Source organism: Plectrocnemia conspersa, unplaced genomic scaffold, assembly GCF_051122295.1.
Source record: "Plectrocnemia conspersa isolate PC_06_02 unplaced genomic scaffold, ASM5112229v1 ptg000013l, whole genome shotgun sequence".
NCBI lineage: Eukaryota > Metazoa > Arthropoda > Insecta > Trichoptera > Polycentropodidae > Plectrocnemia > Plectrocnemia conspersa.
In genome coordinates, this window is record NW_028277177.1 from 24,760,628 (window position 1) to 24,904,806 (window position 144,179).

The window sequence follows — 144,179 nt, forward strand, 5'->3', positions numbered from 1 at the left end:
ATTTTAGTTTTCCATAATTGCGTTATTTATCGGTCGAGTGTACCTTTTATTTTCACCCCGTCGTATATCGTGTGTATAGGCAATCCAATAAAACCGCGAGATCCCACTTATGATGTCTCTGAATGAAATCATTTTGTCGGGGATTACGGCCGCAATATGTAGAGGGGTCCGCCCCATGGTATGATGATGGAATTTCAAATCCCCAACGTGTGATGTGTTTTTATTTAGTTCGTCAGCCCTCTTCAGGCCAACCCTGTTGGGAGGAACACACGCAATTATAAGATGCGATTTATCCGAGCCCGGCTCACGGACCGGGGGATTCGCCGGGATTCGATTATTGACCTCGTACATGTCCCCACACCACCAAAAACAGACCTCAATATTTGTTTTCATTTTTTATATTTTTGCTCATTCGCTTCAAGTAATTTGGGTAGTTTGCAAAATAATTGGTATAAAGATTTTTATTTTTAATTTTATAGATAGCTATATGTACTATTAACATTTAAAGGTAAAAATACGTTACGGAAAATTTGATTTTCTAATGTAACGATTATACATTATAACTCTCTTTCAAGAATGACAAACTTTCACGACTCAATTAGTATTTTTTTTAATTTTACTGTTCAAACATAACTATTTTTATGCGGTTAAATTAATATTAGAAATATACATATATCCTTAAAATGCGTATGAAATTAAAAACAAGATCCATTCTATTTATTTTTTTATAATCCATAATCGTAATTTTTATGCTTTGGTCACTTTAACAACTTAACACATATGCGAACAATCGACATTATCAGTTGCATCGGACCATTTTAGTGTCTAGTTAAAATACAAATGTATGTAACCTAATAGCTCCTTAACGGAGCACAGTGATTAAACTAAAAGTTAACAACTTGAAACGATATGCATATAGCCAGCTTTAAGATTCATGAATACAAATGTCGCTTAGGCGGCTGCCTTGGCAGTAGGCCGATGGGCGACCGGGGGTGAGACCCACCCCTTGGGCTAATGACGTTTCAGCGCCGACTTGAGTACTCGCCTACTTGTGCGCTGTGTGGATGCTCGTTTTGAAAATAGGGGGGCCTATTTAAATATTAAAATAAGCCCAGCCAGCCAGAGGAGTCGCGCACTGGAGTAGTTGATTGTGAATTTTTGGGGTGAAATAGGATTTAAGGGAGAATTCCAGAGTGTGCGCGAGGGATGCGTTCTTGAAGACAAACATACATTATTACAGGTATATTATCATAAATAAGATTCGATACGCAGACATTACGTGTCATTCTGTGATTACGATTATTTGATATGCGATGATAAGAGTGCAGACCGAAAATGATGACACTCTTTAAAATTATATTTTATGTTTATTTATTAAAAAATATTTTTTTTTACTGATTTTTGCGTAAAGAGATAAAAAATAAATTCAAATGGCTTTTATTTTAATCCGAAATTTTCAGTAAACGCCTTCTAAAAATTAGCCACCTAGTGATAAAAATAGTCCTTAAAAGTTTAAAATTAAGGAGACAGCGGGAACTTAAGTAACATTGAATCTAAATTATTTATAAATCAACAATTTTTGCCACAAACATAAACCGATTCGTTTTGTATGGAAAATTACACATGACTGCAAATATGCAATTCTCAATTTCATATTGCTTTTGATAATAAATTTAATTTTATAAAAATAATAGTGAATTGGGATTTTGTCACCAAAATGAGATAAATTGTTGCTTATATAAACTTACGCGCTGATTACAAATCTATAATTTTTTTTTTCGATTTTTATTATATGCTTTGTTTAGCAAAATTATTTAATTCACTTAATAATATAATATAAATGAAAATAATAAAATCTAATACATTGTATATGTTAACGCTGACGATGAAACCGATGAAAGTTATACAGTAGACCCTCCAAATAACGGTAAATTGGGAACGTGCTATTTGGGTGCGTGTAGTTGGGGACTATAAAATACTTTTGTTAAATTGTTAAAAATATTTTGTGTATTTTTTTATAATTGATATTTTATAGTATGGTATATTGCAGCGCTCTCCAACTTATTTTATTCCGTGGGCCATTTTTTCTTTTGCATACATTTCGGGGAAAAAAATATTTTGCTAGTGGAAGCTAAAAATAGGTCACCTTAGATATTTTTATGTGTATACCTCATGTCTGGGTAAAGGAACAAAAATTTCACTTCATTTTTAAATTTAATTATAAAAACATTAATTCGCTGGCCGCTAGTTGGATAGCGCTGATATATTTCATTGATTAAAAGTTTAGTTTTAAACTACAGCTTATATAATATTTTTATTAATAAATAAAAAGCAACGATTATTCGATATCAAAATCGCTGCAAAGAAATGCTTAAATATATTTTAGTATATAGCATATAGATTTAATAATACTTATTAATTTTAACTTATATAAAATCAAAATATATGATATGTATCATAGCATATCATAAACTATAGCAAAATGCAGCAAAAAATATTTTTTAAAATCTTGGAAAATCAATGATAAAAACAGTTTCTAAAAAAATGAACTAATAATTAAAATCAGCATAAAATTTAATACACACATATATTTATAATATTTTTGTGTTCAATAAATAAGTTTACTACTGCAAAAATTAAAAGATGAACACCACTGAAGTTCAAAAATTTCAGGCGCATTTTCTCTGGCAAATTTGTATAATAATATCGTTAAGCAAAATATACGCAAAGTTAACAATCTTCGTCATCGTAGCAAAATATTATAATGCTTCAACATAATAAGCTTTCCGTTTATATAACACGATCTCAAAATTATGATAATGCTTAGAAGTTTTAATTTTTTTATTAAAACTTTTCACGTCACATACATATTTACGTTTATATACATTTAATATGATATGTGATACATATTATACATATGTATAACATACAAACGTGTATAGTTATAATGCGATTTTAATATGTGGGTGTTAATACGGTTTGTATTAAATACGGAAGTGTAAGCATATCGTTTGAAGATCGCGACAGGTCCCTAATGATGGTACTGCCGGATGAAACGGTCCTTGTGGTGACTGGGGGGTGGTAATGAGGGGTTCAAGGTGGCATTCGGAAGTTGAGGGATGAAAAGGAGAGAAAAGAGGGGGTAGTTCGAGGGTCGCGCCAAGTGGGGGTGTGTAAAGGAATTACTTGGCAACTTCAAAATGGGTTAAAATTAATGCTCCAGGACAAACCGACAAAGTTTACGCCGAAAGAGGGGATTCTTATTTTCCTATTATCGCACGCCGGGGGTGTACGCCGAAAAGGACGGGTTATAATTTTAATTTTAAATATTTGATTAATGAAAAAAAACAGGTTTGTTTATCGTTATTTTTTAATGATACGAAGACTAACTGAGCTGATTTTTGCTAAGCTAAATGGTTTAAATACAATTTTATTGTTTTAAATTTGCGCCCAAAAGCTTGAACGATATTCAGGAATGTAAGTAAACATATATTTTTTTGTTAAAATATTTTAGCAATAGCTCTATTGATGAGTGCTCTTCATGAAAGATGGAATTAGCTGCTTGTTTTAAGCGCTCAAGAAGCAGATTATAAAACATGTTGTATGAAGTGAAATTTTATATTGGTATTGCTAGTTCTAGTATCAGAATTACTCTAGTTTAAAATTTGGGTAAAATATATTAAAAAGCTTTACTTAAATTTTTCGGCTAATAAAAATATATCTAGAATTAAATTATCTAGTTAATTATTTACAGTGAAACACTTACATCGATACATCTTAGTCATACACAAAATTAAGTTTTTTAATATGTTAAAAATTATATAAATATATTTAAAACATATTTTATTATGATATTTAAATGCATTAAAATAATATATATGTTGTTAACATTTTTTTATTAAAAAAATATATTTTCTAAAATACGGCCCTGGTTTGGCGGCGCGGCGCGGTGATTGAGGGGTGTAGCGGAGGGGCTGGTAATTCACTAGGATTTAATTTAAATTAGTTTCAGGTTGGCTTAATGGCCGGCTCAGTGCCGTGGCTTTCTGCCAAGTTGGAAGTGACGTCACGCGTTGCCATGGCGACGCCGCGAGATGATTTCACACATAAATGCATCATAATTGGCCGCGGAGGGATAACGCCCCCTTTGCATTCGCAGAACTCGTTAAACGGATCAAACGACGATTTTTCAATATGGCTACGGGGATTTTCGTCAAGTTTTTTTATTATCGGAAAATCGACTAATGAAAGAATCTGGAGAAAGGTTGGAAATGGATAAGGGCGAAATTGTATTTGTTGAATTGCGTGAGATGTAATCTGTATATTAACATAAAGACCGACGATTCCCAAACTTATTAAATAGAAAGTGATCTTATGTATATTCAAAACATGTATTTTGATTAAATTTAAATATTAAATCATAATTGAAGATAAAAAATAAGAAAATACTGGTTTAACAAGTGCGTATTCCTCAGTATCAACAGATGCATTTTACTTAAAATTACAAATTACACGAGCCTGTTCACCTCCAGAGATGTATTTTAAGGAGTGGGGGGGGGGGGGCAGGAGGGGCATTTGCCCCCCTTGAATTTGGCAAGAAAAATAAATGTAATTTAAGGAAATACTATAAATTTTAATGAAATAAAAATATTTAAAAAACGAACACTGAATAGCCAACTTTGCCCCCCCTCGCAGGAAAAAGGTAAAATGACCTAATTCTCCCTAATTCTAAATTAAAAATTTCCGGGTTATCTCTAAAAAAATCTGTCCTAAAAATATTTTATAAAATATGTCATTTCAGAGAAATTATATGCTGCTCTAAAATGTTTATGAAACTCTAGTTGACTGTTGCGTAACGTCCATTTTCTGTTCAAACCCAAACCTATCCAAATTAAAGTTCTAAAACTAATTATAGTTTTAGAACTTTCATTAAGTCAAGCTCAAAATATTTCTCTCTTTTGTAAAATATTAAGAACCGGAATAAACGGGGTTTTGTGAAATAATGATATTCTAAAATCAGTTTTTGTATAAGCCCTACTCGTCATAAATGACTTCACCAGTCCATAATTAAAGCATCCTCTGGAGAGGGGTTTCCATTGCCGCTCTAAGAGAATTTATCATTTAAATCTGCATTCACGGAGTGAGGTCCTTTTAGAATTGCAACCAAGAGTAAGCGCTACTTCGTCTTTCAAAGAAAGTCTACACACGAGCGTACCTCGTCGACTGCAGCCGTAGATGGTGCGTCGCTGAGGGTCTTCGCCCCCGGATACTGTGCCTAGTATACCTGTGTTCCCATTAGCGATATAAGTGTTTTATTTTTGTGTTATTTTATGTATTGTATAACATAATAATTTATAAATTATTGTTTCTTTAATAAAAAGGCTTGACTTAGATCTCCACTTTTTATATTTTTTTTCTAAACACTTTCACTCTATTTAAAATGAATTGGTTAAGATCCATATCTGTAAGTAATAATATAAGAAAACTATCTTCTTACAAACTAGTCTCATTATAATATAGAGATTTTTAATTAAACCTTTAAAAGTGAAATTACAATTCCAACCAATTACTGTGAGTATTTTAAAACTTGGTGTATGTAAATATATGGATATGAATGTGATTTTCATCGGCGTCACGTTATTAATTTCATTTTCCAATTCTCCTGGCAGAACCTATTAAAAATGTCTGACGTTCTTCGCCACAAGGGCGGAAAAGCCTACGGTGGGGTCTTTGACGTCGGGGTGGCATGGCAGGGTAGGTATTAAGCATCGAAGTGGTTACAGCATGATACTTCCAGCATCGCCCGCCAAACTTGCCAAAGGGATGGGGGTGGCGAATGGGGAAAATGAAAATGCCACCCGGAAAAACGGCAAGAAATATCCGACGCGGTGTAGAATTGTATATAATTACCGTTAATTACTGTACTTTAACGCGAAAGCCGTTTTGCATATCCCTGCATATACATATGTATAAGAGCTTTTCACTATGCATTGTCATTTTTATCTGCAATTTGAATTTTTAAATACATTAATAAATAATTTAAATCAATAATATTTATTGCAAATATGTTTTTATATATTAAAAAAATAGAAATGCGTCGAATTCAATATGTTTCTATTTTTTTCATTTCACTATTTTGTATGATAAAGAAGAGATTTAAGATTGGCTATTTAAAATCTATTGGAAAGAAAAGAGACACAATGTTTTTATAATAAAATTTAAAGAAATATGGATGTGATATTTGGATAAGCATTGCATTAGAAAAGAGACAATATAAAAAAAGCATGCAGTTACTAGAAAAGCCAAAATGATAAAAAGCAATGAGAAAATTCTCCCGTAAAATGGACAGGACAATTAAAAAACTCTTCTCTTATGGTAGGCACTAGCTTAATGCTTTACAATAATGTAACATACATTACTTACAAGCAAATATTTTAATATCAACAGACTAAAACATAAGTGTCTAGAAATCGGTTATATTTTAATGATATAAGTTATAATCGTAATATATAGTTTTAACATTCTAACGAATAAATTATTTATAAAAATATTTAATATTAAATAAATATAAAATAATTAAGATATTGTTAGTCATTTAATTCCGGCCAGATTTGGAATTTAAGGTTTTTCACGAAATTTCTTCGCACTCTCCGGCAAATTAGTGACTTTTCCCCAGAGAGACGTTAAATGGGCGATGCCGGGTGCGGTCGGATTATTAGTGAGCTTAATTTTGAAATGTTTTACTATAGTTTTTGTCTGGTGAAGTCGTTTGTTTAGCGTTTGTGTTTATGCCCCGGCGTTGGTGTTTAACTTAACGACCCAACTAAGAACTAACTCTGGACCTGTGAGAGAGGAGAGAGCACAGACGCAGATTTGCATCTAACGCTTCCTGGCTCTATTATTTTATAGCTATGTTTCCATATACATACATATGCATAACATATCTATGTACATGTGTTCTTGGGCCATTGAGCGACTCGTATAAACGTATGTGTTTTATGAATGTGTACACAATTATACAAAAATGTTAGTGTAACAATTCCGCTACGTTCTCTATTTTAGATTAATGGTAGTGGGTGTCAATAGTTCAAGTTAAATTTAGCCAAATATTTCTCCAACACGATCTGCACTTTCATTATTAAAATATTAAATTCGGATTTATTTTTGTGTTCTTTCACTATTAAATTCAGTTATATGGTTAATATAATTCACAAAATATAATTTAAAAAATTAAAAATATAAATTGTGTTAGTTAAAAAAATATAATTACTATATCTCTTAAAATATCTAAAAATTAATAAATTATAAAAATGCAGATAACAATGATTTTTTACAACCAAAAATTGTAAACAATGAACTTTGCCAATATTTATAAATAAAATCTTTTTGAAAAAAATGCTTTATTGTAAAAAAAATAATTCTGTAATTTTAGCTATTTAAAATTTAAAAAAATTTAATCAACTATTATTATTTATAAACTTTCCTATTGAAATAAAATACATTGTTTTATTAACATGTAATGCAAAAATAAAAAAATCATAAGCCTGCATTAAATATGAGAAACATTTAAAAAGCGAAAATTATTATATAAATACAAACCTAATTTGGGATTAAAACAATAAATATTTTAAACTTCAATATTTTTTGTAAATTAAAAGAGTTCTAAATGTATGTAATATTATTTTTTTTAAATTAAAAATATATATATATATATATATATATATATATATATATATATATATATATATATATATATATATATATATATATATATATATATATATATAAAATCAAATAGTATGTTAATAATAATAAATTATAGTATATAAAAATAATAAAGCATTCCATAAATATATAGGATTAAAATAATAAATGTTAGGAACTTACTTTTGAGTATTTTCCGTTTATATTAAAATATATGTAGGATTTATAATGTAGCCATGAAAGATTCTCTATTTAATCTAGTTGTAAATATGACGGTTAAGGACAAGAAAATGTGGTTAATGGGTAACAAGCGCGAGGTCGGAATCGGCATTATCCTTTTTCGACCGCCTAAGATTTTCTTTAAAACAATGCTTTTTAATGTTGCCAGCAATTTTTAATTATGTGATCAAATAATAAGAGTTTGAATCAAGACTCAATTATATTATTATTAAACAGAAATCAAAAGTAAAAATAAATTAAATACAGCTATCAAATATTAAAAATTCGAATAAAGACTTTATATAAAAAAAAGTGTTTAAACAAATAATATTATAAATCAAATATACAAAGAAATCAAGCACAGCCATTAAATATTAAAAATGTTCAATAATCATAAATAATATAAAAATAAAAACTAATTACATAAGTAATTAAATACTGACACTATATACAAAAGTATAAATTTATATTATTTCAAATTCATTATAAATATCAATTACAATATTAGAAAATATTGGTTCAAGATTAAGTTGTTTTATTTTATTTAGTAACTCTATAGGTTAAATATAAGTAATTTTAATTTTTGCATCATACATTGACTTTAAATGTAATGTTGTTTCAGATAACAGCTCACCAAGATCATCGTTAAATTTATCAAGGCCTGCAAACATGTGCCTAGATTAAATCACCAAAGGTACCGATTTATACTATATTGTTACGTGGCAAATGTTCATATAAAATCTGATGGTTACGCCACCAAATCGTCAGAGGATCGAAGACCGAAAGGGACATTGACTTTAGTTAAATTTCAAGGATATAAAAGCTAGTATACTTTTTTACTGAATCAAATCTCAGGTTGAACTCTATCACAGAACTAGCGCTTTGCTTTTAACTTAGAATTAACGAGAGTTTAGAAGTTATTCGCACTAAGCGGAGCTACGCTAAATCGACCGAGACGACCCTTAGAATACCGAGGAAAACAGTTGCTATCATTCGAACGTCCGACCAAGGCCAGTTAAGTAATCACCTAAATTTGATGACATAAATACTACGTGCCTCAGTACTTCAGACACGTTTAGCAAAGTATACGTCCATATTTAAAAATATTTTCTTAATTTTTTTACGAATAATTTATTGTAACAAAAATCTAAAGTAGCACAACTTTACCTTTAATATGTACATAATTATAATATTGATGAACACACAAAATTTGCAATTCGAAATGGACTTAATCATTTACCTCCTCTGTTATTATTTAACCCTGCGGCGCACATCCGCGCCAGAAATTAGGCGCAAGCAGTTAATTTGGAAGCGATCCACTAAAAAATTAACAATAGCTACATACCTATGTACATACAGACACACAGTGGCAAGAATATCGTTTAACGGAGATGGCGGGCCGGAGCCAAGAGTAGTTATGCTAAACGTCGTTATCATAACGACAGGGCCGTTTCAGGGTGGAACGGCTCCCCAGCCGCGTTGTTTGTGCCTAATTTGATTATGTCCTTTTTAAAAGGCATGTTTGTTCGGCTGGCTCTTTACCGCCCCGCAAATGGAGGTCGCTTTAAACGACCGCCCTTCTGGGTACACTTGTTACGAGGGCAACGCTGTTTTTATACAAGTATGTATGCGTATGTATATTTACGCACGCAAACGGGCGCTTTTTTGAGCTCTTAACACTTAGGCCAGGGCCGCGCTTCATAGGTCGTTTCGGAGTCGCCCGTGGGCTGTGAGTTTCGCTAATGAAAACAATAAAAACTGATTAAAGGTGCCCGAGGCGGCTCTAAGGTCGATGAAATTAACTTGAATTTGATTAAAATTATTTTTGTTTTAGTTTTATTATATATTTAGAAACTCCTCTATTTTAGACAATTCAAGTAATAAAATTAGAAGTTGCCCCCATATTGTTTGAGGCAGGGAGAGAGAGAGGGGACAAATTCCCGGGGTACGTTCTCTTTGAGAGCCCGACTCTGGAAAAAACATAGCAAGAATATATTTATAAAAAAATATAAAAATCGAACCAAGTAAAGAATCTGACCTAAACTACAGATGTTTGAGATGTATGTACTGATGTTTCAGGTATAAGTTCCTTCAGCCCTTTTTATACATTCAAGAGCGGAACATTGCCTTCTAAAGCACCTACTTTCTATATTTTTACAATAAACATTATTATTCAAAGACACAGGTTGTAGTTTTTGACGCGGCTCTGTTAGTGCTAAAATTTGTTTGCAAATGATTGTTGACTTTATTGCTTTTTGAACGTTTAAGAAATATTAGACATAAGAGGAAATATTCAACGAATGTAAATTATTAGCAGTAAATTCGATCTGAAAATTCGGATGGAATACATAAGTAAGAAGCAAAGAAATAACAAAAAATAACAACAGCACAAGCTAAATTATATAAATTTAATATTTTTATAGATTGTATTATCGGTAATTTGACAACTGGATTTAATGCAGCAAAATAAATAAATAATACATTCAGTTTCATGTGGTTATTCACAAAAGAAAATCTAGAAAATACAGAAAATATTTTTTTAAATATGTCTATTCAGTAAAATCACATCAGAATACATTTTCACGAGTAGATATATATTTTTACCAGTGAAAATATAAATTATCTGGTAGGTGCTAGTAAATTATATGATTTCAACTTTTTTATATGTAGTTATATTTATTTACATACTAATCATCATTTATTTACATCCGATGTATTAATGTTATAGTGAATGTATATTTTTTGGTAAAGTTTTATTTTTACTACCTAAGCCGAAATACATTTTCACCAGTAGATATATATTTCTAGTAGCAAAAATATAATTTCTCTGATAAGCGCTAATATGCTACTCTAAAATGTATTTGAAATGAAATTTGACAGTTGCGATACGTCCATTTGCCATTCAAATCCAAACCTAACCTAATAAAAGTTCTAAAACTAATCAGTTTTAAAACTAAAAATGGACTCCAAAAACAATACACCAAAAATATATCAATTTGTGTTTAGCATTATATATTTGTTTTAAATATCTAAAAAATATATTCAACAGCTTAAAGTAATTGTGAAAGGTTGTAAAGGTTGTTTTTATGTACAGACGAGCTCGCAAAATATAAAAATACTTTTACTTAAACATACTCAAGCACTCTTTATTTTATTTAGATCTTGCTCTTTGCAATTTCAAAATTCTATATTTTTTTATAAAAATTAGCCACAGTGAAGCGTTGGCGTAATCTATTAGATTAAAAAAATATTTTCCTTCTTGTAAAGCAAGATGGCCGCTTTTTATATACATATGTTTTATTCTACGTATTCATTTTTAGCCATATAAATACTCCATATTAAATTTACATTATGGGGGCGTTGACATTATTTTTTCCAGCGACATTTTTTTATGAATACTCGTCGCGTTTATATGGAGAAAAAACTGATTAAAATTCAATGGCACGCGCCTCATATCAATCAAAATGGCACGGGGCCTGTCGGCGTCTTTAAAAATTCACACCCTGGCCTATTATTGTTTAAAACGCCTTCGACACGACCCCAAAATCGACTCTAGAAAACAATCAATCAATACGTAACGAGTTTCTCAAACGGTTGTCCCCGATTAAGTCGCATTAGCTATGGACAACGAGTTTGTTTTAGGGAGAACGTTGATAAAGAAAATATTTTTTTGAAGAAGGGTTATTCTATTAAAATAAAGTATTTAAAAATAATACTTGCAATAAACTATCATAAAATATGTTCCATACAACCAGTGATTCTTAAAACAAAAATTATAAGTGTAATATACTGTCACTAACGTAGTATTTTTAATCTTGAATATATATTTTTATATTATAGCTTATTTCTAAGTAAGAGCTAAATATTCAATGATAATTGTAGGTATTTCAATACTATTTATAATTAAAAAAATCAGATCTGGATAAAAATAATTAATAATATTTTTATCACATAAATGTAAATTAATTATTGTTTTACATAATTATTCTACGTTTGTATTAAATATATATTAATGACGCAAAATCATATTGTTTTTCCTCTATTTTGATAACGATAAAAAAATGCGCAAATATACAGAGTCAAATGTCAAAAAACATTTATGGGAGGGACATGTAAAAATGTATTAATTTATTTATTGTAAATCCTACATTATAATATGATAGGCGTTAACCTAAAGCATTACAGCTAGGGTTTACAATTCCGATAATACCGGTATCAGGACAAAAATCGACCTTTGATACTACCGGTATTACAAAATGAAATAGTACCAAAAAAATATTCTATTTTTATATTCTATTCTGGATTTTATTAATTGAAAACAAACTACGAAAACAACGATACTCATATTGCTTAAAAGAAGAAGCGAATATTAAAATTACGCTTATTGTAGGGGATTAACCTAATATCGGCGTAGTAGATTAATATTTGCAGTATTTACGTTATTTTTATTCTATAATATTCACATAAGCATTTATAACTTACATTGAATTACCGTTTAACATTCTTAAAAATAAATAAATATACGTGAGATAAATCTTTCGAAAATAAATATTAAATGTACAATAATTAGAATAAAAATATATTGATAAGTCACTGCTTAATCACATAAATATCACAATCATAAACCACATTAATCTGATTTAAAATTTTGTACACATTCCTTCTTCATTAGGTGTTTTTGGATAATTATAACTGACATTTTTTAAAGTAGTATAGGAATGTATTTTAATGGAATAAATTGGCTAGTGGTGCTCCGATTAATAATATAAAAAGCAGTCGATAAAAGAAGATATTTTGTCAAAGATTATGTTTTTCTGGACAGATTTGCCCCCCCCCCTACATGTTTAAATATATTTTTTTCGACAATGTAATGAATGAATGAACGTAAAACAATAAATAGGATACAAATGTTTTTATAGACAGTCGTCATATTGATTTGTATTGGTTCTCGTAGATATCACAATAAAGGATCAGAGTATAAAGTATTTTTAGAAGTCCCTAAATTTAAGGAAGATTGTTTAAATGCTTCCTAATGTTTAAAACAGGAAATATTTTTAATTAGGCAGATGGATAATTGGATATAAATGTCAGCTACTTAGGTAGAAATTTGACCAGTTCGTTTATTATATTTTCAAAACAAAAACATGAAGACAACAATAGTTACTACTTCTTCATTCAATATCTTCAAAGAAAATAAATTTAACAGCATAAACTTAGTAAGAAAGCATTTAGTTTAAATTTATATTAATGACAACTTTTAAATCTACTTAACATGATAATTAGGTATAGTTGTAATTTAATAAACAAAATCAAACAAAAAAAGTTATAATAACCCGTACTTGATGTAAACATTGTTAACATTGAAAGGGATAATATTTTAATTAAAATATTTAATATATCGAAATACCGGTGATACCGGTATTGACTGTTTTTCTCTAGGTAATATCGGTATTATTGCAATCTATAATTACAACATGATCAATTACTAAATAAGTAGTGTGACTCCAGAGTGAAACAAAATCTTTAAATCAGTGACATATATTTTATTAGGTATTAAATATTATTACAGCTCATAAAAAATATATGTTACTAGAAATGACCAAATTAAATTAAATTTTAATTATTTATCTCGATATTTATCAGTGAAATTAGAAAAACCTAGAAAAACTAAATTTATGAATATCGACCAAAAGTATAATTATATTCTTATTACTTATTGATAACAAAGATCCATATAGGATCCGAACACAGGTCTTTTGTAGTAGTCATCGACTTTAACCACTGGTCTATCGTGTTGGTATGTAACCAATTGGGTTTTGGTAAGATATTTCTCCTACTATTAAGACCATCGTGATTAGATTAATTGCTCATATAGGTTTAAGAATATTATTAAAAGACTTCTTACACAATATAAGAACAACGTTTCCGCAACAAAGAAACGTTAGTATCATCAATCGATTAAAAAAGTCATTTATTTTTGTAATTGCCTTATATCTGTACTTTACAAATATCTAATGTGTTTATAAAAGCATTTTGTGTTCACTAAGTAAATAATCAAGAAAATTTTATTTATCAATGTTTTTCCTTTTATATAAACACATTTTTCGTTTTAAAACCATCGCATTCATTTACCTGATATTAAACACATTATCTAAAACACAAACGCACGCATTCGTTCGTTTGCTACATAGAAATCTAATTACATTGTTTTTGTTCACGTTGAGCTTAAAAGCTTCCATTGTTGCGTTAGGCCATTAGGAGCTATTCTCATTAGATTGAGTTGTTTGAGCGAAACTCGCGCATTTCGGACACATTCGAATTGTTTTTCGTTTTTTTTCCAACATATATATTTTTTATTTAAGTAATTTATTACGTACGTGTGACGCAGGGGCGTAGCCGCCCGCTCTAATTTGATTGATTGCCCGGGCTGGTTTTTTTTAACCCCTTCGACCCCGCGCTACGCCGTCGCAATTACAACGATAACAATGTGTGTATATATTATATATATATATACTATACGTTGTAATATATAATAATAACAACGATAAAATTTATATTAAACGCGGTTTTATTGCTGCTCGCTCGCGACAATGATTTAACGTCTTTTTTATGAAGTGAAAATTACGTAATAATAATATTTTTTATGTAAATGATTATTTTGTAGGTAACTATTTTTAATGATGATTTTAACTATGAAATTACCATTTAATATTTTGCTTTGTAACTTATTGTTATATATTAGGAGGTTAACCCCGCCTTATAATTACCAGAGAAAAATATAATAATATGCGCATAATATTGGAGATAAAATTGAAATTAAAAGTTCCAAATAATATTGTTTCCTAAACATTTTTTAGTTCCGTGCATATATTATTTTTATGATTTTAAAACAAAGTGTAATATAATACATATAAGGGCGGTCAATAGCAATGTTACGATATTATTAATTTTATTTAAATTAAAGGTAGATAATTGCATTAAAATACAAAAAAAATCACACAAAAACAAAAAAAGGAATTTCTTATTAATATTAATTTAACAATTTACTAATTATCTCTAACTGAAATTGCAACAGCAAAATATTATGTATGTTTTTAATTTCTTTGCAAACGTAGCCCGCATATGTGTTTATCTAAATTTAATAAATCATACAAGTTCCTAATGTTCTTAGTAATTATGTTTTTTCGTTTTTAAAACAAAAATTATTAAACCAAGTGCTTAGAATACTCCAATTTTTTTTTTGAAATACCGCTAAATTTTTAGGGTTTGTCTGGATTTTACCAATTAATATATTAGGTATTATATAAATAAAAAATACTTAAAAAGTCGTTATTATGAACATGAAATAAGAATATGAGTTATAGCTCTTCACATCAAAGTTGTGTTTTTAATGTGCTTAAAATAGTAGTGACAGTTTAAATGGAAAAATGATAAATGCTATTTATTGTTACTGATAAATTAAAAACGATCAAATAAAAAGTGTCCATAACTGTTATTATTTAAAGGGCTACCAAATCATGCGCGCGTTGGGTGTCGAAAAAGATTCGCGGTTTTTTAAGCAAGTATCTTGAAACTGTTAATAGGTACCGTTTGATAGACGTTTCCATGATAAGCAAAAAAACTTAATTTTTTGAAAAACAAATTAGTTTTATAAGATCTTTTTAGCGAAATTCCGAAAATAATATGATCGCAACCTAATTAAAATATATATCATTTTTAAAAAACCTAAAATTTCTGAACATCAAAATTAAAAACTCTATTTATATTTTCACTAACAGTTCCAGTTGATATGAATTAAACAAAAAAAAATATTTAAAAATTCCTAGAATTGTAATATCACATCAATGATGTGATATTTGTTGGATGATGTGACATCATCCAACAAATACTACAATATTTAAAATAAATTAAACTAAACCCATATATAACCTTATTAAATTGCAAAAACCATAGTTAGTTTTGAACTTTTATTAGGTCATGTTGGGTTTGAATAAATTTTTTAGGTTAGGTTTGGGTTTTAACAGAAAATGAACGTTTCACAACTATCAAATTGAGTTTCATAGACATGTAATTTAACTAGCGCTTATCAGTTGAAGCAATAAACTCTGGCTTGTATATATTTTAATAATCTTGAATTTATGAATATATAATTTATTTTTTAAGACAAACATTTATTGTAACAAAATTTATAATTTTTAGAACACTCAACTTTAAGAATATCTATATAAATATATTGTAAAATAAATTTACATATTAAAAATATTAAAATTATTTTAATCATGTTTTTGATTGCTTTAAATATAGAGGCACATCTAAATGTAGCCTAAAAGCATATTCAGTAAGTAATGTACATATTTATTATATGAATCAACAGTTTAGTCATGTTTTTTATTTGCTATGAAATATTATAACGTTTATTATTTATCTTCTAACAGCGCGATAAAGTTTTTCTTTCGACAACTGAATTGCCCAATAAATTATAAAAATAATTGAATAAAATACATTTTTAATTATACCCTCATAATGCTTTATAAGGAAAATTTTAATTCGATAATTAAAAACGTCCGTTCCGTAATAATTTCGTATCGCCGCTAATTTACGTGTGCAAAACGCTAACTAGATTTTTTTACATAAGCCGAATAATCAATATTTTATACAGCGAGTACAATAATTAAGGCTTTGAGAAATACTTAAATTATCATTAGCGAGTGGTGTTTTTTGTTTCGTTATTTCTTTTAAGTGCCATAATTATACGACTTGCTCTCATCGGTGCCATTGTCTTATACATTTGTTTTGACTAATGTTCTTCGTTTATTATAAATCAGATAGAATGATTGAAAATTTAATTATCATTATACATATTTATAAATCATAGTTTTTCTATGTATTTGAAAAGCGCTGGCATTTGCCAATCTATCCGTCTGTCATTTGATATCACTAATTCATTTCCCCGGTTTTAGTATTCGCGGCGTGTTGTTCTCTCCACCTACCCAACATTGTTACAGCCACCGTCTGTGTCCCTCTGTCTTCCTCTTTCCTCCTCTTTTGTTCCTATTCCGAAAGGCAAAGTCGGGTCACGTCTCGGCAGTTACTCCTCATTACGCTTCCCAGCGTCGGAGCGTAAGCTCCTCTTCAACTTTGGCCAGCGGGAGGCTCCTTCCTCATCTTCTTTCTCTCCCTTTATTTTTTTTAATAAGCCCGACCAAATTAAGCGAGATGTACTCAATTTACAATTTTGTAACGCGGCTTGTAAAGAAAATTATGACCAATTATTTTTTAGACTTCCACTCAGTTACAGATAGATATTTGAGAAATAAATTTATATAATTGCATTACTACTACGAGATATAAGTTATCCTAAATTTAAATTTTCTATGCATTTAAGATAAAAAAAAATCATCAAAACTATTTTTAATAATTTTATAAAGTAAAGTACAGATTTATGTTGTGGCATTTACAATTAGTTTTTAAGTATTATAATTTAAAAACTAATAATTTCAGTAATTAATTATAACTCTAATATATTGATATATAATAAGAGCATAAAAAATGAGCTTAGTCAAAATCAGTTACCGATACTTTTATTTTTGTAGAAGTATTAGTTTCAAAAGATTCAATACAATTTGTTTAATAGAACCACGATTTATATTTGCCTTACACATTATTAATTGGGGTCTTGTGAAATTTGATAAGTATTTTTTTATACCTATGTTTAATTAATTGCTTAAAGACAAGTTGACATAAGGTTTTAATATAGCCTTAACCTCTAAAATAATATTTTGCCTTTTATACATCACATATTATTTCCAAAAATATTAAATTTCGAAAGCAAGAAAATACATTTTCAGTAGTCTGTGTTTGTAATTTACGATCCTATAGATCGTAAATTATAGGCGGAAACACAAATAAAGCCATTTTTAAATTCAGCATAAAAAATACACAAAAACACAGTTACGGAGCACATTATCCAGGGGCGCAGACCCTTGGAAAAAAACGTTTTGATGCAATCATTCTTAGCATTAAGAGGTGGTGCAGACTATTTACTCTCTAAGGAGATTCGCAATTTTTGAGGTAACTCGAAAGGCTGGCCTTTCGGTGGAGGGCGCTTTTGGAAGCCCTTAATATGGGCAATCCCAAGATTTATCATTATCTCTATATTTATCTCTATCATTTGCCTGACGACCCAAGGTCTTGGCTCAAGGCTTGGCTCAAAACTGTTACTAACCCTGGCGCTTTGCGTAAAGAGAAGGTTTCACGAAAGCACACGGAAACATGTGATATGCCAACAATATTTTTTTTGAAAGATGTTTTTCTGCTTACTTAAGTTTTTAAGTGGTTTTGAGACTCATTTTCTCTATAGAGATGAGCTTTCACCAAACCATCTGCCATCTATGAATATCTTTTTAAGAAAAAAATGTCATACTACGCTATTTATTAAAATATATGTAGAAATAATTAACGAGTATTAAAATATTACCTAATAAGACGAAGTTTTGAGTATGACGTCTAACAAGGGCGCGGTCAGAATCAGCACTAACCTTTTCCAACTCCCTTAAATCGACTTTGTCAAATAATTATAATTTTGTTATTATTTTATAATATATTATACATTAAACTTAAATCACCGTTTGGTGCAAAATGTATTACGTGGCTATTTTGTATTTATAAAAAAATAATATTTAATCATGATTATTATTATTATTATATCATTCAATCAAATATATGCTCTCAGCTTTCACCTACCATTTTAGTTTGAATTTCAAACTATTTAATCGCCACAAAAATTCGAGGCATAATTCGCTTCGAATTTTCCCGAACACCATAATAAACTTACGGTCCGATAAAGTATATTGAACGGGCCGAAAGTCGCGTGGCTTTTTGAGGCTTCGATTCTGCCCATAGTCGCTCGGTACTTTCGGTCGCGTTTTTAATATTTAGCAGCCGGCCCTGATTTAATAAAGGACCTTTATTAAAATGAAACGCGTCGGCGCACATTATGCGTTAAATAATGGAGGAGATGAAATATATGTATGTACCTATATAGAATGTGGCGAATATGGGAAATCGATACGGATGTGCGTAATTTAATTGGGGTTTAACGCGTTAATTTGTCGACGGGATTCGCCGTTGCGGTGACCATGGGGTTAAATGATATTTTGGGGGTAGATTCGACGGTTCTCAATGTATATACATGTGTATTCTAAGCTATAAGTTTTTGGGGGTTGAGATTATTTATTTTACAAATATCTTAGGCGAAGTATAAAAAGTGTGCAAATTTATGTAAAGGACAATATATAAATAGTACAAAGTATACAATTACAATAAAGAATATATTGATTTTTCTCGAAGAATTAGAGATACATTTAACATTTAACTTAAAAACATACAGAGAAATTTTAATTTTTAATTTTAGTATTAATATTTGTTTTATTTTAAGCGTTTCCTTACAGATCCCATAGAACCACATGTATCGATTAATTTAATTAACAGCAATTTTAAACGGTTACAATTATTTTAATTATTGATACAATTAATAATATCTAGAGTTATATAATCTACAGAGTATAAACATATTACAATATATCGAACCATATTTATTTAAAATATTTCTGATTATTATACTATGTTTATATACCAGTAAAATAGTTTTAAAAATAGATTATTACAAGATCATAGGCATGATTAATTACACTTATATGTATTATAAGATAAATAATCCCTAAACTATAATAGTTTTAGAGCAGGTCATTGCTTCATATTATATCATTGAATACATAATTATTTTGAAACATATTTATGAATTCATCTAAAGTTTTTTTTTAATATCATATTCGTTATTATTCGGCGTTCTTATTATACATGATTATAGTAAACAATTTTATTATATCAAACATTACGCAATGTCCTATTTTGATTACGCTATAAGCTATTGAATGAAAAATTATATTGTTTATCTTATGAGAACGATTTTTTACATTATCGTTTGCATTTGCGAAATTTTATACACTTTTTGCATTACAAACAATTACTAGCACAAGAAAAAACAATTTATATACATATAGAGCGATACGATACATTAATTTCGACCGTCTATAATGATGTATGATTAATTACGAGATCAAATCACTTACTTACGACATTATAAACAAGTTAATTGCAAACTGCTTTTTTCGTAATGAGGTCTCGTTATCATTTTTTATCTCAATCCCATTGCAGGCGATTCATTACGTAAGTATGATTTTATTCTTACTTTTTATATCTAGCATGAGTAAAATGCGAAACAAAAAGCAGAGGTTTACGGTCAGTTGGGATTATTTTTGTAATCGGCGAAAGATTTCAATCCCCTGGGCGTTAGTTGTGATTTGGGCAGAAAACCCCTTGCGAAAGTAAATGGATAAACGACCCTATCCCGCAGGAAGGCGGGATATAAAAGCCCAAAGTTTCTATTTGGGCAGAAATTACATTCATTTCTCTGCTCACCGTTGTGCTTTTGAAATCTCTTTCTCTCACCTGCCCAAACTATATCTGAGAAACAGGGATTTTGCATCAGATTTTGTAAAATTTAATTTTATTTGGAGAATAAATATTCTTACGGCGCAGTAAAACATGTTAAACTAATTTAGTGTAATTACCAATAACGGTTTAATGAGTGTATTAACCATTGGTAAATATTTACGATCGATAACGTAATTTGTTTTATTGTTGGTGTAAATATAAAATAACGATAGCATTTAAATAATTTTAAAATTATTAAACCATTAAATAGGTAAGCTATCAATGAAATATAATTATATTATGACAATAAAAATATAAATATGTTAATGCAATTATCTAATAAATGAAAAAAAATACAATAAGACTTTTTTATATACTCATGGAATGGTTTAAATTTTGTAATGATTTTATTCTAAATAATAGTATCTACTATTGACAAATATGTGTTTTAACAACCAAATTTGAGGACCAAAATATTGCTAGTTATAATACATATGTTGACTACAAGAAACGCCTTTATGATATGTTAAGTATATCTATATTAAAATATAACTGTCGTATCGAAATTTATATTAAATAGTAAAATTGTTTAAATGTAGTATAGCGTATGTAGGTATTAAAAATCAATAACAAATTCCTAAATATCATATCTATCAAAAAAAAAATTTGACTTAAGATCAATATAAAGAGAGATAATTTTATGTTTACATCGTAATTAAAAAAAATATTATAATTTATCTTTATTTGATCATATGGTGTTTCTAAAAACCAATAGTTGCATTGCACACTATGTAAACCTATGTATATTTTTAATTGCTTGCGTTTATATCATTATTACTTTTAAAATATTTCATTATTCACTATTATGATTAACTGATTTGTTACAAAAGATATCTTAAATAAATCGAACAAGCATATGTAAGTTTAAAAGTGCTAACTTGCTTATAAAACAATTTACTATTTATAATTTCATAATTTATCAAAAAACGTTTCTGGTTAATGCATTTTTCTTTTTTTTGTAAAATTATTTTACTCACATCATATGCAATGCAAAAAATACAGCAATACATATATTTTGTTCAAAAATTATCAATAAACATACCATTATTTATCAAAAGGGAAAATCATTTTTTATTTGATTTTTATATTAAGAGAAATTGCATTTTCAATTCACGTTTTAAGATTTTAGTACTAACTAAGATATATACAATATATAGACGATTAATTTTTTATGAACAAAACGTGACAGATTATAAAATAATATCCTAATAGTTATTGGATAAGAAAAATTAAATGTTCCAATCGGTTTTTTATAGTAATAAAATATAGAAAATAATAATAATCATTTCCTATGAGTATTTTATAATCATCTATAATATCAACATTACAATGTTATAATTACTATTTAATATTTTATAATTCATGAATAAAACCTTGCTAGTTTTTTTCATATCACATTTTAATACAATACAAAAATCTATATTTATCAGATAATATACTATAAAATAATTAGCTATTATATTGTCTAATAAACTAGCTATTTTACTAACCTAAAATAGATAAAACGAAAATAAACCACTTCTAATTTAAGAATAAGACATGACTATTTAATGAAAAAAAACAATAAATAATATTATTGGTGAAAAAAAATTGATAATTTTTTTTTTTATAAACCTAAAATATGAATTTTCCATAAACACATAGCTACTTATAATTGGTATAAACACAACTTTTACTATTTATTATTTTATTATTTATGAATAAACCTACTTAAAATAGTAACCGTAAATATGTTTTACTATATAATATTTTTTAATCTAACCTAACTGAACCACTAATCTCGTTTATCAGTAACCTTAAATTTATATACAAGCACAAAATGCCAAAAGACATTATGCTTTAGAGACTAAATACAACATATCAATAGTTTCAGAATACTCAAATTAACACTTAAGTTCGTTTTTTCGATATTTTTCTTTTTCTTTCGTATAATTTGTGAAAGGTGCTTTAGTTTTTCCCTTAATTATAAGCACAGATGTTTTATTTTATAATTTTATTTACTTATTAAATTGTAACTAATAACGAATTGGTAAGATCAGTGTATATATTTAATTAGTATGTTTATAAAATTATTTATTCCATTAAAATAAACGTTTTTTTAACAAAAATATATTTTCCTCAATTATTTTAATAAGCAAAAAATAACCGTTTTATCTAAACATTAACTATTTTATAACCAGCTTTTAATTTTATTATTTGTAAATGTAACGTTTCTGATTAATAAATTATATATTTCATAAAAAAATTTTGTGTTTTACCAAAAAATATCAATTTTTATTAGTGGATATATTATAGCCACATAAAATACTAACAACTCATATCTTTCTCTATTAAATATTTTAGAATCTATGAATAAAACGTTTCTTTTTGATAGCAATTAAAAATTATGAAACATTATTAATTATGTTTTAGAAAATGATTTATTTCATTGGATATTATAATACAAAAAAAAATATATTTATTTAGATATTTTTTTTAACCACCTTTAATAGATTGAACATATTTGCCATTCATTATTTAAAAATAAAACATGACTGATTGATAAATAGTATCATATTAAATTAAACTATATATCGATTTAAATTATAAAATAATAATAGTTGGGTTTTAGAAAATGATTTTATGCACATTATAATATAAAAAATATATTTAGTTAGATATTTGTTTTATCTACGTTTTTTGGTTTGTATATAATATATATATATATATATATATATATATATATATATATATATATATATATATATATATATATATATATATATATATATATATATATATATATATATATATATATATATATATATATATATATATATATATATATATATATATATATATATATATATATATATATATATATATATATATATATATATATATATATATATATATATATATATATATATATATATATATATATATATAAAAACACGAATTATTTTTTAACCACCTATAGTAGATTTAACACATATACCATTTATTATTCATGAATAAAACGTGACTGATTGATTCATAGTATTATACAAAATATAAATAGATATTGAAACCATAACAAGTTTTATAGATTTTTTATCTATAATATAGTTAACCATATTAAAGCTGTTTAAACTTTTTACAACATTTTAGAATAAACGAATAAAACGTTCTTTGATAGCAAGTTTTAATTATGAAATATTAATAGTTATATTTCAGAAAATTATTTATTTCATTGCACATTAGAATATGTTAAAAAATAGTATTTACATAGATATTTATCTCATCTATTATATTTATGTTTATATATAATTTTTTACTACATATAATAGCTATAACACATATTATTTATTATTTATAAGTAAAGCGTGACTGATTGATAAATAATATCAAGCAAAATATTTATGGTCATCGATAACAAAAATATTGGTTTATAAGCAAAAAAATATGATTTTCTTAAAATACCTAAAATATTTTATAGACATTTAAAGTAGTAACAACACATTTCTACTTTTACTGTTCATGAGTTTCTTATTGATACAATTTTTTATTAAAAAAATAATCTTTATTCACTTCACGTTTTAAGTCAACGAAAAAATATTATTTTGCTAATAAATATATACAATTTAATATTTTTTTATCAAATGCTTTTAGATACTGTCTAGAGACACATTTATCATACCTTATATACTATTTTAAAATAAAATAAGGTAATAAATATACGAATTGTATTTAAATAATTAATATTTTAACAACATATATACTATAGATTTTATTATTTAATAATATAAAATCAATGGTTAATTAAAAAAATAAATATATTCAATAAAACTATATTGATTGATTGAATATTGTAATCCTGTTATATTTTAATACTAAATTCATAAAACTATACTAATTAATGTTTTAGAATATGATAACAGTTGTCAAGATCAGATTTTTATATTTATGCTTAATAAACAATTTTATTATAAAATAATAAATAATAACCGAATAGAAAAATAGTTTTATATTCATTAGAGAAAACAAACATAGTTTCAGCATAAATATTAAATATTTCATTGCCATCTAAAATATGTATAATTTATGAATAAGACGTTTCTGATAGATTTTATTAATATTTAGTAATAATAATAAGATATGTTATTTATTATAAATAATAGTATATTCTCATCAGATTTATAGAGATTCAATACAATATTTAATATTTTAGATAAATTGAAAAATATCAGATTTTTGTAGTAACACAAATCTGATAACGATCCCACCGAATCTTAACGCCACACGAGCGCAATAAAATAGCCGCCGCTAAATGAATATCCACGTTAATTCTGGTAAGGTGTCGCTAATTAAATTCAGCGCTACCCCCACCAACCATCGCCACCTGTCCGCTAACGGACCAATTGAGAGCGAGCAGAGGGTCGGCCCGCCATCATGGAGGCGGAGCTAAGACAATCCACGCCTATAAATCCGTCTATCAGGAAAATTTTCAATTCTTTAAAAATAAATAAATATTAATCTCGGATACCTTATATTGGCGCTAGATAATGCTATAGTATATTTTATGCTTTGATAAAAAAATGTGTTTTGAATATATTTTGAGACGTTGCGCTTATTTAATTCAGTCGAATTAGTCATGCAGCATTTTTAATGAATAAATCAGGGGTGTTCAATTAATTATTTTAATATGAATTAGGGAATAGATAGTTTTTGTTTACACCCAACCATGTGCCGGCGATCGGCGGTGGGGATTCGAAACACGAGAGGGATAGAGAGTACGTATGCGGCCCACCGTTAGAGAGGGACGGTGCGCTTAGAGCGAGATAGAGAATGGGTCGGTACGTTTCGAGCCGGTCTTCAATCGCTAGTGTTCAAACGGTCGTGGGCCGGGAAAGCGCGTCCGTCGTTCGTTCACAAAATACTGACAGTTCCGGCTGTACAATATAAACAAAATAATGTGACATTAATTGATTAATTTAATTGAATGGTTCTGAATCAATTGTGTTTTGATCGGACGGGATTATAATTCAACAGTAGGGATCTGGAACATGAGAGAGGTGTCAGTGGTCAAGTGGTCAAGAGATAGAAGCGGAGGCCAAGGAGTCTGATCTGAGGGGGTGCAGTGGCGGGCGTGAGTGTGGATCGCAGCACGATTCTGGGCGGCGGAGGGTTAGGCGCGCTGGGGGTGGCGGGCTGGGGGGGCGCGGGGGCGGTGGGGCTGCGGGGGCTCTGGGCGGCGAGACCGCCCTGGCCGCCCTTGCTGCCCTTCCTGCCGGCGCCGCCCTTCGTCGCGAGACCGCCGCCCCCGAGACGGCCGCCCTCCGCCGACTCCAACGACGACAATCTACCCAAAGGTCAGTATTGCTGCTCTAAAAATGATAAAAGTACATGTGACATATTCCCAGAAATAACCTTGAAAAGCCAGATTTTCAGGATTCCTACTGATTTTATAAACTATAACATGACAACTAGCACAAAAAGCTGGTGCGCCCTTAAGTACAATCAAATTACCTATTAAATTAAAAACCATGCACTTTACCGATACGCTAATAAATTGACCGAATCATGTATCCTACATATAACCAGGAAACTATTTTAGATCATGTAAAATTATTGCTCATGATGATTAGCATACATCATATACCACTGACCTTGCTCACTCAGATCGCTCTAAAAAAACTAAATCGAAAATAATTGATTTAAAAAATTTCTTAATTTATTTTTTAATGGTTTTAATTTAATAATTAAAAGGTGTTTTTTAATTAAAATAAAAACTCATGAAAATTATGCTGTTGATTAAATTGCATAACAAATATTTCTTGTAAAAAATGTCAAAATATTTTGCATTAACCTTGTGATTGTATTTAAATTTTCTATATTTATCTAAAACTTATGACAAATTTAAATTTATTATGAGCGAAATTTAGCAATCATGTACTTTAATTTTTAAAATCGTTACAGAAATAATAAATTAATGCTTTTAAATATTTTTTTAATTTTTAATGCTGTTTGATTTTATTTACAACTCGTATTTTTTTTGTAGGACGTTCAATAAAATATGTTAAATAATTTTCAAAACATTATACATAATACACGTTATTGGTTTATAACATTTTCTTTCTACTATAGTATTTTTTTTCACATTGTAATGAAAAATAAAACAGTAGTGGAAAAGTACAATTTAAGTGAAAGAAAAAAAAGATAGACACAATATATTAAGAAAAGCTAGATTTATCTCATAATGAAACTTAAAAATCATTTATTATAATAATTAATATATTAACACATAAAATCTTTTCCTTTCTATTTATATAAATCACATAAAAACAAGTTAAGATATTTATTTTAATTAAATAACTATAAATAGAGTCTAATCTATTAGAATTAAAAACACAATCACAATTAAGTTGCAATTGAAAATTACATTAACAGAAATATGCATACAAAACTATTATTAGATATGTTTTTAATAAAAGCATGTAAAAAACATATATAATAATTGCAATTTTATAGTTTGTATTAAATTTCTGAATTTTTTAAATCTATAAACAACTATTTTAGCTATTGTCATTTATGTTGTTTCATTTAAAGTTGCTATTAAATCTTACATATGTATTTTAATTGATTATTTATTTAATGCAGACAAAAAAAGTTTTGATATTATTCTGTTATATATTATTGTGATTAAAATACACATAAAAACGCATTACATAATAACAATTTAATTAAAGCAAAAAATTTAAAATACAATACTAAATTTTAATTTTAATTAATAAATTAATTACTATTAATGACTTTTAAATTATCTATTTATTTAATTAGATTTCAGACTATCGCGACCCATAGTATTATTTTAACAAAAAAATATAATAAAAGTAAGAAGGTAACAATAAAAAAAATCATTTCAAATTAAAATTAAATGAAACGCAACGGACAATCTAAAGGAGCGGGATGACGACAGCCATAGGCGAGTCGGCTAGTGCAAACTTCCTGACCCTGACGGGCAATTATTGTCACTCTAATAGAAATTTTGCACCAATTAGCATTAGCGATTCTCTTAAAATATAATCAACATTATTTTAATGAGTACATACAATATATAGATATTGAAATATTATTGATTTATCACAAAATAAATATGAATGTTATCCAACAGTTTTCATAGAATTTATAAATTTTCTTGTTGTATTATTTGAAGTTGCTATTAAAACTTGTGTACGTAAAAATAAGTATTAAGCAATAATAAATGTAATGCAAACCACAAAAAAAATATATAACATAGGAAAGGTTTTGATATTTATTAAAAAGTAATTAGAATTAGTAAAAAATAACAATCGTGAGCTTAATCTAATTTTTGTAAATTAATAATTTATTGTCACTCCAGGATTTTATTTAAAAAAATTCTAATAAATATTTATATGTATATATAACGTATAAAAATATTGCTTCACCATAAACCTCCTCTAAATAAGTATATGACATATAAAACTAGTCTGATTATAATAACATAAGTAATAGTGTTGTAATTTAATACTTAATATATATATATTAACAAATAAGTTATTATTAAATGACTTATTTTATTTAACATACAATATTGAAAGTTTCGTATATATTAAAAGTATATTGATTCAGCACTAGCACATTTTTAGAATTGGTTAATCAAAAAATAAATCTTATAACTCATTAAATATTAAACAATGCATCCATATAATTCAAACACAATGTGATAATTAAAAAAATGGGTCTACTAATGATGATTATTATTTTTATTGCTTATTTTCAGTGTGATTATATTTTATTACTAATACTTTTTTCCATTTACGAATTATTTGTGTTCTAAATATAAAAAAAGAATCATATAATTATCTTAATTTTATGTTTCTATTAAAATGCTAATCATTTCACAATTTTATTATTCTATTATAATCGTTTTTCTTAAATTTAATTGCTACATACCATATGTATTATTTTGTTCATCTGTAAAGCGTATTAATTTATTCATGGAATAAAATAATGATATGAATTATTAATACCATTCCAAATTAATAACGGAGTATAGATTATAGCGAAACAAATTATAATAAATCACTTCAGTGCATTTACTAATAAAAAATCGAGTCATTCGTTCGCAACGAAAATTGAAACTTTTATTACAATATAATTGAATTTTTGTGCAATTGAACTCGTTTATATTTTATTATTATGATGTACACAAATCGTGCTTTGGTTCAACCACACCTTCTCATAGTTATTATAAATAATTTTATGCTAACCGATAACGTGTATATTATATTTATAGACGAAGAAAAAAAAACTCGTTTTAATCAATCTCTCTTGAGTTTCTTGTATCATATAATTGACGGAGGCGAAGCTTTTTTTAATATCACAGCTTTTGATAGTACCACTCCCATATGTTATATTATTAATATACACGAATGTTTGAAGGCGTAATGAAATAATTATCCGATATATTCAATATCGCTGTGATGAAATAATTAATATTTATTGCCTCTAATCATACGAATTTTGATGCATGGAATATTAAATTTTCCAGTAAGTGTGATATTGAAAAAATGTTTGATTTTCGGCTGAATTGATATTGAATTTTAATGCGAATGTAAATAATTGTGCATCGTTTTTTTTGTGTGATACAAAAAAATCTTAATTTGGTATAATAACACATCCGATGATATCTCGGGCAATAATTAACGAAATATCGAGCGTAGCACGCCTCGTCGTTGCGATAGAATAAAAAGTTGGTAGAAGAGCTCATCCGAAATACAAATTGTGTACGGATTATATAATTAATAACAATTTGGATTAATAGACAGTCGGTTTTGTGGCTCGTACGAATTTTCAATAATAATTTATCTCATTACTGTGTCGGCGGCTCTATTGCGTGCGGGTCCAATTATCGTTTGTTCCTGTTTTAATTAATTTCGTTCTAATCGACGCATGAACGATATCGAGTTAATTTTAACTAGATAGATATACTGCGGTTCAAAAAAAATATGCACAAATAAAATAATAACAGAACTTAATTTTTATCACTAAGCATTACATTTTTGGCATATATGTAATTTTTTTTCAAGCTATATTATAAATTAAAGATTTGGCAATAACACCATGTATATATAAACCTATAAATTAAGATAAGATAATATTTATAATTGCGGTAAAATGTCATTAGATGATACTAAAATTTACAATTATTTAATTTTGTATAAAAAATCAATACTATTTTTTATGCTACAAAAGTAAATAATAAATAGCTAAATATTTAATATACATATTTTAAGTATTTTTATTATACTATACCACAAAAATGATTCAGTTAAAAAAATATTGTTTTTAATTTTATAGCATAAGCTCTTGAATTTAACAAAAAAAATGATTTAGCTTGTATTTATACTTGATAGCGAGAAAAAAGTAAAATTATGTAAATTTTACGTAATAGAGAAATGTTTAAAATCTTCTAAATAATAGTGTAAAACATTTAAAAGTACATTAGAACAGTAAGTTCTAGCTCAATATGAATGAAACGTATCCAAAATTATTGCATTTATATTTTAAATTTGGTGTTAAGCTAGATTAAGAAATTTTGCTTTTTTGATGTTTTTAATTTTTAGAGAAATAAGAATTCTCATTCTCAAGAATTCCCGATAAAAGTTGATAAATAAATATATGTTACTTATAAAATGTGATATTTAGTGAGTATGGTAATTATTTAGAGTAAATAAAATATAGAATAACTTGAAGAATGATAAAATAATAATCATTTAATACATTATTCTTAAGATAGCTTTTTCAAAATCACATATCATTCACCACCTCAAGTAAAATTAACCATCCTGGTTGTTAAAATATTATCAATGAAAAAAAAACTATGTGGAAAGCCCGCATACATTTTTACAATTTGCCGATTCTCACGCGGAGCGGTTTTTTCATATTTAATTATTAATGTTGTTTTAAGATTATCAAAGCAAAGTAATAGTGATAATTTTTATTCTATTTAAATATTTCCGATTTATAAAAGCTTTTAAGAAAGCAAGCATATTTCATAACTTCTAGCACAGACCTATCTTTTTTATGCAATGGGTATAAGACATTTAAAAATATTTGTACAAATTTAATTTGTAACAAAAAATTGCTCAAGAAATCAGCAAATTTTTCGAGAAATGAGAAATCTCAATTCTGATTTTTTTTTTTGAGATATTCTTGGGAAGATAAACTAATATTTTGAAATTAACTAAACTAGCAACTTTAATAAAATTGTATGATATGTATCGGTACGTTTATATATTGTTTTGTTATTTATTTGGATATTTTTCTAATAGTTTAAAAGGTATGACTATTCAGAAAACTAAAAAAAATATATTTATATTTATATGTACGTGAAAATGAAAAAAAAAATGTCTAACTTAAAAAATCGCTTTTTATTTAAATTTATTAGTAAATTTTTTGTACATAACAGAGATTAAAATTAGTTTCGTTGAAAAACCTTGTTAACATCACGTTATTCAAATACCGTCACGATGCAATAAATCGGTAGCTAATACCCATTTATACGGTTAGTTAGTGGTACGATATAAAAGACCGCCGGATTTGGGTTGAAGCGTGATATAAAAAATCCCTTATAAACAAAATAAAAACATGACATAAAAAAATAAATCGATAATTTAATTATTAAGTACAATATTTTACATCCAATTATTTTACATTATGCATAGGCGTGAACCGTCTAATAATTTCTAGCGACCACACGAATATTTTACAGGTACACATATACAGTTGACTAGCTTTGCGTGTTTAGAACGAACGCATAATATATTTTCTTTAAACAATAATTTATTATAGTGCGATTAATTGACACGAGGATACCTGTTCAATTGGAAAGCGTCAAAATTAATTTGAACAACACGAACGAGTTATAAAAAAATAATTACAACCAATTTTCCGACGACTACTTTACGTCTTTTTTAACACAGGGTGTACCTAAAATTATTATTTTATTTATATCGGATTGAAAAATCATCACAATTCGATCCTGGCACGTTCGTCGTCGTACGAAATTCATTAGACACGGATTCGCGAGTATCCTTTTCGACGTCGGCGCCTTTATCCTTCGGATCAATAGTGACGATTTGTTACAATTATTGTCAGAATCGAACACGAACAAGAACTGGCGGCTAGTTAATGGACTGTTCGTTATATCGGAGCCGTATTGTTCGCCACAATGGACCTCGTTACGAACGTGATGGCTCGAGTGGAATGTTCAAGATGAAAAAAAATTGTATAACACCAATTCGAATCACAATTGATACATCATCGTCTAGCATATCTATCTCTATAGCTCAATGTTTAATTGTTATTTTTTTATAATGTGTAATAACAACAGTTGCCATGAGAAGATAAATAAGATTTTAATTCACTCCGATATCGATCATTGCTGATAACGGCTAATTATATTTTATATCATATAAGCAAAAACTTATTAATTAAGTACGTCATTATGATGGAAAAACGGTGTTTTGTGATTAACGAGCTTTTTCGTCACAATCGTGCGATAAGCCTAAAATAATTCGTAGAAGATTACTCATTGTGTGAATAACACGAAAATCAACTTAATGACTCGTAGATGAAAGCGTATTGCACTTGAACTTAACAATGACACATTTTATCTCTTTGTGATAATAGAATTGGTGTCAGTTTGTCTATTTTTTTATGATCGATTCTATTAAGCTTTTTAGATTAGATAATTTTATGTAATGTAAATAAATATATTGTAATCTAAACCATTAACCGATTTTGGTATAAACAAATATAATTTTAGGAAATACTACCATATTATTTATATTAATTTTTATTTTACTTAACATATTGAAAACATTTATTGTTTTCAATAAACAATATTGCAATGGATATAATTATCATTACTTATAAAGCTACGTTTATTTAAAATTATGTTTCTTTCCTGTTATATGATTTTTTATTATTTTATAATACTATAAAATAAACTATAATTAAACAAAATTATATAATTTTATATACAGTTTAAAAACAGATAATCAAATAAATTTGTATTTAAGTCTATTTAAATGACAACTATTTATTAGTTGTTTTAAATATAATAAATTATATTAAAATACTATCCAGCTACTTTTAATAGCATTCGATTAACTATTATATGAAATTTGCATAAACACAATAATTTTTTAATTAGCGTTGATAGATGATTAAATAACGATCAAATGTCCATAAAAATAATAATAATCAAGTACATTTAGTTACAAAAACCCTATTTCATATATGAGTGATTGTCTCAGTTTATAATAATAAAATGTATACATATATACAATAGATATTTAATTAATGATTTATATTTTAAAGAAAAAAATGTGTAAAGTCTAATTGAACTATAAATTAATATATATTTATCGGCTTATAAACTAACATAAATATAAAATAATATATAACAATACAAAATCTATAAATGTGGATTTATATGCTGTTTTGCAATAATTTAATATATTAAAATTTAAATATTTTATTATAGATGATTTATAATACATAATATGTATTTAAATAAATTATATAACTATTGGAACATTATTAAGAAATATCTTGAGATAATTTTATTGTTCATGAATATAAAATTTAGCATTTTTATAGCTACTATTTATTCAATATTAAATATTAAATATCAGTTTGAAAGCACATAATAGATAACCCTTATTAAAATGTACTAATTATTAAAATGTGTATAAAAATATTGATTTTCGCTTTCACCGACATTTCCGGCTAAATTATTTAATTAAAAATAAATATTAAATTATCTGTAAATATAGTAAACGGGTCAGTTGTGCTAACAAGACGCATCGCAGCGCTATGTAGATTTAATCGAAATATAATGAGCTTTTATAATAATTGTCTCAAAGTTATCGTTGAATTATTTTTATATAATTCTCGAGAGACACGCGAACGTGAAAGTGATTTTTCGTTTTAATTCATTTTTAATTGCCTCATCTAAAAAATAATATCACCGCGAATCTATTTCATTACGATTAAAGCGAATTGCACACACAGAGCTTTTAATTGCGCAAAGAGCTTTAAAAGCTCACCGTAGCACGCGCTTTACGTATAACGCGAATGTTTCGATTTTTTAATTGTTATATTGCTTTATTTTAATTTACGCCGTGGCCGGTAATGGGCCATTTGAATAATTTATAATCGAATCGTGGTTGTTGTATGTAGGCAATGGTTATACATTTATTTTGATACGAGGAATACACGTATTAAAATTTATTATATTGTGTTATTAAACTCGCGTTGCTCGTATTTATTGCTCCTTGTGCATAAAATAAATTTATTGTATTATACAATACTAAACCGCGTTGGTATATGTTGTCGATCTAGTTTATTTATTGTGTGATAAAGTTATAAAGACGCATAAAATGTAAGATACACATACATATATTAATATAAATTTTATAAATAACAACTTAACGTCAATTCTAATAATAAATAAACTGGCATCAATATGTTTTACCTAATATTTATGATACCGATGATTTCTATACATTTTTTCATCGAAATATATCAATATTAAACACTTACGCTATGATTTATTACATTTTTATGATTAATTATATTATACAACAAGCAAATGTAAATTTATATTTCATTAATTTTAAGCTGTAGTATTTAATTAGGGATTTTTAAAATAGAAAAATCGTTATATAGTCTACGTATGTGCCTAGTTTCATTATCACGCATAGTTTTATTAAAGTCGATTCTATAATTTTACGGTTACTAGTGATATATAGTTCATATCATATTTTACATTTAATAATATTTTATGCGTTGATTTACAATTAGGTATATTAAATAATTTAATAAAGCAAATACTATATTACAACGTATAATTCATATAAAAATATAACATTATAAAACAAATCACGATTTAAATATTTTATTATTATTAAACAATTTATTACTATCAATAAATACTCAATGATCAAATGACATGTTTTTTATTATTATTTAATACCGATTTGATCGATATTTTATAATTAAACTTAATGATTTATATACAGATTATAAATACTAAATTAGCAAATGTGCTTAAATAATGCTTTTAAAAATAGCTCGATATTTTTAAATATAATTTAGTAAAGTTTTTAGAATAAAAATAATTTAAAACACATAAAATATGTATTTACATCAATAAAACATATTTAGTATTAAGGCGATATCAATATTTAAGAGTAGCTTCAAGCGAATTTTTTATCAAAGATTTTCAGCAAAAAAAAAGTTTGTTGATTTTTTATATCAATTTTAAACCCACTTGATCGTTAATATATATTTTACCACACTGATTTTTATATAAATAAAATTAAAAACAATATAATAATTTTGCGGATTTTTTTTGTATATTATTTGATGTATTACTTTTAAAAGTAAGACGTTATTATTTTCATAATATTTAGTAAATATTTGAAGAAGTTTTAAATATAAACATATTGCAATGAATCTACATTAGTTACAAATATTTAGTAAATGGCGCATATAAAAGTAGCTTTAAGCGAATTTTTCATCAAAACTTTTCAGCAAAAACATAAATTTATCCAATAAATATTTATCTATCGTTCATTGACATAATTTACTATTTCTAATATCAAATATACTGTTTTTTTTATTATTATTATTTTTAAACCCACTTATTTTATATTTCACCTCATTAATTTTTATTGAAATAAAAGTAACAACAACTTAATAATTTTGTGTTTTTTATTATAATAATTGTTGTGTTACTTTTATTTATTAGGTGCTTTTAAAATTAAAATATTTTTAAAGCACCTAATAAGTAAATATGTATTTACATTAATAAAAAATGATGATAGTGTATGTTTAATAATGTGGTGTATTTAAAACAAACTTTTAGCAAACTACTTTTCAAGGCTTTTCAATAGAAAAAGATTTAATTACAACATATTTCTTACGTTCGTTGATATGCGTTTTATCTATTATTTTTAACCTACTTAATCGTTATTTTATATTTAAGCAAATTTTTTTATATAGAGAATAATGTATTAATAATATTTATTGTGATACTTAAATATAAATATTTTTATTAAAACATATTTTTAACGTTCGTAGGTATGAATTGCTGTCTTGTCATCGAATATAATTTTTCCCTCACTATATTTATTATATTTAATTTAATTACTTTTTTTATATACAGATCAATAGTAACACTAACTAAATAATTTAAATTGTTAAGAATATTCTAAATATAATTTAATATGAATTGATTTTGGAGTTTTGTGATAAAATTTACTCTATTTTCCCTAATATTTGTAAACCCATTTAATCGTTATTTTAAATCTAACCTTATTATTTTTTATATAAATATTAAAAGTAAAACTAATTAAATAATTCAATGCTTTTAAAAATAGCTCAATATAATTTAAATCTAATTTAATAAATATTTTTATAAATATTTTATAATAAATTTTTAGAATAAAATTATTTTTAAAGCTATAACAAATAAATTTGATCTACTTTATTCAAATAAAATTTTGTTTGATAATGTAGTGAATTTAAAAGTAGCCTTTAGTACACTTTTTATCAAAGTTTTTAACAAATAAAAAATAATTTTTATATATTTTATTTATATCGTTTCTTGAATTTTATGAATATTTAAAAATATTTTTTTTTAATATAAAACTTTTTTTTTTAATAATTAAATGTACATACTACAACTGTAGTATTTATATACAATATAATTATAATATAATAAGAAAAGAACACGTTAGTGTTGACTCGTTAAAGCAAATACTTATGTGGTTCATGTGTACAATATATTGATATAAAATTCTGCGGCTAGGTTTTAAAGTAAGCTAATTAATATTTAAGGTTATTGTTATTAAGTATTTTTGAATCACTTTATATAAGTAATATAATAAAGAAAGAGCAATGTATATATTTAAATATGGTACTATATATTTAATTTTAGCTTTCATAATATCAATAAAGTAAAATGCACTTTATATAAACCTATATATGTATATATATATTAAATAAGCAGTAAAAGAAATAGATGTCATTGAGAATAAATAAATTGAGTTTTTTTATAGATTTGTAGTTTTATATGCTATAAAAACTATTTTTTTTTTAATTTGTTAAATAACATTACGTATAATTTAATCAGAGCTTTTATTACACTAAAAAATATATTATTATATATGAATGATTTATATTTTTATATAATATACATATATAAGTTAAACACCCGTTGTTATAGAATTATATAATATATTTTGAATATCTGTTTAATTTAACTAAAAAAACAAGATTGTTTACTTTATGAGACATACATAATTTTTATTATACTTTTCCGTTATCGACGGAAGCGACTAAAGTATTTATTCATTAATTTAAATGAATTACATCACGAAATTACACATAAATAATTGGCATTATCATTCAATTAATTCCCGTTTATTTTTTTAATCACACATACAACTATCAGTAGTAACCTATTGAACTTTGCCGGCGCCCGAGAACAAAATTTCGTGTCGGTTTCTCGGAATATCCAAATAACGCTATCGTAAAACATTTTTTCTGGTGACACTCGACACATATTTTTATTAATTTATAACGTCAATAAAGCGTAGCACATATCGCAATATTGATAAACGCGCTATTTATTATTAAAAATATATCGCTTCATTGTTGCGAAATAATGAATATGCTTATTTTCTGTTGAAATTAACTTTCCCTTCGCCCATTTCCCATTATATGGAGTTAACTACAAAAATGACGCGACTCGTTTATTCCGTTAATAGACTTGCAACCCTCGCAACAAACCGGGGGGATGAAATATGACCACTTCTTGCGAAGTATGAAGTCTAAAAATTATTATGCATATGAGGTGATCATTAATAATAACACTATGGTGACTTTGTGCCATTCATCATTCATTTAACGTTCACACTGTATAATAATATATTTATTTAAACGGATAAGAAAAAATATTAATATAAGATAATTGCCAATTTAGAATTTTTATCTTTATAACAAATTATAAGCAATTAACAGTTAGTCTAACTTGTAATTAAATACTAAACTTCTCCATTATAAATTTTAAAACATAATATATATTATCTCTGGTGCTTAAAATATTGGAAAAATATATATCATTATATTTTAAATAAGTATTATGCTTGTTGTGTTGTACATATATGTTGCAATACTTATGCTTTATACAATTCTAGAAAGTGCATAGTTAAAATCATAAATAACTAGAAGTTAGTAAGTTATAATTTTAACAGTAGACCTTATATAAATATATCATATTTAACTCTATTGTAACTATAAGGGTGATATGTAAATATTGATCTCAAGCGCTCTATATAACAACCGTGAAGCATCTACTTCATGCGGTCGCATTATAAGGAACCGATGGGGTTTGCATCTGTTAAAACACACCACCATAATCAAAATCAACCCCAAAACAAGGCCATTTCAAGCTTCATTCCCCACCGGTGGGACAGGCAACTTATTACAGCTAACGCCCTTATTCTCAAAAAGTTAAAAAAAAAACCCACAGAAAACTTTTATATGTATATATTTTATTTAACAAATAATTCAATATTTATTTATTAATAAGATTAACATGTCAAACGTGTCAATCATTAAACAAGACAAGTTGTTTTTCAAAAGGGATCCGAAACGATTGCGGCAGATAAACAATTTAGGGGTCAAACGCTATAATGTTATTGATTTAAAAAAATAACATTAATAAATATTAATTTACGCATACACGCACAAAGCTTAAACCCAATTAGTTAACCCGTTGATGAAATAAATCAAGTGAAAAGTGTAACAAATTAAAAATTGCTCCGACGGGCGTTAAACCCCTGTGTGTATGTTTTGGGTTTATATGTATATATAATAAAAAAAGATTAATCCGCAAATATTATACATGAAATTTGTCAGGCTTATGCGGCTAACGAAAAAAGTGACCCTTTTTTATTTGCTCTTGTTTTTTCTATCTCTCTCTCTCTCTCTTTCAACCAACGCCCGTTCATTATATAAACATGATGCGTGCAATAAAGAAGGGTGACTCGTTGGTTTAACGCTGTGTATTTTTTAATTTAACGCAATTTTTTTCGAGCACCACAAATAATGTGATTTAGTATGATTTTTCTGTGGAAAAGCGGATGTGCGGATGACTTAAAAATATTTAAAATACTTAATTTTATTTAAAAATGCTTTACATATTACTATCGTAAAAAATATATAACATAATTTGCTTATAAATTTAATGAAATTTAAAACAATGTACAACTCCTGTGTGAAATTTAATAATATGATTATTTAATTTAATAGTGTAAGAGCTATTTTTTTATTTATAATTTATTCCAGGGCTACTTTTAACTGAGCCACTTTTTCATTCAAAATGATTATAAAATAATTAATTCAAAATATTTTTTTAGCTTTCGCACACATAATTGCTGCGTAACGATTGCTCAAAAAAATCACACAAAGAGCAAAGGTGGCACGTGGCGGGTCGGGATTGTTAATTTAAATATAAATAATGTTAATTAGGCGAATCGAAAAGGGCCTAAGCCAATCAATCCGACAAACGGCTGAGGCGTTTAGGGTGTATCCGTGGGACAGTGCGGGTAAACGGGTGTCGAAACAATCATGACTTGCATGTTCATTTTTTTTCACCTTGTTTCGTAACCAAAGATCCGAACTGTACGTTATTTGTATAATATATTTTTTATGAAAAAAATAAATGCGAAGTAATTATCTTAATTGCGAAAAAAGTCGCTATCTCCATCGCGCTTTGGGCTAAATTAATTGTCGGAAGAAAAGGAGCCGACATAATTGCGCATAAAGTGTAATAACCAAATTAGGTGGACCACGATGATGGTTCAATGGTTAAAGTCGAGTTTATCGTTTAGTGAATCGTCTGGCGCCAGAGTTTATTTAATTATTTATAGTAACGGAAAATTTTTAACATATTCTGTATTATTTTATTTTTTTAATAACCAATAGAATGACTCAAATGTAATTATTAATTAAATAATAATTTTAAAAAGCAACAGCTACGATCTGAAATTTGGGCAATTATATTTTTTTAATAATACAATTTAATTATCGGATCGTATTGAAAAAGTTAACGTTTTCATTTATTCGTTTAATTATTACAATTTATAAAATTAAATTCATAATGAAATGGAAATCATCTTAAAAAAAATATATTGTATACTATATATCTTTGAAATGCGTTTTAATATTACTCGAACTAAAAATAAGGACTAAAATACACAGTAGTGCATTAACTCAATTGGATCAATTCTAGGCTGATTATTGTTTAATATTTATGTATATGATTCAAGTAATTGTTTTAAAAAAAACATTAGTTACATAGTAATAATATCATGAAATAAATTGAAATAAGGTAATATTACAAATGCAAAAATACTTTAATTGAAGAAAGGATACAAAAAACCTTATGATAAAAAATTAAACAGTTAAAAAAACAGAGACTACATATAAATGTAAATAGTTAAAAAAAAACAGAAACAAGAAAATATTCAAGCCGAGTAATAAATGATGTAAGTTTACAGCCATATTTTATTTCTTAAAAAATATATCTCTATTTACTAGACTAAATTAAATGTAAGCAAAAAAATATTATATTTATTTGACATGAAAAATATAATTTATTCAATACATAAATAATTATTTTTAAAAACTATTAATCAACACTTGAATATGTAGATATATTTTATATTGTATTTTGACAAATATTTACTTCTTTGATTCTTTAATTTCAAGAGGAAATACATTTTAGAGATATTCAAGAAAAATATTTACATAAAGAACAAAAAGATCTGGTAATTAAAATGATTAAACAGATATGATTGAACCTATAAATGTATTTTATTTGCCTAAAATTTGTAAATATAATTTAGTAGTGAATATATATTACAGTGAATGTATATATAATATTAAAAGTGAAATTATATTTTTACTGGAGTTTCAGTAAAAATATAATTTCATAACTGTAAATAAATATTTTTTCTAGCGAAAATATAATTTAACTAATAGGTGCTATGTACATTTATTTACTGCTTTAAAATGTCAATGAAATCCAATTTGAAAGTTAGAAAAAGATTAAGTAATATTACAAAATATAGAATAGCTATATTTGTCTATACAAGTATATATTATGAGGGTACAGATAAATAGCTTTTACATAATAAATATTTTAATATAAGTTAGGTTAGATATTTATTGTTTTTTTCGGGAACGATGTTTAAATATTTTTATATTCGAGAATTGTTGAGAAATTTCTTATTTCCAAAAAATTTAAAATATCAATAAATGATAAAAACTAAAAGTACCGTATGCAAGAATAATAGCTTTTGTCTTAATTTGACAATTTAGAAACGGCAATTTGCTGTTCAAACCCAAACCAAATCTAAACGAATTAATTTGCTTTTAAAACTCAACTTGCCATAGTGAAAGTGCTAATATGCACTGTAGTTTTTTAACCTTTATTAGGTTAAGTTTGGGTTAAATTTTATTTATTTTACATATTTCAGTATCTTGTGAACTACGATGAAACAACACTGTTATTATTATTCAATTATAAAAAAACGTGCTTTTGCGAGTAAATGTACTAAAAAAAATTTTTTTTGAACATTTATTATTTACTTAAAAATGAGAGAAGAAAATAATATCCTTTTTATAAACAACTTTAGATGTAAAGTTATATAACTACTACATATTACATATAAAATGAATTTACATATTACGTTTTAGAGTAAGTCCGATCTAACATATATGATATAAAACAAAAATATGTGAACTTATCAAATAAGCAATTAAGCTGATTCATTGTAAAGTATATAGGTATATGCTTTACAATAAAATATTTGCTAAATAGTTTGAGTATAGTTTTAAACAATAAATAAAATAATAAAACAGGCAACTAAGACTAATATAATATATCCTAATAAACTGCCTTTTGATTCGTCGATAGTCATTTTTTTAATCAATCAATATGTCACACCTTTTATTAAATTATTTAATAAGAGGGGATATGAGAGTTAGATTATCTATATTTTTTATAACATTAAAAAAATATTATATTATTCTACATGTGATTCAATCAAATGATAAGAATAATATATTTTGATGATTTAAAATGAGTTAAACAATATTGATTTGTTTTATATTTTTTTATTTATATACGACTTTAATATCATAAACTATTAATAAAGGCGTAAATACTTCACTAATAAAAACCAAAGAAAATCCTATGCATTTTGGGTAATTAGCCTAATCGTCATCTGCACTGCTCTTTCGGCTAAATTAATTACGAAACAACCAAAAAAGGCATCCGACTTAATTGCTCACCATTTTCAGAGTGTAATAACTAAATTAGTGCGGGACGTTTACGTATTATTTTTTTGTGTAATTTTTTTCGTGTTTCACATTAATTACGGGCGTCTGGGGGGATTCGAACCGGCTAACCTGGCGTCAAATTGGGTTTGCTCAAGTCCCGGCCGTTCCGCGAGACCGATTTTGGGGTGAGGTCTTATTTATTGTGCGAGAGGGCGCCTAAAACACAAACCCTTAATGGCTCAATTTGATGGCGGATACCCTTTTCACGAAGTTTGGACGAGGCGCACGAAACGGAAAAAAATATCAATGCCGATTCGATTAATGCTACGCGTTGAGAGAGGTCGGAGAAAAAAATCACGTTTGATGTTATAAATCTGTAAAAATATTCAATCATAGATATTTATTAATGGTGATAAAAAAAATAGATTTTATTTAAGTAATAATGTATATTGCTAAGACTAGCCTCAAGCTATGTTTAAGGTAAAAAAATATACTAGTTATTTTTACGTATTAGATTCACAAATATTCAATGACAAATCATTTTTATCGGAAAATCAGCTAAAGAAGGATTTTAAAAAATGGGTCAAAATTCGGTTGAATTCCCGAAGGAATGTGTATGTAATTTCCTGAACATCTTATGAACACATCTATGAATCTATGTGCGGATGACCACACACATAAAATGAGAAAAATCTATTATAAAGTAAAAAACTTAATAATAATAATGTGCTTTTATGCACAGAAGTAGAAGCCGATTTCAGTGTCCTATTTTAATCAGACAACAGATTCCATCAACAAATAAATAGAAAACATAAGCAATAAAGCATCTGAAATGTTGGAATTTGTCTTGCGATAAACGCATCAATTAAAGAGCTCGAGGTCACTATGTCCCTTGTATAAATACCTATTACGCATAACAGACTAACTCTCTTTCGAAAAGGTATATAAAAATTTTTTTAGATACTTGTTCAAAAGCAAATATAAATAATATTTTTATTTTCTACAAAATTTATACAAAATATGCTGGGATGTGATTCTTTCGAGTCGCGTCGACAAGTGTGCTTGTAAAATTTTTTTAGCTTTAAGCTGCTAATAAGAAATTACACAATCTATAGTGCTTAATCTCGGAAAATTTTCAAGAAAAAATCAAAATATTGATTTCCTGTTTATTTAAAATATTTAAAATACATATTTAATTGTAAAAAATTTAATAAAATTTTTTCAAAACGGTTTACATCTGCTGCAATTTTAAAACTTATTTGCAGTTTTAATCTGTTAAATTCACAGCAGGTAGTAAGTAAAGAGATAGGGAGTTCTAATTTACATTCAAAAACATTATTTGACAATGTAAGTTTTATGACCGACTCTAGGAATTACAATTAGAAAACATTCTGTTCCGATTTTCTCAAATATTTGCCAGTAAAGCAAAATTTAATAATAATATATAATTTACATGCATTAAAATTGAGCTAAATTGTTTTAAATGACACCAGTAAAAAGATTTTCCACTTACAAAGATATTTTATGTACTGTAATAATATAAAAAAAATTGTATATTTAATTTTTTCTATATGTCTAAATTTCACATAAATTTGTAAAAATATTCGATTAATTTCCCATTTGTCAAAAAAATAAATACAATAAAAATAATATATGTATTATATTGTAAGATTATAGAATATCTAGATTTGCCTAGACGAATATATCGTATGTGGGTACAGATAAATAACTTTTACATAACACATAATTAATTATAGGTATTTGAATTTTTTAGAAATGATGTTAAAATTAGAATTTTTAAGTTTGAGCATTTTTGAGAATTCTCGAGAAATTTGGATCAATTCTTCTTTTATAAATACCGCATCCAAGAAGGACAACTTCCACAATAAGGTCTTTTCTATTTGGCTTTTGAACTATCTGTTGGATTGTAATGCTTCAGGAACTAATAAATGAAAGTTTTGTGGTCTAGCCAAGGATGTTAAATTTATTGGCATTAGCCCATCACATACGAATATGGAAATAAATAATAAATATAAATACTTTAGATCAATGGTCACAAAAATGAGCCATTAAGTTACGTAAACTACCTAACCGATTAATTGCATTTTTATAATTTTAAGTATTGCCAAGAAACGAAACCATGAATTCAAAGAAAAAAATATAAATCGCATTAAAAACTATTACATCGCTTATTTTGTGTGACTTAATTTAAATGATTAAATTTTAATAATACAAACTCAAACTAATTTAGTATAACTACGTGTAAATAAATCGAAAGCGCTAACAATCCTATTCATTATAAATTACACACGTCCTCGTTGACGCGTTGTGGGCTAAATAAAACATTCGTCTGCATAAAACGCAATTATTTATTCACACACATAAATAATCAAAATAGTTTATCGTTGTTTACACGATCGCATACAATACGAAATTTTAATAGGCGATCGATTCGTCCGTTTACATGTCTTTATTTACGATTGTAAACAATTTCTTCGCCTACGAGAGAGCTTTCGAGGCGATAAATCAATTCGAGCTTATTAACATCGAAGCTTTTACGGGCGGACAAATAAGCGGCCGATTTATAGATGTCTTCCTTTATTGTTACAACGTGGTGATTTCGAATACGTAATTTCTTCGTGTGATTTAATAGCATTTTTCACAATTCTAACGTTAATGGCGCGATTAACAACGCATAACTTTGGGAGAAACGAATCGTGACCTTATCACCTTTCCGTGTTCTACGCGTTATGGTTAATTATTGGGTTTTTTCTCTGTTTCTTTATGACGAATGGCCCGAAGGCCGATAATTGAGTCTTTATAAACGCGTTGATTTGTTGTGTTTGGCTTTTGATCTTTTAAATTTTTCGAATTGTGATGATGACACGAACACAAACTTGTTAGTCACTTGTGAATATATTTTTGTGTTTACGTCGCTTTTAATATTTATGAGTAACAATTTACATAATTAATTAAATATTTTTGTTGATCTTCAATGAGGTAACAATGACTAAAATAAATAAATTTATAGATATAACTTATACACGATAGCTTTATAATAAATTAGCCTAGATATTCTACGAATAGATAATAGTTGATATATTACCATTATACTTTTACAGCGTTTTTTTTTAGTCAAGGACTAATTGAGAATTAACTCATTTTAATTGCTCCAAGTAATCGCCCGCTTTTTTCCCTTTTTTAATATGGTATGATAAAAATAATATTTTAATTTTGACTATCGGATTTCAATTGAACCCCCATTCTAAATCTCCAAAAAACTACCACCACATTGATAGAACGATAACAACTTCATTACATCATATCCTCGGTTGCAAGTCCGATAAGGGCCATCGTGTGATAAAGCACACCGAATAAAAGCGTTTATCGACGAAAAGAGCGTCGTCTATTGCGTTTCAATGGGCAGCGCGCCACCCCTTTAAAAGTGTCAGATAAAGAATCGCCCCTTTAAAGTCTGGCGAATTTCAGTGCGGGTCTACTGCGAGCATGTGTAGCTGCCACCTAATACAGCCGAGGGGTAAATAATGCTACCCTGGGGGATGATAATTCACGGACTCGCCCGCCGAGACCTACGGGACCCGCAATCTTGCCCGAGGCCACCTTATATTCACTTATTAAGTAAGACGACTTTGTTTTAATTTTGCGAATGGTTTGAATACACTTTCAAAATAAAATTTCACCGCCAAGCGAGTGGTAGCGGTGTACTAAATTGGTCTTTAACCGGCCGAAGTCGCTTGTTGCGGTTAGGCGAAATTGGTTTAAGGGTATCCTACTGGGGTTTTGCGATAAAAAAATCGAAGTGCGGTTTCGGAATCATTACAAATTGAATGATAATGCCATTTGTAGTTTTGTTTGTGATGTAACGTATAATGTGAACCCCTACTCAAGTTATTACAGCCCTTTTCTTATATGATAACTAATAGTACAATTCATATTAATTAATTTGTTCTAACATTTAATATATAATGCACTTTATTTATTTTCTCACTTTTCTTAAAAGTTCCAAGCCTTCCAAATTTTTTTGAAATTGTTAATATACAGATACTAGCAAATTATTGCTGAAAAAACTTTCAAAATTATTTTTTTATTATATTATATTGTATTAGTTTTCAAGTTTAAATTTGAATAAAAACAGTAATAGTAAAAGTACTTACAACTATTATTAAAATATTTAAGTTATATTTATTAGGTCAATATACTAGTGGTATAGATGTTGACTAATAGACTAAAGACATGGGTTCGAATCACATATGAACCTATGTATTTTTTATTTCTGTCTTGTCTTGAAGTTTTATTATTATATATAATTAAACATCCTGTAGATCATCACACTTTTTTATAGATTTTCCTAGATTTTTTAAGCTTAAGAATAAATATCGTAATGATTAATCAAAATATAACTAGGTTGTACATATTAGATATTGAAAATTTTCCAATAAAGTATTAAAAAAATCAATTTTTCTAAAAATGTGCTTATAGAAAATGTCATATAGCTTTCAAAACAAACAATCGTGTTCCTAATACATATACATTGTAACTGAGTGATAAATACAATAAATTATAAAATTTGCTATGCAATTATAGCAGTGAAACATTTAGTTTCAAGAAACATTATTATTTTATAGGGCGAATGGTCCCAAAAAATAATTTGCTTTTTGTTATCCAAACTAATGTTTTTAAATTAAAAAGAAAGTGTATATTAAAACACTATATATTAAGGAAATATCAACTATGTTGTAGAATAAGAATTAATTTGCCCAGTGACTACTTGTAAAATTATGCTATGATTATTCTGTGTGATTTAGGATTTTGCTACAATAAATTGATTATTTAATTTTTATGAAAATATACCGTAGAAAACCGCATTTTAGAATATTTTAGAATATATTTATAATGGTTAAAAATAAAATTACCATTTTATAATATATTTATAACATATTTTCGGTGTAACATGTAGTTATTTAACACTTATTATTCTAATCTTTTTATTGATCATAATAAACTATGATATAAACTTTAAATCATAATTTAAATTGTTATAAAATGTCAGGCCATTATATATATGTTTTATTTTCTTGAACAAAAATATTCTAAAACAGGGTTTTCTACAGTATATCTTAATAGAAATGAAATAATAAAGTTATTGTAGCAAAACCCTAAATGACACAGTATAATCATAGCACAATTTCAAAATTAGTCACTAAGCAAATTAATTCTAACAGCATCGTTGATATTTTTCTAATATATAGTGTCATAATATACACTTTTCTTTAAATTTAAAAACATAGGTTTGGATGATAATGAGTTTTGGTCTGCAAGAATGCACAGTATATAAAATAATAAATTATATTTATACTAAGTGATAATTAGAAGAAAACGAGTGTTACAAAACGGTACTTTCTTGAAACGACCATAAAACAGTTCCCTATTAAAATATTTCATTACAAAATTACCATACAGCGTAAAATAAATTACACATCGAACGTCAATAACATATATTTATCCGTTTACATACAAACAAAACTTGTAAAGCCAACGTATATTTATACAATTCCACTCCAGTGCGAAAAACCACACTCATTGCCCCAACTTTTTGCACCTAGGCGTGTCCGTCATAATTGACCGGCGTCGCTTTACAGCATTAAACCTTGTGTTAAACATTATTAAAATTAAATTATTTCTCGTTAAGACCCATATATATGTATATATACTGTATATACAATATAATAAATTAACAACCGCGTAACGGAAATCTCGCGCGAAAGCTCTTACAGTCGCGAGCTTTCGAGCTTTTCACCTTCGGCGGCGCAATTAAAGCGAAAAAACGCTTTTTAATTAAATAAAAACGACTCGGAAACATTGTCGATTCTTGCCTTACCCCACTACCTGATCCCCATCGTCCGGTTATGGTTATAATTTGTTGCGTTTCGGACGCAATATGCTCTCCTTGCCCGCGGCCGGTCCGATTAACCCGTAATTACGCAGCTGGACCCGGTCTTTAGCTTTCGTCCTGTTTTTGTATATTTTTTTGTTGTATACTTCATTCTTGTTCGGTCTCGTGAAAAAACGCTTAAGAACTCTTCTTCTCCGTGGGTTTATTAATTTTTATAAAAATTAACGACGCGTCCGTAAATTTTGGAACGAGCGATGCTCGAAAGTTGAGCTTCCACTTTTGAGAGACGCCGCATACATATATGCATAATCAATCTTTCGCAAATGAAGATAATGATTTAATTATGATCGTAAAATATTTTTGATCAAAATGAATCTTTTTTACTTGGAATGTTTTAATTGTTCAATGCATTATTTGATTTCTTAATCATGAAAAAGAAGATTTTGTGTCTTTGCAACAAAAATAAATTATGATTTTGAGCAAAATAGTTTAAATATATGTTAATATCAAAACATAATTTTTTTTTCTTTGGTAATTATCATTGACATTTGATATTAATTTTATTTTTATTTAAACCGACTTTTAAGCTATGTATGTAAATATTCTATAACAAGAATGCCTTTAACAGGTCAACTATATTTCTAACCAACTAGATACAGTTTCACCCGAGGCAACTTTAAGACGTTAGATAAATTATGTGTGTATTAAATGACAACCAAGTTTAATCCTTATTATGAATCACGCAAAAAGCTGCGTTAAATCCCATTAAAAAAATGTAAATATCTCATACCCAATAAAAAAATACTTATCCGCAAATCGCATCAAATTATCCAACAACACATAACAACGTTATATTATAGTACACAGTTACAAAGTGATAATGTTACCCAGAACTGCTCCATGTTCAATTTAATGAGCCGAATCCTGAAAATTGGGTCGTTTAGAGAAAATCACTGGCATTCGCAATCGGATCCATTCGGTATGAACACATCTGAGTTACGTGTCCCGAATGGGTTATTTCGTTCGGCGAAAGGTGATTCGCAGGTGAAAATGGGACGTCGGCAACATAAATCAATCGAATATGAGCGTCTGACGATCGAGACGCCATTTTGTCGGAGGTGGTGCGCATGCGCCGAATTTAATGGCGTCGATCAGAAAACGATTCAATTGTGTGAATGTGCGTTCAATCAAATTGAGCGCGAGAGAAGAGCTTCGAGCTTTTTGGGTTGAAAGCTTTCGAGGCAAAGATAATTGAAAAACATTAAAACACACAATCGATTTGCACATCACAAAAGCTATAGTAATAAAATAACATAGTCGGGCTACTTTTAAATGCGTCATCTAAAGTGAAAATGATGAACCAAAAGCTTTTGTTGTATAAATTATTTTTACGGTTTATTGTATTTTATAATTTCAAAAAAAAATGTGAATAAAGTTAGGCTACTTTTGAATGCGCTTAGCCAAAAAATGTGTGTTATTTTATCATTTATTTTTATAGTAAAAAAAAATATTCACTACATACTTTACAATTTATTCAGAACGTAAATCTATGGTACTTTTAAGAGAATCGTATGTAAAAATTTACTATTAAATAATGTGCATAAAAAAATATTTAGTTCGAAGGCTTTTGATATTAAAATTAATTGAATTACTACGAAAAACACACACTGTTAATTTGCAAAAAAAATTAATATGAATAATTTTAATAACAATATAAAACCAGGGAACTTTTAAATGTGACATAAGCATAAAACTATTAAAGAACGGGCGTTCAACAAAAGCTATAAGGTCACATAAAAATATATATAGCTTACTATTTAATTTGACAAAAATTAAAATACATCTGAGTTACATTTAACGACTAAATTTTAAAAATATATATTTATAAATCTTTCGTTATTATAGTTAGTTGAACTATAAATTTGCACATTAAATAATATAAATTAAAATCTACTTCTGAGATACTTTTGAATGTGCCATTAACCTAATTATTTAAGAATGTGCACTTAATTAAAATCTATTAAGTTTAAAGGCATTTATTGTTAATGAAATTGCTGCTTTATTACACTAACTGTTAATTTGAACATAAAACAGTAATAGTTTTATTTATAATTTAATTATAAATAAAACATTAATAAATTTAGGCATATTTTAAAAACATCTTATAAAAAAAGTATTTAAGTATCTGCATCCAAAAAAGTTTGAAAACTTTTGTTAATAAAGGTTATTAAAATACTACAACAAGACATTCACTTTAAATTTTCACAGTAAAATATTAAGGAATATTTATAATTTAAATAAAAATATACTTCTAGGCTTCTTTTAAATGTGTCATTTTTTTAAGAAGCGCGCTTAATTAAAATCCTTTTGGATTGAAGGCATATATAATTAATTATTTTGATACTTTAAAAACTAACCGTTTATTTGATCTTCGAAACAAGAATAGATTAGTTTATAAATTAATGAGAACGTAAATAAACCTGTGCTACTTTTGAAGGCACGTAACTATTAAAAAATCTGCATTCAATAAAAAATACTCAGTTTGAAAGCTCTTGTTATTAAAGTTAATTGAATTACAACAAAAACACTAGCTGTGAATTTCCACGTAATAATATAAATAGTTTATTTTAAAATTTAAATAAAAATATTAAACTGGGCTATTTTAAAATGCGCCATCTTAAGAAATTTAAATTGAAGCAAAATATATTTGGTATGAAAGTTTTTTGAATCAATACAAAAAAACATTTAATGTTGGTTGTATTATAAATATAAATAGTTTATATTATATTTATAATTTAAATAAAAATATAAAATTAAGCTATTATTAAATACGCCATAAACATAACTTAGGAACTTTATAATTAAATCACAACGCAGATTAAACCGGACTACTTTTAAATGCACCATATTGAATAATACTATTAATTAAATCTGCGTTTAATCAAAAGTCACTTATACAAAGTTTTTATTATAGTTGATTGAAAATGGTGCTTTCAAACAATAAAACAGCTTACTTTACAATTTTATTAAAAACAGAGTTATTTATAAGTGGCATTATATTTAGAATGTTTTAAGACATTTGATATAAAAGTTAGGTAAAATTATTATTTTAAAACACTCATTCTTAATTCTAATAATTTGATTAAAAATATATAGCCTTTCTATTTTTTGAACCACATATAAAAAAAGGTTTTTTAGGCATTTAATAAAACTCCATTTTCTTTTTAGCTTTAGTAATTATATTTATCTATAATCATAAATTTAGGTTAATCTAAAAATATAAATCTGGATTACTTTCAAATGTGCTGTATAATACATTTAAACTGAAGCGAACTAATGAAATAAATTACTCAATATGATATAAAATAAACCTTATAAAAATAGTCTTACTATTAAATTCCTACTACCTTATCTATTCTACATTAAACGATTGGAAATCAGTAATAAATAATTAAAACCTTTTCTTAATGTAATTAAAATTTATTGTTTATATTACAAGCAATCTCGCATATAATTTAATAGCTGTTTTACTTTAATCAAAATAGAGTCATAAATGTCGTAGTGTCAGAGATTTATTTAACGACTTTTTTAACCTCCTGTACACACTAATAGACTAACCTGTTTATTCATTCATATAATCGATTAATTAACTCATAACAACTACGAACGAAAATTGAAAAATTTTATTCACACAGAAGTCGACAGTAAATCAAATAAGTATGTATATGTATGCATTATACAATTTTTTTATAATAAATATAATTTTATATTCTTTATGCGTACTAATAGACTCATTTACGTTTCCATTAATAATGTAGTAATTGGTGCATACAACTTCGAAATAAAATTAAAACATTGTATTTAATTATAAGTTTCAGCTGTCGATAGACGTTATCTGAAATTACCGCAAATTTAATTCCATTGAATTTTTTTCCATGCACAATCAACAGATTGTTGATTACAGGTTTGCCTACTTGATTTTTCCCGTGCTTTTAAATTGCAATTTTTCATAACTTAAACACTATCAACGATCTGAATCTCAGTAAAAAAATCATGAATTACATCCAAGTTATGAGATTTTTATAATCCTTATTTTTTTATTAAGTGAGCACTAAAGAAATGAATGGTATATATATAAATAGATGTGTATGAAATTAATGGTATTTTTTAAATAGAGGCAAATTTATTTATTAATCGTTGTGGTGATAAAAATAATTTAAAATAAGTAAGGTAAAAAATAGTTATTTTTATTTTATATACTAAGAAATCAGAATGTTTAAGAAACGCTTTGCTAATTAATATATTACATGAAGCTTAGAAATTTAAAATTGAAACAACGCAATTAAACGATTAATTATGGGTTTCACGCGTCAATCTTCTCCGTCTAAAATTACCATGAATTTGCCACCATTGAATTTTTTTTCCGTACGAAATCGACAGTTTAATAATCACTGGTTTGGGTGTGTTGAATTTTTATTGGTTACAAATTTTCCCGCGCTGTTAAAATGCAATTTTTCATTGGCTAAAGAGAAGGAGCTATTAGGTATATTATATAAAATACATATATTATTTTTCTACCATATAATGCGATACACGTTATAAAAATGTTATGTAAATTTATTAAATATTTATATACTTATCTACAATATATAAAAGTTTTGGGGTATTTTTTCTGAAAGAAGTCTTGCCCAATTTAATGGTTTTACATATAAAATACTAGTTTTTAAGATATGTTTTCTCAGTTAAAACTCAATTTAATTACATGACAATATTATTAATAAACTTAATATATTTTATATTTACATTTAAACCGTAATTTTATTAGATAATGGGGATTTATTATTCAAATATTTAAAAATAAGATTTTATACCTTAAATTAAAGTTTTAAAAACGTTTTGAATTTTTTACATTTTAAGTTTTATTTAAAATATTAAATCTAAATATTATATTTTAAAGAAACGACGAAAAATAATACGAACTATTTTGTACGTTTTGTTGAATATATCAATAATTTTTCGTACTTAAAAGATGCAATTGATCAATTAATAGCGAAATATGACAAAGGGTTTAGAAGTAATATACATAAATAGTTTTAGTATAGAATAGACTAATAATATGTAAAAAAAATACTATGCGTTTGTTATTTGCCGCTAGCAAATTTAAATATTTGATATTTGAGATAATTAGTTTGAAAAACATTTTTTTACATATGTAATAAAAAATTTTAGGGCTTAAAAATCTTGAAGTAAAAGAATAAATACAAAGTAAATAACATATTTTTATTTACGCGTATTAAAATTAACTAGTATTAGAGGTATTTAAAACGAGGAAGAGGAGAGTCGCTTCTACATATCAACCTTTTAATAAAAAATAAAATATCCATTATACACGTATATAAAAAAATATTAAATAATAAGAAATATCTTGATTTTATTGTATCAAGGAAAGTTCTTAATAATTTTAATATTAAGGTGAAGGACATATTTATTAATTAAAAATATGTAAAAAGTTTATATTTTTTAATTATATAAAAAATATTTATATAGATATATAAATTGAAACGCATATTTATCTCATTTCGATAATATTTTGAAATACACTGTTAAACACTATTATTTATATTGATAGTATAAATTATATAGCATATGCATTACTTTTAATAATTTAAATTTTGTAGCATTAAAAATAATCTGTATTTTGAGTCTTATCAGTTAGTATTTTTCATTAATTAAATAAACATTATAATGCATCAATTTTAATTTTGGAAATAAAGATGGTTTAAGATTTTTTTTTATATACAAAGAATAGTATGATATGTTTAAGGATATATTTTACATAGGCATAGAGATAGGTTAAAAATAAATGATTTTTCAGTAAGGTTTGAGAGCCTAAAAATCTATTTAACTAACAGCTAAAAAACAGAAGCATTTTTTCAACTTTTCTTTAATAATTTGAGGGTTAGCCTTGCTTTTCTACTCCGTTATTATTCTTCCAATCTTTAAATGGGTTAAATTTAAAGTAGTAATAATATATAGCTGATATATATTGTAATCTATAAAAATATCACAATGAAAGGAACCTGAAATAAATTAAAAATATTATAAATTTCTTGAGGTTTCGAGGTTTGATCGATGATAAGATCAAAAACTGGAATGGGATACAAAGTAACCCCATTTAAATTTATTATTATTATTAATTTATTTTGGATTCATTTCATTGGAATACAATAAATATAAACTATATATAACTAATAATTTTAAAATAGTTTAAATAACAATGATTTTGGGGCTCAAATGCAAATATAAAAGTTTAATAACGAAGCATAAAAACAAGGCAGAACCTTGTTTTTAACGTAAAAAGCTGCAAAAACTTAAAAGCGATACAAATGCGATTGATTGATAAATTTCCATTCCAGTTTCATCAACCTTAAAATAAAATATATTCAGTAATAAATCAAAGAAAATATACAAATATCTTGAACATCAAAAAAAGGTTATTTTAATGTTATATCAAAAATAAAAACAAATAAATTTCATTCAGAAACTCTTTAGTTTCTGAATGAAATTTATATAAATTTTATCTGCGTTTATTATTTAAATATTACTCAACTAAATTATTCAACTATTATCTTAATTCATGCTAATTTTGTATTTTAGTTTATATATTAATAATTAACATCTTAATTTACTTAAATTTTTTAATAAAATAGTGTTGTATAAGTAATATGGCAGATAGTTTTTAAGTTAACTTAGAGTAGTATTAACTATACATGCAAATTATAAAACTGCATACTATTTTTTGAATAATGCTGTACACCAATGATTTATATATATATTAATTACTAGAATTATCCGTAGAAGTTAAAATTTAAAGGGTTTTATGGAAGGAATAAGGAAACACGATTTAACTACAAGACATAAATTTTAATTATATGCCTATATTTTTATATACATACATGTGTATATATAGATATTTCACATATATACACTAAAACCTAAAATTCTAAAAAAATATTGCTAATAGTTTGAGAAGCACTGCATTTATTAATGCATTATATAAAACTTAGATCTATGATTAAAATATTAATTACACGTTTTATGCGTAGATCGCCTGAAATTGCCTTCATTGAAATTTTTACTCCACACAAAATCATCAGTTAGATAATCACTGGTTATTGTACGTTTAATTTTCATATGATTTGAATTTTCCCGCAGGTTTAAAGTGCGATTTTTCACCGCCAAAAGGTGTCGGCGCAGCCGTTCGGGACGCTGCGCCGCGCCAGATCGTTACGAGCTATCATTACCCGCGGCATAATGTCTGTATTTTGCCTCGGCTCAAAATTGATTGAGTTATAACAGAAAATTAACCTGAGCCAGATATGTGTTGTTTTTTTACCTCTCGTTGTGCGAGAGTGTGTGTTATCCACCGACAAGGTGTGCTCACACGCGCTTTATTATACATATCCATAATGTGTACGCTCCGAGCGGATCGGCTACAAAAAATGGCTCTATCCAAAGACTAAGGTTGTTATTAGTTGGTTTACGAAATAAATGCGCTCGATAATGTTTATATTGAATTTTTATGGTGTTTATTTTTGGTGAAAAAAAGTTTGGATTGGGAGGCGTGCGTTCGTCTATGGGACTATGGCTTGTGATGAAGATTAATGTGAGTCTACGATTTTTTCGTATCTGTGAATCTATGGGTTGATTTCTTTATTATTTAATGTATAGTATGATATTTCGATAATCTTAAGTATGAGACGTTTTTTAGAGAAACTATAATCGTATATTTTACATCAATTTATTATATGAAATAAATTTATATATTTAGGATATACCATAGGGTGGTTCTGAACCGAAAGGAAAAGGCATATATATTAAAAACATTATACAGAATAACTTTATATTACAAATAATTTGATTTTTACTTAAATTTCCACGAAAAGAAAAACAATTTCATTGAGCCATCGGTGATAATAATATATTCAATTATAGTACTAGTAAATTTTGTGTTATTCATTTTTGTATGAATATTTATTTAAGTTTCTATTATTTAGTATGAGAAAAATTGTTTTAATATAAGAGTGTTTTGAAATACAAGTATGTTTTTATGATTTTAAACTAAGGTTCCACTGTATATATAAAACGAGAAAGGTGTAAATTTTACATTAGAAAAAAAACACATTTTTGCGTATTTTTTAACTGTCATCATCTGAATCAAAAGCAAAATTATATATTTTTTAAATGTGATTTCGTTAGGGTTTCTTTATAGTTTAGAAATTATTAGAATAATAGTGGAATAAAATTGTAAAGTATTTTTTGACTTTAAGACTTTTTATATTTTAATCATGAATATTAGTTATTCCTCTGAAAGAAAACGCCGCTGTAAAATTTTTAGCTTTGTATTTTATGGATAACAAACCTAATATTTCAATTTTTAAGGCTCTATAATTTTACCTAAATATGTTTTCGTGATATTTCCTATGAGCTTAATTTAGATTAATATTGAATATTTTTTTATATTGAATATATATACACATCACTAAGCTCAATTTAAATTAAACATCACAATATTAATAAACAAAATTCAGAAAAAATAGAAAAATGTTATCTGTAATGGTTTAATAATATTCAAAATAAACAATCAGTTACTCCAAAAAATAAATATTATGGTTAATATATATAATTTACTAACAACACCACTAGTAAAAATTTTGTAGAAAAATTTAAGCTTTTAATTAACAAAACGATAATTTAAAAGAATGATTTTTTAAATGATTTTATCTAATAAGCAATAGAAAAATACAATAAATTCAAACAAATATTATACATTCCCTTTATTTAACAATATTACTAACAATTATTAGATTAAAAGTATTTTTAAAAGAATAAACACCAAATATATTTTATTATATAATGTACATAATATGTATGTTTTTTTAAAAATAAATAAACAATTAAGAGAAGCATGCAAATATTATGTATATTTTGTTAATTCTACAGTAAGAATAAAAATTAATTTGCTTTTTTTGATTATTGACTATTTATTAATAAGCATTTTTTTTTGATATTCTAAATTTTAAAAATAAATTTTTGGTGCAATAAATGATATTATTAAACATTGACTTCGTTTTCTAAGGAATATGAATAATTTTACTTATTCCCAAAAATTAATCATTATGTATTTTATTCTAAATCATATTAAAAATACGTCTTTTTGATATTTTTCAATAATCATTTTATGGATCTTAGATTACTGGTAAAGTCTTTAATAGAGACGGTCGGCCAAGGACGTGAGTTTAGTGAATAGCGGCCCGCTGCGGTCTTAATATGTTAAAAGCTGCCTGACTTAGGGAATATGTTTCTCAGAACCTTTTAGAAACTTATGATAAACTAACGATTGAATTATTTTTTATTTTTCCCTATCTTTATCGATATATATATATATATATATATATATATATATATATATATATATATATATATATATATATATATATATATATATATATATATATATATATATATATATATATATATATATATATATATATATATATATATTAGCACATGTGAGTAAAAAAATAGTGGTGGGTAGCAAACGATCGCCACATAATCCTGTATATATTTTTAAATCTTTTTTTTATCAAATTCGTGATTTTAAAATGCAATCATATTTTTAATATTTTCTCCGATTCCAAAACTAACGGATACTTTTATTTATTACAAACTATTTTTAACTTAAGATATTTTATATATTATGTAATTTAAAAAAAGTTTAATACTATATTTCATATCCATGACCATAAATGAATTTGCCTAACTTTAATATTATTAAATTTACAAGAAGATGAAAACTAGCTATTTGATTAAATTAACAGTATAGATTTATTAACAATCATTATAAGCATTTTCTAACACTGGTTTCAGTTATAAGGGTTCTTTAAAATAATAAAGTCGTTTTTGCCTGAAATTAATGTTATAAAATTTACACTTAATGTTACTGATTTACTAATGAGCTTTTTTTAAAAATAAAGAAAATTACAGGTATAATGACCACGCTCAATATAACATATGACTTTTTCAATTTAAAAACTTAATTTAGCAAAACCATAAAATAGTCTCACAGTTGCTAGAACAGGAACACACATATCTAAATATAATCAAACTATTTGTTTCTGTTTTGAAGCAAAGAGTAAAATTACACTATTGACCATTAAAGTCTATTAATGTGCGTTAATCAATTACATTTCAAGGCATTAACATTAGGTTAAGTTGTAAATTACTTTTTTAATATCAAATATATGTGAAATAATAAAAGTTTATTACAATAATTATGTAAATATAACATAAGAAAAATATATAATGAAAACATTAATTTAAATGTTTTAATCTATTAGTATTTACAATTTATAATATTTTATTACGCATGTAGAATAAAGCTATCAACAACTAACAAATTATAGGAGAGCTTGCATAAAATATGCAGTTTTAGCTGAAGTGTATATATAAAAAAATATATAAAAATATTTTAAGTGAAGCTTCAAATACTCATCATGTGCCCTGCTCCCGATCGCTACTCTGTAATGAAATCACTCGCCTGTGCTATCGCACGATATGGCAAGAAAAATAGACTTTTGGATAATATATAATTGATTGTGAAAATGTATAATTTCATACAAAAATTACCTGCTAAATTATTAATAAATAAGATTAATGCATTCAAAATAAGAATACGTATAATCATACCTTCAAGGCCATTTTTATTCGATTAAAGCCTTAATTGACAGTCATAACTTTTTGTGGCGCTATGGATGGGCAATTAAAGCTTATGTGTTTTAATTAAAAATCAAAACCACATATAACATAACTACTGCATACATATATAAAATTAATATTAATAATAATGAAATGAAACTTTACTACTGCTATTTTGATATTATATTATACATAATGAAACAATTAACTTAATAATGAGAATCAACCGATATAAAAATATTCTAAGCAACGATTAGCATTATTTTTAATAATTTATTTCATAATTGAACATAATTAAAGATAATAATTAATACGTATAATACAAATTAGCAACTCTTGCGTAGTAATTTTTGCGCATAAATTAAATTGGTAATTTATTAACAATTACCAATTTATATTAATGTGACAGTTCATAAAATTCATTAAATATAAGAACACTCCTATATTTTATATATTATAATATAAATCAATTAAAATTATATTAATATTGCATTTAGATTAAGTAACAGCGACTCATTTTGCATATATGTATATAAATATGTATGTATATATAGTATATACCACAACTGCACCCATTTCAGTCGAGAAGCAGCTGGCAAAAGCATTCCATTTTTTTGCTGTTGATAAAATAATAACATCACTATGAAAACACATAATAGCCTTGCGATCTGCCTCCAAGATACCTTTGTTTTCGGAGGTATGGGTTAATTGAATATACATGAAACTAATAACCCGCCAGTCCCGAAATTACTCGGTCGGCCCATCGTGGAAGCCATCGACCAATTCGAGATATGAGTATCTACTGTGTTTTTAATTCGAAAATTAACTCCACACACGTATTACAGAGTCAAAACAGGCCCTATCTGTGAGAACAGGCACTTCATTCTTCACACACGTGTCTGCTGACGGTCACGCGATATCGGACTAAAAAGCTCCGAGACTGTGAATAATCGGGAAATTCATTCGCGGGCAAACGAAGCAATTGTTTAAAGACGTGTGATTTGAATCAAATCAACGTTTTGATTGTGTAGAAGAAGCCTGTTATTAAATCCACAAATGTTACGTTGTAGAGATTGGACAATTTTATTGTATATATCAGTTGTAGTACGTTGGGAAAATAGTGCAATATGAAATGAAATGATATTTTATCTACTTATCAGTAATTGGACATAAACATTGATCTATACATACTTGAAATATTAGGGTAAAAATTATTAAGTATAATTATTATTTATCTGTCTGACTTGTCTCACTTTTATTTAAAGTGTTAGAAACAGTACATAAAAAAATGTATGACACGATTTTGCATTTAAAAAAATATTGGGTATATAAATTGTTTATAAAACAATGGCAACAAAAATATAACAAATACTGATATGCATAAATAATACACACATTCCACACATATTTCTAAGAAAAAATCAACGTCTAGTCTGCGCCAGCGTTCACGAGAATGAATGAATATTGAAATATGACTCATTTACCAATGAGTTATAAGTCATTCAATATTTTTTTGCTTTAACATATTAACCTTTCATGAACAGTAAGTTATATTATTCCTATGGTTTTTATTTATTTTTAATAGCCAAATAACGAATTTCCAGGTTTTAAGTAGTATTGATTAAAATAGATAAATAGAATCAAAATGTAAAAAGCTCAACCAATACCTGATTTTTAAATAAACCGTTTACGTATTATTCTTAATTTTACTTAAATAAATATAAACTCACATTCATGGTACATATAATTATTATATACATATTACTATGTATACTTATTATGATGCACGTTAAAAATTCTCCAGATTCGGAAGTTTTAAGCTTCACAACGATTATCTTAATGGGCCCTTTCTTGCGGAAGGGCATCATCAATACGTCGCCGTCTCGTAAAATCTCGTCAATCTGACGTTCTTGGATTTTGGCCATGTTTGTAATAAATTATTTTACAGCACTTACAACGGGTCGAAAAGTGCTTTTAAAAACCGTCTTAAAAAATCACCGGAGGCGGCGAAATTTTCTTTCCATTCGCTTATTTTATTAAATTATATTTTTATTAATATTATCATTGGATATAATGCTTAAAGTGCATATAATGCAATAAAAAGTGCATAGAATGAAAAAAAATTCACTTCAGAGAAATGTGTAGATCCATTATGAAAAACCGAAAGTTGATCAATATTTATTATTTTTATCTAATTTTTGATAAAATAATCAATAATATTTAGCCGTTTATTTAAAATAATATTGTATGTGGTATTGTTGTAAAGATTAATTATTAAGTTACTAATAATGTAAGAAGTTTTTTTATATATAAATAAGTAACCTTTTTATGTGGGAAAAACATAAATATATGTTTATTTAAATTGCTTAAAAAAATATTTTTTTTATGAAACATAATGTAGATTTTATGAGAAACATCAAAAAATATTGAGCTGTACAACAAAAAATACCCTAATAAAATAGATAATTGCAAGTTTTTATAATATCAATACACCGCTTGAATGTTTATTATTGCAAAAAATAAAGGCAATTTAATTAAAATCGGATTTTTTCTTAAAAAAACATCCATAATTATTAGGCTTTTTAAAAAAACATCAAATGCAACTATATTTTAAACTGTTATTTAATTTGCCTAGAAAATATTAATTGCAATTTTCTACTAAATATATTTTTAAAATAAGTTGTGGTTAATAAAAGTTATTAAATTTGTTGTAGAATAGTAAAAAAAAAATATTTTTAATAAACTATATATAAATGTAAAATTAAGTTAAAAATTTATATTTTTTATACAATATTTTACCAATAACATGTAATATGTATAATGTTTTTCAAGTAAAATGTCAGTTTTTTAACTGAAACTCGATGAAATTTAGGTGAAATCGCATTTTTTTAAATTATTTGAAAAAAAGTGACCTCTATGGCATAAAATACCTGGTAAATTTTTCTAAAAAATAAGTTAAAAAAAGTTTTTAAATATATACATTTTTTAATAAATATAACATACAAAATTTAATCTAATTTAATTTTTTTAAACATAGTTTAATTTTAATAAGAAATAAATTAAACAAAAACGTTTTGAAACATATACATACATTGTTGATAAATAAAGCATACAATAGTAAAATAGAATAATAATGTTTAAATAAATATTCGAGAAGAAAAATGTATTATATGTAGTTCACCCATAACTTTTACAACATATTAATTCATAATAAATATACATATAATATAAAATATTATCTTAAATAATATTAGCAGTTTTTAGTCAATTTATATTACAAAACGGAAAATACACATGTCTGTTTGTCATAATAACTGCTCCCGAATGGAAAACAGTAGCGACGTGACATTTGCACATGTCATTATGTCCGCCATTTTTAGGTAAACTGTGCTATTTTCAACATTTTAGTTGGGCTGAATACGTGCTATACCGCTATACGTGTCAATGAACCGCATCAGAAACTGAACAGCGATGTGCCGACGACTAATTATGTGCTACTACAATACAAAAGACTAATGATGAATATTTTTTATAATGAATTTGAATCTATCTTTGGCAAATCCAGGTAATAAAGCTAGTTATTTAATAAAAATTGCGTTACTTGCGTAAGTAATTTCATATTTAAAAGATAAGTGTTAAATTATATGATAAACATTAGTTTAAATTTTCTAGTCAACATATTACACAATAAATTTAAAAAATTAATTGTTAGTAAATATAAGTTATAATGCGGTTTAAAAATATATAAATATAGTTGGTAAGCAAAAATAATTTCCTTATTAAAATCCGAGCATTCAATTGTTTAAAAATACATTTTTTTATACATATAAATTCCTAATAAATATAATTTGTAAAATGTTTTCGAAGCTAATAATTTGAACAGATGTTCATAAAAAAATAACGGTGTCCAAAAATATAGTCTTAAGGTAAAATTTTAATCTCAAACGAAGTTGAAAACTTTTAATAAATATATTTGATAAATTAACTTTAACATTTAAATTGAAAATAAATATATAACATAAAACGCGTTTTTTTAGAGAATATTAGCAGTTTTTTTGTATGCTATGCTTACGATTAAAAATTGCTTTAAAACGTATTTAATATTAATTTTTGTGTTACACATATTAATTGTTAATAAATATAACATATGTAGTATTTTTTAATTTTGGGAAAATATTAAAAAATAGAGTCATGTGAGCAATAAAGCCTTTTTTAAATTAAGTGCAAGCTTATAAATATATTATAAATAATTGCATAAGCTAAAAAATTTTTCTTATTCAATAAAAAAAGATAGTATCATTTTTTTAAATGAAATAGAATCAATTTAATAATATTATTATAAATAAAAAATACAAACAAAGTTTAATTTGTATTTAGTGTAATGGGCATATAAATTAAAATGCGGTCTATTTATTCAAAATAAAGTAGAACACAATCTGACCTCTCATCCAAAGTATAATAACATGCAAACGTCTCTATCGACGGATATACGGTGTGCTTAAAATTAAAAACTTTTTCTGGGGCAGCTGCTTGGATTGCCCCTGCCTCGTTACGGCCCTGCATTCGAAACGAATGCGTGTAATCAATTTCTTGTCAATTAAGCCGCACCCCAGACTTATCAGTAGCTTTGCGATCACCTTGTATGTGCATCACCTTAAGCGCGACTTTTATATATTGGCTTTTACAAATTAATAATCACGAGAACGCGACTATCTTATTATTAAACAACATCGCAGCAACCACTTCTTGTTTCCGGCTAACTTTTAACGGCGGCAATTATTTATCTCGAGCCCTCAGAGGCGTAGCGTGGTAACTCGAAAGTTCAAGTACTCAAGAATGAGAATACATAAGTAATACAAATGATTTCACTTTGATTAATTTAAGAAAAACGGGAAGCAGAGGTAAACTTACTTTGCCAAAGTATGTATGCTTAAAAATAAGAAAATATTTTTATTTTCTTATTTAAAAAAAAATACGTATTAAAAATTAAGTATTTTTTTAAATGTATAAGTTAAATAAACTTTCTCTCAAAATACAGTGAAAAACATGTGAGTTACATTGTAAGAATATATGTGAGCTGCTTTGACAAATATTTATTCAAGCTTGTAACCAGGAGTCTAGATTCTAGATGTATGCCCATAAATCGAATTTTCTTACACTCCCAATAGAAATAATATAGCATTTTTATTGTGTTAATGTAAATATATGAAACGTATTAGGCGTATGTTTTATAAGTCTTTAAAGTTCCACGAATCAGATGCCAATCATACATCGCAAAATATTCACTCCTTGCCTACCGAACGGGTTAAATCGAGTTCCGTTTTTATTGCCTCCAATTGAGTCATTAACTCGGCGGCTCCGTCGGATAATATCACTTTAATCGAATATCAATTTGATACGTATTACAAATTGGAAATTGCGATGGTAATTAAATTTGCATGGAAATCCTATTACGGTGCGAACACGCCATTAGAACGCTCTGTCTGAGGTGTAATTTTTGTGTGGCACTTTGTTAATTTGACGTAAGTCTTAAATGCAACTGAATAAGTCTAGGCAAATGCAATTTTTTTTAATTTGCTTCCCTTAGTAAACTTTTTAATTGAAATAATAATGAAATTCAATTGAATTTTTTACCGGAGTGAAAATTTTTAGTAATAATTTTCTAAAATATATTTTTTTGCATCTATTGATTTGCTTTATGTACTTCAAGATCAAATAAGCTTTAAACTAAAATACATATTTCTATTGATATTTGATATATAAGACTAGATAAATCCATTAAAATATTTTAACGTGGTTTAGCTAAGAAAATTTTAGGCACTAGAACAACATAAAATTTTTCGCATCGAGCTTTTAACGTTAGAATATTTTATAATTCTTTATTGCTCTGTTATGTTATAAATAAAGATAAAATTAGCTTACTGAATTAAATAAAATGATTTTTAGTTTAAAAATCTTTTTTATATTGCATACTATTGATCATAATATTTTCTAAGACGAAAGAAAAATTATAATGTATATTACAGCAGTGGAATTTCTCCCAAAGCTAAAAAACATTTTCGGGTAGTGAAACACAAAATTAAATTAAGTTGCTTCATTTAAATGTAATTAAACGATCGAAAAATCTTGGAACAGAATCCTAAATACGTAATATAAATTTAATTGGGATTTGGACTAATTTTTATATTTTTTTTGGTTAAAAAAATATTTTCTATTGGTATAAAAACGCTAAAAAGCGAATTAAAAAATATTGTATGCATGTATGTATGTAAATAAATTATTTAATCCTAGCAAATCAATATGACATTGACTATAACATTTTTTTTAATAAAATGCAATAATTATAAAAAATATTGATTTGCGTGTAGCTATTTTTTTACTTAATTATTATTTTATAATATAGATTTATGTATAGTATAAATTGATTTAATCCTAGCTAATCACTATGTCATCGACTCTAAAATTATTTTAATTAAATGTAAAAATCATAAAAAAAGAGTAATTTGAATCTAGCATTTTTTCATTTTTTAAACTATAAATTTCACAAATATTTTTTTCAGCTTAACACCTTAAAGCCCGAGGACTCGTATACGAGTCTTGAAAGAGAATTTTTTAAATACCGTTAACTCAGGTATGAGTCTTGCATCATGCGTTTTCTTTCATTAAAAAAATACTGGGATATATGATACTCTGAGATGGTAGTATACTATTTCTACGTACGTACTATCAAATAAAAAATACATTATATTTTACTTTTAATGTTTGTAAAAAGAGTCGTCTTATCCCATTGCGACATCGGTTTTTTGAGGCAAGTGAATTTTTGGGGCAAATGTATGAACCATAATTACTTATTTCATATAAGAAATAATATTTTATTAATTTCAGGGTCAAACTATCTGGCTAGGTAAACAAAAAACCAATCCAATCAAAATAAATCAGAATTGATAAAAAAAATAAAATAATTCTGTATGTTATTGCAAAATTAAAAAGTAAAATCCTTACGGTATATGTAGATAAATTAGAAAACACAATAACCACAGAACTTCCAAAAAATATCATCTATTAACTTACGAACATTTTTACCGTGATTGATATTTTGAAATTTCCTCGCATTTGGAAAACCGCAATGATTCACATATTAAGAAAGCAGGGGGGAAAACCTATAATTCGGATAAATTATCGCAGTATTAGTTTATTGAAAAATAATTGGAAAAAATAATATTGCTGCACTTAAAAGAATCTCTTGGGAATAAAATCATGAACAAATAAATATATGCTTTTCATTCCTAATATTTTGTGTAAATTGAGAATAGTTGCAATGGTTACTAACCAGTTATTTATAATTTAATAATATGCTTCTATAAATTTTTGTATAAACGATTTATACAAATTATAAAAATATAATTTGCACTCACCAAATTTTTTGGCGTCCTCTCTGCTCTGCTTACAACTGTCACTGACACATTTATTTTTATCACTACACTTATAAACCACCTTGTATCACTATTTATTTTATTTTTATTATTTACACTTTTTTTTTTATTTACACTATTCACATTTTTTTGATACAATTTCACAACTTCTACACATGTAGGCTGTATCATTCCTTATTCCATGTGCAGAACAAACACTCACATATTTCTCAACACTTTTTATTTTTATTGGCTGATGGTTTTTCAGCTTATCATGGATTGACAACACGGGCACGGCAAGATGTGGTAGAAACTGGTTAAATGTCTTTAGAGTCGATAGATTTCACTGAATTCTGCATCCATACTTTAACCTCACTCAAAATAAAATCTTTGAATTTAATTTTGCTGTTACGATTCAAATTTTGATAGACACTGAACGAATAAAACAATGCGCATTGAAAAAAACAAAACAAAATATTTTTTATTTATTCAATTGTTTTTTGAAATATATATTAAGTAACTATGTATTTATTGATCGGCGTGATTATTTATTACAATCGTTTATAGATTGAGACTAATATATTGTAAGGCCGGTCGTTCTGATATTTTTCCCGTGTCTATCATCTGGCTGTTATGAAAGGTAGATATCATCCTGAAATCTCTTTTCTTATATGTTTCCCATATTTAGATAAGCGTTTTACCTTTTCTGTCATTATTCATCTGTCGGGACATTAATTTTATATTTTTGTGTTTTCCGTAAAAAAATAAAATAAATAAATTAGGGACCACCTTATTGAATTATGATACTATCTTTAATAAAATCTATTTTAGGTCATTTTGAGTGATCAGATGTATATTATTAGGTTAATTTAGGAGCAAATATAGCAAATTAAATGTTTATTTCAACTTATGAATTACGACGTAGCGTAGTTCATTTTGACAGTAGACGGTAGATATGGTCAGATAGCATTAGTTTTAGCCATCAAGTATCAATAATTGATTCTTTTGCTTATTTATGTGTCTGAATTCGGCACGGAGCCGGTCCATAAATTGATTTTCCTACCCATACATTACGACACATGTTTTTTTTCACCGACATCGTTACGCGTTTTTTCCGGTTCGTTCGATTGAATCTTATGATAGTAATTAGACCGGTCGCATCGATGACTCGTCCTTGAGACTAGTTAGCGGGTCCGATGGAATAGAGACGTTAAGTTCGATTGTTGGGGCCTTCAGAGCTGCTGACCGGGACCCCACCCATGTCCCGGGGCGGTGTTTAAGAGCGCATACAGAATGAAGACATAAATTGAAATTGCAGGTCCAATATGTTAATTAGAGGCCCGTCTTGGCTGGGCGGCTTTCGCCCCGGGCGCTGATCGTTTCAATATAACAGCCGAGTCGAAATCCATTTCGTGCGGCCATAAAGCCTTTTTGTGGCACATCGCCGAACTCGACTCGATTCACAAACGCGAAATGTGCGAGAGGTGTTCTCTTGTGATTTATTTTTTGGAGGATAAGTTGTATTTTAATTTTTTAAATTGGTATTTTTTAAATTTTGAGCGTGAGCAGTTATGCATTGCACGGATAGGTTCGGCTCGAGTATGATAGCGATTTAGGATTGTTTATAATCTGGTCATCATGACCTCCAATTGTCATGACAGCTAGCCCTGCCGAGATAGGGGGAAGAAGGGACAAATTCCTGTTCTTTTATTTATTTAAGAAATTATATTACGATGCTAAAAAATATATACAATGCTATTTTTGTCATGAGGCCCAGATTCATTGTGATAGGTTGTTTTATATAATTTTTTAAATGTAAGAGTGAAAATATTCTCTTAATAAGTCATTTATTTAGTTGTGGAATATTTGCATTGATTTTATAAATTTTTATATAATATGTATTTTTAATTAAAATTTTCTATCTAACAAAAATACTTAAATTTACTAATGTTATTTGCTTCAATATACAAAGATCAATTATCGCAATGCTACATTTGAGACTTTTGACTATACTCCAACGTACAATTAGTTGCCGATTAATAATTTATTAAATTGAAAATCTTTGCTTCTCTTGGTTTAAATGTAGATTTTATCAATACTGTATGTATAAAAAAATATTATTGTGTGTTATACTTGAATATAATATTTATTCATAAACACAAAAAAGCTTTTCGCTTTCGTAAATGTAAAATATCAAATTATGATGAATAATATCAGCTATATATATTATATATAAAATTACAAAAATAAGGTAAATCATATAAAGATAGTGATTTTTTTTATAACCAATAACAAATAAATCATTTATATATAAATATATAAATAAATATTACGTGTGTTTAAATGCGTATATTTAATACTAATATATATAAAAAACATATATACAAAATTTTTAATTAATTTTTAACAGTTATAAAGAGAGTCTTAACGGATGTTGACTGAAATTAAAAATACAAAAATTATACAGACAGATTTATCAATATATTACATATTTTTTCTTGATGACGTTGAAAAATAAAAGTCATGTATAATAGTAGTTGTTAAATCCATTACATGCTTTTGATGGAATTTATTTGTTTTTCACAAGTATAGAATCTTGCATCTTAAAAATTTTCCTAGTGTTATTATTAATTTACGTGATAAAAATAAATATGCAATTTTTTTTTTGCATCCCACTTCTCATATTGATTTAAAATAATATAATCTGACTTTTAAAGTAGAAGGGCTGCTAAATAATGATTATTTTTCATCGCAATGTTTATTAACTTTGCATAAGCTTAGTGTAACATATCAAATAATATTAATTTATTATATAAAAATATTTATTTTAATGTTACATGCTTTCCACATTTTCAATTGTGTTTTATAAAAAAATCTGTACGTTATCATAATGAGATTTCTCGTTTATCCCATATTTTACTGCTTATCCAAGCAATAAATAAATGCGGAAATAAAATTATATCTCGAAAATTGAATTTTTCTCCGCGAGCGAATATATGACATCCGAATTTCCCTACGAAAACAATATAAGATAAATGTATCCGAATATTGTTTTTCCTCTCCTACAAATCATAGAATCAAACCAAGCAATCTTTTCTATTACACACATGCATAACAAGAAATGGAAAAAATAATACATCCATATACATACATTGCGCGTAAGGGTAGTTTTATTTCTATAAATAAATACAAAAATATATAAATTATATTGACACTAATATTTTATTTAAAATATTTATAATTTGTGTATTATGATTTAAATAAATATTTTTTTATTTATTTAAAGTATATTTATTACATGAATATGATTATATGCGTATAGGAAACGACCCTTGAGAGCACATAAAACTTGAATGTTCCGATAAGAATCCCTTTTCTATATTTTTGATGGTGCAGTAGTCCTTCATAATCGAAAGTGGCGTCTCGTGGTAATAAATAGTTTATTTTTTTATGCATGTGGCTAAAATAATATTTTAAATACCAAGCAAATATATTTTTTATATTATTTTTGATTAGATAAATTTATAGGCAATAACGCGTTCCTTTCTGTTGTAAAATTTATATATTGTTTCGTATCATGTTCTGTTGTAATGTGCCTACAATTTTATCTGGAATATAATAAATAATTTTAGAGTCCCTGCCTTTGAATTATTCGCTCAGCATATTCGCAGTACGGCGGAATGTTCATTTTATTGTTTATTTATCTTCTCTTTTATTGCCTCCAGATATGGATCTGATGATGCATTATATCTGACCCTCTCCGAACAGGATAATTCGCTACCGACATCGCTGACAATGCTACTTCCCCTTCTACATTGTTATATTATGTTGACATGAAAACGTTATGAGCAGACTCGACATTTTTATCAATATTTATATAATAAAAACGTCTTTGTAGTTCATTAAATATTGATTAAAAAATCTTTAACAATTAATTAAACTTATGAATGCATCAAAACTCTATAGACCCCACTCTCGTGTCTTATTCATTTTTATCACGACATTTACAGGCAATTCTCGAAAATAAAACGGAAACGTTAACAATTACGGTCCTTTTGAGGGCTGTTATGTCGTAGTATTATAGTATAGCTCGAAGCCAAACTTTTCCAAGTGGCTAACGCTTTATTAATATTATTATGTAAGAAGCTATACCGAAATTTTCAGTTCTCGTGAGCCAAACTCCTCAAGTCGTCGCGAGGCCTTAAAAGCCAAGTTTTCAATTTCGATTCAATTTCGCGTGCAATTCCCGACCCCCTTTCGGAGCAATATCCGCAAACAGATATTCGCGATTCAATTCGTATGGCAACACAGGCCGAGTGGGCAATTTTCCATTTTGCAAAATGCCCATTTGCTAGTCTGGCCGTAAGTACGGCTTACGTAATATAATAAAACTGCAATAACTTTTTTAAAAACATTATTAAATTTTATTGTCACAGAGATAACTACAATATATTTGATTCATAAGATACACAAAAATATATTTTAATTACAATTTTTTAATTTATATGATCTATTGTACAATTTAATTCAATTGAAGCATACTTTTTAATTAATAAAATAATTTGTAGTAAAATCATTACAAAAAAATCTTATTTTTTATATATTTTGTTTGTAAAATAGTCTATGGGAATCGAAATGTGATCCAGAAAAATCAAAATTACACCTAAAGAACTTTCACTCTATTGGTTATATTACAGATAAATATTTTAATTTTACAATATACTGTTTTTTTTTTGTCATTGTATCTCACAATGCAGAGGAACCAACTGCTAGTATTTTTTAATTATTCATACAAGTTATTACGTCTTTCTGTAGAAAAAGCTGAATTTTAATTAAGTATTAAAAACTATTTTAATACTCAATTAAATTTTAATCAGTGAGGGTGTTCTAAATATATATGTAATTTTTTTTTTACAATTTTATACTTATCTTGAAAGTATATTGCTCTCTCAAGTTACATATATTTTTATTATTTTGCATACTTTTCTAAACCAAATTCGATTATGGTTTCTCACTAAGCGTATCTAGAACTACCGCCTAAAATGTTTTTAATATAAATAATTTATTTAATAAAACTCACAATATTTTAAGCGAGAATATACTATATATTTTCGAACTATTAATGTTTCGTATAAAAAAAGTTTATGTAACAATCGCACGGCACATGAACAAAAATAACCAAGTCACATTTCCTCTAAGTTAGCATCCGATAAAAAGTTTATACTTGTATGTAAATAGCAAAATTGTTATCAGGACAAAAGTTGCCACGTTTTCTGTAAGTAAATTAGCGCTTTTAATGATTTTCGGCGTGTGAAAATCGCGGAAAAACGCGCGATAACGGCGGCCCATTAACGGCGATAACGGAGCAACGAACCACCCCCTGATAATTCGAAATGTGGAGCCCGATAATGCGAAACACACCCTTCGGAGAGGAAAACGCAAACTTAATTACCGGCCGTTATTAACGAGCAAGATTTATTGTGCAAGACGGGCGGGCGTCTCGGAAAACTCGCCGAGTTAAATGATAATTTCCAAAGTTAACAACGAAACTGCGCAATGCTACATTTCACTTAGCCGATTTATGAACTCAGACTTTCGGCAAGTACAGTGTGCCTCAAACATTTATTATCCAAATTTATTAAAATGTGGATACATGATTTTATCTATTTTTTTGTAGAATCATTCCTAGTGCTTTGTTAAAATAGTTTTATATATTTTTAAAAGAACATAGTACACAAAATTTATCTAAAATTTAAACTTCAATTATTAGATTTGCTAATGGCACACTTAAAATAAAAATAGCTTATCCACTTATTTAGTTTCCGCCTGCTGATATGCTTTATTAAAAATTTTCAGTGTTGTTTTGCTCTAACAAAATATTAAGGAACAAAACTACAAACTAGTCATCCTCAGTATATTTAAAATGCATAATTTCTTCTTTAGTAAAAATATCATTAACTGATTCAAGCTTGGATATTAATTTTAAAAATATCAGATTTATAAAAAAATATTAAAATAAATAATTTACATTAAAAATAATATTTTTGGGAAATTCTGTTGTACTTAGTCTTCTCTCGGATGTCTTAGGGTTGTTTCCAACCATTGTTTTTAACACCCTAAGATGATATCACTGTCGTTAATTAGCATTGTTTCGAAACGATAAAAGACTTCGCGAAGTGGTACTAACTCGTATAAATGTTAAAATAAAATAATTACCAAGATTTTGTTGCCATTTCAGAAATACTTGTGAAAGAAATAATATGTAATTTCATTTATATGAGATTTAACGAGCAATCAAAGTTCACCGAAACGATTTTAATTCTCTCAAATTTTATGGAAAAAATACACAATGTCGGAATGGAATTCGGCACGCAAATGTCGAATGCTCCATTGTGCTTCGGACACAATTTATGATTTATTACGTGTATATGCAATTTACTAGAATTTATGTGATTGTTATATTATAACTATTAAATTACTATTGTGCACATAAATGGTGAATGCGCAACAATAACATAATCAATAGTAATTAACGAAGTTTAATAATGGTTTTAATTGCGTTATATTGCAGCCAAAATTATACATCTATATATTATTATCTTATTTAAATTTATTCTATATTCTATAGTCATATACAATGTGCAACTCTAATTGTACTGCTTTATTACTAAGAATGGAAGTATATATACTAAGCATAACACTAACAACAAAATCTTGTAATGTAGTAATTATTTTAATTGCATAAATCACATTTGATGCAATAACGATGTATTATACAATGTATGCAAAGTACACGGGCTCCCAAGAGAATCCACCTGCTTCTGTGGAGCAGAAAATAATTTATGCTTTCGAGTGTTATATAAACTTTAGATATACATATGTTTTATTATTGATTTTTATTATTGAACTTGTTATTTCCATTAGGCTGTTAAATAATATTATTTATTGTGTCTAATGAATTTTATTTGAATAACAATAATTTGAACTTTTCATTCATATTCTTAGTGCTTTCATTAATTTGATTGACATTATAAAAACATCATCACCGGATTCTACGACCTAGATATGATAAGATTGTTTATCGAGTTATTTTTCTTAAGAAATATGGAAAAATAAAATAATTAGGTTATTAATTAAAAATACAATTCTTGATTATATTTTTTTTAATATTTGGTAAATTTTCCAAGGCTCAATGTTGACATTAAATATTATATTTTATTTCACTAAAATAAAAATTAAAGTACAGTTTTTATTATATAAATATATCTTCTTATATATAATATATTTAATTTTTAGCAATCGAAATAATAATAAATTTGATTTTGTATTATATTGAAGTTGAATATATTTAATTTGTTTGTAATTTTAAAGGATCTTAATCAAATTGAAATCAACATATTTTTATCTCATTTACATTTATTTTTATTCTCATTTAACATATTACCTCCATTTTTTTAAATCTCTAGGGATATCTTAAAGCAGAATTTTATCTCTTATATATAAAAACTATCTGGCTTAGGTTTTATTTGGCTAACATTTAAAATCTTTTAATTACCAATTCTTAAGAATTTAAAAAAATTCATTTTAATGCACTTTGCTACGATATATAAGATTATAAAGCATGACTTTATATACTTATTTTATAAAACAGCACTTTTCAGTAATTAAAATACAATGTGTAACTATTTATTAAATTCTTATATTACTTTGTTCCTAATTATAACTTCTCAGTAGTTCTAAAATCTTGCTTTTACCGTCGCAGTAGTATGCTCAGTAACCGATCGTTCACAGTACGACGGCGACGATACGGTTTAATTTATTTCATGAGCGTTTAAATAGGTTTTGTGATATTTATTACTCGGTCAAAAATTTTGCCGTCGCAATTAAAACTTTGTATAACCGATCGTTCACATTACGACAAAAACCGCAATATCAAATAGCTCTTTACATAATTTTTGAGTAGTGCACATATTTGTAGAATTCTCCCGTTAAGCTAAATTTGGTTTTAATGGACGTTCTACAATTATTACTTTTCTGAAGTTTAAAAATCTTGACGTCGCCAATTGATATTTCACTTGATTACCTTTTACATAAAATCATAACTTTTGAGTATTAACCGTTTGAATGCCGTAAGGACGCCGGTGTCCACTTACAAACCACGACATGAATGGCGCTAGTATTGTATTTTTATTAGTAAAATTATGAAATATTTTTTTTTGATACTTTTCGGGTACTTACTTGTATAAAATAGATATTATTTTGTACCTATAATAAATATAAATTCACACAAAAAAGTTTCAATCTCAGATTTTTAAAAATATATTTATAAGCACATCAACATATGCAAAAAAAATATTTGGCACTTAGCATACACCGCATAATTTCGCTTGGCACTAAAAGAGTTAAGCATATTACTCTCCCGTTTGACTAAATTTTGTTTTAATGGATTTTGTCATCAATCTTAAAATCTTGACGTCACCGTTACAGTAGAAACGTTTAAAAACCGATCGTTTGCATTAAAACAACAACGGCATTATTTAATTGCTTTTGTTGTGAATTTATTATTTATGAGCTGTGACAGTATTTTTACGCTTTTAAATTGTTTTTTGCCCAATTTTCACTACTCAAAAATCTAAAAAATTTGCCGTTGTCGTCTTAGTGGAAATGCTCGGAATCCGATCGTTCACACTTTGATAGCGACGGCACAAATTAATGGCTCTCATAAGTGAATTCGCGTCTTTTATATGGTAATAATATTTTTTGTGCTCTCTCATTGAAGTAGATTTATTTTTTATATGTTTTTTCAAATTTCCACTTCTCAGTTAACACTGACATAGTGTGAATGCTTGATTTAGACTAGCACATTTTTAATAGATTTTGGAAGGCAAGAAATCACGACAAAAGCAATAAAATAGTTCCATGCTCGTCATAGCAGGTAATCTTCATTATATAATTTTTTTGCTACGCACCAATATTATAAATATTTGCAAAACAAACAACTTTTTTGTCAATATTAAATTTGTAAAATGAAAGTATTAATATATAAATAATGTGCTGTGGTGATATTAATTTTTTTCTTTGACATAAAAATATGTGTGGGTCCTTTTTTTAAAAATATTTTTTTTGGTATTTATATTTTAATTTTAGATTAAATACCATATAAGGCTATCATTCTATATTCTCTATTTTACAATTTAAATTAATTAAAACATATTTTTCTATGTAGAAGGAGAAAACCGAAAAACTAATTGAAAGATGAACCATCATGGGTCAGCTTAGATCGAAACACGAAATTCGAACCACCGACACCAAAACCGAAACCCTAATTTCTCGACCGCTCAGTCTAATGAAAATAGAATCTCTTCTCCCCCCCCCTATCCCCGGTCCGTTTCTCGGGCAGACAGAAGAATCTTTTAGAGCCAGTTTGTCTGTATGTAGTCTGGCACGAAATGAAGTGAGTGAATTAAGCTCGGCCCTAAAGTGCCGTGTTGGGCGTCGTTTGTTTTAATTCAACAAGGGGTCTCCACCCACTCGGCCCCCGGTTGGCGACCCCTGGGGGTGATTCCGGCCCGCTCTCTCTCTGTCTATCTTTCTCTCTCACTCCCACCCTCTAACCCCTAACCCAAGAAGCTCGTTTTAATTATAACCGACCGGTTTATGGCGGCCGTAATCCGGAATCGGCTTCGCCCGGTTTATTGGCCCCCAACCCCACCACCGGAACTTTGCACCCCCTCTCTTCTCCGCCGGGCCGTCGGGTAACTTAATTAATCCGGGCGTTATTTGTAAATTTCAGTTAATCTAATCGAATTAACTATACTGCCCTCTGGTTAATATACACGGCCGTAAAGTTAATTAATATTGAATAACAATATTTGGCGCATGGTGCGTTTAATTTTATTTAATGATAAAGAAAAACAATTGTTTTTAAAAGTAAATTATAAGTATATTCAATAAACATGTTTTTCAAAATAGTTATTGTTTTATTTTTATATTTATTATAAAATAATCTATATAATTAATGAAGAAAATTTTTTTTTCTCTTAGAAGAATCCATTTTCGTGTGCGTCGACTGTAATGCCATAGTAATAATTGTAAATTTTCCCGCAGATTTATATTTTTACAACCACCCTACCGAGAAAGTGGCGGGTAAATCGCACCATTCAATTTTCACTTAACCGTTTGCGCTGTAAAAAGTGTCGTAAATTTTTAAAACTATCATCTACCAACCCCCTTAGCTTTTGGGTTGGACTAATTTGAATTTAGTCCCTGCTACGAGCGTGACGTAGTGCAATCTAGAAATAATAAAGCGTTTCATTGCAACTTTAATTTATTTTATTTGATTTGTTTCAGGTAACCAAGATTGCGACGACGCTGACGGTGGAAAGCGACGAAGATCTAGGACTAATTTCAACTCTTGGCAACTGGAGGAGTTGGAAAGAGCTTTCCTAAGCTCGCACTATCCGGATGTTTTTATGAGGGAGGCGTTAGCGATGCGATTGGATCTCAAAGAAAGTAGAGTAGCGGTAAGTTTTATTTTTGAAGACTATATTTTTATGGTTTACGGATTGAAAAAATATTATATTACAATTTATAAATTAATTTTAAAATAACTGTAAAATGGCAAATAACGTATTTAAAAGTAGATCTAAAATATAATTTATAGTATTGTTATTATCAACATATAAAATATGTTGATTATCTATATTGATTATATGTTGAGGGGTTCGAGCTACGGACACAAACTCGATTTTTTGTTTATAAAAATGCGTTAATCTTAAAAACAGCCACAGAACCATAATCCACCGATTTCCAAGACTTGCAGTGTTTTAATACTTGTGTTTGATCCGCTGTAACACATTATTTACTCTTGGCAGATTACAACTGAAGTTAAAAAGAAATAAAGGTTAATGGCAAATATCTCACCTAAACATAGCATCCCCAGGTTACGCATTTCATTGTACAGTGTTTGAATCTATGTTCCTCGGTCATACACGCTGAAAAATCAGAAGGACTGGAATATACGTCGGACTTATATAAATTAAAACACTGCTTTACTGAATCACTTTCTTTTGCAACGTTAAACTGTGAGGTCGAGATGGTGTCTGAAGTCATTTTTGATTATGCAAAGGCTGATTAGAAGCAATTTAGGAGCATAGTAGGGTTTGGATATTGATTAAACAACAGAATTATACCTCAAATTACACTAAAACTATCGACGATGATATTCATAATTTAACATCATAAAATATCATCAATTCCGTCGCGTAAAAACATTTGGAATAACATAGAACTTACCCCAGAAACAAATTAATTTTATATTACTTCTGATTCAATAATCAGAGCACAAATAACAAAAGATTTCTCTAAGACTATCTATCTTCAACAGACTTGCGACCTCACTTCCAGGAAAGATGACCGAACGGTGGATGACGTTTGCCGATCTATAACGGTACCCACCTTTAAGTTAAAGTCAATTTTAACCATTGAATTGTAAGATCTATAACTTGTCTCTTTCACAAGTCTATGTGCACGCACACAACCGTACCAAGGAAATCCATAGTTTAGTTTATCTCAATATATTTTGTTTTTGAAAAGACATGGGTTGTAAACAGTGTTCTTTTTTCTTGAGAAAAATAATAAATCGAGATTTTTTTTGATTTCTAGAAAAAAATATAAAGCATTTTTTATTATATTAAATCAAATTTTTACGAATAATTTTAAAAGGTTTATAACTACTGCCTTTTTTATAACGCTGCATAAGTATAGGCAGGTTCATGCCTAATATGCATACTTTTTGGATGGTTTTAATAGGGCTCTGGGAATGACAAAAAATTGTTTACAAATTTTTAACACTCGACCTTGCCATATTTTTGCTTAAATAATAAAATAAGACACTCAGATAAGAAAGCTTTTCGAAGGTGTTCATGCCAAATGGAAGATCGAAAGTATTTGAATGATCAACAATTTTTTTGCGATTTTCTATTACTCTAACCGGCCGGCGGTGTTATCCTTGCTTTGGTGATCTAAAAATCCGCTCCAATACAAATATATTAGGCATGGGAATCGGTAAAATACAAAACAATTTAAGGCTAATCCAAAAACTTTTTTTTTTATATTGTTTTTGTAAAGTAGCAACAGCTGTTATTGACAATTGTCTCACGATTACTATTGACAGCCGAAAGGGACTTGAATTTTTTGTTAAAACAATTCTGAGCTAAGCTCTAAATTTCAATGGGAAATTAAAGATAAATTATATCATAAAAAAGAACAGACATGACATTGATTAAATATTTGCAAAATCCAGAATTTTTCGCCAAACAAAAAAAGAATGATTTCATTAATTATTCTTCAAAAACAAAAATATGTAAAACGGGTAAAGAAATTATAAAACTCACAAGACAAGACTTTAAAAATACGTAAAATAAAATAATATATCAAATCCAGCTTATACGTTTTATAAGCGCTTCTGAACTTTCACTCACAATGTCCCACTTGATTTAACCACGTAACAAAATACAGTCCAAGATTACGCCATAGCTTTCTCGCTCTAAGATCACATACACATATATACACTTTTTCACACGGAATCGGCCCAAAAGATTTATTTTACATACGGATTTACTAATGGCGTTTAATAACACGGCCACGAGCGTTTAACGCCCGATTGGCCGACACGTAAAGCGTTCCCCGGCAAACGTAATCTATTTAATAACTGCGACCATAATTCCGCCGCAATAAATATAGAAGTAATGAAGCACGCCCACGGGGTGGCGTGGGGTGTGGTGTGGTGTGGCGCGTTTGACGCTCGACGTGTCGGGCGGACGAGGGTTAATGGGCGGCGTTTGTTTCTGCTTCCACTCTCAGATGCGTATGCGGGATAAGGGTTAAATGGAGCAGTTAAAAAACTGATAACCGTAAATTTGAGTTAATTTTATTTCGAGGCCGCCAAACGCGATTGGTTAATTTGATAATTTGTGTTGTAGTACACAAATGTTAGGCACGAGTAGAATTAGGAAATATACTAATAGAAAATAAATCTGATTTTTAAATTTAGGTGCTTAAGTAATAGTATCGTTAACCGTGTATGTGAAAGTAACACAACTTCACAGCTCACCTAACTTCATTATAATCTAACCTAACTGACAATAGTTAATTAAACTATCGTTGATAATATATTATTGTTTTATTGTATATCTTTTATGCAACATGATAGACGATAACGCATATTCGTATTTTCAATTATTTGATATAATGTTTCACAACAATGTAAATAAAAAACATATTTATTTTTATTAGAATACGCTCGGGATAAGGATGCCGGCTTGTTATTGTGTGCGTGTACATGTATATGAGAGGGAGAAGTGATGTAGCATGTACTTCGTTGTCTCGCTTTCTCTTTTAAGGACAGTCGCTGATTCGTCAACGCTGGTATTCGTCATTAAAGTGCAGCGTGGCACAAAGGTTCAATCTTCTCTAGTGATTTATTTTAAATAATTTTGTGTTGATATTGGTTTAACCCAGATATGCCCACTGTCCCATGGGTAGGTCATTAAGCTCGCGCCACTGTTATTTATTTATTAATGAAATTTTAAGAGAACAAAATTTCTTGGGCATATCTGGATTAATTGATATCAAGGCTTCAAATATACACTGTAAGTTATTCGTTCTCTTACCCGTGGATTAAAATATTTTAATTATTTTTCCATTAGTCCGTACGTTGTTAGTTTTTTTACACTATTCTTTGTAAGACTTAAAAAAGTTATCATTCTTATCGTTGCGCCAATGATATTTTTTTAATTTATTCAATGAATTCTAATGATTTAATAGAGTAGTCGGGCCATTTAACAATCTGCGAATAATTTCTTTCTCCATTTTATATCTTTTTGCTTTTGAAGAATAGCTAAGGACTTCATTATATTTTTGACTAGCGAAAGATTTTGAATTTTGCAAATATTTAATTAATGACATCAATGTCTGGTTTCTTCGATTATATAATATATTTTTAATTTTCCGTTGAAATTTCCAACTTAGCTCAGATGTATGTATGTTAAATAAACATATATTTTTTTTTAAATAAAAAAAATAAATATTCTGAGCGGAATTGTTTTGAGCCACACTGTTCACGTACACAATAACAAACCGGAATCCTTATCCCGAGCGTACTCTACTTTATCTACCGCAAAAAAGAGTTAAGATCATATTATTACAAAATAAGTACAATGGAATACCTCACAATTGAATCGAATGAATACCTAATTTAGTATTATACATAAAGTTTACAATACAATAATAATTTTATGAACATAAAGATAGGATCACTATATAGTATTTTACATTTATAATATATATCACATATTGTAATGGCAGTCTTTATTATAATATCACTCATGTAATGTAACTCATTATTAATTTTAGAATATTGATGTAAGGAGAAGGGTCAATTAAAATTTAAATTAGTATCTAAATAATAACTATTATATTACCAAAAAAATATAGTCCAAGATAACAGGGTATATTTAATAAATACCGATATTTTATGAGGTATAAATAATATTATACAATTTATCACATTAAGATTTCCTTCGTGTCATATTCCATTAATTTTGAACATAGTGATAAATTAGCAAAAAAAATATAATATTGTTACATGCAATAAATTAAAAATCATTGATTTTCCTCATAGTCGTCTACACGTAATAATCAACGCTAATTTATTTTTTTGAACTTTAACAAGATTTCAACACACATTTTATTATCATAAATAAATTATGTAAAATTAATTGATGATTATTTTTAATAAGATTAATAAAATGCTGTAATAATAATTAATATTATATGAAAAAAAAACCCTTAATAAAAAAATAAATATAACACTTCATATATAGGCAGCCCTGCCGAGAGGATACAAATTCTAAGAGCCCATTCTATTTGAGAGGGCCAACTCTGAAAAAAATCATAACAAGAATATATTTAGAAAAAAAGTTAAAACCGACGTCAAATAATGGATCTGAACTTAGCTACAGTGGTTTGAGATGTACCTATATACTGATGTATTTCATGTATAAGTTCCTTTAGCTCTTTTTATACATATTATATAATAAACAAAAGGAGCGGAACATTGCCTTCAAAAGCACCCACTTTCTGGGTAGTACTTTCACAATAAACATTATTATGCAAAGGGACAGATTTTTGCCGCGGTGCTAAAATTTGTTTGTAAAATATTGTTGACTTTATTACACTTTGAACGTTTAAAAAATATTCAATGTAAATTAGTAGCAGTAAATTTAGGTATTTGATCTCAATATTCAGATCAAATACCTAAAGAAGAAGCAAAAAAATAGTGAAAAATCAACAACAGCGCCAGCTGAATTATATAAATTTAATAATTTTATATATTGTATTATCATTAATATGACAACTTGATTTAATGCTGCAAAATTGCTTATTCCTAAAAGAAAATCTATAAAACAGTATTGAATCTATCACGAAAATATTTTTTTAAATATGTCATTTCAGTAAAATCATATCGGAATACTTTTTCACCAGTAGATATATATTTTAGCCGTGAAAATATAAATTATCGAGCAGGTTCTAGTAAAATTATATGATTTTAACTTTTCTATATGTAGTAAAATATATTCGCATACTTATTTACATCCGATGTATAAATGTTACAGCGAATGTGTAGTTTTTCGTAAAGTTATATTTTCACTAATTAAGTCGATATACATTTTCACCAGTAGATATATATTTCTACTATCGAAAATATAATTTAACTCATGCTGTTCTAAAATGTATATGAGACTCAATTTGACAGTTGCGAAACGTTCATTTGCAGTTCAAACCCAAACCTAACCTAATATAAGTTTTAAAACTAATTATAGTTTTAGAACTTTCAAGTCCATAATACAAACTTGGCTAACTCATTTCTCAGAATAAGAATAAATACAAACAGATATCGCATTTCACATATTGCTTCATAGTTTGTTTGGATTTCGATATTATTTTCGATGTTTTAAAAATATTAAAGCTATCCTTACAGATATTTCTATGGACTTATAATATAAAAGAGTTGATCAAAGTATATTCAAACCGAATTTTGGTCAATAGGAGAGCGCAAAAATAATTATCACTTCTCAGAAGGCAAAAATTCACGTCAAAAGCAATAAAATCGTACCGTCGCTGTCGCAGTGGGAACGCTCGGTAACGAGCGTTCCCACTGCGACGGCGACGGTACGATTTTATTGCTTTTGACGTGGATTTTTGACTTCTAGGAAGTGATAATTGTTTTTTGCGCTCTCCTATTGGGCAAAACTCGGTTTAGATGTGCTTTATTCGATTTTGAAGTCCTAATATAAACGCTTGATAATCGAGCGTTTTACCTCACTGACACGATTTTATTGCTTTTGACCTAGACTGGAAATTCACTATATGGCAACACTGAGCAGTAAAGAAAATACGATAAATTATCAGATTAAAATTATGAGTGGATAATTTTAATAATTTTTAATTCATAATTAAAATATTTCGCAATAAATATGATTTCAGAAAATATGTCGCAACGGTGGCTAATAATTTAAGTATAGTAGCATAGATAGGTTTAATTTATACTTATTATTATTTATTCAAGAATTTATATTACGATGTAAAAAAATATATAAAATGTCATTTTTGTCATGAGGCCCAGAATAATTGTTTTCAAAGGGCTTGCCCTCGGCGTGGCGGCCCTTTATAGATTATTGATTGATAACCTTAACTGTAATTTAATTTTCACTTAATTAAGTTGGAAAAATAATTTTCGAAAATTAAATTAATTCACCTCATGAAAATAAATATATATTGCCAGTATCTCTATTTCATTAATTGAACTTTTAACCTTCAGTTCTTGAACTCGGAGACACATTTAAAACTGATATGAAATTTTTACTTTACACATTGTTAATGCAGTAGAGAAATTGATACATATTGGTTTTAATTTTAAATAATAATATGTATAAAAAAAATTGTAAATATAGTAAAATATGGTTGTTTAAAAGTTATGTGATAAATTGTGTACATGTTATAAAAATGTTGTTGTGTCTATATTTACATTCCAATCATTCTGTATTGCACGAAATTGTATTACATTTTATAATTTATTATTGAACCCATAGTGCGAACATGCTTTATAGTAATTTTACGTTTGTCATAATAGTCGGCTGGTCGCATATTTATTGAGGCACAGATTCGTCTCGGTCGCACGCCAAATGAAATATATATGCAAAGACAGGACCTCACTAAGGAGTATAAAAATAAAAAATTGTGATATACTTAATATGTCATATCATTATTTTATAGAATAAATATAATATAAAAAAAAAATATGCAAGAAAAGACTAGGAGTATATATATATAAATAATAATTTTAAATATGTAAAAACCATACAAAAAAATAATTTGCTAAGTTTATAAATTTGGGTAGCTACATAAAATAATTACCTACAGCTTCATGTCGAATTTTAGTCTGATATAACAATTTAATTTATTCTTTTTATATGAACGTGAAGCACTAAATGCGCTCGTATTCATCGACTCGTAAATATATTTCTATCCCGCTCGTTCAGACATACTTTTCTCTTTCTGCCTTTCGTTCGCTTCGAGGTATAATGACTTAATCAGCGAGGCAAGGTGCGCGTACAGTCAGCGTAATAGTTAAGACGTATATATATAGACGTATACAATTTTTATTTCATTTTAATCAAAAATAATACACAATGTAAAAATGCAAACAATATTGAATTTTTTTTAAAAATTGTGAAAAAAATTATTGGTCCATTTATATAAAATTAAAAAAAATTCCGTTAAACTTAAAGTTCATCTAAAGATAATATTTCGGTTTACTTAAGTTGCGCAGTACAATTTTTTGATTATGAGATTTATGATTTATTCAATTAAAACTGCTATTTATAATAATTGGTCGTGCAGTGAGAATATTTTTAATAATTTCACTTAAAATAAAAACGCTAATTAGTGTTCATTAAATGTTTTCCGTATGTTGCCCTAATTCAAATTATAATTAATTCACCTGAGATACGAATAAAATGTTACTTAAAATACACTAATACATATATTTAACCGAATCTATTTAGTTGTCGATTATTATACGATAGTTGTCTACAACTACTGAAGATAGTTCTAGTTAAAATATTATATTAAAATATTAAATATTTTATTATATATATACATATAAATTTAATAATCTGGCTATTTTTAAAGCATTTATTTTTTTGTAATACATTAATTTTTAGATATATAAAATAAATTTTTATAAAACTAATTTTGAATATTAATTTAATTATAATATTTTTTTATTTCTAAATATGGATGAAGCATATAATGCAGACATTATTTTGATATAATTTTAATGTAATAATTTTTAATAGTAATATATATTTTATTATAATCTAGATTATTTTTAAGCACTTAGTATTTTTTTATGTAATCATTTTGATAAAATATTATTATATTCAGTTAAAAAAGGTAAATCTTCGAGTGCGGCTTTTTTAGCATATTTATGTGTAATTTTTTTAGTATGTATTTTTAATTAAGGGTTTCATTAAATGTTTTCGAATCATTTTTGCGTCTATTAAATAACTTTAATAATTTGGAAATCACTTAATTTTTAGTACACTAATCAATTAAAATGTTTATTAAAATCATGCTGTTTTATTAGCCTTTTAGTTATTATTATTTCTTAAAACAATGATAACTAAAAAGGTAAAGACAGTCATTTTGAAACATATAGATTAAAAGCTATAGTTTTGTAATTTGCAATGTAATAAAAAATAATTTTAAATCAGAATTAAATATGTTTTTAAGTGTTGTTTATTCGACTTTTAAGTATAATACATTAAGGCTTTGATTATATATTTTTAAATTATTATCTAATGCATTAAAAATTGTAATTGTTATAAAATTATTTAAAAACACTTTTTGTTTCAAATTCTAAATGAATTTTTTGAGTCAACATCTTTAGTTTCTTAATAATATTTTAATTAGCTATTTAATTATATCTGAACATTAAGATATAATGCCAAAATGGTTTTTCTTAAATTTAAGTTTTAATTGTCAGTTGTGCTTTAGCCATGGATACATAAGTACGTCTTTTGTATAACATTTACGATTGCAGAATTTTTAGCTATACCCTATTTGCGTTAACACAGTCAGTTTGGGAGCTATCCATTCCATCATTATTCATTATTGAGAAAGAGATTGCAAGTTTGAGTTAATGCACCTACCAATAGCTCTAAAGCACATGATACGGATATACGTTCGATATACATATATATAATAATGATTTTAATTTCTATAAATTTGTTTAAAATATAAATAGGAGTATATCCATATATCCGTATTGTGTGCTTTATAGCTAATAGTATGGGCGTAAACCGAAACATGCCATCTCTTTCTCAATAATGATGAAATGGATAGCTCTTTAACTGTCTGTGTTAACGCAAATAACAATTTATACAAAACTGCATATTATATTATTTAAGAAAAAAAATATCAATTACATTTGTAATTTATTACATATCCGTAAATGTCAAAGATTTCAAGTATAATAGTCCTGGATGTTCAAGGATATAGTGTAGTCCGTAACGTCTCAGACTAGTAACTCTGAGGTTCGAGTCCCGGCAGCGATACTCGAATTTTTATTTATAAAAAAATGGCTCCAGCTGCAGTGACATCTTTTGATTATAAATTGTATAGCACATACTAATTTATAATTAATAATATAGATGTCACCGATTCCCAGATTTTCAGTTTGATGGTTAATTGAATATGTCATAATAATGAATATGATGGTTTTGAGAAGTGTATGTGTTCCACAAAAATTGAATATATATATATCATGAAGCTGAGTCGCCTTTTTTGTATCATTTGATAACTGGAGATGAGAAATGGTTATATTAAAAAAAATTAAAAATATGTTTGCATTTAAAATTGGGCTCCCGATTGCGTTTTTTTGTGATATGCTCCGTCACAGCATCTAACAATGTCGTGCATATATTGCACAAATTTTAGAATTTCCATTCATTAATTACAATTTATATAGATATACATTTTAGTCACTATGATGCAGCTGGTGTAATATAAAATGCAATAAAATCTGTTCATCTTTTGGAATCACGCTTTGAAATAACTTTATGCCATCCGGCGGTCATTATTGTAGCACAAGAGCTTCACGCCGATAATTTCGCTTTGTGAATTCTTAATTTGGTTCTTGGGCTTGCTCATTCATTGTTTATTTGCTATTGTTAGTATACGAATACGGTACAGTGCCCGCCCTTCTAGATGCAAATGTGCAACGAACATCAACGCCTTCGGCGAACACTCCTCGGGACCCTCCTCAGAACACCTCCGTGTCACTTTAACTAAGGGAATAATAAACAACCGACAGCAGAATTACAAAAGGAATGCCACGAGCCGAGCGGCGTAATAAAAGGGTTCGGGCGTATGATTTGATTTGATTTGATTTGTACAATCGGAGAAACGCCAATTGAGCTCTTGATGGGTTACAATCATTATCCGCCCATAATAAATGTAAAACGAGAGGTGAAATTTCGACATTATCTGATTGCGACGGTATTTGACTTATTTATTTGGACCAAATAAGGAACAATATTTTGCCATGAAGACAAGATAACTTGATTTAAAGGTTGAAAAACACACTGATTAAAGCTGTATCATTTTTATATCACTAGATTTTTAATCTATTTTTTTGGATATTTTCTTAAACTGAATTTTTTTGTTTTAGTATTTTTATCATATCGCCTGAATACTGATATATGCATATTTTATCTATAAACATTATTACAATTAGTTTATTTTGATACAATCGAATTAAAAAAAATTATGCTTATATCATATAGGTGCAAATAATCAAGCTCACATTTTTTAATATATATTTTTTTAATTAATATATATACAGTTTTAAATATACATAATAAAAAATAAAATACATATTCTTATTTAATTTGCTGTAACGAAATCAATTGTGTACATGTATTAACATTCATTATATTCATAAGTTGGTAATTATTCACGGTCATGTCTTGAGTAAATAGCAATAATCAAGATGCGTTTTCAAATCTAGTTATAATTTCATTTACCGCTTTTAACGTTTAACTGGGTGATTCGAACGCACGTTAAAAAGCGTTTTACATAATAAATTTACAACGATTCGTTTATAAACTCGCGTAATAACGAGCAAAATCGAATTGAATTTATACACGGTTATTATTCATTAATGAAAACAATATATATTCTAAAAGCGAACATCGCCGATAATATATTAATATTGTATATAATATAATGGCAACGATTCACGATATCATTGCCCGTTTATAATATTTAATACAATTCAATCAATATGGATCGCGTGACTATCGCGTATTCAATAACGGTTCGTTAATCATTATGCATTAATATTTATATTAATTCGCATAGAATATCTAAACGGGCCGTAATTAATTGTGCCATTTTTCAGCTGGTTAACGAGATCTGATCGTTTGATTGGGGACAAAATGGCAAATCGATTTTTAATTGCGATTATGTTTTATGTATTTATTGTATAAATATAATTAGGGCGGAGTCGCGTGTTTTGACTGCCAGCGCGGAAACGAATTTTATAGAGGATGGTTGTATTGGAACAGGTAAAAAACAAGGGTGAATGATCAGCGGAAATTGACCTGTATTGGCTGCGTGATTGACCAATAATATTACTCTTAGCCACTCCTTGTATTACGTGAAAGTAAATTTTCAAATCATCTCATTTAGCAGAAATTAGTCAAAGTATATATTAAATATGCTCATCCGTGGCCGCTTCAATAGAAGACAATGTAATAAAATATATACAAATAAAACAATTAAAATAAACATATATTATAATAGTATTTTCATTTCTATAAGAACTCAAATTAATCGTAAAAATAAAAAATATAACAAATAAAATATTTTATCTCGAAATAAATATGAAATAAGTTAAATTAATTTAGGAACATTTTGTACAATATATAAAAGTTTATATATATATATATATATATATATATATATATATATATATATATATATATATATATATATATATATATATATATATATATATATATATATATATTATATATATATATATATATATATATATATATATATATATATATATATATATATATATTTATATATATATATTTATATATATATATATATATATATATATATATATATATATATACTTTTATATATTGTACAAAATGTTCCTAAATTAATTTAACTTATTTCATATTTATTTCGAGATAAAATATATATATATATATATATATATATATATATATATATATATATATATATATATATATATATATATATATATATATACACATAAGTGTTGCGATTATATAAAAGCAATAAATTCCAATTAATATATAATTGTTCTTTAGATTTGAATCCAATTATTGAACGGATGTTATTACTGAAGTTTCATTACTATATACAATAAATATTATTTATGAAAGTAACTCAACGGGAGACTATGAATTTATGTATCATATATCTTCTTTTAATATAATGTACATAAAGACGATCGATTTTACTTGTATATAAAACAATTTTTTATTATTCATAATAATCAAATAAACCTCTACATCCAAATGATATCATTGCCACTAAATAAACGGCGTCGATTGTGGCCAAAGCGAAAAGGGAAAACCTTTTTCCACATACGTCCAGAAAAGCTTCTCTTTTTCTCCAGGGACTGGTTAGCCCTGAGGGAAGAGGTCGTATTATTTCCCTTTTCTCGCATTTGCCGCAAAACATCCCTTTTTGCCTCAACCGGAATCTCGAAAAACATGACGTGTTAATCTTTTGTGAAAACGGCTAACATATGTTATACATATTTTTTATATAATAATAATAATAAATATATTTTAATATATTTAATCCGATCACGAGTGAATCAGGGCGTGCCCTACCGGAAAAATTGAGTGGCGAGTGACTTCAATAGAAAATCAAAAGATTTTCCGTTTGGCAAAGGGTCAGATGGGACTGGCGATTACGCGATGGGGTCAAGGGAAATTCGTTTTAGCTCTATAGAGATATAGTATTTGTTCATCCAATATACTTATATTTATAATACTAGGGATGGCGAAACATTGATTCGTCTCCACTCGATAGGTGGTGGTATTTACATTTGTAAATTTCCACATGGATGAAAATTCACCCCGTACTTGTATCAGCCAATGGCAGACGATTTCTATCCCCCATGACGCTATACCATCCCCTATTTCTCCCCACGGAGGAAAAACGAGAGACCACCCCAACAGATTTTCAGAGGACTAACACCCTCGTATTATCTATTTTTATCTGTCTACTCATCTACCTATACGTCTTTCCGCACAGGGGTGACACATGTATGTAGATAGATTATGTACAAAACACATATGTATATTTGATTACATAGTATAATATAAAATATAGAAATTAAGATAATAAACAAACACATTCGTAAAAAAATAGTAATGGGTAAAAACATATTTTATTAATGGTATTAAAATTGACTAAATTTTTTAAAATTATTTTTCATATATCTACATATAATAAAATGATATATGAAAAATAGTAATATTATTTTATTTTATATTGCTGAGTAGATACTAAGTGTCTAGAATATCAAAAGCAAACTCAGCAATATTTCATTTATTTATTTAATATTATTTCCGTTGAAAATATTCTCTCGCTTTCCGTTGATGTTCGCTTCATTTTGAGCAAAAATTTACATAAAAGAGTTAGTTTTTGATAAATAACGTCGTTTAAATTTCTTATTTTTTACTGCAGAAATATTTTAGTGTTTTTTTAATTTGTATAAATATTCTTCGATTATCTACGTCTTAATATTGAAATCGTCATCAGTATTCTCTTCATTTTCTATTTTTTAATATAATATCATTTTTTAATAATAAATCTTTAACAATATTAAAATATATTTTTTAAGAGCAATTTCAAAAATAAATTAAAATATTTCATTAGCAACATAGTCAAGTTTTTTGTGAAAAAATAGTTTTTGAATTCAGCGCTGTAAATATTTTTAGTGATCCCCAGGAAAGTCCCAGGAAACAAAATGGCACAAAAGCCAAGAAATCCCTGGAATAAATTCCAGAGTTGTCTCGACACAGAATTGAACTAATATTATATATACACATATACACAATTTATCGCGATTCTAATTCATCGTCATTACGATATTCTTCCGTGAATATTTTAATATATTTTAGAAAAAAATAGTAAAATTATTGACATAAGATTTTCGTTGTTACTGATCCTTTGATTTCAATTTAAATATATATATATTTTCTTAAGTATTGATAAAACGTTTTAAATGCAAATAAGTATACTTTTTATATGTATGTAACTACACGCACACGTGCGTTTCAAACTTCATCCCTTGTATAGGTTTTTAAGCAAAGCTCGCACTAAATTCGAGCGCGAGGGGTGCGAAACGTGAAAAAAATTCAGTCGGTTTACCGAGACGTTTTATTTTATTGCCTATACCGGGGAAGATTTGCCCAAACCGCATGACTTCACTTTTTCCTCTCGATTTTTTTCCACCGTCCCCATCCGGGGTGGTGAAGATTTAAGCGACTCTGTAACGCGGAATGTATGCGTAATAAGATCGAGACGTGATCGAAAGAGGGGAATGGAGCTAAATATGTAGATGAAAAAAACTTGATAAAAATTTAGATTTTCGCGCTTGAAGCGATATTCAATATCGCCTAGAAGGCGCTCGACTTTGATATTCATTAAGTGAGCTGGTTTTTTTTCAACAGGTTTGGTTTCAAAATAGAAGAGCTAAATGGAGGAAAAAGGAGCATACGAAGAAGGGACCTGGACGACCGGCGCACAACGCTCATCCTCAGACTTGTTCAGGAGAGCCTATACCACCTAGCGAATTGAAAGCGAGAGAAAAGTGAGTATTTTTTTTATTACCAAAGCCACAAATAGCATTACAACAAAAGCTATTTGTTATCATTTATCAGTGGTCCGCGAACGGTCGATTAAAATGGTAGGCCATTTAATATTTAAACATATTCTAATACCGGCATTGATGTTTTTAAAAATATAAAATATGTATTACAACTGCATATTACCAAACTATTATTAAAATTAAAAAACCTTAGCTTTGTTTTTTTTTTTTGACTAATATTCTTAATAAAAAAATATATTTCTCTGCTTATAAATTTCTAAGAACCTTTTTTTTAAAGAAGCAGATGTGCTGAATCCCTGTTTATCAAAAAATATCAATGCATGATTTATTTGCGCTATGTAACCAATTGATCGTTATTAAATTTCTTAAGAAAATTTCAGTTACTAAATAAATATGTAGTAGATGCGCTATTATTCTAAAAAAATCTGATGGGAATAGCTATTTATAACCTAAGAATTTTAAAAATTAGCGCTGCGTTATAAAAAACTACAAAAAATCATATAAAATATATTTTGCGATGTTCTAATCTACGACTATTTATTCACACTAAACCTTTTGGTATATATTTATAATATTCTGTAAATTTTCAAGATGAGAATATGAAAAGAATATGGAATTTGTATTTAAAATGTCATTGATTTTAAATCAAATAAAAAGAACAATGCTGTTTATATATCCTTACGTTAATTTTATTAACTATAAATTGCTTTATATCCATTCATTTAAATCAGTGACTAATACCTGAAAAAATCTGGGTTTAAATCCTATATGGATTTTAGTAGTTTTTTAATTTGTATCGTGTCTTAGCAATTATAAAACAATTATTATTCTGATCCATCGTCACAGATTATATTCCACTAGCAATTCCACGAATGAATATCGTGATAAATATTTAAAATAAAATCGAACTAGTTTGTGCATAGTAACATTTTGATTGTAAGTTTATAATTAATACAATACATGTATGTGACTGTCTTACAGAATTTGATTTTAGTGTGTTGTGTTAATACTTACTTAGTAGTGGTTGATTATAATTACCCCATGGGTAAATAAAATATTAGTTGAAAGACCAAGGGTGCAAATCCCATATATCTTTAAATTTCTATCGTGTCTGGGAAATCAGAATTAGTGATTATCATATAATATATTTCCTTAATCTCACGGTCGAGCTAGGTCGTACATATTTAATATTAAAAATTCTTTAATAATGAGTTATTTTAGCTCATAGAGAATATCCTCAATGTCTGAAAAAATGTATTTTAAGTTTCAATAGAAAATATACAATATATCCGTAACATCTTATCAACTATATTTTAATTTACCTTTATTTAATATCTATCTTATCCGAGATATAGTAATTAGTGAATATTATATAATTATATTCCATTGATCATCATAGATTAAGTTTTCATAGATATGTTTAATCTCACGGGAGAATATCGTGAGAAAAAATTAACATAAAAACGAGCTAGGTTGTGCATAGTGACATTTTTTGATTACTAGCTGTAATGCTAGTTTATAATTATTAAAAAATACTTTACTGCCTAGCAGACTTTGATTTCAATCTGATGTTGTGCTAGTTTTAATCGTGTTTAGTACATTGTAACGCATTGGGTTATCAGGTTATCTATTGTATATATAAATTGATATATTATGAACCAAATTTTTATAGAATACTGTCAGTTAGGTAAGATTAAATTAAGGTTAGGTGAGCTGTGTCTAAAATATTTTTGCACACTGTAACGCTGTATGCTTACGTCTGTGTAAAATAGTATACAATATTAATAAAATTGTACTGAACGTAATTGCATTATTTATTGAGTATCAATTTGGAGTTCAAAATATAATTGGGCGAAGATTCAGACAGTTGACGGAATTACAAAAATTCTGATGTCTGAACAGGTATAATAAACGTTAAAATTATGATATATTATATCATTATAACACAGCTTAGATTCAGTTTTATTAGTTATTATATCCGCATTATCTGACAATTTTCAGAGAAGTTGTTTATAAATCAAAATGTTGATATGAACTACATAATTTAATTTTTAAAATATTAAAGTTGGCAGAGCCAAAATGTCAGTTTCTTCGGCCAAAGTTGCTACTATAGTTTTTTTGATTTTGCAGTAAGTCTGCGGTAAAAAGCAGATATAGCACTGGTCGCAAGATTCTGCCTTGTGGTTCTCAACACTCAATGACCATTGATTCATCTACCATAATGACGTAAAATTACCATCTACTAACGTAAGTTTTCAACGCCTTTATACTGTTTAAACATCGCTTTTTCTTTTTTGTTTAGAGCACGACGGAGGAAGAAACTAGCCAAAGCGTTAGATCGGCAAGCGAGAAAATTGAGAGCTAAAGGGATAGCTGTCGATTTGGAGGCATTGCGACAGGAATATATAGCTCAGCATAGAAACGCCGGTACCGTATCCGATTCGGATCCGGACAATGATAGTGAAGAGTGTATGATAGACGTAGTCGGAGGAGATTCCGACGATGAATCAGGCCCCGAAGACTTTTCAATCAGGAGCAGGTTGAGAGCTGAAAATCTCAACTCCAGTCATAACTCTGATAGTTCCACGTCAGACGTCCAGAGCACCAGGAATTTTAGTCCTTCTCCGGGAAAAATGCATCCAAGCGCTACTGCCATCTTCAACAACACGTTTGCAGTTGCAGCTGCAGCTTCAGCTAGGTTCGACTTTGGTCTCCAGAGGGGCGTATCTTTGGATCTAACGGCGGGTAGTGCGATGGGTTCTAGTGATAGCAAAAATAGTGGTAATCGAAAACACAACCCGTTTAGTATAGAGTCCCTACTGAATACGTGAATCAGTTATTATGTTATTCCTATATTTCAGTGATATTAAGCAATTGTGTGTCGATTGCTTAATTGTCTATTAACTATTTATTTTTAACATTGTACAAACTGTCGATAAGAGTAGGTTTAAAATTGTTTATATGAAGAAAAATGTCCAACGATTTTTATTATTTTTTATTTGCAAAGGACTTTAACTGTACATAAATATATAATTAACTTGTATAAAATCACATTCTCAATATTACATAATAAATAAAAAATACACATGTAGATTATAACGTCCTTTGCTTCACATATCTACACTTCTGATTTGTATAATTCATGTGGGGAAAATATTTTTATATTAAAGAAAAAATGTAGTATTTGCACGTTTCGTGTATTTATGTAAATGAGTTCTTGTATCGTGTGAAATATATTTTTAAAGAAAGGTTTGCATTAAATAAAATTATTAACGAATGGTGGACGAAAAGTGCAATAAGTTTTGGTAAGAGTGTAAAATATATATTTTTACTCGACTAAAGTCGTATCTGTGAAAGGTAACAATAATTTACAAATAAAAAGCAAAAATATCATTCTATCATATAATCAAATAATATTTATTTTAAATGAATATAAATAAGCCAATATAATTTCGTGCCATCTTTTTTTTATAACTCGTACTTAAACCCGATTATATCAATATGGAATAAAAAAAATGTAAATTATAACAATAGTTTTGTTATAAGAGACTATGTAATTATTTATTTGTTATAAGTTATTCCTAGCTAGCGGTTAAACTATGATAGATAGAGAATGAACTAAATATCATAAGCGCATATGTAAGTGTAGTAACGTATTCTTTCCACTTATTTTAGTGGAAAGTAAATTTGTCCGAAGGTTTCGACTATTTGTTATGAAATAATAATAATATAATATAATAAAACATAATATATTGTAAAGTACATGATAATGCATAAAAAATAGTCGAAACTGGAACTTATATCAAATGTACTTTCCTCTAAGAGAAAAGAACATGTCGATCGAATATCAATAAAGATTAAGTTATGAAACAATATTAGCTTAGTAGTCGTAATGAAAAATCAATTAAAATTATTTATTAAATCAACATATTTAAAACGCAAAACATCTTTTATTTTAAACCTTATTTAAACCTTTATCTAATCATATATATATTATGTGGTAAGTATAATATATTATTTGTTTTTTTTTAAATAGATCAAAAAATAAATCAGAACGAAGCAAAAATAATTTTTAAAACCTAAAAAGTTGGGGGTCCGGTATTCGCACTCCCACTAGCTTCGGTACCTCACGACAGTATGATACCAACAGCTAGTTTACGTTTAATTGTAATAAAATTATTTGGAGGTCTTATCTGGTTTAAATTTGTATTTTTTGATAAAAAAACTATAAATAGTCATTATTTTTATATTGACTTTTTAATGTTGCATATTTTTAATAATATACTACCTGCTGTCACTTTAAAGGTATGAAAAAAATGCTGCTATTAGATATTCAATAATAATGGATAATACAATATACAATTTAATTATAAACTCGCTTATTAAACCAAACGAAAATGCGGTAAGATAAAAATTATCCAAGATAAGATTCATCAATCTTAGCTTAAGTAAATATTACGTTTTTATTTAAAAGAGCCAATTCTTTTTACAGAAAATTAATGGAGAGATTTATAATTCAGTCGACCAGTTTATGTTAAATATAAATGGATACATATGGATAGAAACTACTACTGCTATCTATCTCACTCCAGAAAAATATACTATTGAAGAAAATTATAGTTTATTATTAACTCTAAATGACGAAGTTAAATAATATAAATTGAAGGTCGTCGAAATAAAATATTTTCTTACAAAATCAAAGATTGGTCAAAGAACAACTTTTCTCATTAAATAAAAAAATATAAGTTTTATTTACGGCTTAGCTGAATAACTTAAAAAATAGGGCAAATACAAAAAAAATGGTCCAACAAATAGATGACTCAGGCAGATTATAGATCATTTGCATATAGCTTAATTTTCTACTGCAAAAATATTTATTTTATAATTTAATATAAGGTTCATAGATACATATATCGATTAATTAATAGCTTATTAATGTAATAGTAACAAAAATAATACACAATTTATACTATAATATAAAAAATTATAAATACATAGTCAATAAGTATACATTAGTAATTCTAAAATGCATTTGCAGTTATTGTAATAAATTTATTACGGACACTGTTTAAATGCATTTAAAAAAAGAAAAAATGGAACTCTAAATTATAACTATAACTATTTTACACTAAATTTAGATCTTTAAATCTACGATTTATATATATAAATCCTGAAGGTTCTCGATTTCTGAAATCAAAATAGTGTCAAGAATTATATTTTTCACTAACCAGGTTCAAGGACTATCTAAGTTTTAATTTCCTATTTTACGAGGAGTGACAATAACTATTTTATACATTCATTTTTTTAATTAAAACTATTTAAATCGCCAGTCTGGTATTTTTTTTTTCATTTAAGACAAAATTATTTAGCTATAAATTATTATTCTTGTGCAACAATTTTTGAGTCCACGTACAATTTGAATAAATGCACGAAGTTTTCTACGTCTGAAGAATCCAGTTCTTTTCAAAAATTGGGTTAAACTTTAAATTTTAAACGTCATAGCTGGACCATGGTTGACGTGAAGAGAGAAGCGGCTGCTTTTTTAATAGTTTAATTATCCGTTGGTTATCAGCGTAGCTCTATTTCGTACGAATCTTAATAAACTCAGGTGTGACTGGTGAAAGTTATATACGCTACGTCTTACTGATGAAGGTTTCTTTCGACGTGAAGACTAATTACAAAGATTCGAAAGTATTATTGTTTTTTTTTTCTTATTAGAATATTTACGTAACCATCACAGTTTGAACATTTATCATACAACCTGCTGCTTTTATCAATGCAATATTATATAATTTGTATTTTTAATTTATTGATTACTCCAGACATTTGACCGTCACGTACAAAATCCACTTGTCAGTAAAACAATGGAACATTGTTTATTGCACTTTTAACGCGTATTGCCACAACCACTTTTTTCTTTCGATCAATGCTTTAATTTCAATAAGGGTCTTACAATATGTTGTATGATAATCACTGATGATAAATAACATTAACAAAAAAATGGATCATACTGTAATAATTAAAAAAAATATATGATTATTATAAAAATCTATAAAAAAGTACTATTTTAGTCACATTTACAGGGTTCATTATATTTTGATGGGTATGAGCTAAATTAAAAAAATAATCGGCATGATACAGAATCACAGTGCCAGTAACTGGAAGAACCATTGTAAAGGAAAAGCGACTGGCGGGCGACAGTTTTCGTTTTACACGGTGCCAATATGGTAGTGTGGTGGAGGGGAAAACTGGCGTGCCAGTAAAACGACTATATTTGTTATGCTGGAGCTGCCAGCTACTGGCGTGCCAGTGACGCATTGACTTATCTAGTGACTGGCGTTAAGCGTTTACACGGTGCTAGTCGCTGGCATCCAGTGACTGGCACGCCTAATGGCATCGTGTAAACTAAATATATTATACAGTGGATGCATTTATTTATGTTGTCGATCAACTTCACTAGCTTGTTGAATGTCAATATCATTTTACTGCTATAAAGACATTACCCAACTTCGATGGAACATTTATTATTAATAATAAAAATAACAATAAAAGTCATTCTTATTACGTTTTTTAATCGATTCACAAATTATGGTCTCGGTTAAACGCGAAGAGGGTATGGTACCGCGAAGGCCCGAATTAAAATTCGCGGTTAACGTTCTTCACATTACGACCGTCGTTCTTCGAACACACTTCAAAAGAGAACCCTAAAAGTCTTTCGGATCTGTCGAATTGAGATATTACAAGCAACCGGAGATTATTAGCCGGCTCATTGTGTGTATGTATGTGTGCGAAACAAAGACGACTGCGATTCGTTGCGGAACATAAAACAATTATGGTTTCGCGTGAAACACGCCCGCGATGTAAAACATTGCAATTAAGTGAATCCAGAATTCGAACCGTAGAACTCACTAAGTCGAAGTTTTCTTTTCAAGCTAGCGATACGCCCTTTAAAAAGCGAAGATTTTGAAGGCCAATATATAAATATCCAGTTCTGTAGGATTTGACTTATTTCTTTGCATTTTTTTATTACCACCTAGTAGTACGACTTAATTTAACATACTTTAATAATACGCCATATAGATTAAAAACTAATACATTATTAGAAATCTAAAAAGTATTGATAGCATATGTTCCTAATAATCAAAATATTTAAAAAAATGTTAGATATCTGGTCTTGGTTAGATATTTTTATCATCCTGTAAATATTAATTTAACGGCTTGTGAAATAAAAATTAAATACTTGATAATTTATCACCATAAATTAAGTATGTAATGAAATTGTATTTAAAAACAAAGTAATTCTAATACCTCTCGATAACTAAGTAAAATCCTTACTATCAGTTTGTAAAAGAGCCTAGATAAATTAATATCGCAGTATATTTTGCAGGAACAATGTATCAAATATATTTGTATAATTTGGTGGCGATCATCGGTCAGATATAAAGCTTTTATTTAAATTGACTCAGCGCATATACGCGTTAAAAGTGCAATAAACAAAACGCCATTAATCTTTACGACCAATCGACAAGTATATTTTGTACGTGACGTACAATATAAATACCCAAGGGTTAAGTCTAAAAGTATTTCCAACGTCTGTTTAGGGCCTTCAAAAATACAAATACTGTTTTATGCAGACCTGCCGAGAAGGAAAGGGGAAATTCCAGGGCTCGTTCTCCATGAAAGACACGATTCTATAAAAAAAAAAGTAAAAATAATTAATCTGAACTAAACTACAGTTGTTTGAGATGTGTGTACTGATGTATTTCAGGTATAAGTTTCGGATTTTTTTTTAGAAAATAAGCTGTTGCATGAAAATTTTCTAATGTTTGCACTACATTCTCTGGAAATTATCCAAACCGAAGTTCAACTGAAGTCGGCCATAATCGCTGACTTCCGAGTAGCGGCCACACTGCCACAAATTTCATATGCCGTACGGACGGCGGGCGTGAATGACGTCCGCACGGCGGCTGCTGTCATGTACAGCCGGCATATTTGCACGCGATCGAAAAATGTGCCAAATAATCGCAATTTTTAAATTGTCATAAGATTAAAATTACGCTACTGATAATTATAAAAGTTTGTGTGGGCACTCACCAATACAATATCAGTGAAAACTTTTCGGTCGTAAATATTCAATTTACGCAAAATCTTTGTCGGCTTTTGCAAAATGCCATAAGGCATAAAAATGAGACTTCAGAATACGAACACCACATCTGTGACTATCCTAGAATTTGTCGCTATCAATTCTAAATAATAATTCGTTATGGTGTGACATTTATATAAACCGATCTAGGAAAATACATTTTTTTAACAAAATCAAGTACCACTAATTATTTTTTAATTATTTAATTTTATATGAAAAAAATATAATAACGATATCTGCTAGAAGAATTTACTATCAAAAATATAATTAATCCATTTTGGTGCCCTAAAATATTCAAAGATGTCAGTAAGAGTCTGTTTAAGTCCCCGATAAGCATGTGGTATTATAACTTGCCCACGTGACCACGATGCGTGGTGACCATAGGACGCTTACGCGCATACTGAAATTGAACCGAATTACTCGTTCTATCTCAGTTTGCGAAAAACCATATCATTATCTCTCTCACTGTCGTCACTTAGCACGCGAGAGAGCGAAAGGGGAAGCGTCTCACCGCTTGCGCTCGAAAGAGCAGCTCCGACTTTGGTCCGTTTGCCGACAATGTTCAGAAGCGCTTGAAGCTGGCCAAGTCGACTGAATTACCCCCACTTTACCTCCCGTTCTCGATAACCTCAGACAACTCCCGAGAGATTTTAGAGCGGGCAGAACCGAGCTCGACCGAAGTAACCCACTATATTCTCCGTCCTTGGCCAACCTTGGCCAACTCCTAGAGAGTGTAATGCAGGCATAAAGCATTTGCATAAAAACCGTATAATAAAAGCAAGGATTTGCGTCTAAATACACCAAATAAGTGCAAAAAAGATCGGTACCAAATAAGAATTGCATAAAAATGCTCCAAAGCATCTGCATAAAAACCATAGAGTTGAACCAAGGTAAGTATTCGTGCCTAAATATTGTCACTAAACACGTGCATTAAAGGTTGGTGCCAAATACTAAGCATTTCTGGATTACGCACTCCATAGAATGATTGATTTATACAGCATCACGGAATCAACGGATTCTGTACACAAGTGGAATAGTGATTTATCTTTTTTTAATTAATCATCTCATAATAATGAGATGATTAATTTAAGATAAATATATCTATGCGGAATACTTAAACTTATCTCAAGAAATTAATTGTAATTTTAAATATAACATAAACCATTATACTTTGGTTTTCCAGATGCAATATAAATGGAAAAAATCATGGTTTTGTATTATATATGATTTGCACCTACAAACTTAACATATTTAATCTATGATTTATACCATTGATGTATCAGATTAATTATTTATATATTAAAGTACGTTTATTATTTAAATATTAAACGATCGTTTTACATTAGCATGATAATTTGCATACAATTTTTATTGCATTCGTATTAACATAAAATGTAATAAATAAATGACTCGCTCGACTAGTTTTAATGACAATATGTAAAGAACCTATATAAATTATAGGTAATTACATGTATGTAAAATATATTAATTATGATCTTTCATGATTAAAACACAATGTTTTATATAATGATATCACTAGAATCGTATAACTCATATTCGAACTAATTTGGTTATGTATAACCAATTATTTTTATGTGAATCGTTATCACAAATATATTAAAAACACGACAACCTCATTTCTTGGTAATAAAATAAATTAATATACGCTTTGTAAAATTTCAATATCTGCATTCTCTCACATGCATTATCGTTTTGAACAATGGCATTTAACATTAAGCGAGTAATTATGCAAGGACAAATTGCTGAACAAATTATTATGAATAATCACATGTGCCATTGAAAGAAATGCGATACTGTGTTTTTTTTATTATTTCTTTTGGCGTTGTTGAACGATTACATTTTTAAAACGCAATTTCCTAGTTAATCTTATTTTATTTCACTGTGTAATTTTGTATGCAGATTGGCACTCATAAGTAAGGAGTAATTTTTCATATATCGTGCATACGAGTACAAAATTTTAAACTTGGCTGCAGGAATTCACACATAAACGATAATTATGGAAAGTATGAAAGCTGTGTGTTCTTAGAGTGAAGTCAAATTGGCAATTGGAATTTCGTTCATGAAGCCATTATTTTATGTTAAATTTAATTATATATTAAATTTTTTTTTCAAAAATTAAATAATGATTCATATTTAGTTTTCGAATAGACGCAATAAAAATAATCTAAATTAATATGAATTTACAAGAAAATTCTTATTTATGTATATACAATAAGTTGGAAACAGGCGACAGATTCGTCCAAAGTATCTGTAATTATTTTGGCTGTTACATTTTTAATAAATTTTATATGCTTAGTTTTTTTAAACAAAATATGCGTACGGAAATTTGCAGGTGATCAATCATTTTACATTCAGTGTTAAAATAAATAAATTATGTATAGTAATAAAAATATTAGTTTCTATAACGATGAAATACAAATAAATTATTTAAGCATAATTAACAAAATTTGATACTAATGAATCATATGTAAATAATGGCATAAAATTGATTAATAAAATTAGAGCAATAAAAATTCATTGATATTCTGTGTCAACCGTCCGTCAAACAAGATAACGACGTTTCATGGAAATTATTTTTTAACTTGGACCTTTTGTTGATTAATTCATTGGGCACTCAAAGGCATCAGTGGCGGTCAAGTATGACACACGCCTCGAAATTTCACAATCCAGCTATATTTACTTTATTATTAACATTCTCGAAACCTCTTAAAATCTACTTTTCAGGAAAGATAAGATAAGTTATTATAGATTTTCTTAGACAAATATAAAAATCGTTTACTTCTAACACGTTTCTACATGTTTTCGAGAAATTTTCTTCCTTCGCCAAGTATCAGGGATATAAACAGTTGTAAGCCACTTCCTTTAGTGAATATTAAGTATCCGATTAGAAAATAGAGGACAACAAATATTGGAATTTATTTAATTATTAGCTCATCGGTCTGAGAAATTTACATTTTTTTTAAATCTACTGTCCGAATAGAATCCTGGGCCTTTATTTAATTAAGATACAGATAAATTGTTTGTTGCGCAAGAGGTAAGACGGATTATCCGTCGGTGCATCCGTGGGCTGCAGGCGTCTCCAAAGTGAGACGCTCTGGATTCTGAATGTCGACCCGGACCAATGGACGAAAAGAGAGAAACGGCGGTTGCTGCGATCTTTGCTAGTTTGAAATTTAATCGGCCTCCTTTCATATGCAAGTTTGAAGTCTATTAAGCTTCGGGTGCCTTGAACTCCGATGTGGATGTTCAAGTATGTGTCAGATGAAATGTCCAAAGGGAAGGTATTTCTAAATTGTGTGGCTCACCCCCCTTCGGTAGGACGACTAAATATAGAAAGGTGGCGAATTTATTTGAATTAAATTTATGTTGCCCAATAAATTATATTAGAAACTTTTGCGCGCAATATATATTCTCAATGCGATAAATATTTAATCCAATTTTATTTATGGCGCGTACCTCAATCCATTAAGTGGTCTCACACGGTGTTTCATTTCATACGAAGAAACCTATGTGTTAAAATATATTATCTTCCTCTGCTACATGCTAAGCATATAGTAGCAAAATATATGCCTTAAATGTAATATTTAAATCGAATTTAAAAAAGTAAAAATTATTTCTAAATATTTTTTTATAACACATTGAAATTACGCAAGATAAAATAAGGGCTAACCAAAAAACATATTATTAAAAATTGTTTAAAAAATTCACGGCAAAAGCAATAAAATCGTGTCGACGCTGTCGCAGGGGGAACGCTCGGTAATGCGTGTTCCCACTGCAACGGCGACGGCACGATTTTATTGCTTTTGACGCGGATTTTTTACTTTTGCAAATAAATAATTGTTTTTTGCGCTCTCCTATTGGGCAATATTAGGTTCATATGTATAATATTCGATTCTCACTTTAATATTGTTATAAAAATTTTTAATATAAGCGCTTCATAAACAATTTTATTGCTTTTGGCATGGACTGGAAATTTACTATATGGCAACACTGAGCAGCGAAGAAAACACCACTAATTATCAGGTAAAAAATATGAGTAGATAATTAAAATATTTCGCATAAAATATGATTTCAGAAAATATGTCGCAACGGTGGCTAATTTTTATATTTATTTGTAGCATATAAAAGGTTAAGGGTTTTTATTTATTTTTTATTAAATCTTCCGCTGTAACTTGACATGCGTAAGCCCAACGCGTTACAACAGGGTAAATCTGTACCAACTGATTAAGTCAGATAATATGAATACCTACAAATAAGTATTAAGCATCAGACTGGGAATCAGTGCAACTTATATTAATAAATAACGCATTTTTTTAAATAAAATTTGAATACCACTGCCGGAGCTTGAACCAGTAACTTTAGAATTATTAGTCTGAGACGTTACGGACTACGCTATTCCGTCCTTATATAGAACATATATAGAGTTTCAGATAGATGGTGATTGGTTAATAGGTAATAGGTAACAATATATACATAGTTATTGAATGTTATAAATGAGACCGGTGGACGAAGCCCTGCCGGTCGTCATTTTCTCGTCGTGGTCAACCAAAGAATCATATTGCCAGAGTGCCGCCTGGCTTGTGACCAAATAAATCGGCACCCCACAAGAGAATTTGAAAAAAATATCTTTTATACAGGACTTTTTCACCAATAATCGTCGTATCTCCGGGGCTGTTTCAACTTGGGGTAATCTCGTATAAAGTGACGCTCGGTCGTTTTATAAAAGTTGTAAACGAGCGATCTGAAAAGTGGTAAACAACCGCGGCTCTACTGCGTTAATAATAAAGTGAGAATAGCTGGATCGTGACGGTGCGGCGCGCGTGCCACACTTGGCCGCCGCTGGTGCCTTTGCGTGCGCAAGGAGCGAACCAACAAAAGGCCCAAGTGTAATATCGCTTGAAAAAGACATTAGCGGCGACCTGCGCTCGGCGCCAAAGTCACGCCTTCACCCCAACAACAATCATCGTAATATAATATAATAAAATGTGTGTTAGTGGAGAAAAAAAATATCGCCATTTAATCGCGGCGAAACGCAGGAATGCGATGGAGAATAATCACAATGGTTTTAGTACACCTATGTGTGTGTGCGATAATACACCGGAAAATCTTTAAATGGAGTTATTAAGTGTTGTTGAAATGGCTTAGCGCTTTTCAAGCGTGGCGTTGCATAATTATGTTATGTTATATTGAGTCGGTTCGAGAATGATGACCGATGTATGAATTGTTTCGATCACTTAAAAATATAAGTTAATCAAGAATATCCTTAGCATCACAACTAATAATATATCATGATACAATAACTAGAATTATGAATTTTAAATATATTTATATCTCGCTTTTGTGTCTCAATAGTTTGTAACCCTGTCTAAATCATTTGCTACCCATTTTCTTATTGTTTAAACAACTGCAGAAAACTTTTGATACAAGGGCTGTCTTCATTGACGAAATATTCATCAACCAGCAGCAAAAATTGCAAAAGTCAGATGAAGAAATGTCATGCAGGATATATCATTTTACTGCATAAATCGGATGTAATTTGCATTATCTTGCAAGAAAAAAAAATATTTCGATGAAAATTTAGCATTAACTTGTTATTAAAGTAAAGCATCCTTTACACATATCAGTTGTATAGAGTATATCACAGCCGCAAATATTTATTCTCTATCAAGAAACTATACCAGTTACAGTTCACAATTCACAACTCATCATTTTTTGGAGATAAATCCTTATTTAATTGTGTAGTACAGGATTATTTGACGACAATAATTATGACTTTTATTTAGAAAATACAGACAAATTAAGAATTGGAATAATGACATAAAAAGCGGAGGTTCTATAAACATATAAGTAAGAAGAATGAGAAGGGATCTTAAACTGCAACTGACAGATTAAAATTAGTACTTCAAAATTAATTAGAAAGGCAGATAAATTTATTGTTTGTTACAAAACTATTATGATTGATAAATTGGCCAGTTTTAAAATATTCGTAGAATATTGATTTTATAAAACTGTATCTAATTTTAATCATAATATATAAATTTTAGAGTCCACAGTCAAGATTAAATATTGTTATGAAACCAAAGTAAGATAGTAAAAATGGAAAAAAAATATTTCAGAATCACTTTTTTTGCCTTTTGTCCGTAAGGGTGGGATAATTTTAATTACTGAATTTGCTTATCGTAAAAACACGTAAAACGGCTCACCCGTCCCAATATATTCTTAACAGCAAAAATGTGTTTCTACTATGAGTCAAAGAATAAGCAGAAACTTTATTAAAAGCTGACTATTGTCAACTCTCGCGGATTATAAATTAGAAAACATCATCAAATTTTGAATGAAAATTTGCAGAATTTGCAGAATTTGGTCTTTTCATATTTGTAAAAGTCTAGAATAAATATCATTCTATAAATGAAGAGCGAACAAGACTCTACATAAAACAAAATTTGCTCTTTTCATATTTGCAAAAATACGGAGTAAATATTTTTTGTTATTTCTAAATCGATAATAAGTATTAACTACCTAATCAAATAATTTATTTTGTATATTTGATATCAAAATTGTATTAGAAAATTTATATAAAAAAAAAATCCGTTCACATCTCTAGCTAGAGAGCTAACATCAACAGATGGATAATGAGTGAGAAAGACTCGACCATAAAACACTGACGGTATATAATAACAATACACTTAAAAGCCGTTTTTTGAGTACGTCCGTCCCCCGAGTATTTCGTGTGTATTTTTTGCAAATACTTTGATTTAAATTTTTTTGTTAAACGGCAAGTGTTTGAGGATGCCGAAATGAAATGTGTCATAAAACTTACTCTGTGAAACAATACTTTCGGACTGTTAAATAGGGATTTATTATACGTTTTCAAAATACCGCTCTCACTACCCGCTTAATCTCTAAATGGGTTTTGGGAAATAAAAGAATAGCCAGAGAATTTTGCATCTTAAAAATTATATAAGATATTTATTTAATATGGAAAAATCAAATATTATATTGAAAATAAAATAGCCGGTACATGATAAAAATAACATTGTATTTGGTTGTTTTAAAAACATGCGGATACCCGAGTACCCGGTTCCGGTTCTAAGCTTGAGTATGCGGGATCCGATTGTTCAGCTTTCATATTGTTCCCAATTAACATTGCAGATTTATTGATAAGTTTTATTTGTTTTTTCAAACGTTTCGTCTCGTTATCAATAAATGAGAGTCTTCCTAACTTTTGTGCCTCTTCAAGTGATTCATGGCAAAAGAATATTTTAAAACCATTTTTGTGCAGTGCGTTATTTTAGCATATCTTCTTCAAATGCTACACATATCTTACAAACTGTTAATGCGGCTTTTGATCCGAGTTTAAATGCATAAATTAAACATGCTCAAATTACATTCGATCCAATCGACATTTTAAAATGGTGAACAATCACATATTAAGAGACAATGTACTCCAATTAACTTATACAGATCACTGCTATATGAAATATATATATCTATTATATAAACAAGAGCCAGACTAGTTGAAACAATTTACTACAAGTAATTGCATCGAACTCTAATGTATGTTCTACATTTAATAATATTTCAGAATATTTTTTTAAATAATTATTTTATTTTGAATTGTATATCATCCATTTAAAAAATACTTGAGTGTCGACGACGACGAGTGGCGGTACGCCAAAGCTTTACTGGTTACCCTGATTGGCCATCTCTAGCAACTGTTAAATTAAAACTTGCAATTGATAATCTGTTTTTATATATTAATATATCAGAACATACGATCTGCTCTTATAGAAAAATGGTTTATATATAGTAAATCCTGCAAGCATGCTCAATGTATGTTCTTAGAAAAAATTATAGAGCTTACTAAATGTATAATAATAATATGTTGGTATCATATGGAGCGTTCAAAATGATAAAGACAACTTCAAAAAATGGATGTTTTGACATTTTTAACTACAAAATTATTTAAGCACTTTAAAATATTAAATGCCAAGTAAACGTATGGATCTAATTACCATCCGTCAAAATCGGGTTAATGAATATAAGAAATAGCGCATTTTGAGTTAAAATTTGTTTTGCCTTTTAAATTTAGATTAAGTTTTATCTACATAGAATAAAAGAACCGCAATTTATATTTTGAATTGGTAATTTTCAAGATATGTTATATAATTTATTAACTAATAAAGTAAAGTTTATTACTGATGGTGATTAAACAAAGTCGTGTATGATTGTTGCAGCCTTATTTCAATCTATCAGGCTTTCAGTGAGAACACTTGCTAGAAGTATTGAGCACATTGCGAGTAACATCAATAGCCAATTTAATAGCACAGAAAAAGTTTTTTTTGCCTTCACCTAATAAAAAGCTAAATTCAAGTTTTTCCATTAAAATAAGTGCACTTTGCGAAATAGTGAATATTTTGTATATTTAATGGGTTAGATAAAAATTATATATAAAAAGTGCACGTGTTTTCTACAAGGAACAGCTTGAGCTTAAAGTTCCTACTTGAATTTTCAAACAGCTAACCAGTAATCATATAATTCGTGAGCTTGTACTTGTATGGGTTTCTGATGCTTTTTTAATTTTTTACAGTGATGTAGTATATTTTGGCATATTTTTAATATAGGCTGTTTATATTTGTTTCACTGTAAAAGAAACCCAACAACCTTTACAGTGTTATTTTTACAAATCTCAGCAGATTCGTGATTCAAACAAATGTCTAAAAGTCACTCATCTTCTTCAAATTTTTTGAACTATTTTCGAACAAGCTTCGTACTCTACAGGATCGTTCAAAAACCAGAGTTCTACTTTATTTCTTTTATAAGAATTCATTTGTTTCGAAAGCTTTCATTACATAAAAATAGTTTATTTGTTTGTTGCACCTCTTGTAATGTCATATTGCAGCTCCAGACAATGCGAGCACCCAACTTTGAATAGCTTTGGCAAAAAATATAATATAACCACTTCATTCAATAAGGACTTAGACGCGTTAACAGCGACAGCTCGCACCCACCAAATCCTCGATCTTTTGCGTCAAAGGGAGCCGAAAATGTTACACCAGCGCTTGTCAAAATGCGCCGCCGCTGGAACGAACGACTGTTTGATTATTCGTCCCGGTGCGTTTTTTACTACCGCGTCTAATCGCGTCCGAGCGATTTTTCGCGCGATTTTAAAGCGATCGCGACACGAAAGTTTAATGGTCCCATTCGCAGACCAATAATTTGTAGAAATAACTATAACGACCTGAAAATGAAATGCTCGCATAAAATTTATATATATACAGTGTGACCAATCGCCACAGCCGGATAATCGAGACGTGTGATAATTTTTGATTGCGCGTAATGAGCAACGGCTTTTTCAACATCCGACGAGCTTTTGAGATAACGCGACACGAGTAATAATTATGTAATAAGGATTAATGTGTGTATGTTTGTGTGCGTATATTTGAAGAAAAAAATCATCGCGCTAATCAAAATCTAATTTGTTTTACATAATTTGATAATTGCGCCTTTCCACGTACATTTCTACCCGATATTAATAGAGCATTAAAAAAAAATGTTTCGTGTATTGAGTTTTCGTATAGTCTGTTCGATAACATAGACAAAAAATTCATAATAATATGCATAATAATATTCTCTATGAAAATATATTTCATATTTTATAGGACCATTAAAAATATATTTTTAATTTTCAAATATCAACAACAAACAGACCTAACATTTAGTTTGGTACATGTATTTAAAGAGGTAATTATGTATCATAACATCTATAATAATATATTAATATGTTTTGAGTTATATAGCAACCAAATAACGGAAATGACCGAGAGCCGTCGCTGTAGACATCGATGATTACGTTTAGTAGAAGCTAGTTAAAGATGGCCCTAGCTATTTTAGGTGTACGCCATAAGTGTTTTTTTTTTTTAATATAATGTTTATTACTGTTTGGCCATCATGACGCATTGCAGTAACCTACCTGGTTATATAAGTCAGATTTTTATTAAAAAATTTAAATAAAAATAATATAAAATTGAAATAAAAATGAAAAAGAAAAAGTGGTTTCAATAACTGTAAGAAAGCAGTTTTAAATGTTGTTCCAAGAAACGTCGTTATATCCTTGGGGGTGGCTAGCGAAAAACAGTTATTTTCTGCATTATGATAACGGAAAAAACGAATACATACTACATTGATGGTGAATTCAATACCACAGCTCAATAAATTAGTACAATATAGTAATTATATATTTAATGTTCAATTTGGAGAATTTAAATCGGTATCTTTAGAAGAAATTCAAAACATAATTTGTGAATAGTAAAAAGGAACCAGTATTGATAATTTGACTGTAAATATAATTAAAGAAATGTGGGAAATACTAGGAACTTCACCTAAAATAAAAAATAGTAAAAAGGTTGAAGAAATAAAAGCCATTAACATGATGCCTTGTATGGAAAATGTAATGGAAAAAGTAGTTATAAAAAAATATTTTAACCTTATCATTTCATAAAATATTCTGTGTGAACAACAATCGGGATTCAGAGAAAATATTTCACAGAGATTGCACTACAAATAGTGATAAATGATACGAACAGAATCACTAGAGCAGTTTTTTTGGATTTTAAGAGAGCTTTCGAAACCATGGAAAATTTTTAGAATGTTAAATAAATTATAAAATATAGGTATAAGTAAAATAGTTCAAGATGGTTTGATATTTATTTAAAAAGAGAAAGCAAAAAGTTTAAATAAATTATGCTTATTCCAAAGAAAAAATAAAATCTCTCGGTGTACCACAGATGTCCAAATTAGGACCATTGTTGCTTATAATATATAGTAATGATATAATTAATAATATAAAAAAACGAGAAGACACTTTAATGTATTGCCTAAGTGATGAAGTTAAGGAAGTTGTAGATAACTTAAATAATGAATTTAGTACACTAAATGTATGTTTAAATAACTAAATGAGTCGTAAATAATTCATATAATGAATTAAATATAATATTATATAAATATGGGTAAAAAAAATAGTATAATTAATGAAAATAATACTAATTGTATTTTTATTAATTATAAAGATATGCTGGATAATTAGATAAAAATATTTATAGCTTATACTTTATAGAAATAGTTGGTAATATTTAGGAGTAATTGTATAAGAAAATTTTTTTAAGAAAATTTGTAATTATTATGTATGTATAAAAAAAAATAATAAAAAATAGGTATATTATTTAGAATGAGAAATGTGTTAGGTATAAATATAATTATTTTGCTCCTTAGATAAGACAATTTTGCAAAAAATACAAAATAAGGCAATGGGAGTAGTTAAAATAAAAATAGATTTTCTAGTTGAAAAAGTATAATTAAAAAATTAGGACAGTTGTATAATTAAGAAAAAAATAAAATGAATATTAGTTAGAAAATAATATGGAAGTAGTATATTTAAATAAGTATTTAATAATAAATAAATATGAACATAGATTAAATACTAAAAATAAAGATAATTTTAGGATAATAGAAGTATGATTGAAAGATTGGAATGGTTGGATATTCAAGAAATAATGAAGATTAATATTTTAGTATTTATATATAAATTATAAAATAATGTCTCCAGGGTGCTCTAATTAAAAACAATATAAACAAATAAAAATTAAATGACACAAAATACCTTTAAACAAAATCGTTTTTTTTTGCCCTAAAAAATAGAAAAGAGAATAAGTAAATAAATTAAATAGCCATCCAGATTAATAGCTCATGCGTAAGAACTGGGAAATTAAATATTAGACACTACATGTTTCCAGAGTATTTTGATAAGAATTTAATAAAAAATAAAGATATACATAGATTAAATACTAGAAATAGAGACTATTTAAGGATAGATATGTATTATATAATAAAACGAGTATGGCCAGGGAATTTTTATAATAATATTCCTAGGACAATCCACAAAAATAAAAATGTAAAGGGTTTCTTTAAAGCAATAAATCAACACATTCGTGCATTAAAAAATAAACTTAATATTGAAGCCTTTTTTTATTTTGTATGTCTTGATTATATTTTTTTAGTGTATAAATAATTAGCTATATAACCTGAATAGACAGTTAATTAATTATTATTATTTGTGCAAAAAGCCTTACATTTAAAATTTTTGAAATATAATTAAATATTGAGCACATTATTTATTTTTAAATTAACTAAAATGCTCTAAGTTACTAAATCAATCACAAAAAAATGTATTTTGTCAAAACAGTGACAATGTATTTTGTGGAATGATATTTTAAAATAAAATTAAATTACAGTGTATTCAGTATTTTGTTCACAAAAATGCATTTATTTATCTTTGTGGCAAACTTCTTGTAGAAAATAATTTTATTATATTTAAAAAATCAAGAAATATCTGTTTGTTTTTAAATCAATAGAAAATTAGTATAATTTGGTTCGATTTATTTTTGTATTGCGGCAAACTTTTATTTTATTTATAATCGCAAGTAAGATATGCTGGTAATACACTAATAATAAATAAAAAATAATTAATAATAAATTGTTTCAAATACAAACAACCAAACGAACGTAGTATAAAGGATTGACCCTTGCTCACAAACTTTGGCATTGTTATTAGGGACAGTTAATTATATATTTGTTACGCATTCAAAAGCAACATTTCAACTTGACTCCGATACGATATCCAGATAAGCGACTTGCTCAGTTTATACACAAGTACAACTACATTCATTTCGACTGTTTGGATCAATATAACGAAATTTCATAATGTGCCATTTTAATGTCATTTGCAGTAGAATACCTATGTTAAAAAATATTTTTATTGACTAGAAACATTAATGAGCTATTTTTTGTTGTTATATAATATAATATCTTACTCGCTGTTATATCAAAAAAATATTTGAAGATTATTATGTCATAAATCTAACTCAACCGGATACGTAGAAACACCCCCAAGCCTCAACTTCCACCTGGCAACCCCAAAATTAATCATCGATATCTTCTAATTATCTCTAGGGTCTCAATTAACATTTCAAACGTGAAATTGCATAAAAAATAAATATTGTATTACTTTATATAAGACCATTTTTATATATGAATAATTGTCATTAGGATAGAAAGCGCCATCGCCAATCTATCAGAGTCCAATCGACGTGTAACGTAACGACTTTTGGAATATGATTAATGGCCGAATAATTCGTCCAGGTCCTTTTGAAAGTGCCTGTCTGCTTTATTTCTAGATTGCCACAGAAAACCGTGACTCTGCGGCTTAATGGTTTCCGTACTGTGAATACTAATTTGACGACTATAAAACATAACTAATAGCACAATAACGCTATCCACTTTGTTCGGCAGATTGTTACTGTTGACTGTCAATTTGTCATAAATACGTATAATATACACAAATATACGATTATACTGTATAAACTATAGAGTATTTATAAGCTATATTACACTTAACTGAATTAACTAAGTGGTGAGAAATATAATTAAAAATGAAACATATAAATGTGCACGTATCCATTCACTTACATGAATGCATTCAAGTTTATTCACCAATAAAAATAAAATTGTAGCTGCATTTGACATTTTGAAAATTTTACGAGACCATCCGAAGTGTTTCGAACTGAAAATTTTAAACGCAATCGTAGGCTATTAATATTTTACTACGAAATAATATAGCGTGATTTTCACGTTTACGGCTCAAAATCGCACATGCACAATAATACAATAAATAACAACATAGTGTTGTAACAGTAATACTATTAAAATTGCGACAACTAAATTTGATTGCCCAATGCATTTATTTGATTACTATTTCATTTATTTATTCGTTTTTTTAGTATCCTACGGATACCAAATAAAACTCGAGAATAATTTATTTTTTGATATTTACACACAATGGAGGAGACGTGAGCGAGGCAGGAGTCTATCTAATAAGCAAGGGAAGTAAGGATGCTCCGTGAATAATACGACTGTATGATCAGGTAATTCTTAACACAATGTTCTACACGTATATGTAATGATAATTACATATTATTCATATACTGCATGTATATAATGATAATTTAAATAATGTGTTATGGTAACAGTAACAACAAAATAAATGTGTCAACTATATATACATACATATATTAAATTTAAATAAAAATCACGAGCGTTTCACACCCGGCAGTATTTTGTATTATATTTTTAGGAAGGTGATTCCTCGATTTTTTTTTTGCACATAAATAAGTCTCTTCATTTTAATATATGGCATATAATCCTTTGTTTCACTCTTCAGGAATTTCTTCCTTGTTCCATATTTGTATTATTATTGCTTTGCATTCCTAATTGACGTTACGTATTTCTATTTTTTTAAATCTAAATGTGGATAGTGAATTCATGCACTAAATTTTCACACCAACATTTTAAAATATATCATTAATTAAATACATATAGTATTTAAGATAAAATATTTTCATTAGAAAACTCTACCTAAGCAAAACCGTAATTGTAATCATCTAAAAAATATTATATATGATAAACATTTTTACGAAGTGACACAATCGTTATATCATGATTGATGAAACCAAAGAACACCGCTTCTAGTGCTTTCCCAGCGTGTCACAGTAATTGTGTTGTATTTTTTTTATTACACCACATCCCTAATTAATACTTAATCGCACAGTAGCGTTTTACACGTCAAAGGGCAAAACGAGGAAGTCATAAAATCGGTCATACGTGTATGTATATACATTGCATTCACACATACAAGTGAAGAGGTATCGGTCTAGCTGGCAATAACGTTTTTATTTTATTTTTTCTCTTTCGAGAAAATTGTATACAATTTTCGGCACGTGAAAACTAAGTAAAATAAAGTCGCCTTGGCTCATGTTTGGAAAATGTGAATAAATTGTTTTTCCGTCGGAGTGGTCGCTGTTTCGGCTTATTTACAAGCGAAATGACTCTATTATTTCCCTTCGAGCGAATAATGCCGAGCTGCCATGAAATATTACGGCATAAGGGCGGTATGAAAAAATTCACGTGTACGTGTCTTGATTATGATAATTTTGCGCTATAATGAAAACTTCAGCGCTCTCGAAATTGCGAGATTTTTACTTGAGATTACAACGAAAATTGTTTATATGTTGGAGAAAATAATTCTCAACATATTCTTAATACGCGTATATAATAGTAACACGTATCGTTCAAAATCAGCCGCTATCGTTTGAAACTAAAAATTATTATATTTAAATATATTTATAAATAAAAAAATAAGATTCGTATATTTTTAATATTGTGAATTCAATAATTATTATTATTAAATTATTTGGATGAGTTTGAATTCTAACGACAGAAGTGATATAAAAAAATGTAAAACATTATATTGAACCAATAAATATACGTTAATTATGGTGAAGCTATAACTTCTAACGAGCGCAATGAAAATAAAAGTATGCAAATTAAATGAGTACGAATTTTATTACAATAAACTTTTCATGACGAATAATTTGCTTATTGTGCAGTTAAGAAAAAAACATTAAGTTAATAGTTTCCTAACACTTTTCCATATAATTTCAAAATAACTCTAGCAGATATTCAACAGATCAATGTGCTATACAAGCGTGCTAAGGAGCCGGATGGTAACAGTAATAGGCGAGTCGGCTAGTGCGGACGTCCTGGCCTGAGCGAACCCAAGCCCTGGGAAAATAATGAACCAGGTCTCATGACAAAAATGGCATTTTATGTATTTTTAACATCATAATATAATTTCTTAAATAAATAATAATTAGTACGAGTTTACTATTTTTAAGCAGCAAATAAATATAAAAATTAGCCACCGTTGCGACATATTTTCTGAAATCATATTTTATGCGGAATATTTTAATTAGGCAATAAAGATTATTAAAAATATCTACTCATAATATTTTCCTGAAAATTACTAGCGTTTTTTTTGCTTGCTGCTCAGTGTTGCCATATAGTGAATTTACAGTCCAGGACAAAAGTAATAAAATCGAATCGAATGGATTTGAGTTAATAAAAGTTCTAAAACTGCAATTAGTTTAAGAACTTTCATTAGGATAGGTTTGGGTTTGAACACAAGTGGACGTTTCACAACTGTCAAATTGAATTTCATAAATATTTTAGAGCAGCATATTAGTTAAATTATATTTTTACTAGAAATATATATATTTACTGGGGAAAGTGTATTCTGATATAATTTATCTGAAATAACATATTTTAAAAAATATTTTAAAATATAAAAAAATAAAAAATAAATTTAGATACACCTCAAACAACTGCAGTTTAGTTCAGATTCATAATTTGAGGTCGGTTTTTAATTTTTTTTATAAATAGATTCTAACCATGATTTTTTCCAGAGTTGGGCCCCTGAAGAAGAACGGACCCAGGTAATTTATCTCCTGGCACTAAAGTGCATCAGAAGAAGATGCGATTGTGACTCTCGAAAACGTTCCGATATTCAAAAATACTATTCCTCGAGAGTAGTTTGCTTGCAACAACATCCTTCAGTAGTTTGAATAAATACTTAGCGACATACAATTTTCTACGAGAACTCCTAGCGTTAAGATACAATACAATCACAAGATCTAGAGTTCTATCGAAATGCTTAAAGTTGACCACCTCGAAACCATAAGCACGCCACACACACACAAATACACACATGCCCATTCTCATATCGTGTTTTTGGGTGGTTAGCAGGTAATCAATGGCGGTCTGGCAAATCGCTGTATAATAAAGTCTTGCGGGTCAAGAATCATGTATCGCGACACGTAAGTCGCGTAGACTTAACGACCGGTCTATCGTGCGCCATTAGCCGTAATAGAATCTGCGACACTTCGATAAAGACATTTTCAATTTTAATACCCGCTACCCAAAAACTACCCCTACACACGGAAGGGCGTGGGCACGAAACGAGCCCCGACGTGAACGAGCGCTGCTATCAATTCGCATCTCGTTAACCGTCGGTTGGGGTTAGAAAACGAAACCCTCGAAACTTGAAATGAGCAGTGTCTGACTGGAAATGGCGAGTTTTGACGATAGAAGGTGTAGATAATAGTGTGTGAGGTTTAAATGTGCGAATTTTGAACGAAATCTGACGTAATTAACATAATAACGAAAATAAAATCCCAACGCTCTGATAATAGCGATACATCTTATTATGATTTCGAACCGGGTACCAACGCGTTTTTAAAATAACCGAATACTCTGCTATTTTTAACGGGTATCAGGTAATTTTAATTTCATTATATTTGAATTCTTCATATGAAATATATATCTTACAACAATTTTCAAGATGCAGAATTCTCCAGCTATTTCGTAAAGCCCATTTAGAGATTAAGTGGGTAGTACGAGTGGTGAATCAAAAAGCAACATGGAATCCCTATTTAACTGTCTGAAAGTATTGTTTCACAATGTAAGTTTTATGTGCAAATTCTACAAATATTCTCCGGAAACGCAACACGCATACATTGATCGCTATCAATCTATTGCTTATACAAAAAAAAACCTGAATTTAAAGCTATCGATAATGCTTTCATTATGGTGTATTAGGTATTAGGAATAAATAAAACCAAGTGTACGAGATATTTGCCCTACAAGGGTTGAGCCTTGGCCGCCTCAATTTTACATTTTCAGTGCTTTTGGATATTCTGAAGCTCATCCAGCCATCTTAGTCTCAATTTACTTTGAGATTCAAGCTTTGTTTGTTTTTCGCCGAGTCGTCCATGCCTTATATAAGTGTATATAGTGTATAGAGCTCGTGGTTATAAAGATATCGTTATACAATATTTTCACACGTAATCAAAATAAATTTTTTGCATGCGGTTTTTGACAATTTCAATCTAAATTAACTATTTATCACTGTATATATAAATTAAACTTATGTATTACCTTCAAAGGTAAGCAGCGAAATAATAAAATTAATAATTGACATAAAGATCGAGAAAAAATTATACGAAAAAAGATTCATAGATTATATAAGCACGAAAAAGAAAATTAGAGAATGAATTGCAGCTGAAATCGAAGATGAGTTGATAATCGAAAATATTAGTGGCAAAGGAAGAAATATGTCTGGCAAATATAAAGGTGTACAAGCTTTCCCACGTTATTCGCACAGTATAAATATTGTAGGTTTTAATGCAGCATCCGTAAATGTTAATGTTACGAGGTTTTTCAATACTATACAAGGACTTTTCAATTTATTCTTTAACTACTAATATATATGAAAAACTACCATATGTTATTAAAATAAGACTTAAAATGCATTCTGATACGAGATGGTCCTCTCGGGAAATATAAAAGATAACAATTATTTTATTGACTCGCATTTGCTTGCCAAATTGATGTACCATCAAATATATAAGCATAAGCTTCTTATATTTATGAACTTCTGAATAAATGAAGTATTACTAAAATATTACTTCAGAAAAAAATCAGGATATTTATAAATCGTCGAAATCAAAACAAGGGCTTATCGATCATTTTAAAAAAATTCGAAACATTATAGATCAAATTTTCACAAAGGTTGTTGCTCTTTATGATAAATTAAACATGATGATTCGCCGAGTTAAATCATTAATTAAATTAATTATAACAATAATTTTAGAGCATAAACTGGATTATTATATTCAAAGTTAATAAAAAAATTAAAATATTTTTTAACTTGATTTTTAAAAACTGAAATAACCTGCTCTTGAACCATGTCTTTACATAATCGACTTTAAAGTTTATAAAGTGTTTTAGATCAGTATTATTTATTGTTTCTTTCAATAGCATATTTCACATTTTATATCAATCTACACACAGCAAAAGCTAATCCTCTTCTCTCAAAAAAAAATAACTACAGTCATTAATGATAACTGGATTATTGCGCAAATATATTTTCCTTTCTTTCCAACTGTCTAATAATTTTCTTTATTTTTAAGAATATTTTTTTATTATTATAGTAAATGTAAGTGTATCATAGCAATGTAAATTATTAAAATAAATGTAAAATATGATATTTTGAAAATAATATCATATTATCATATGTTATATGCACAGATTTTTTTTTTATATAAATTCTTAAATATAAATATATGTGTACATTGCTCATCTATAATCAGAATTTTTGTTGTTTGAAATTTTCGCTGTGCGCAATTTTCCTTTGCGCAATAATCACCGAACCACAGGTAATATATTTATAAAATATAAGATCTACTTAAATGTAAGAATACACTTTGCTTTGGCGGGGTGTACTTCGTACAGTCGACCCCCGAGAAAGCTGCTAGCGGCTCGGCTAATGCTTTAATGTGGCAACACCGCACGTGATGTCTTAATAACTCGACCTGACAGCTAAATTACACTAAATTACAAAACATCTAAATTATTTCTGCCGGCCGGAGCTGCAGACAAACACTTCAGACAATGCGCCTCGCGAGCCACGACTCAACTATACTACGTTTCGGATCGGTTGAGCGTTTTCGACATTATAAATATTTAATTAAAAACTACATAATCATACTTTTTTAATGTCGTCATTTCGTAACATACGGTAGGATGTAATGGAGAAGAAACATTTGCAACTTTTCCATGATACATATATAAATCGTTTTTTTAAGCAGAAAGTAAAAAGTTAAATATAAACTAGCTACGCGGCTAACGAAAAAGAGCTCGAAAATAAAATTAATACTATATAAAAAAAATAAAATAAAATTAATACTAAAATGAATACACAAACAGGCACTATATTAATGCAAATTGTTACAGACACATTTATGAGAAAGGTATCAGCTGGAGTACAAAACGAATACTATCTAATCAACTGAAAAAATAACGATAAAGCAACAAATAGACCTAGATATGATGCGCAGTTGCGATTGAACGAACACGTTTCACGTTGCACTTATATTATCTAATTGTAGAGAAGTGCGCAAAAGATTTATAATTAATCTTATCAAAATTGTTATAGCAAAATGTTGCGTTGTGCTAAAATCTGATCCAGAATAAAAAGTTTAAAACAGCAAATGATGTTGGTAGCATAATAATGATCGCTACAGACCTTTTTTTGTCCATAAAAAAATTTAAAAATATCGCAATAAGCTGTTTTAAAAACCTTACGTATTTTACATGTGAAACTGTAATTTTAAAAATGTGATTTTTGAAGCAATTTTTTAAGAGCTAAAAAAATATTTTGATAAAAACCGTTGTTGTGAATCGGAAATAATATCACTAGTTACAAATAATAATTTTACAATGAAAATGTATTATTTATATAATTTATCAATACATATTAAAAGCACTTCAAAAAACAAATTGATTGTAAATATTGTAGCAACATTTATCAATACAAATACAAAAAATCTAATAAAATAAAATATATTAGATGTGTAGCGACTATTGATTGGGTAATAAGCGCGTGAAGTAAAAACATTTCGCAAAACGCTTTAAAAGCGCAATAAAAAAAGTCATCTAGGACTTACCATCAAGCGCTATTGCTTATAATTTTTATTTCTTAAAAATATTTTTTTTTAATGTTTTGTAATAGTTGTTAGTTAAATCACTTTTTATGTGTTTATTGTATATCTTAGTTTTTAACAATTCATAGATCGTTCTCATTACCAAGCATTCAAGGTGTTTATTGAAACCACAGAAGAGAGAATATATGTACTCTGTTGTGGTTAAAGCACATCTATTCACACATTATTCACTAATCACGTGTCGCTTTTTACTCACTACTGTTTTAAAACATGTTTACACATTCATATATAAAAAAATGTATATATTATAATTACATTATTATAGGAAAATAAAAATTATTTAATGAATGTGAAATAATGATCCCCATAAAAAATAATATAATATTCCTTATATTACATTTTTTGTGTTTAGAATTCACGCCAAAGGTAATAAAAAAATAATTAATAAAATAATATTTTCCATAAGAACTAGAAACATTGAAGGCAAGACTATGGTCATTGCGACCAAAGAACCTTACCGATACTTTACAAAGCTTAACATAATTTAAACTTTTTTAATTTTATTAATTACGACTTGAAAAAGTAGTACATATTCATTAAATGTTATATTAGTATCTGTCTGTAACTTTTGTATCGCAATGTAAATATATTTAATGATATAAATAATCATCAAATTATGACCATACTATAGTCGTATCGTACAAACAAGAAACAATTGTTCCGCTGTCATATTTTGATGGGCGAGTGTTTTATGACTGTAAATGCATCGTGAATTTGACGAGAGAAGCACAGGGTCTAAATAATTACCCCATTGGAAATTCTCGGTTCCCATAACGTTTTAAACATTTAAAAAATCAGACTAATATTAAATTGTCCATATATTAAATCTGTCATATATATACTGTTATCATTTTTTTAAATTCGACAATTTTTTTATGCTACCTTAGAAGTAAAAGTAATAATTATAATTAAGACCAATCCAGATTCGCAATATTTAAATGTCACTGAGCTAACAAGAGGCATAAAAAATGGAACGTCAAATTTCTTGAGATTTATATTCGTATAATTAAAAATCGTTAACGAAATAATTTACAGCCCATTCTGTGGGTTATATTGGGAGTCAACGAACACGCATGAGTTTTAATAGTTTTGTGATTTATATACATACACACGAACGGCACTTTTTAAAGACCCTGTGGACGAGGCAATTACCTCTCCTCGGGTAACTCTCGGTTGGCGTGCTTTAAAATTTCAATTTTCCACCGTATTCATCTACTACGTATGTTTCCTATAATTATTATCTGTTGTTACGAGAGAACAGAACTCAATCGTGTATATTCTGAAAGCACGGCCGACAAAAGCTGTTCACAATAGTTTAGCCAAGGTGGTTATTTTACAACGATTTGCAGCTGTGAAAATAAACGCACATTTTGCCTGCATGAATAAATATAATACATATTTTGCAAAGCTATAATCATTAACTTGGACATTTCTTAAGCAATAATAAAGAAAATAATTGTAATGAAAGTTTAAGAGGCTATCGTTGAGGTAGATGTGTTTATATGAAACACTTGGGAAAATATCCAAATGCATTTTAAACGTGACGCTAGACTTAATATTAAATATGACACATTTACCAACATTAATATTTATGATATAATAGTAATTCAATTTGAAAAATATTAATAACAAAAATAAATTAAAGGCATAAAAGATTGATAATAATTAGATGAAAAATGTCTTTAATTTTGGTTAAGCTATGCGGTCTGAAAAATAAACTAATTTACTGGACTTATTTTTAAAGCAGTAGCTTAATGGAAATAATCAAACTGTATAAAGTAATGCATAATAACTATCATTAAATTTTATCTGCAAATTACAGCTCATATGACTATTTGTTATACAATTTTATATACTGTGATTGATATCAGACATCATATTTTATAAAAAATAATATCATTATAAGTCGCATTTATTTAATTTTTATTAAACATAGATTAATAGCTAAATGTGTTTTATTACACTTTTCTTTATATAATTTATATTGCATGTATACTTTTTTTATTATATTCTAATATTTATTATTAATTTTGTTTTTAACATGTGTAAAACACGTAAAATAATCATCATAAAGAATTAGTGTATAAAAATAAAAATAAATAAAACGGTCACGTTGCAGGCGGAGAACTCAATTATGAAAGAGAGGGAATCGGACGGTTGTATGGTCCTAATTGATTTAGGGTCCCACGCCAGTTGCGAGTCGATTTTTTCCTTCCCTTTTTCTACCTTCAAAACATTTGTGGAAACGCCGCTTTTGAGATGGCGTGCGAACAACTTGTCCGAATTTGTATCATCACGCCACTCCAAATTGCCCCGAATAACATACATTATGCGTTTAATGTTCGGTTTGACAATTTGTGACACTTTTCGAAACGACCCATTACGATCACACAACAAAAGTTACGTTATATTCGTTTTTTCGATAAATATTTTTATTGCTCTCAGTCATACAAGTAAAAGGAAACCAGATCCAGACTGAATCCAAAGAGTTCCAAATATTCGGCATTATACAATAATACGGATCTTTAATAAAAATGTAATTTGTTCCCAATACGTTTTTTTAGATCAACAATTTTATTTTTACTATGATACAAATATGTCATTTGTGATTCGTTGCACCGTCATAAAAATCAAGATAAACTCTTGGCGCATATAGATATCCAACACATGGATTTCAAATATGTCTGTGTCGATTCGACGTAAGCTTCGCTGGTTGCGAGTACAGGACTCGTGTATTTTTGAGTCAGAAGCGAAATGGGACATTCTAATGAATACGATCCGGTAAGTGGCAAAAAATAAACTACCCTTTTCTTTCTCTATTTCCTAACTAATCATCGGATTTATTAAAAATATAAAATAAAATTATTATATTACGTATGAAAATAGTATTACCAAAAATGATATAATGTATATACGTGTTATTTAAAATAATAATATTTATTTTATCTTAGTGGCAAAAATCTTTTTTTACTGTTTCCGTTATCAAATTTTTATTAGATTATTACAATTTAAATCATTTTCAAGATTTCTATTTACCTATAATTTTTAAATTTTACCAAACGTTCTTCAAAAAAGAGATTGACAACTTTGATATAGTGTCTTATATTTAATATATAGATATTATATTGGATCTTATTCGTGCGTTCAGCCAACGAAACGTTCGGACAACCTGCTCGTCGGTCCTAAACTAATTAGGAACGGTCCTAACGTCATAATTTTCTGAGAATCGTAAAAAATATATAACTCAGATGTAAATAATAACACGGAGCCGGTCCCAAGTGAAATATAACGTGTTATTACTACAAACATAATGATAGCGTTAAGTAAAACGGGAACGAAATTATATTTTTTTCTAAACACATTATTTTTAAGGTCCAGGTAAAAAGTAATCTCAAATGTCACAAACTTCCTAATCGCCCTGTGCGCAAAATAACACAGGCACGACTTTCAAGCTCGTTTTGCCGTTCTGAACCACAATAATAAATAAGCTCTTGTCGGGAATGTTAATAACGCACGATAAGTGTGTCGATATTAAGTAATTTGTTGATAGGGGGTTAAACAGGGTTAAACACCGGGGTGTAATTTGACTATTCTCTCTCTCTCCTCAGCGTTCAACACATGTCGGCGTGTTCGGAATGAGATCATGCTCTCATTATTACAATTGAATTGCTCTTGTAATTGCCAGTCGTAAAATGGCTGTATAATTATTTACAACTCTTTGTTCCGAGACTCAATTTGTGTGTATCGAAATTATCGAACGAATTTATTTTTAAACGCACTGTAAGCTTCTCCTTCTCATTTTTTCATTCTCTCTCTCATTTTAGAATAGCCCGCGGTCTACGGAGGTGTAAATTACACGGGTCTTTGTTTTTTTGGTTATATTTGAAAGTTTTTTTTACTCGCGAGAGTTAATTTTCGAACATCAATTAATTTGCCTCTTCAAAACGAGCGACTCGAGGCGATGATTCTGATGGCTCCTTTGAAATAATTAAAAAATATTGATATATTTACACGTATTTGTTATAATATAAATATCTGACATATCTTGCAGTGTAAATAAATCAATCTAGCTTATTTATTATTATCCAATAAATATACAAAATTAATTAATTCATAATTAATTTTGAAATTCAATAATAACAAAAGTATAGTGTGAATTTATTATCATGACATGCATCGTCATATCGAATATTGAATTGCACTCTTAGATGTTCAGGATATATCAAAAACAGTTGAAGTGAAAGCGACCGCTTTTCGTGGGTTTCTAAGAGTCATCTCGGTAGATTCGGAGTACCTCCGCTTGATAAAAGTTCAGCTGAACTTTCGAATATTCCAATGTCGAAATATTATAAATCCGTATGGTTTTGACTAGAAACCCAGAGGCTACGGGTTCGAGCCACGGCAGCAGACTCAAATTTGTATTTATAAAATTGCACTAATAATAAAAAAACATGCCATCTATTGTTTTTAAATAAATTATAAACCACATATTAATGTCACTGGTTCCCAGACTGCAACATCTGGTACTTGTAGATATTAATTATGTTAAATTGACCCAGTTAAATCAGTAAAGATTTACTCCGTCTATACCTATCAAATTACATGTAAAGATTAAAAAAATTAAGTGAGAATTCAAAAGTCAAGATTTAAACAAAAATTCAGACTGAAGTTGTTAAATAAAGTAGTATGGCAGTGTCTGACATATAAACAATCTAGGAAAGGAAGGAGTTTAACATCCCTCCTAGTCCTCAATCACTTAACCAAACATTTTTGTAAGACTTTTAGATTCATTGTGGCAGGTGTTTTAAAAATTTGTAATTCTGGCAACAAGTGTTACGTTTTAAAATATTAGCGACGGTAAAATATTAATATTACCTGCTCCATAACGATATCTGGGGCTGACCGTGTTTTGTAAAGAGGGTTCAGATTTTTAGTGCACATTCTTTTGCGTCGACACTATTGATTTTTTGTTACGTTTTTCGCTATTGCTTAAAACCGGAAATGTTCTAATAAAAAATAGAGAATAAATATGTATGTACCAAAAGGTACATACATATTTAATTTCGATGCAACTGTTATGGATGGTCCCGATAAACTATTTTACTGAAAATGAGCTTGATTCGAAAAAGTCACTGTATATTTTTTATGTTTATAACCGTTTTTATTTGTAACATGTTTTATGAGCAATACTATTCATTTTTGATATCTATATAAAATAATGACAGATTTTTAATCTAGTGGCATCTAATCTCGGTGGCAAAAAAATGTTCAAAATCACTGCACACTAATTTATAGCAACTAAATAATTTAAGGGAATTCGATCCTGCTAGTTTTATTTTATCAAAACTGTTGAATGCTAAAATGATACTAAATTATATAGTTAGATTATTATCACCTGACTATATTATTTTCTTTATGTAATTGGTTTAATTCAGGTATTATTTTAAAAAATTCTAATCAAATTAATAAAGCGTTTCTATAATTGTGTATTTTTTCTACACTATTTTATTGTGTTTTCTCTTTGGGTGCCACCACTTATTAAATGTTGAGAATGACTTTCTTTATAATAAATACAGTTCATTGCTTTATACATAGTATCATTCTAGTAGCATAAAATATTTTTAATTGCATAACATTCTAAGAATATGTTCTAATTTTGTCATTGGATTGTGATTGACATCTGCTGGCGATTCTATTTTTTCATTAATACAAATTTAGCCGTATTGATTTATTATGTAAAATGACGATATCGTTAGCATAATACGTTACAAAGGGGCTAACTTAATTAGCAGTGACTTCTGTTGAATTAATTACGAAAAACAATTTCAGTTTATAACTAATAAGTGTCAAGATTGATTAAATTTTTTAATTATTCATCCGTGCGATAGAAAACATTTGAATAAACCTAATATGTTGTGATATATTGGAATTAAAATAATTAATAATCACTAACTTGGACCATCCAGAAACGATAGAAATTTAAAAGCACTATTATATATAGGATTCAATTCCATATTTTATAGGAATTAGTCACTGACTTATCCCATTGGTATATTGTGTTAAACCATGGTTTCCCAAACTATGTTCCGCGGAACACTGGTGTTCCGCGGATCCAAAATAGGTGTTCCGCGGAGCCTAAATAGATATTTTACAAAAATTTAGAGTAGATTAAAAAAATTGTTAGTCTTGCTAATTCATAAAAATTGTTCATAAATCTGATAAAAAAGCCTAAAAATATATGTTAAATATTCAACATTGATGTGTATAAAATCTGGAGGGAAAAGTTTCATAAGTCGGTGTTGTTTTTTTTAACTTTAAAATTTGATCCTATTTAAACAATATTTTTTTTGTTAATTAATCACACGATATTAGTGCTTGTTATACGAATTGTATTTATGTGACTAGATATGCCACTAGCAGTCACTGTATTTTGCATAGGCATGCACTGTTGATTAAAAAAATTTCCACAAATTTAAAAAATGTTATGAAGTAGCCGTGAAAATGATAAACTATGTAAAATCTAGACCACTTCAATCCAGATTATTAAAAATTTTGTGCGATGAAATGGGTGGTGAACATTAAGCACTTTTATTACATATTGAAGTGAGATGGCTATCCAGAGGAAAAGTACTATTAAGACTTTATGAACTTCGAAATGAATTATTAGTCTTCTTGAAAGCACAAAATTATTTGCAACATCATTTTATAAATTTTTTAACAAATCCTTCCTGGTTGATACATCTGCATATCTGGCGGATATTTTTACAAAGTGAAATGATGTTAACTAATAATTACAAGAAAAAAGTATTACAATTTTTAATATGAGAGATAAAATTGAATCTTTTGATAAAAAATTACAATTTCAGATTTTATCGGTTGAATCTAATAATTTTGATTGTTTTCCTGTCTTGGAAATGAATGTTTAAATGAATTGAATTTTCAAGTAGATAAAAAAGTTTCACAAGTAATTTTAGAACACCTATATTACTTCAAAATAACTCTTTCGGAATATTTTCCGAAAACTAGTAAGGACGATTCCTGGGTTCGGAATCCATTTTCCGTGACAGTAAAACCAGTGGGCTTAAGGGATTATGAGAATTTAGTTAATGACTCTGATTTGAAACAAAAATATCAGCCAATAAATGATTTTTGGGCGAGTCTGACTGAAGAGTTCCCCAAGGTGTCAAAACAAGCTCTGGTTTTTTTACTTGCATTTTCCACGACGTATTTATGCGAAGTGGGATTTTTTTAAGTATATTGCAACAAAAACAAAATACAGAAATAGACTCCACGCCACGGCAGATATGAAAATACAACTAACCAAAATTGTGCCTGATATAAAAAAAAATTGTTATTTAAGAACCCAAAATCATCAGTCATTAGGAGTTTTATTTATTTGTATTTTTATGTTTATTAAATAAATTTAATAACATTTCTTTAATAACATGTTTTATTTTATTATGAATTACCCAGCCTAAAAAATAAGCTAAGTGTTCCGCCAAAATTTTCGGATTCGCCAAGTGTTCCGTCGCTGAAAAAGTTTGGGAAACCCTGTGTTAAACAATCTAGGAAGTCGAGATTTTTTACTAATAAATATTTTCAAGATATATAAAGAATTCTAAATCAATATTTTCAGAATTTCTAGTAGCATCACTGTATTAAAAAATGATGTACCATAACTCTTTTAAGAATCTCTATTATGATAAATCCAAGTTCATCGAAACAGCGTTGAATTCAAGTATTTTTGATCAGTAAAAACTGATTTTTAAATATATTTATTTTAATTTTTAGCAATATAGTATATACCACATGTTATTTTTGTTACATTAATTTTTTTATTTTACAAAATATAAAAAGGCAAAATTTTAATAATTTCAGTGCATTTTTAATCAATATAAGCTCTCCGTCCGTAACATTGCCCAAATTGATCCAATTTAGATTGAAAACACTAGAGGAAATAGCAAATTAGAAACTATATAGTCGGCTCATTTAAAGGCACCTGGGCGTAACATGTGTCGACCATAAACACATTATTATTATTATACATTAACGTCATGTATAGTTTATAAACTTTTATAATATTCCACACATGATCAAGCGCGGTTTAAGCTTGATAATTATTGACGAAATTTGTCATTTGTGAAACAATATTTACAAGCAGCATAGTTTAACTGTGACAAAGACAACCGACGATGTGTTAACTAACTGCGCGGTGATTAATGGCAGAGTTAGATTTGAATAGGAGATCAATGTCTCTATCGGCTCAGTAGGAATAATTAATGTTGACCAATTAATGAACATCAATTAAGCGCTTAATTGAATGAGAAATGTGCGTTTGGTTCTGGTCGACACTTGTGGATATATTCAATTTGAATTATATCTGACAGAGCTTTACAAACTTTAGCGGTGAGCAGTTGGTTTGTATTAGTTATACTAGCGATATATATAATTAGTAAATTTTAATTTAACTCGTTTATTTATCTTGAATTAATATGTAATAAATATTTTAGTATTAACTAGTCCATATATACACAAAAAAATTCATTACAAATATTGTGAAAATGCATCTGCAATGACTGGAATATATATGGAATTTCCATATTTTTTTAAGAACAATGTTCATGATATTAGAATAGCGTATTGTATTTTACATATGCGAAATTTGATTGGAAAGCATATTAAAAAAACTTACAACATTTAACAATTGTGTAATAATGCAATTAATACAATCAAAATTAAAGTTTTGAATGATCGTTATAATAAATTGCACAATACACAAACATTAAAAATTTGTTTGGAGCATTTGATTGATATTTTTAATTGTGTTATAGAAGTTGTTATTGTAATTGACGAAATAAGGGCAACATTTATTATTTATTTATTAATTTGAATTTACATCAAATGACCATCCTTACCTAACCTAACCTAACAAGTTACCTCAGTGCTTCAATGAGGGCAAAAAACAATACATATAATATAACTAAGATAAAAATAATGCATAGTAAAAATATAATAATAAAATATATGAACCGGACCAGCTGACAATACACAGATCAATGTATAGTCCGTCCAAGATGTTAACGCTCATCATCGTTGTGTTGGAAACAAGGGTGCGTGTACGCATGCATGCATACATATACAGTTTTCCGCGAATTTGTGTACACCGATAGGAGAACGTTACCAGTACTAAATCAGGACTGTTTTGAGGGTAGGGTGACCATACGTTGAAAATTGAATTAAAAATTATATTATGTTTAATTTCTATTTTAAATTATTGTCATGATGTGTTATTTTGTAAGCAATAGAAAAATTCCTGTAATATTCTATTGGTATTTTTTTTAAATATTATATGAAACAGATATTCAATCATGTTTTTTAGTTAAATATGTATTTAAATAAATAAAATAAGTAAGAAAGTGATATTTTACAATGTCTTCAACAAATTAAATTTAAGTAGGAAAAATTAATTGAACGTTAAATTTCACATGGTCACCGTATTATATTCTCTCACCAATACTGTAGCAATGAGCGTTCATATCTTGGACGGACTATACAATAAGGAACCGGATGGCGACGTCTTGGTTCAAACTCGCATCAAAAGAGGATGCGATCGTGATTTTAGAAGGCGTTCCAGAACTTAAAACTGGAATTCATTCAGTAATGGCAAGAAATGCTTAGCGACATACAACAGTACGTGAATTTAGTAAATCGTATCTCAACGATCTTAAAAGAAAGGCGCTGGGATACAAAAACGGATAATAACCAAATATCCTTTTATAAAGGTATCTCAAGAACCTTTCCGAACAATTTTGTGTAAGAGTGGGTATTTTATTATTAGGGGCTTCCAAACTATAGATCATCTGGATATAGAAGAAAATTTGAATTATTTCTGTCATTAAACAACTTAACGCCAGCGGCCCACTGGTACGTCATCTGATGATTATTTTTTTTAAGCAAATTAATTTCTTAAGACAAGTTTACGTTATTACTTTAAAATTATTTGTCATTAATTATTACAGATTATTGTACTAGCTTCATTATTCAGTAAGCCAAGTATTTTACATTTATTTAAAGAAAGAGATACAGACGCGTGAAGAGAAATAACAGGTGACTCACTAGAAGTCGCTGGCGTTGAAATAACGTTAAGAACAGAGGGCCCATGTTAAACCCTTGAAAAACACCCAAAGGGGTGGAATACCCTTTCAACATTTATACGACATAGGTTGCAAACTATCTACGATCGCTCATATAACTCAAGAATAACCGACATCCGACAATAATAACCTATGACAGACCTTGTCGAATGCCTTTTCAAAATCTAATATAATATTATTCAAGAAGCACATTTTTTACTTATGTGATTTACACTATATCTAACAATATACAAATCAAAGATGAGTAGTAATTGAAATTAATCTATTATAATAAAATATAGTATTTACACCAAATTAATTTTGCTATACACTAAAATACTTAAATTTCAATGTTTGCTTCAAAGAGCATGAAAATTTTGGATGTGGCAAGTTGATCTTATCACAATTTGAAGTATTTTTTTCTGAAATAGATTTTTCTTACAATAAAAAAATATCTGGAATCAAAGAGTGTTCCATATGAAGAGATTCACAATAAATTGAGATAATAACTTTAAAAATATACTTTATATTAAATTATGTAATTATAAATATTTTCTGTTTTAAAATAACGTTATCATCAAATAGTAGAACACAGTAAATCTATACAATCCCTTATCTTTGTGGCAATAAAAATATTTTTTTACAAATACAGGCGGCCCTCTACTTTCCAACGTTCGACTTTCGCACAATTTGCTATTTCGCACATTTAAAAAAGAAGACAATTTTCTTTAATTTAATTTTTTTTTTAAAACGTTTTGATAGTGGTGAATCTTTTGCTTCAATCGGACGTTCGTATGATACAAACAAGTCTACGATATGTTCAATTTTGCAAAATAAAAATATAATTAAAGAATACGTTCAAAATTGTGGAAATTAAAGATATATTTCCACAATCTTTAATAATATGTTTCCAAAAAAACACAGCAAAAAAAAATGGATGTAATGGAAAATCTTTGTCATCGTAGATCGATGACCAACATCAAAAAGATGTCTCTCTGAGTATTTCGATTATTCAAGCAAAAGCTCTTAGTTTGCACAAAGATTGGAAGGATAGATTAAAAAATATTTTAATACGGTTTTTCAAGCAAGTAACGGTTGGTTTTACAATTTTAAAATGAGGTATTCTTTTCATAATAATAAATTTACTGGAGAATCGGCTGATGCGGATAAAGATGGTGCAAAAGAATTCATTTCCTAATTATCCAAAATTATTGAAGATGGAGAATATTTCTCTAGCCAAATATTTAATGTAGATGAGACAGGTTTATTATGGAAAACTCTTTTAACAATGAAAAATATGAATGAAGCCTTCACGCACCTTGACAAATTTTTAAATATTATGGAAGATTGTGATCCCAATGGAGAACGCATATCTCAAGTGCGTGGGGCGATCAATAAAAACATAGCATGTTATAAAATACTATATGAAGAAAAGTAAAAAATAGTGGAAAACAGTTAACTCTTAATAACTTTTCAAATGAAACACCCGTAAACCCCACTTTAACGTGTCTCTTAAACGCCTCTTAAACATCTTATATTTACTTGATAAATAAATATTTTAAAATACACACAATTTTAATTTTTTTTACTTCCCTCGACTTTCGTACATTCAACATTCGCACACATTTTCAGGAACCAATTATGTGCGAAAGTCGAGGGCCACCCGTAGAATCAAATTATATATTTTCAAATTAAACTAATATATATTTCTGATTTCTAAGCCTCACATTTATTTCAGTGTTGATTCAATACCTTCGAATAAGTATTGATTGTAACCTCTCAGTAACCGATATCGCTATCTAGATAAGGTTAGCCCATAAACCATTTACCATTCATATCATTCCGATCAAATCCGTACAGACATTAACTTTATAAACCAGCCCGTTACTTTTTATAGCGATAATGGGCATCGCTCGTCGGTCTATTGGATTTTTTTTTGTTCTTTGCTCAACAAAAACAATACACAGCCACAAAGTGATAAACTAGTTATTAATATTAAGTGGGCATTAATTTTATTGTGATTGCCTGGTCAGCCGACAAAATGGCGGCTTTTTTTGGTGGGCGGCCGCCGGCGCTTTATTAGATGGGCTCACAAGTGCTTTTTTTCCCTTTGCAATAAAACCAAGTCTTTATTAATATATGGCTCATGATTGCTCATTAATTAATTCCCACGGCGCAAAGTAATAGATAGTATCGTCACGCCTCGTTTTCACGATCGACGAAGACAAACGATTTTTTGGCAAAAAAAACGATACTATCGCCGTGTGAATCGTTGCGATGATGTGGAGAACAAAATAGTAAATACTAAATAAGCGTAATAAAGGTGAGAATTGCGTAGAGTATTTGTGAATTTGTGGTTTTATGTGAAGCAGTAAAATAAATTTTACCGAGCATCAGAATAATCCTTTATTATTTTTTATTACATTGAAGTTGTTGTAAGACTATTATATTCTAAATAGAGGTTGGCCTATTAATAATAATTTAAATATACTCATTTATTAACATAATTTTAGAATATGGTTGTTTATAGACGTGGCCCTACGCAGACTTTCGAAAGCATTAGTGTTAATATTCGCACTAAGAACTACTTAACTGAACTAAGTTCCATATTTATTTATGATTTTCAAACGATACTCATCGATCGACATCATGTAAGCGACCTTATTAGTTTCGCTTATAAAATATACTCTCACTATATTAGAGGAGTTATTAATCGGCAGGGTTTAACAGTACGATCTAAATAAGCCTTCTTTATAAATGCTAAAAACTAAGTATTTAAAAAAATATAAAGACGTTGTTTAAAACTCGCAAAAACAGATTAACTGTTATATCACCTCTCTATTTTATCATTAGGTGTGAGCACTAATTCACGTCAAATGTCAATAGCCATATTCACTCGCCCGTGTTATTTTGAACAAATAAGCATTATGTTATCTATAGCTACAGACCACAAATTCATTGTGGGAATCATATGGTCCATCCTGTATAATAAACAGATTGATAAAAAAGTTTGGGTGTTCTACGAGCGTTTGATTTTTATTACAATTTTTATTTAAGCCGACGCACATAAATTAGTATAGAACTCTAACGGGCGTAATTAATCGTGTGAATCGTGCCAATAATTCACGCCATCTTGTTAATATTTTTATTTAATATCATTTAGGCGAGCCGCCCCACCCCCGCGGCGGTGTTATTGTTAATAACATTCATAACAATAATGACGGCCAGATAAGGCGCTCACGTTTTCAATAACATTTCAGAGTGCACGATTTTTAAAAGCTCACCAGATACCGATCGGGTTTAACACGAATTTTTAACTCACACACACAGAAAAAATCGGGTTAAGTACAGTTTTTGGAATCAACCCAGAACTAGAGCCTTATGAATGATTAGATATAACACAGAAAATGTATTTCTTTAAGCACATTTTTCTTCAAAGAGACAATTTCATTTTTTTTTAGTTCTCTTTATAGAGCTGGTATTTTATACACAAACTGCCATTATAACATTTTTTTACTATATAACATATGCTGCCATTATAACATTTAAGTAAGAGGGAATAAAATTAAATAAAAAAAAAAATCTGGTATAATAAAACAGCTATTAAAAAGTGAAGCTTATTGTCAAAGCTATACTTTTTCAAACCAATAATACTTAAGAACCTAAAGATTTATTTTTTAGAAACAATGCGCATTTGGAATTTTTATGTGAAAAGCGTGAAAGCTTTTAAAATTGCACATGAAGAAGCGAAAAAATTTTCTTTTATTTTTCAAAAACTTATATTTGCTAACAAATATTTTCCCTCTCATAAACTTAAAAACAATGTAGAGAATAGTAAGTTTTCTCTAAAGAGAAACGGTTTTCTTAAAAAGTTTTTGATAAAATCCGATAGTTGATTATTTAAGTCTTAAAGTCAATATCAATATTTTTTAATAAAATATTTTTTTTATTTTTTTAAACTTTTACTTAAAAAATTGAGAGTTTTACAAGATGTTTAGTACTACATAGAGCAAGTGTTTATTTATTTATTAATGTTTTAAAGCAAATTTAAGACTTTTTACAAAATTTCATATTCCAAGTTGGAAAAATTGTCATATAAAGAAACGACTACAATAGATTCTCAAAAATGGAAAAATAAATCAGTGGTATAAGTTGATGACTAAGCCTGAAAGACTAGCATTTGTATCCCATATAAATTCTAGTGATTTTAAATTAGTGATTATAGCATAGTGATGATTTGATCATCACAGATTAGGTTTTCCTAGACTTGATTAGTATTACGGATGAATATTGTTACGATTGATTATAAATAATATGTAATAATTCATATAAAATATCATATAGGTTTTAAAATTAAAATACCAAGTAAACAACCGTATTGCCGAAGAAGCAGATATATTAGTAAAACTCTCATTAAATATGTTGTTCATTGTATATTCAAAGAGAAACCCTATGAAAAAATCATTTACCTAAATAATACAGTTTCAAGCAAAATTTATCATATTAAATAATAAATAGATTACTTAAGCATTTTTTATAATTAGATAAGATAATAAACATTTTGAATCTTTAATTTTTTTTCTTTAAAAATATTTAAAAGAAAATTCTAATGAAAAGTATGTTTTTCCATTAAATATTAGAAAACTAAATAATAGACAATTTTGTGAGTTATTAAGAAGCAGTAACAAAAATTATACATTAATTAAAAAAAAATACATTTCTGCTTTCTTTAGACATTTATGTATCTTTAAAATATATTTTGTATGAAGTAGTAAAATTCATTGTACACATTTCTAAAAAAACTCAACCATTCAAAACAAATTTAATATTTCAAATTGTTTGAATTACAATTTTTTTTTTCTAAAACCATTTTATAAATATTAAATGGTTTAATCAAATTATTTTTTTAGTGGATAAATTTACAAAATTACAATCTATAAATATAAATATATCCAAAACTAAATTTAAATTAACATTTTTATGAAGAAAATATTAACTATTTACAAAAATTTATATAGTTGAGGATTTTTATCGATAATTAGTTTTAATCTGAAATTAACAACTATCATTAAATGGTTATTTCACTAAAAATTTAACAATAAAATGGACACGTTTTCTCTACGTAAAATGATCATAAAACACTAAAAAAATGCCACTGAATAACAATATTGACCTTAAATAAAATTCAACTATATTTTCACCTATAAATCTTTTTATAATAGAGACCGTACTTTAATTTTACATTCTTATGTTTTGTTTTTAATATATATTTTACTTGACAACATCCGGAAAATTATGATTTTTCAAAAAAATTCTGGTATTTTCTGATATTTTTTGCTATTTATAGGCCAAATTTTTAGATGATGCATATTGGTATAAGGATAAATATTTAAAGGTATACTCAAATCTATTTTTTTAATAATAATCTAAAAAGTATAGGATTAAAATTTTTACATTTTATTGCCTTAAATATTAATTAAGTTCAAAATGTAGTTTACTCTAGTACGACATATTTTTAATAACGATCTTATTAAATGTCATAATTTTTTAATGCACAGATGTCATTAATATGATGCTGGCAAAACATTATTAAATGTATCTCTAGTTAGTAAAATTACCTATAGTTAATAATCAACACAACTATTTTTTTTACTTTTGAAGCCCAATACTTGAAAATATACAATACATCATATTTAACTATAATCAATCAGGATTTTTTTTAATACAAAAATCGATATCCCGATAGGGATTAATAAAAAAAATATTATTAAGATTAAATTTGTAAGCATTCTACGAGATTTATGAAATACACAATCTGAACATGATATTATTTTATATATTTTGAAATATATTCATCCATTTTTGTATATATCCAATAACCAAAACAAAGCTCACTAGTGTCTAGACTTTGTCTGTCAAATGTATCGCATTGTAATTTATGCTTACTTTCTATGGATAATATCAAACTGTATATGGAATGAAAGATGGCAACATGATTTTGCTAGACATCAACTAGAGATTATGACCTATGATTAAGACACATCTTATTAATAATATATTAAAAACAGAATTTATTATAATTTGATCAAATATTTAATTTGATTTAACTCATGCTAAGGTAATATAATATTATTATATAGAGTTTAAATAATTAGTAACCATCATAAATCGATAGTTTTTCAATCATATATGTATGTATAAAATATAATTATTATCAATAATCCTTTTAATCAATTAGTTAATTTTGGAAATTAATTAAAATTTTAAATAACAATACACAGATGCCTATTACATATACACATGTGGGTATATCTTGAAGGCGATTTTAATTGGGATGGCCTGTTGCTAGCGTTATGAAGATTAATTCAAAAACAATAACAGATCCGGCTGCAGAGATATGTGTGAGCTATTGCCGGGCGGTGTCTGGGAAGCGATCCTACGCCCAACTAACAATATGCTCTCTTTGATCCTTATGTGCAGGGTCGAACTGGGGTAGAGCAAAAAATTAAAAATCCTTGCCATAAATAAAATATATATGGAATATCTCTCTATTGCCATTTGTCAGAGCTCAACAGTGAGAAGTATATGTATTGTATATAAAAGAAAACAATGGGAAGACCGCGACTACTCTAGGGGGATAGATTTGCATCTATCATATATGACACAATAAATATATTATATGCTAGGAGCTAAAGTATCTGCTAAGCGCGCCACTTCTATGTAAATAATATACAACAAATCACAGCAGACAATAATACAAATCGACACGCCAGCGAAGACTCTTCGACTGGCATCGACACCTCTATTTATGCAGTAATCTATATATATTTAAAAACTATTTCAAGCTTTTACGGCGTTTATTTGCCTGCAATAACATACCCCTATATTTTACACAGCTTGAAAAATATTTAACTCTTTTCCAAATAATATTATTTACTAGCTTATATTTTTATTTTATTTCAAAAACTAATAAGAAATATGATTTTTTAGATATGAGCAGTTTTAAAATAAATTCATGTCCACAAAAACGCTAACTTTCGTTGCAACTGTTCTCCGGTATCCGTTTTAACACATTTCTTGCGGGGTTAGCTAGACTTTTGTTTCTATTGTTGTCATTATGCATGACTTTTTCTATGTTTTTTATCCATTTCTCAGCAATGATCAATTTATCATCCATGCTTTTAAGATTAGTTATAAACCAATTGTGTCCCGTAAGCATTTATGTTGGATTTTGTATTCCTTCTCCTTAAAAATATAAGCAGGTGCGTCCACCAATTCCACCATTATTTTTTTACCATTTGGCCTTCGTCAGTTTTCAAAAATCATATTTCGATCACCCTGATCAATGGGCTCATTAAGTCTGGCCACAAAATCTTTTTTAATATGACTTTAGTCTACAAACATTCACAAATAATTTAGTGCTCTCAGACTGCCTTAATCGTTTTCGAGTTCCGAAAAATAAAAATTGTCCCTGAAATACCGCATTGATCTGGAAAACGGAAACTCAAAGCCGTCAATAATATGTTTCCTGAGAAATATGTTAATGTATTTCGATTTCACCTGAGTTATTGTTCTAACATCAGACATACCTATTGTTTGTGTTTGGTGAAGCAATGTATAATTTAAAAGTTTCAATTCTCAAAATAACCATGCAATAACCTAATCGTCTCCAGTGAATGGCCAAATGTTTAAACTATCTAACCGCATGTATGATATATAAAAGAAGTCGGGTCTGAGTTCGCTCCTGCGCCGGAGGTCAATTAGATGTATCAGAGGTGTCCATGTCCGGTCTGCGGCCTCCTACGCCCGCGGGCCTCCCTTCACAACACCTGGCGCGGGAGGGGAGGAGCGCAACATTGAATACGAAAGGTGTTAACCAAAGAAACGGACCGACAAAATTATCCTCTCCCGAGAGGGTCATATATTTTTATACGCGATGGGAACAAATTGATAATTTTTACTTTTAATTTTTAACGCACGCCTCGGGAACGTTCCCATGAACGCGGACAGACACATATACACAGTCATGTATATAAATATACAATTAGTTAAAGGTGTTGCTAAAATCCAGCAAATGTACTAAAAATAAAATGTAAGTGACTAACATCCGAAAGATCTGTGTTTGAATCTCATTTGAATTTTCAATTTTTAACGTGTCTTGAAGATCGGAATTATTGGTTATAATATAATTTTTATTCTCATCGATCATCACAGATTATGTTTTCTTAGATTTTCTTAATCTCACGGATAAATAACGGGGCTAATAATTTAAATAGAACTAGGTAGTACATATAAAAATCTCTAATAATAGGCAACTTAAGCTCATAGAAAATGTGTATAATAATACATATGTAAATCGGTTTTATTGGCTTATCTTAATAAGCCAATAAAACCGATTCGCAAATGTATTATTATACACATTTTCTATAAGCTTAAGTATATAAGCCATAGCTTTGTCTATATAAGCTCAATAATAATGCACTCTGATGAATGCGAGCTACGTATTTCATTGCAATACCGATATTCTGTTTATCGAATAACGGTATCAAAATTTTAAATGAAATATTGGTTCGATAGAAATATTGATTTTTATGTATTAATATATTTATGTATTAGTTTTAAGTTATAAGTTAACTCATAAATTATTACCAATATATTTTAATGAATATTTTATTAGATATACTATAATTACGATCAAATATTTTCGCAATACTTAAATTGTTAATATTTATACATTTTGTAATCAAAATAATTATAGATTAATATATTGCCATCTCCAGATAAAAGCATAAATCTTTATTACGTTCGTACGATATTTTGCGCGAAGAAGCGTGGATGGTCTGACCGCAAAATTTTGTTATAACGCGAAAATGCGTGAGTGGACCGTAATGTATTAATACGTTTAATACTAGAAATAAAGCAAATATAATATAAAAAAAGAGTTCCTCATGACAAAATAAAATATATTCTATAATGCAATGCAATAACAACTGTATAAAAAACAAAACCACATATTATTTTTATTGAGTGATATTATTTATATTAATTGAATTTTAATATAATCTTTTAATACCAAAGGATGTGCCGTTTGCGATTTAGACTTCTACTCAGTATATTATTTCTTTGTTCAACTAACATAAAAAGACTTCATAAAAGCAGCTTCACAGAAATTACAAAAATATAAAGAAAGCAATTTAATATTATATTATTTAAACTAAATCAATGTGAAATAAAAAATAGGTAATCTAATATTTTTATTAGCTTTTCTGTGGTTTTTTATTTATGCAATCACAGACATATGATGCAATGGCACACAGGTGTTTTGTTTTCGTATAATAAATTTTATTATACGAAGGTTTAATTAAATTTAAGGGATTATGATACAATGCCCAAAACTAGCTTACTTAAAACCATATGTTTACCTGCCTAAAAATGTAAAAAAGGGATTTCAATAATAATTTATGACTTTTTTATAAATTACAAACATTATTACAAAAATGTGAAAACGCATATTTTATTCTATAACAAAAGCTCTAAGGAATTTTCGCCCAATGAATATACGTCCACAAAAATATCTCAGGCAAATATAACAGTGCCTAGCAGTTCCCAGTAATTTCTTTAAATAACTGAAAAATTCCCGCGACATTCTTAATGATAGGGATGGCTGGCGAAATGAAAACAAAAACAGGTATTACATGCATGAAATTCTTTATACTATATGTACATTTGTATCTCCATTTGAACATATTTTTGCACAAATAGTGCACGAAATATGCGTCACTAAACATTGATATTAAATATTTACACTAAATAAGTCTTAATAATTATATTTAAATAAAACACGTGAAATGTATGTTTTAAAAAAAAATTTTAAATGTAGGTTGTACTAGAAGATATATTTAAAATGTGTTGACGGGTGTTTTTAATATTAAACTAGATTTATATTTTATTTTATTTTATTTATAGTAAATAAATATGAAAAAATATTTTTTTATTATTGTAATAACTAATTAGTATTGCTTTTTATTACCTCAAATCATTAAGAGAATACTAAAAATTTTCAAATTTTTAAAACACATATGTATAACATAATTTTTCAAAAAATTGTCAAATTGTCTGGAGCTAAAAGGGTTATGCAGTAATACATAAGTATACGAGAGATAAATCTTTTCAAAATAAATACTATTGTGATATTCTAAAATAAATATTAAATGTGCAATAATTAAAATAAAATAATATAAATAAATCACATCTCAAATGAAAATAGATTTAACGCACGAATTTTTGAAAATATTTTTTTCTTAATTAATGCAAATGTTTTAATTAAAATATTTAATATATCGAAGCAATAGTTGCCAGGGTACTCAAATTCTTAATTTTGAAAATCAATAAATACGATGAATCGTGCGAGTGGTACTCGGATTATTTTTTCAGGTAATTAATTAAAATAATAATGTCAATACCGGTATTATCGGTAGTACCGGTATTGACTGTTTTTTCTCTCAGTAATACCAGTTATGAAAAATTCGGTATTATTGCAATTCCTAATCAATACATTTATACATTATTTTCATAAATAACTCTTCATGCATTTGAAATATTATGAAGATAGAGTAAATAATGTATCAATAAAATCAGTTTATTCTCAAAATAATGCATGTAATCTCTACACAATCTCCCTTAAGATCCAATTAACTTATTTTGTGATATCAATCCGTATATATGCGTCTTATAAAAAAGAATGTATTATAATACATATATGCGCTAAACCAACATATCACACCCTTCTGCAAGCTCATTTCCGAGCAATTAATGCATCAGATTATTATCAATGCATTACAATAAAGTTATGATCTAACGAATTGCACACACATACACATCGCCATTGGCCACATCCGCCGTCGCTTTCCGCGCTATAAAGCATAATAGAAACCCGGTCGAGGGGGGTGACCGGTCGATTATTGCACATTGTCTGATGCACTTCTTGTCTGGTGCGGTTGCAATTTCCTTTTTATTTTTCGTTTTAATTCGGTTTCGGAAGGGGGCGCGGTCAGATGTTAATCGGGATCAACAGCCATTGTCGCGGTTAATTGGAATAATTGTCTCACCGCGTTCGATACAACTGATATTTTTATAATTAAAATTTGTATAATTATTAATATTTTATATGAATATATATGACATCATTTTTGGTTATTTTGCAACTACGGAAATATACAAGCCATTTCTAGAAGCGAGAAAGCTTGGAAATAGTTCTAATAAGTGAATCGGGTAGCAATATGTATTGTAAATCGGTCGTAAATAATAAAAAAAACTTCACATGGACGTTAAGCTAATAATTACATTTAAATGTTCACACTTTGAAACTTTTTAAATAACAATAATACTAATATTTTATATGTAACAATCAACTAAATCGAAGATTTGTAGCAATAAATAAATAGGCATAAACTGCATATATGTTTTTTATTTTAGTGAGCTTAATGTGTTACAACTAGATAAGTCAATCAGACAAGGAAGTATTAATAAACAGACTTTTTTGTCTGAGAATCAGTGACATTTATATAAATACTTATAAATTATACCCGTGTATTATAATTTACAATCAATAGATGCCACTTTTCAGTTGGAGCCGTTTTATAAATAAAAGTTCGAGTATGCTACTTGGGCCAGAAATCAGTCTAATATGTTTATATATTTGGTAACCCGAAATGAATGTCGTCTTTAAATTTTAATTTTAACAGTCAGTTGTGCCTCGGCCGATGATACTTAAGTATTTTTTATATCTGTATTAGTGCACATCTGAACTCCATATTTTAATATTTAAAAAAAATTGAGCCTAAAATTTACTATGGTAGATTTTTTATTCATACAAAATTGCATGTTATATGAATTTCTTTTAAAAAAATCAGCATCTACGGCTACTAAAAACATTTGTGAAGTGGTATAAAATTTATAAATACTATAAAATTTGTTGATGAGATTACGATATCAATATAGTCATGGATGTGGAATATATCCAAGACTAATCGATGATTTCCTGGGTTCATAAGTTGAATGAAATCCATCAGCTGGTAGAGAAACTAGACTAGTCCGATTCAACAGTGCATAGACACATTAGAAAGATTTAGAAAGCTTGGAAACAATGTGTATTGGTTCCACACAAATTAAGCGAAGAAAATAAGAAAAGCGTATACGCATATCAAAAACTTCTGAATCTTGTAGCTGATCGCCTTTTTTCGATCATTTTATTACAAAAGATGAGAAATAGATGTTGAACGACAATAATCGTCGTAGAAGAGAGTATTTATCCAAAGTTCAAATATCAAAATTTATAAACCAGCGATATGTATTTTATCTCATTTTAATATAGAAAATTTTATGTATCAGAAAATGACATGAAGTTTTAAATTTAATAATTAATAACGAACGATCGCTTAATATCACGTAATTATCCAAATCTATTTATATGAAATGTATGTTTTTTTATTTAAAAAGAACAATTTATATACATATACTAAGAAGGACCGGACCGTCCCGGGCGGCACTTTCATGGGGATTACATTTTCGTGATGTAAGGACCGTTCGTTTAGAGTGGTAAAAATGTATATCAACGAATAGCTAAGAACTAAGTTAAATGCGTGAAAACAATAAAGAACAGATGCTTATTTTATGACCTGGCTGGTCAAAAACTGCCGCCCATATAGATGAAAATATTTGTGACTTACCCCAAAATTTGGCCGGATTCTTAGAATTGGTAAAAGTCTAAGGTTAACACCACATTGCTTGTTGAAGTCGAATCTAAAATAATAAAATACATGATAACCATAATCATATTTTATCAAACTTGAAAAGTGTTTGGCACTTTTTTATATGCACATAATATTTTAAGGGTATGTAGCGTAGTTAGGGGGTGGTCAAAAGGGACTGACTAGCTACGCCACTCCGTAAAAGTAACATAATAAGTAAGTTATAAGATAAGAAGCATAAATATATAATAAAATATCATTTAAGAAAAAAGCTTTAAAGTTCTAGATTTAATTAATTAATGTAGAACAAAATAACATGAGATAACGCTGTTTCTTAGAATCACATTAAAACGACTTTTTAAAAAAGATCGAAACATGACTCATTAAAAAAAATTTCGTTGCGGTAAAATTATTTTTCGCAAGATTTTGGTATCCATAACACTCTTTCGTCACCAGGTGCCAGGGATAATAATGCTTTTGAGCCACATCCAGGAAAGTGGAACTTAACTCGTCAACTACAATGAACAACGCAATTTTTTAAGACGGAGATACACGCCCTCGAGTTTTTGCTCTTGTTTTATATAAATGTTTGTTCATATAAAATCATTCGACGGATATTTAAAATCCGCACTTAGACATAAATGTGATTTATAAAAAAGCACGTGATTTTTAATATTTATTTGGCAAAAAAAAGAAGAACAACTATAATCCTTCCCCCGCATCTTTTATGGAATATTATTTTTATATATAAGCATACATCGAGGCAGGGGATTTAAATAGCTATTATTTCAATATCACTATCAGATTTAAAAAAAAAAATTATATATATACTTAGTAATATTTCCAATCTATTAATTTTATGTTTTAGTTTTGCTTTAAATTTTCAGCTATATTTATAATTTACTGTTTCATAAAATCGCTAGGGTTAGCAATTTATTTGACACATTATTCTGATTCTAAACCATTATGTCTAGATATAGTTAACTAACATTTTTATCTCTTCGTTTATGGTGAAATATAGCATCTCACTCAAAGACTTTTATTCAATGTTTTTAATTAGAATCTTTGGACTATTGCAATGCCATAATTTTTTCCCCAGATTTTAATTACATATGTTCGTATTGGGTTTATAATTGTTTACTACAATAAAAATTTTGTTTATTAATGACGAATGAGATTTTCAATTCTGTAATTGTAAGCTACATTTCCTGAAAGTTTTAGAGAAAAATTGCAGTTTTTCTTCTAGTATTTACTGCTACTAAAGCAGATTAACTCTAATTATCTAGGACTATCTTGCATAAATATGACCATTATAGTATTATTTGTAGTATAAATATCAAAAATTAATTTAATACATATTGTGAATTCTAAGATTTATTATATAAAAGAGAGAAATGGTTGCTTCTCCTGGTAAATACTACTTAACATAAAACTATCTTGAAGTGTTAAGGAACAAATCAATTTTAATTTAATAAATATATTATCATTAAACGACTGCAATGCAGACATTTTTTAGCCATATGTTGATTAATTTTATGTACAATACTTGGTGGTTAACTATATTTATTTTTTAATAAAAAATAATATTAGTAGCAAACTAATGAGTTTATACAAACATACATTTTCTGG

At 27.9% G+C, this 144,179-nt stretch overlaps 1 protein-coding gene across 4 annotated transcripts; it reads left to right on the plus strand.

Moving 5' to 3' along the window:
• The first annotated feature begins 25,347 nt into the window (after window positions 1-25,347).
• OdsH (Ods-site homeobox) lies at window positions 25,348-94,379 on the plus strand. Of its 4 annotated transcripts, XM_088201146.1 has the most exons (6): window positions 25,348-25,808; window positions 76,324-76,496; window positions 77,360-77,422; window positions 90,834-90,973; window positions 93,122-93,217; window positions 93,294-94,379. In XM_088201146.1, exons 2-6 carry the CDS (start codon window positions 76,446-76,448, stop codon window positions 93,820-93,822), a joined length of 879 nt encoding a protein of 292 aa, XP_088057272.1. In that variant the 5' UTR covers window positions 25,348-25,808; window positions 76,324-76,445; the 3' UTR covers window positions 93,823-94,379. The 4 variants fall into 4 exon arrangements, with proteins under 4 accessions (XP_088057272.1, XP_088057274.1, XP_088057273.1 ...); XM_088201148.1 differs by lacking the exon at window positions 93,122-93,217; XM_088201147.1 differs by lacking the exon at window positions 77,360-77,422.
• Window positions 94,380-144,179: the final 49,800 nt, after the last annotated feature.

Excerpts from the sequence above, each read along its gene's own strand:
- OdsH (XM_088201146.1), top strand. The coding sequence starts at position 76,446 with ATGAGGGAGGCGTTAGCGATGCGATTGGATCTCAAAGAAAGTAGAGTA. Across the intron at positions 90,974-93,121 it reads GAATTGAAAGCGAGAGAAAA|TAAGTCTGCGGTAAAAAGCA; the intron begins GTGAGTATTTTT and ends TTGATTTTGCAG. Across the intron at positions 93,218-93,293 it reads GATTCATCTACCATAATGAC|AGCACGACGGAGGAAGAAAC; the intron begins GTAAAATTACCA and ends TTTTTTGTTTAG.